General features: G+C 44.1%; 2 protein-coding genes and 1 pseudogene across 5 annotated transcripts; 2 read left to right on the top strand and 1 right to left on the bottom strand.

The window, feature by feature from the left end:
• Positions 1 to 8,797: 8,797 nt before the first annotated feature.
• Positions 8,798 to 91,524, top strand: APH1B (aph-1 homolog B, gamma-secretase subunit). 3 transcript variants are annotated; one of them, XM_047074999.1, is made up of 7 exons: positions 8,798 to 8,970; positions 10,369 to 10,539; positions 16,095 to 16,165; positions 17,543 to 17,665; positions 36,366 to 36,493; positions 46,464 to 46,658; positions 90,713 to 91,524. In XM_047074999.1, exons 1-6 carry the CDS (start codon positions 8,858 to 8,860, stop codon positions 46,629 to 46,631), a joined length of 774 nt encoding a protein of 257 aa, XP_046930955.1. In that variant the 5' UTR covers positions 8,798 to 8,857; the 3' UTR covers positions 46,632 to 46,658; positions 90,713 to 91,524. The 3 variants fall into 3 exon arrangements, with proteins under 3 accessions (XP_046930955.1, XP_046930956.1, XP_046930954.1); XM_047075000.1 differs by lacking the exon at positions 90,713 to 91,524 and adding an exon at positions 70,907 to 71,459; XM_047074998.1 differs by lacking the exon at positions 90,713 to 91,524 and having other exon boundaries at positions 46,464 to 50,023.
• Positions 33,284 to 35,444, top strand: LOC124508524 (keratin, type II cytoskeletal 8-like; annotated as a pseudogene).
• On the bottom strand, positions 66,700 to 118,163 carry CA12 (carbonic anhydrase 12). Of its 2 annotated transcripts, none has more exons than XM_047074996.1 (10): positions 118,043 to 118,163; positions 113,169 to 113,189; positions 86,318 to 86,497; positions 85,307 to 85,449; positions 82,653 to 82,748; positions 81,713 to 81,776; positions 81,372 to 81,529; positions 79,976 to 80,102; positions 70,116 to 70,203; positions 66,700 to 69,263 (listed from the first exon to the last, which is right to left on the bottom strand). In XM_047074996.1, exons 1-10 carry the CDS (start codon positions 118,122 to 118,124, stop codon positions 69,191 to 69,193), a joined length of 1,032 nt encoding a protein of 343 aa, XP_046930952.1. In that variant the 5' UTR covers positions 118,125 to 118,163; the 3' UTR covers positions 66,700 to 69,190. The 2 variants fall into 2 exon arrangements, with proteins under 2 accessions (XP_046930952.1, XP_046930953.1); XM_047074997.1 differs by having other exon boundaries at positions 66,700 to 69,260.
• Positions 118,164 to 120,507: the final 2,344 nt, after the last annotated feature.

Genomic DNA, 120,507 nt, shown 5'->3' with positions numbered 1-120,507 from the left:
AAAATGTGCTGTAACTAAGTTAGCATGTAAACCAGTTGATTGTAAGACGTTTCACTGGGAATTTATTTTCGCTATGTTTTACTTCATACAGATTATGAGAAAATAACCACCTGTGCGTCGGTTAGGAGGCGCCACAGGGTTTCTTACTATTTACGTGAGCATTTTGTGCAGTCTTTGTTATAAATGTTCCGAAGACTATACTCTTTACTCTGAAGGACTATTTTTTAATTATACCTCATTTAGCTAACTAGTATTCTAATACCTGGTAGAAAAACAGTGAGCCAGCCTTTAAGCATCCGGCACCATTTAGATTTTATGTTTTGTTTTGGACTAAAGACATCATTGGAAGAGGTAGGAGATAGTTTACTTTAGAATAGAACATACATGTCATATCCACTTAGTGCAAAAAAGGTATTCTCGCCCTGTCTACATTAAGAAATTTAGCTGTGCAATATAGATAAATGTTTGCAGAAATTTCTAAGTAAGAGATTATAACTCCATTTTACGGATTCTGAATGCTGAGAATCTGTATTAAGACTTATAAAGTTTTTCCTGTGAACAGTAAGTGATACATTTAAGGAGACTTTCTTTTCTAGTTCATGACTTAGATTTCTGTATAAATTTAGTACTTAATCTTTAAAGATGGACTTCTGAGCTTCAAATTTTAAAACAGCATTTCGTTACGTTGGTTTACTTAGCTCAGATTTTAAGCACTCATTTCTGCTGTCGGGTTTTTTAGAATTTTTCTTTTAACAGAAAGGACCATTCCTTTTCCTTCTTGTGATATCCAAAGAAAGGAGGAAAAAGGAATGTCTAAAAATGAAATTCCTTGTCCTAGAGGTACAGGATATGCTAATAAAAATTTAAATCCCAGCACAATTTTACAGGAGAATCAGTCTTTTTTTTTTTTTTTAGACTAATAATATTAATGGGAGTCATGGTCAATATGAAAAAATTCTAAATGACTGAAATTTACAGAAGTGAAAATTAGCAAACAGTTATTTTAGGGATATTTTCAAATTTTCCTTTGTTTTTTGCAATGCTTGTGCCATATGCAATTGCATTTCTTATTGCCAAGAACTAATAGAAACCTCTTGTTTCATTTTCTTACCTTTTTTAAAATGTGAATTTAATTATTATAATTCATTCCTATGGCCTTACAGATGGGTTTTCTTTTGTTTGTTTGCAGCTGACACTGTAGTTCCTTTAATGCAAAACGCCATAAACGATTTGACTAAAATCATTCCCCTAGTGGGAAATATCTAGTCTTTCCATAGAATTGTCCTACTGTGTATGTTTCGGCATTTTTTTTTTTTTTTTTTTTTTTTTGCTTCAACGGCTTATTGTGAAAAGCTCCTGCAGATAAAGTGAACCTGTCATGTGGTTAATCTTGTTTAAGCCAATTCATTAACTGTATACTGATAACTGATGCTGTGTTTTTTTTTTTAATGGACTTTATTCCAGGTGAACTTTTTTTTACAATAATGTTCGTCTAAAATAAAAACTACATAATGAAAACACCCCCGACTCTGAAATGGACTGCACTTTTAAAAAATGTTTCTTCAAATTTGCTAAGCGTGTGTGATTCAAACCGTGGTAAACTTAAGATATGTTAGCAAACATATCTGGCGTGAAGTTGTTTAAAACTTAGAAAAATGGCCACATCTGCTCGTACCTACATCAGCATACATTGAGGTTGTTCTATTCCAAAACTGTAGCCTTCCCTTCTTAGTCCTCACAAGTGTAGTTTCTGTTGTTTTGTTTTCCCTTCCAAATCCTATGGATTGAGGCCCTGGACCTATTGCTGTTCTACCACTATGCTTGTGCACATTCCTGGCCATAGCCTTTTGCATTCAGCCCCACCACCATTTTGAACGTTCACTGTTCTCGAGCTTCCTACTTCTCTCCCTTCACTCATAGTAGAGAGGTCTTTTACCTCCTGCCTCACAGAGAAAAGCATCGATCAAACACGAGGTTCTTAGCCACCTCTTCCTCCCCAACCGATAGCTTCCTATGGGCTGGCTGCCCATCGCCAACCCTCATCCTCACTCCTTCTTTTTGGAATAGAGGCATCTTTTCCATTCTGTGCACTTTGCACCACTGCCTCTTCTCTGAACTCTTCCTCCCCCCCCCACCCTTCAGAGAACTCGCAGCTCTTTCTCTTCTACCTTTACACCCTTCTCCTGTGTCACCCCTGTCCCTTCAGCATCTAAGCAGCCCTGATGTTTGATGTACCTGCAGCAGATCCCAGGGGAGATGTCTAGTAGGCAGATCAACTTGGAAGTTGATCCAGCCTTTGGCCTCGTCTCTGTCTCACCTATTGCCCTTTTTCCTCTTCTGTTGTAGCTAAGCTTCTTCAAAGAGTCGACTACAGTTACTGTCTTCAGTTTTTCAGTTTTCATTTATCCCTCAGCTCTCCTCCAGTTTGGCGTCCACCCCTGCCACTTCACTGACATTGTATTTACAGTTGCCTAGTTGCTAAAGTAGCTGACAATTTTCAGTCCTTATCTGGGTTAACCTCTTGGCAGCATTTGAGCGGTATATCTCTTCTTCCTAGAAGTGTTCTCGTGACGGCTTCTGTGACAGTGTTCTCCTGGTTTTCCACTTTTTCCAAAAATAATTTCATCCCTTTTCATGGCTTTCAAATGTTCATAACTTCTGTGGTCAGCTGAATAATGGCCCCCAAGGATGTTCATGTCCTAATCTCTGAAACCTGTGATTGTTACTCTATACAGGGAAAGGGACTTCGCAGATATGATCAAGTTAAGGATCTTGAAATGGGGGGTTGTCCTGGATTATCGGAGGGTGGGGAGCATGTAATCTCAAGAGTCTTTATGGGAGGGACACAGGAAGAGTTGGAATCAAATAGAAACTATGTGATGACAGAAACAGAGGGAGAAAAGGTGTGACCGTGAAGGGCTGTGAGCCAAGGAATGTAGGTAGCCTCTGGGGCCTGGAAAAGGTGAGGGAAGAGATTTTCTCCTAAAGTCTCCAAAAGGAACCAACCTGGCCCTAACAGGTTGGTAAGGTGTATTTCATAATTCTGCCCTCCAGAACTCTTAAGAGAATAGATTTGTGTTGCTTTAAAGCCACTAAATTGTGATTGTCACAGCAATGATAGGAAACTAATACAGCTTTCAAGTTTATATCTCTAGCCCCAACCTCTTTGCAGATGGGCAGACTTCCAAGTCGATCTGCCCACCGGACATCTCTCCTGGGATCTGCTACAGGTACCTCAAACATCAAATACAGTCTGAAACTCATACTCAGCTCTCCATCTTTCCTCCTCCCCAGCAGTTCCCACCAACAGCCCTTAAACCTAAGAGGAAAAAGCTCTTCTGTCTCCTTTTTTTCTTCCTTGTGATAGATAGCATCATCACCTACTTAGATCTGTACACAGTTCACTAGCCTCTAAGTCTTATTTATTTATTTATTTTAATTTAAACTAAGTAGGCTTCACGCCCAACGTGAAGCTTAAACTCACAACCCTGACATCAAGAGTTGTGCGCTCTGCTGACTGAGCCAGCCAGGTTCCCCTTTGGAGCATTCTTTTTTTTTTTAAAGATTTTATTTTTAAGTAATCTCTCTGCCCAACATGGGTCCCAAATTTATGACCCCGCGATCAAGAGTTGCATGCTCAGTAGCCTCCAAGTCTTATAGATCAAACACCTTAATCTCTTTCTAATCTGTCCACTTGTTCATTGTTTCTGCCTCTGTCTTTGTTCAGGCCTCGTCATCTTTCGCCTAGATGTCTGCAACCTCTCCTAACCAGTCGCCCAGTGTCGAATCTTATTTTCCTCCAAGCCGGTTTTCACAGTGCCAACAGGCTTTTAAAACTGTAATCTTCAGGGGTGCCTGGGTGGCTCAGTCAGTTAAGCCTTCGACTTTGGCTCAGGTCATGACCTCCCGGCTTGTGAGTTTGAGCCCCGCGTCGGGCTCTGTGCTGAGATCTCAGAGCCTGGAGCCTGCTTTGGATTCTGTGTCTCCCTCTCTCTACCCCTCCCCCACTCTCTCTTTCTCTCTCTCTCTCTCAAAAATAAGTAAGAATTAAAAAAAAAAAAAAAGTGGAATCTTCTATCACTGCCAAATTTAATCCTTCAGTGATACCTCATACCTTGGGGTATAAAAAGCTAAACTCTTTAGCCTGGCAAACAAAGCCATTTACCACGCCCACATCTTTCTCTCCAGCCTTGGATCTTGTCATACCCTAACTCATACCCGTTTTAAATGTCACCAGTAATACACCACGTTTTGTCATTTCTCTTCTTATGCTACTCCTCCTGCTGACTCCCTACCCCTTTTCTGGCTAACTCTTCCTTATCTTTCAAGACTTACTAAGGGTTTTTCTGGGAAGACTTCCTGCACAACCCATCCAGGTTAGGAGCCCCCTCCTCTGTAGGCCCAGAGTGTCACTGTATCGGATTCAAATTGTCTGCTTATTTCCTTCCCACTAGACTCTAAGCTCCCAGGAGCTTGAATCTACGGTATCCTGTAAGGAGCCTGGCACATAGTAGGTGTTTAATCAGCGTTGAAGGAATCAGTGAACTTCATCAAAATTAACATGTTGAAGAAAGCTAAGTAATTTAGGAGTTTTTTCCCCCATTTACTTCTTAGAGAAAAATTTAAAGTAAATTCATCAATGCCTCAGTAAGTATAGCAAGAAAAAGAGGAGCTTCATTATCTGGTTTTTATTCTAGCCCTTACCTTACATTATTTTAGTCTTTATTAAATACAGAAGAATTTCCTTTTAATAAAATAAATCACCCAGAATGCTACCTATGTATTGATAAATTGAGTAAACTTTTTCTCTCCTTTTCTTCATGTGTCCTACCTTCAAAATTTGGGTTTTCCAATATTGGTTCCGGGAATATGTAAGAATTCCCCCATAGCAAATAAAATTAATTTCTGTCCTTCAGAAATGCCCTGCTTTCTTTCACTTTGAGGCCTTTCCACTTGTCCATCCATTTCTCCCCTGCTTCTCATCTTTGCTAACTCCTAAGCAGAGACCTGAGTGAATGCATGTTCTCTTTAGCAAAACCTCACACATCTGGACTGGGTGCCCTTCCCTCTTCCTATACATTCTCACAGCACCCTATACCTGCCTATCCGGCTTCCCACTGGACTGTAATCTTCACGGAGACAGGAGCACATCTGGCTGCTGGTGGATTCCCTTTGCCCAGCATTGTGCCTGATAACTTCATCGCTATTCAGCATGCATTTTGAATGAATGAATAGATGGTTGAGTAACTCTGAATCTATCAGCACTACCAGAAACAAAGCTCAAGTGAGTTCATTAGTATCTTGTGAGTTACACGTAGGTATCTCAAAGCCTTATCTGATAAATTGCTAAAATGCGGTATTACTTTTGTACCCCCCCCCAACCTCCCTGCCCACACCCAGCTTCCCACATGCACCCAATTCTGAGGAATTCCCAGCAGTCTATATCCAGAGCCATACCATGTGCCAGCCTCTTTCTGCCAGTCACCTCTTAGGGATTTAACCATCATCACTTAGTACCTTATGTTTCCAAGTTTTCAGGGGACGTTAATAGTGCATAAAAGCTTGAGGAGTCAATAGCACTGCTACTTAGCCTCAAACTCCTCTCTTGTAAACAGAATTGTTGAAGTCAGTGTAAAAGTGTTCTTCAAATAACAATGCATTATATAAATGTAAGGTGCTATTATTCAGAGAAAACTTGAAATCAGTTTTTCCAGTAAATAACCGTGAATGCTGAAGATGACTATTTTCTTGGTGTTTTTTCCAATTTGGTCTAGTTGCTTTCTTTTCTCTTCCAAAAGACATCAGTTAAAGATGTCTTTACTGATGGGGGGGACAGACCCATTATATTTTACATTACCTTCCCATTGTTTTTAAGTGGATTTGAGGACTAAGATTGAACTGAAATATGGTCAAGACACTATGAATACAAATTGCCCCAATTTACAGTTCTGCCTGTTGAGTTGCCTACTACAAGATATTTGAGGCAGCTTTAACCAAGACACAAGATCTTAGTTACAATTGGGGTAATCAAATCATTAAAATAGGGATAAAAGAATACGTTGTTTTCTGAGGTCATGGCAGTAATTATAATGCTAAAAAAAACCAGAATAGTTGCTATAACCGACTATTAAATTTAGCTCGAAGCTTCCTGAGAGTGCAATGAAGCCTGAATATGATGAGTTAGCTCTCAAAGCTGAGCATGTGTATCTATCGGGAGAAACAAAACTTTTTTCTAGCCCTGAACTCAAGTAGTAAAGTAGGGATCTACTAAAGATATTGAACAATGATAAAGTTTTATAAAATATGCAGGAAAAATGTAGATGGCCATTTGTGGTATAAAAATCTTAATTTATGCTAAGGACATGAGTCCATTATGCTTCGTGAAGACATTTCTGCACGGAGCTGAAGTAATGCAATTGCATCTGGTAACTTTGATTCAGGATAGAACCAAAAGAATATGTAATGGTGAGTCACTCCATCATTTTGAACTGTGGTCTCAACCTGAGTTTCAGTAGGTACTATATAAGACATTTCAAAATGAAGTATATTGTGGAGTAAATGGAAAGTATATATGTCTGTTTTCAGTGAGCAAAGGTGACGTTTTATCATAATTAAATACTTGTAGGGATGCCCAGGTGTCTCAGTCTGTTAAGCTTTCGACTCTTGATTTCAGCTCAGGTCATGGTCTCACATTTTGTGATATCTAGCCCTGCATCAGACTTTGTACTGCATCAGACTTTGCATCAGTGTGGAGTCTGCTTAAGATTCTCTCTCTCTCTCTCTCTCTCTCTCCCTCTGCCCTTACCTCTCTCTTTCTCTGTCAAGATAAATAAAATAAACTTTAAAAAAAGGAAGTAAATACTTGTAGTTGTATTATTTGAAAGCCCATTTTCAGAGACGAGATGCAAAATATTTTCAGTCAGGTCCTGGCTACCAGTGTTTCTCTTTTCAGTGTTCATTTCCAAGAGCTTTATTCATGATATTAAAGAATGAGTAGGAATGGCTAACACTTATATACCACTTACTGTGCAGGCACAATCCTCAAAATAACACATAAGGTATTATTATCATTATTATTCCCTTTAAACATGGAGAAAAATCTTAGATGTGAAATCCAGGAACTTAACCTTCTGATTTTAATTCTTAAACCTCTCAGAAGTTGTTCCATTAATATAAAGTAGCAAATGTTTATAAGTTCCATCTTTTAAATTGTTTAGTTCACTTAACAGATATTTAGTCAGCACCTTCTAGGTGTGTGGAAACAGCAAAACAAAACAAAACAAAGCCCCTACCCCCTAAAAATTTCATTTTAATCGGGGACACAAACGAGTAAGTGAAAATAGAGCAGGGAGATTTTACTGTTCGTATAGAGTGGGGGGTAACCGGAGAATGTCTTCAAAAATATCTTTTCGAAGACCTGGGGGTGAGGGGACAACATAAATAGAAACAACCCTGAGGACAGCTTCGTCCACCACTATTTCGTATGTGTGAGTTATCACCTAGGTTACCGCTATTCCAGCTTGGGTTTTATATACGATGGAGCACGAAGTTCCCGCAACTGTGCAAATGGCAAAATGTGCTTTAAAAAGACACATTTAACTTTTATTTAAAGAGTTAAAATTGACAACTTTATTTAGAAATGAAATCCTGCTTCTGTCCGGCGCTATATTTCTTTAGGGGATCTGGAATCTTCCCCCGTTCAGGCTCCAAAGCGGGCTGAGGACCTCTCTTCCTAGCCGCCTCGCTGCCGGCACCGGCGGCCTGATCGAAGTGTAGGAGTGGTGATGGTGGTTTCGGGCGCTCGGGTCCCTAGGCTAATGTCGCCAGGTACCCAGGGAAGGGTACCTCGGAATCCGGTCGGCCCTAAACGCCCAATTCGGGGGGTGGGGCGGGAGCTTGGCGATGAGGCCCGGCCTCCGCCCCGCCTTCCAGCATCAGCGCTTCACCCCCTCCGCCCCGCCCCGCCCCAACATCCCTCCGTCCCGCTCCAACCTGCCACCAACCCGCCATGCTAAGACCCGTCCCGCCTGCCCCAGTTCCCTCCGCCGCACCCAAACACCCTCCGCCCCGCCCCCAGCCCCCCTGCACCGCCCTATCTCTCCGCCGCGCTCCGCCCCTCCCCCTTCTCCGTGTTCCGCCTCATCCCCCCTGCTGCGCCCCGCCCCCGCCCCGTCTCCAGCCCCCTCCGCCGAGCCCCGCCCCACCACCCCGCTTCCAGCCCCCTCCGCTGCGCCCCGCCCCCTTCCAGCCCCCCCCGCCACGCCCCGCCCCGCCTCCACTCCCCTCCGCCACGCCACGCCCCGCCTCCAGCCCCCTCCGTCGCGTCCCGCCCCTCCGCCCCGCCTCCAGGCCCCGCGGTCGCGCCCTGCTCCCGCCCCGCCTCCAGCCCCTCCGCCGCGCCCCGCCCCCGTCCCGCCTCCAGACCCCTCGGCTGCGCCCCGCCTCCAGCCCCCTCCGCCGCGCCCCGCCCCCGTCCCGCCTCGAGCCTCTCCGCCGCGTCCCGTCCCCTCCGCCCCGCCTCCAGCCCCCTCCGCCGCACCCCGCCTCGAGCCCCCGCGGTCGCGCCTTGCTCCCGCCCCGCCTCCAGCCCCCTCCGCCGCGCCCCGCCTCGAGCCCCTTCCATCGCGCCCCGCCCCCGTCCCGCCTCCAGCCCCCCTCCGCCGCGCCCCGCCCCTCCCCGCCTCCAGCCCCCTCCACCGCGTCCCGCCCCCGTCCCGCCTCCAGCCCCCTCGGCCGCGCCCCGCCTCCAGCCCCCGCCGTCGCTCCCTGCTCCCGCCCCCGCGCGGCGCTGAGCTCTGTCGGCGCCTGGAGTACTTCGAGTCCCCGCCAGGCCTCCGGGCCGGCTTCCGCGGTCGCCATGACGGCGGCCGTGTTCTTCGGCTGCGCCTTCATTGCCTTCGGGCCTGCGCTGGCCCTCTACATCTTCACCATCGCCACTGAGCCGTTGCGCGTCATCTTCCTCATCATCGGGTGAGGCGGTTGCGCCGGGAAACCCAGGCCCGGGGCTCCCCTCCCCCGCCGGAGATACCGGCGACCCCCGGCGTCCGCACCAAACGGCTCGATCTTGTTGGGCTTGGAGGGGAGAAAGGTTGGGAGGGTTGAGCCGGGACCCCGGTCCCCTAGTACTCCTCGTCCTCCGAGGGTCGGCGGGAAAAGAACAGGAGCCCCGGGACCCCACAGTGGGGGCTCTGGGGAAGGAGCTCACACTGGGTCTCAGAAAACCCTGATGCTTGGCTCCTGAGTTTTTGCCGAGGGTCCATGGGTGGGCTTTAGTGAGTCGTGAACCCATTAAAATTGCATGAAAAAATTGTGGGTAAGTTCACATATTCATCTTTTATATTTCTTGAGGGGGGGGTCTCTAGTTTCCCTCAGATTCTCACAGGCATCTGTAATCCCGAAGGGGTTAAGAGCACATTAGCACCTGGGGCTTAGGTGCTTTTAAAACATACGCATGCCTACCCCCTACCCCGGATCAGCCACTTCGGAATGTCTGGGGGGGGGGGGGAATTCGGGCTATGGATTTTCTTCCTTAATGCTCCCCAGAAGGACAGCCAAAGGCTGGAAACCTGTGAAAACACCGACGCACCTGTCAGTGCATCTCCTGGCAGGAGCTTGGTAAATACTGAACTCTGGTGGCGAAGGTGGTCATAATCCCGGTTCTCACCTGTCCTGCAGCCTTCCCGGGGCTCCCCACGTCCCCCTCCTCCCTTGAGTCTCACTTAGTACCAGGAGAAACAGCCTTGGTAGGCCAGTGATTCCCACCTTCTCTGAGCTGTTTCACCTCTCGCAGCTGTAGTGAAAGTGCTGCATCACAGGTGTCATTTTAAACACAATAGAGATTTGGGCAAAAGGTTTGTAAAGCTGGTTATAATCATTTAAAATCCACAGGTATGTTGCAAAAGCGGGACTGGAAAACTGATTTAGATTTGCAACCATCAGCGGTTTCCAACCTCTGAATTTTATACTAATCACTGTGTTAATAGAGATGTAGACATTTTTCTGGAAAAGGCTCATACTTACACATCAGTGGGCAAAGTCTTAATTAGGAAGAGTAGCAAATAACCAAGTTTCTAGCTAAACGGCCCTTGGCAGGTAGTCTGCAGATGTACTTAGAAATAGCAGAGTCACTGAAAAAAAAGACTGTTAGGAAAAATCTCACATTCCTCTTGGAGGGCATGTTCGTCTCCCTGGGGAAAACGAACCAGTGATGAAGAACAGTTGATCCAAGCATCACTTTATGAGGACCCCCCCCCCCCCCCGTTAAGGAGTCAGGAAATCTGTTCCTTTTCAAGTAGGGTTTTTTTTTTTTCACTTTTAAGTCTTTATTAATCCTGTTTACTTAACCTTTTTCCCCCCTCTAATTTTCAGAGCTTTTTTCTGGTTGGTATCTCTGCTGTTTTCGTCCCTTTTTTGGTTCATGGCAAGAACCATTACTGACAACAAAGATGGACCAATACAGAAATATCTGCTGATCTTGGGAGTGTTAGTCTCCGTCCTTGTCCAAGAAATGTTTCGATTTGCATATTATAAACTTTTGAAGTAAGTTAAATGTTTGCCTTACCTTTCTTTGCATTTATACTTGAATTATGATTTAGTAGTTTGAAAATGTTAATATAGTGTGGTGTTTGAGGGTCCGTGTCTTCCTAACAGAGTTGAAAGTCAAGGGATTGTACATTTTCAGCCTGAAAATGCTGAGTATTAACTGAGTATTTTAACTCTCTTCATTCATTCACTCATTCAAAAAATACTTCTTCAGAATTTACTTAGTGCCAGGCACTATCCTGTGCACTGGGAATGATACATCCTGATTAAAAGACAGTTTCTGTCTTCACAGAGGTTATTTTATAGTGGAAAGAGATGACAAATGAATGAACAGGAAGATACATTGTATGTTAGAAGATAATAAGTGTCTTAGAGAAAAATAAACCAGAGAAAGAGTTATTGAAACAACAAGAAAAAGTGTTCCATGTTAGAATTTCTGTGTGCTTCTTTTTGCTGCCACTTAAAATAAATAATTCTTGTGGAGATTATGCCTACCACTGTTTTAAATGCATTAGGGGAAAACTGGGGTTTATTTTGTGATATTTCATGGCATTTCATATCTATAATAGAAAAATAGATTTAAAAAGAAGCCATTGTCTTGAGTTTCATTTTTTGGTCATAGGTTGTCTGTAGGACCCATGAAGACCTCACATGAAACCACTGATTTGAAACACAGCTTGATCTTGGGACCATGTTTTCTTTCAGGCAGTCATGAGGTTGGCTTTGATTATGTAGTAAGAATTAATAAAGGGATGTGTGCTCTTTTTATTTCTGCAAATGAGAGGATTAAGGCATTCCACGAATTTCATAGATGAAATCAAGACAGAGCCTCAACAACATCTCTTGTAATAGGCTTCTGATAATTTGTTCTTGCCACTATGCCAGGCCTTCTCTATTTTTTTACTTGTTGCTTTTAATAACAGATATTGCAATTTAACACTGAAGCTGTTTTAATTACAAATAACAAACCCAGGAAGCTACTGCTTAAAAGCAAAAGTTTTATCTTAGAACAGGTTTAAAAATGATATTTCCCCTAGTTTCTGGAAATATTAAAGAGCAAAAACAAAATACCGACAATTACTTTTCAGTTTCCACAGGAGTACAGTACCCTTAACAGATGGACCATCTATTCACCTGTGGATGTTTCTGGTATGCAGCAGTTACTTTCATTCAAAAATTTAATTTTAACTTTAGAATATACTAAGGTAGACAAAGTCTCCCTCTTTCTGACCTCTGCCCCACATGGCCAAATGAAATCTTTGTTACATGGTTGTCATCTTGTCTCTTACAAGGCTACCCATACCTCATTTCTTCACCTGGCCCTCAGAAGACGTAGATATGGCTTCCAAACCTATTCCATCTCTGTTCTTTATGTCACTAGACACCCCCGTTTTTAGTGCCTGGAGTTTACCTGTGCTTAAGACAAGCACAGTACTCTGCTGTGGTCCAAGTGGTACCGAGCAGTGGCCCTTCCCACCCTTGACTGGGCACTGTCCTCTGAACAACTCAGCCTCAGATTGCACTGTTTTTTTCCTGTCAGCAACATCATTGGCTCATGTTAGTTTTATATTTTCCACGTGATGATCCTGATTTTGAAATAGGTTAATTTTGAACGATTTTACAGTGTAGGGATATGGGTTTAATAACCCCTTAGGGCTTTAGGTCTATAATCCAACTTGCCTGGAGTGGCTAAATCTGCCGTTCTTTACCACCTTCGTTCTTCATGGTGTCTACCTGGAATGCAACCTTTTATTTTGCACTGTCCTATGTTTCTAAAGGACCGCAGGCTGAACATTACCATTTTTAATAAGGGTAGTGAGGGAGTGGGGCCATATGTGGGAGGAATTACAGGTCAGTCTGATGGCTCTCAGGCCCGCAAGTTCAGTAAAGCCTCTTTGGCTTTCTGGGGAAACCATGTTTACTCCTCTGAAAGGGCCTTTGAAAATTAGCAACCAGGTAACACGGCAAACCTGTATTAATAGGTTCCTTTAAGGACACCTGAGTGGCTCAGTTGGTTGAATTAGGCTCAGGTCATGATCTCACGGTTCTTGGGTTCGAGTCCCGTGTTGGGCTCTATGCTGACAGCTCAGAGCCTGGGGCCTGCTTCAGATTCTCTGTCTCCTTCTCTCTTTGCCCCTCTCCCACTCACATTCTGTTTCTCAAAAATGAATAAACGTGTAAAAAATAATAGGTGGCTTTATTTGCCATTGCAAAATGCATCTTTGCTGAAACTTTGGATTAATGTACCATATCTTCCTAGCACATTTTAGACATATTGGCTGTCATGTAGTTATGTGTTAAAACAAGTTTGAGAATGATTATGATACTTTATTCATGACTAACATATAAATACATTTAAGTTGTTGTCTTATGCTATGCTGTATTTAAATATAGGAACTTTGGTTCAGTCGATATTTTAACTATCTTCACTGTTAAAGTGGGTTCTCAACTTTAAAGTACTGCCTTAATCACATATTTGCTGTCCAAATTTGGTGCCAAGATTAAAATGTGAACATTTTGCACTGTTTTTTTTTTTTTTACATATATGAAATTGAATCAAAATAATTATCATTTGTAATCTCATAGTTTTATTTCATGGGTCAGGCTTTAGGAAAAGTACTTCATCTTGAATAATGAATAATAACTTTCACCCTAGCAAAGAGTTGTACCCTGAGAAACTGGCATGTGGCCACAAGTGATAGCTCTTCCTATATTAATTTTTTAAAAAATCCAAATTATGGGCCTATACATTGCCTAAAATATATATTAAAAAAATGTTGGCTTGGGTTAACCTTTTGCAATTTAATCCAATTTTGTCTTACAATGCTGATACCATAAATATTTCCTAATTTTAGAAAATCTTCCATTTATAGAAAAGATAATCTTTACTATAGTTTCTTAAAAGGCATAATCTATTTTTAAAAATTTCTAAAATGGAATGTTTATAGGCATATTTTTTGATACTGTTTGTCTCTTACTACACATACACAAAAGAATACAAAGAAGACATGATTTATCAGTAGTTTTTCAAAGTTTGTATTTTAAAAATTGGACTTTTTCTTTTATGTTCTTGAAAATAGTAATAAATGCAAACAAAGAATTTTCCGCTTCAGTAAAACTGTCAAAAACGCTGTCCATCAGGAATATGGAAACTACTTTTTCATTTCCTAATGTTAGCACTGAGAACTGTTAATGCCATTGACCTTTCCTCTCACAAATTTGTAATGTGGAATGAGGAAGTTTATTAAACTTTTGAAATTATATATTTAATATATTTGTGGTAGCAGTACTTTGCTATACCAGATAGCAAAAATCTTTTATTCATTATTGAGCAATTTAAACAGATCCTCCAAAATTTAATGATTCTGTTGTATTCTTACGTCCATTTGTTGATAGAGATTATTACTATCATATATGTCTCTAAGCATTTTTTTCTAAGCTTTATTATTTTTTTAAGTTTATTTATTTATTTTGAGAGAGAGAAAGCATGAGTCAGGGAGGGACAGAAAGGGAGAGAGAGAGAATGAATGCCAGGCAGGCTCCATGCAATCAGCACAGAACCCAACTCAGGGCTCAAACCCATGAACTGTTGAGATCATGACCTGAGCTGAAGTCAGATGCTTAACCTACTGAGCCACCCAGGTGCCCCTTTTTCTAAGCTTTAATTAGCCTTTAATGACATTCTTGTGACAGGTTATTTTATTTTATTTAGAAAAAGTGAACATTTTAGTTGGTTACTGCTCCAGAGAAAGATGATGACAGGCACTTAATGTCAATGTTCTTGCTACCAAATAATGCTTCTAAATGGAGTACCCTCAAATCGCATATTGTTTGTCTTGAGTCTGGAAAAGCAAAAGGCCTTTTTCATTATGCTTATTGCTATTTTGGTTGAATTCTGCATTGCCTTAATTTCCTTTTTTTTTTAATTTTTTTTTTATGTTTATTTATATTAGAGAAACAGTGTGAGCAGGCAAGGGGCAGAGAGAGAGGGAGACACAGAATTGAAGCAGGCTCCAGGCTCTGAGCTGTCAGCAAAAGAGCCCAACACGGGGCTTGAACTCACAATCCGTGAGATCATGACCTGAGCTGAAGTCAGACGCTTAATCGACTGAGCCACCCAGGCGTCCCGCATTGCCTTAATTTAAAGAAATCCGTGATATTTATATTATATTTATGTAATGAATAGGCCAGCTGTACTGAATATGTGTACCTTGAAATTTAAATTAACACAATGCCCAGAATATAAGTATGTTTTGGTTAATTTAATTTTTCTATTTTTAGAGTTAACCCAACTCATTTTGTTTCCGCATTTGCTAAGAAATCAGTCTAAAACGTTCAGTTTCTTTATTGCTTTAACAAATATACTTTATAGTAAATATAATGTAGATATCCTTGGAGTCAGGATCATTGTTGCAGAGTTTCTAGCCAACAAATGTTAGTAATAGTGACAGTAGTGGAACAGACCAGCCAGCCACATCTTGCATTCCTACGTACATCTGCATGGGAGCAGGGACTCATGGTAAGTTTCTGAATTGTTCACAGATATGATCACTCTGAAGATCATTTCTTATTGAGCAGTATTTTAATGTTTCGTTTAGGTATTCATTTATCTCCTTTTCTGAGGGCAGCATTTTATTCTCCTCTGATTATTTCTTATCTGAAGCCTGATTGGGATATGAAACAAATATGTTCAATACTTTTATCATCCGAAGACCAGGTTAAGTACTCATATAAGAGTTCAGACCATGGGTATTCTAGGATTTAAGAATAAGAAACTAGAGCACCTTAGGGACCTAGATCCCTCACTGAGTGGCTCAGTGAGTGGAGTGTCTAACTTTGGCTCAAGGCATTATCCCACGGTTCATGAGTTCAAACCCCATGTAGGGCTTTGTGCTGACAGCTGGACCCTGCTTCAGATTATCTGTCTTCCTCTCTCTCTGCCCCTCCCCCACTCACACTGTCTCTCAAAAATAAGCATTAAAAAAAGGGGGTAAGGAGATAATAGCAATTACCAGTCACCGGCAAAGGTGGTTTCTTTGAGACACTGCTGAGTAAGTGAGACTTTGGAGGATGAGTATAATTTAGGTCCTATGAAGTGGAAGGTAGAAGGGAGGGTAGCAGCATAACTATAACCCAGGCAGGAGATAGTATAAAGTACCACTAAACTGGGATTGAAGATATAGTACTTTTGAAAGAGAAAACAATTCAGAGTGATAGATGCCATAGGATATTGAATTAAATATTTACTGAGCTCAGAAAGTAGAACCATACTTTTTTTCTTACTAAACCCAATCCTTGATGGCTTGTTTACTTACATTTTTCTTATTTTTTTCTCTTCTACATGAAAGTCAGATAAAAGGCAAAATATTGGTTGTAAATTTCGATTGATTTAAGTTAATTGAAAATTTTCTGGGTTTCGTTTAAATGGATTTTAGATTTAGAGTATAACCTGATTAGAAACCTCAATAAGCGTCTAGATTTTGAAATATCTTGTGTATTTTCCTGATATAGTATTTTCCTTTTAAAAAATTGTCTGTATGGTTTTATTTTAGAAAAGCCAATGAGGGTTTGAGGAGTATAAACCCAGATGAGACAGCACCCTCTATGCGATTGCTGGCCTATGGTAAGTTGGAACTGCATGTTGTCATTAAGAGAAAAAACCATACCTGGCATAAGAGCCATTTTTACTTTTATGTCTTTGTAGATTTTAAATAGTATTTTATTACTGCCTTGGCCTGTTGGTGTACATTGTGTCTTTTTCTAGCTTTTCAGGACCATTATGTAAAGAGAAATAATTACAGGTGATCTGTGTGTCCATTAAATATTAACTAGATTTGAAACTTGGGTTTCTAATATGTATACACTCTAACAGTTTTTAAGTGATGTTTCTCTTCTCTGGATGGTTACTGTGACTTTGGCTATAGTAGGAGGACTTTTCATATTAAATAATTAATACCCTTGTATAGTCTTCTTTCAGAATTATGTTTTAAAGACTGCATCTAGGTCCCTAAGTTGAATCACCTTTGTTTGACCCAGGAATTACTTTCTATAATCCAGTCATCCCTCAAGATCAGTTCCAGTTTTGAACCCTCAGACTTTTTTTTTTTTCATTTTATTTAGCTTTATTTAATTTTACCTTATTAATTTTTGGAGAGCTGACTGTATACATTATGACATAGGTGTGCAAAGATGAATACAGTTATAGACTTTAAGATGTGAAACATTGACCAAAACAAGAGAAGTATTAACTCCCTTACTCTATGCCTGGCAGACCAAATCTAGACACTGTTTCATTCCAGGCATCCCGTTTTAAAAATGATATTGATAAAGTAATGACAGCTCAATATTCTGACCTCTTAGTTTTTGACCTTTTCATCTTCAAAGACCTACCTCCACCTTTCCTTAGCCTCCCCCTCCCACGAATGGTAGGAGGCAGAGTTAGGAGGAATCTGTACATAGTTTATCCGTGTTGATTCCCTTGTCCTAAGCTCCCAGTTCCCAACCCTGGCTGCACATTAGTGTTACTGGGGAGGCATTAAAATATATTCATGTTTAAAACCCACTCTGGAATAATTAAACAGAATTGGGATGAGAAAAGGGAAGAGATCTGTTCAATTTTAAAAGTTGTACAGATATTTGTAATGTGTGGTCAAGGTTGAGAATTAGTTCTACAGACTGTTAACCTAAACCAAAGCCAGAACTTCACATAGTGTCTTTCTCTGTCTTGCCTATTGTTTCTGTGCCTTTCTAGATCTTTTTCTCTCCTTTTCATATCTCTGCTACATTCCACTGTTTATTTCCCTTCCTTTTACACCATTCTTGCTCTATTTATCATTTAGCCAAGCACTCATCTTTTCTGAGCCAGCTTTCTCCACAGCTTCTCCAATAGCATGTGTCCTTTTTCTCCTTTAAAAAATAATATTCTCTAATCCTTGGAAATTTGATTTGAAGAGAAATCATAACATAAAAAGGGTCTAACAGTGTGTTTCTTCCTCTTTAGTTTCTGGCTTGGGTTTTGGAATCATGAGTGGAGTATTTTCCTTTGTAAATACCCTTTCTGACTCCTTGGGACCAGGCACAGTGGGCATTCATGGAGACTCTCCTCAGTTCTTCCTAAATTCAGGTATGTGCCTACCAGTTGTGAATGTCAAGTCTTCTGGTCTAAATGATCATCCTTATTGAAGTTACCTGGCTTAGGAATTCAAGTGAATATAAATTTATGCGATACCTTTTAAAGGCAAAATACTGTTAGACATCAGAAGGAAAGGACCTAGGAGGGGCGCCTGGGTGGCTCAGTCAGTTAAGTGTCTGACTTTGGCTTAGATCATGATTTCACAGTTGGTGGATTCAAGCCCTGCGTCAGGCTCTGTGTTGATAGCACAGGAGCCTGGAGCCTGCTTCACATTCTGTGTCTCCCTCTCTCTTTGCCCCTCCTCCACTCACATGTGTGTGTGCTCTCTCTTTCTCTCAAAAATAAACAAACATTAAAAAAAAAGAAGTAAAGGACCTAGGAAAATAAAAATTTGGTTAGGGTATTTAGGATTTTAGGGTGGAATTTAGCATACATAAAATTTATTTTTATTTTTGTGTACTAATAATGTTGCTGTGTAGTTGATATATTGTAAGTGAATTTTTATAGGATATATGTTTTTTGATTTTTATTAGTTTGTATTTATTTTCAGTATAAGCACTAGTTTTTAATTAGTCATCCTGGCCCCTTTTTGGGATAGGCAGTATAACTGGATTTTGAAATTGAGAGGGGAAAATGGTTGTTTAATGTGATGTTTATGCGTCTACAATGTATATTTAAACATACCTGTATCATTTAGAGATTAACAACAAATCTTCCCTTTTCCTTAAGAACTAGAACACTAATAGGACCTTAGAATCCCTTGTTTTTCATTGTTTCTTCCCCACAGGTAACTATTGCCTTGACTTTGTGTTATTAATTCCCTAGGTTAACCAGGTTTGAAAGCTAGGGTTGTTTTTTTTTTTTTTTTTTTAACTTATATACGTATTTTGTTTTGAAGGTAAAACATGAAAGTTTTACCTTCATGTGTGTATCTGAAAAGAAATTAATCGTTTTCCTGCTTCTGAATATTTAAAAATAAATCATGTGACATTCTTTGAAAAAAGAAATTGAGAAGAAAAAATGATAGTAGAGAAGTTGACCTTTTTTTTTTATTGCTTTTCAAATTTTTTTTAAAATTTCAGTTAGTTAACATAAAGTGCAGTATTGGTTCCAAGTGCAGTATTGGTTCAGTGATTGACCACTTACATACAACACCCAGTGCTCATCACAACAAGTGCCCTCCTTAGTACCAGTCACCCATCTAGCTCATCCCTCACCCACCTCCATCCATCAACCCTCAATTTGGTCTCTATCATTAAGAGTCTCTTATGGTTTGTTCCCATCTCTCTTTTTTCTTTTCTTTTTCCCCCTTCCATTTGTTCATCTGTTTTTTTCTTAAATTCCACATATGAGCGAGCTAATTGTCCTTCTCTTTTTTCGCTAAGCATAATACATTCTAGCTCCATCCATATTGTTGCAAATGGCAAGATTTCATTCCTTCCGGTGGTTCAGTTATATTCCATTGTATATACATACCACATTTTCTTTATCCATTTATCAGCCGATGAACATTTGGCCTGTTTACACAGTTTGGCTGTTGTTGATAGCGCTGCTATGAGCATTGGGGTGCGTGTGTGCTTTTGAATCATAATTTTTTTTTTATGAAATTTATTGTTAGCTTGGTTTCCATACAACACCCGGTGCTCATCCCAAAAGGTGCCCTCCTCAATGCCCATCACCCACTTTCCCTTCCCTCCCACTCCCCATCAACGCTTAGTTTATTCTCAGTTTTTAAGAGTCTCTTATGGTTTGGCTCTCTCCCTCTCTAACTTTTTTTTTTCCTTCCCCTCCCCCATGGTCTTCTGTCAAGTTTCTCAGGATCCACATAAGAGTGAAAACATATGGTATCTGTCTTTCTCTGTGTGACTTATTTCACTTAGCATCACACTCTCCAGTTCCATCCATGTTGCTACAAAAGGCCGTATTTCATTCTTTCTCATTGCCAAGTAGTATTCCATTATGTATATAAACCACAATTTCTTTATCCATTCATCAGTTGATGGACATTTAGGCTCTTTCCATAATTTGGCTGTTGTTGAAAGTGCTGCTATAAACATTGGGGTACAAGTGCCCCTATGCATCAGCACTCCTGTATCCCTTGGGTAAATTCCTAGCAGTGCTATTGCTGGGTCATAAGGTAGATCTATTGCTAATTTTTTGAGGAACCTCCACACTTTTCCAGAGTGGCTGCAACAGTTTGCATTCCTACCAATGGTGCTGGAATGTTCGTTCCCCTTTCTCCACATCCTCGTCAATATCTGTTGTTTCTTGTATTGTTAATTTTAGCCATTCTCACGAGTGGGAGGTGGTATCATCATGGTTTTGATTTGTATTTCCCTGATGATGAGTAATGTTGAGCATCTTTTCATGTGTCTTTTAGCCATCTGGCTGCCTTCTTTGGAAAAATGTCTATTCATGTCTTCTGCCCATTTCTTAACTGGATTATTTGTTTTTTGAATATTGAGTTTGATAAGTTCTTTATAGATTTTGGATACTAACCCTTCATCAGATATGTCATTTGCAAATATCTATCCTTTCCTATTGCGTTGGTTGCCTTTTAGTTTTGATTGTTTCCTTGGCCGTGCAGAAGCTTTTTATCTTGATGAGGTCCCAATAGTTCATTTTTGCTTTTGTTTCCCTTGCCTCGGATGACATGTCTCATAAAAAGTGGGTCAGAGGGGTTGCTGCCTGTGTTCTCCTCTAGGGTTTTGATGGTTTCCTGTCTTACATGTAGGTCTTTTATCCATTTTGAATTTTTGTGTATGGTATAAGAAATTGGTCCAGTTTCATTCTTCATGTTGCTGTCTAGTTTTTGCAACATCATTTGTTGAAGAGACTGTCTTTTCTCCATTGGATATTATTTCCTGCTTTGTTGAAGATTAATTGCCCATATAGTTTTGGTCCATTTCTGGGTTTTCTATTCTGTTCCATTGATCTGTGTGTGTGTGTTTTTGTGCCAGTACCATGCTGTCTTGATGACTACAGCTTTGTAGCATAGCTTGAAGTCCAAAATCGTGATGCCTCCAGCTTTGCTTTTCTTTTTCAGGATTACTTTAGCTATTCAGGGTCTTTGTGGTTCCATACAAATTTTAGGATTGTTTGTTCTAGCTCTGTGAAAAATGCTTGTGGTATTTTGATAGGGATTGCATTTAATGTGTAGATTGCTTTGGGGTAGTATAGACATTTTAAAAATGTTTGTTCTTCCGATCCATAAGCATGGAATGTTTTTCCATTTCTTTGTATTCTCTTCAGTTTCTTTCATAAGTGTTCTATAGTTTACAGAGTACAGATCCTTTACCTCTTTGGTTAGTTTATTCTTAGTTTTCTTATGGTTTTTGGTGCAACTGCAAATGGGATTGTTTCTTTGATATCTTTTTCTGCTGCTTTATTGTTGGTGTATAGAAATGCAACAGATTTCTGTACGTGGATGTTATATCTGCAACTTTGCTGAATTCATTTATTAGTTGTAGCAGTTTTTTGGTAGGATCTTTCAGGATTTCTACAGAGTATGAAGTCATCTGCAAGTTTGGCTTCTTTCTTGCCAGTTTGGATGTCTTTCATTTCTTTTGGCTGAGGCTAAGACTTCCAATACTTTGTTAAATAGTGTTGGTGAAAGTGGACATCCCTGTCTTATTCATGACCATAGAGGAAAAACTCTCAGTTTTTCCCCGTTGAGGATATTAGCTGTGGGTTTTTTGTATATGACCTTATGATGTTGACATATGTTCTGTATATCCCTACCTTGTTGAGGGTTTTTATCAAGAATGGATGCTATATTTTGTCACATGCTTTTTCTGCATCTGTTGAGAAGATAGATCATATGGTTCTTATCCTTTTATTAATGTGATGTATCACATTGATTGGTTTGCAAATATTGAGCCACCCTTGCAGCCCAGGAATAAATCCCAGTTGATTGTGGTGAATAAATCTTTTAATGTACTACTCAGTTTGATTTCCTAGTATCTTGTTGAGATGAGTTGACCTTTTTATTCAAAGATACAGTATAAAAGGACCACCTCATTTCAAATTGCTTTTTCATCCACCAGGTAAAAATTGTCATGCTGCCATGATCATACATTTAGAGTTGATAATGTACATAATATAAAATTTATCTTAAATGTTCAAGAAGAATCTTTTAAAAATAGTTTTAAGAAAATTCCATTGTATTTTTTTCTCCACAAGTTATATCATTAAAATAAGTGTCCCCCATAAACACATTCTATTAATTAAAAATTATTTAACATCTTATGGGGTGCCTGGATGGCTCTGTTGGTTAAGTGTTGAATTCTTGGTTTCAGCTCAGGTCATGATCTCATGGTTCATGGAATGAGCCCCGTATTGGGCTTTGCATTGACAGCACAGAGCCTGTTTGGGATTCTCTCTCTCCTCTTTCTGCCCCTCCCCCCTCAAAATAAATAAACATTAAAAAAATATTTAACATCTTATACTAAAGGAATTTTTGTCCTTAAGGATCTTACCCTCTGGCAAGGAAAATGAGACTAAAAAAAAAAAAAAGAATAACTGCTTTAATATAATTTAAGGTAGCAGTAGAACCAGATATTGGAAGGTATGCCCAAATTTTAAAAACTGCCACAGGTATGGAGGTTCCTCAAAAAACTAAAAATAGAACTACCCTGCAATCCAGCAATCACACTACTAGGTATTTACCCAAAGGATATAAAAATATAGATTCAGTGTAGCACATGCACCCCAGTGTTATAGCAGCATTAACAACAGTAGCCAAACTATGGAGAGAGCCCACATTCCTTACACAGAGGAATATTACTCATCTATCAAAAAGAATGAAATCTTGCCATTTGCAGCAATGTGGGTGGAGCTAGAATGTATTGTGCTAAGCGAAGTAAGTTAGAGAAAGACAAATACCATATAATTCACTCATATGTGGAATTTAAGAAACGAAACAGATGAACATATGGGAAGGAGGAAAAGAGAGGAGAGAGGGAAACAAACCACAAGGGACTCTTAACAATAGAGAACAAACTGAGGGTTGCCTGAGGGAGGTGGGTGGGAGATGGGCCAGATGGGTGATGGGTACTAAGGAGGGCACTTGTGATGAGCACTGGGTGTTGTATGTAAGTGATGAATCTCTGAATTCTACTCCTGAAACTATGATTGCACTGTATGTTAACTGAAATTTAAATAAAAACAAGCTGCTGAGGTAATTTAGTCATCCTGACTATTTTAGTGATCCCCAAACCCAGTAGACTCTTGTTCTTCATTTTAGTCCAGGCCTTGGTATCTCCTGTCTAGATTACTACCATCAACTCCCAACTGCTTAGTCTTTCCTCAGCACACATTTCATATGAATCTGTCCTATATGCAGGCAGCCACCAAACTGATCTTCCTTATAAAAACATATATGACTTGCTAGGGTCTCTTCTTTCCAGGGATTAAGTCAGGGCCCATTACATCTGGCTACAAGTTCATGGGTTGGACTTATTTAGAGGCACCTCCAACAAATCTAATTTTCTTCATCGTAAGCATTCCATAATTACAGCATTTCTGGCAGTTTTTTAAAGGAATTATAATGAACATTAGGTTTTTAGAATAAATGTAATGTTAATAGCTAAAGTCTGTTAGAGTCTAGTATAAATGAACAAAACATAATCAGGAGGGAGTATTACTGCTACGCTTTTCTGTATTTTCTGAAATTGGCCTATTATACTGCTACCTAAGCAGTTTTCTTTTGGTTCACATAGCATTCTCCTAATGGAGTTTCTTTTTCTGCCAGCTTCTTTCGCTAGATGGTGCTAATTCCCTTTCATAAGACTAGCTGAAGATGATTCCTTTGGAAGAAAGTGAAAGAAAGATGTGCTAGCAGTTTGGGGATTGTATTTGCAATTTCTATAAATGCAAGAGAAAATGCAATATTCCAAAGAAAATAAAGTATTTTAATGTCTCTGGCTGTTAGGATGGCAGGTTGACCATGCTGTGAATATGACCTATAGAAATAAAGAACAGCTGTCATTTTATTATATGCAAGAGTTTCTTATTTGTTATAGCATCATTATTTGGAACATAAACTCTGAATTATGCATTGAAGACATTTTCATTGCATTTTTTTTTCAATATATGAAGTTTATTGTCAAATTGGTTTCCATACAACACCCAGTGCTCATCCCAAAAGGTGCCCTCCTCAATACCCATCACCCACCCTCCCCTCCCTCCCACCCCCCGTCAACCCTCAGTTTGTTCTCAGTTTTTAAGAGTCTCTTATGCTTTGGCTCTCTTCCAATCTAACCTCTTTTTTTTTTTTCTTCCCCTCCCCCATGGGTTTCTGTTAAGTTTCTCAGGATCCACATAAGAGTGAAACCATATGGTATCTGTCTTTCTCTGTATGGCTTATTTCACTTAGCATAATAACACTTTCCAGTTCCATCCACGTTGCTACAAGGGGCCATATTTCATTCTTTCTCATTGCCATGTAGTACTCCATTGTGTATATAAACCACAATTTTTTTTATCCATTCATCAGCTGATGGACATTTAGGCTCTTTCCATAATTTGGCTATTGTTGAGAGTGCTGCTATAAACATTGGGGTACAAGTGCCCCTGTGCATCAGTACTCCTGTATCCCTTGGGTAAATTCCTAGCAGTGCTATTGCTGGGTCATAGGGTAGGTCTATTTTTAATTTTCTGAGGAACCTACACACTGTTTTCCAGATAGACTCCACCAGAAGTCTGCTAGAACTGATACATGAATTTAGCAAAGTCGCAGGATACAAAGTCAATGTACAGAAATCAGTTGGATTCTTATACACTAATAATGAAGCAACAGAAAGACAAATAAAGAAACTGATCCCATTCACAATTGTGCCAAGAAGCATAAAATACCTAGGGATAATTCATTGCATTTTAAAATAATAACCTCAGATTTGCATATTTTTTGTGTTTGTTGTGTATGTTATTTATAATTGTTATCGTAACCACTTATTTAGGCATAAGCTCATTTTTTTAAAGTTTATTTATTTTTGAAAGAGAATGAGAACATGTGCGAGCGGGAGATGGGCAGAGACAGAGGGAGAGAGAGAATCCCCAACGGGCTCCGCGCTGAGCATGGAGCTCAGTCCCACGAACGTGAGATCATGACCTGAGCCAAAACCAAGAGTCAGTTTTTTAACTGACTGAGCCACGCAGGCACCCTGCCATGACCTCATTTTTAATTTGTTAGTTAAATCTGTAAGTTTATATGTTAGTTTAACATATGTCGTTACACATGCCTAAGTAGTAATCAGAATAGGGCCTGTGGGGTCACTATGTTAGTGTCAGAGATACACTGTATAATACCTGTCTGTACATAAATTTTTGTATTACAAGTAGGCATAGTTTATAAATGATATGTATTTCTAAGTTAATTAGTTTTATTTATAGTTGTGTAGCAGGTGAGCATTAAATTTTATTAGAGTCATTACCATCTTAGTAATGCTGTATAGAGGCAAAAATATGGAAATTGGAGTCCTAAGTTCAAGTCTTTTTCTGGCTCATTAATTTAGTATTTTGGGCAAGTCCATTTGATCATTTAATCACTCATTCCACACAGGAATATTAAGTATTTTTATCAAACAGAAGTTATACCAAGCTATGAAAATACAGCTTAATTGGTGTCTGTGCCTTCCACTCTTAGTGGGGGATGAAGACAAACAGCTGATTATAATAAAGTGTGATAAATGTTATGATGAGGAAGAGCCATGAGCACACAAAAGTCAAGCCCTGACCCATGCTCAGTTGACCTTGTGTTTGTCTTTTTAGTACTTTCTGCAGTTGTTATTAAGTGGTCAAGTGTGTAGTTATTTATGTCTTTCTCCCAGCTGGATGCAAAGCCTTTTAAGCGCAAGGACTATATCTGTTTTGTTCACACCAGCACCTTGTGGAGTCCTTTATTTCTCAAATATTGATGGAAAAAATGAAAGCTGGGCACAGCTTATGGAGAAAGTGCTATTTGAGTAGAAACTGAAAGATGAATAATAGCTAGGCAGGCAAAAGAAGGAGGTTGTCAGGGAAGAAGGTACCAGGTGGAGGGTTTTCCCTACTGTCCTGGAGGTAAGAAAGACATTGTTCATTGGGTAAAGGAAGTACTAGACTTCTGTCTAACCCTCAATTTCTTTATCTTTCTTTTTTTTTCTTTTATATTTGGCTTTTATTTATTTATTTTAAATATGAAATTTATTGTCTAATTGGTTTCCATACAACACCCAGTGCTCATCCCAACAGGTGCCCTCCTCAGTACCCATCACCACCCTTCCCCCCTCCCATCCCCCAAACAAAATTTCCTCATATTTCAAGAAGAACAAAAATGATGCCTAGCTCCGAGTTGTAATGAATTAAATGAAATTAATTTAGAGAGTAAATAATTGAATAAACTGTAAAATGGCATAAAGGTAGAAAAAGTCGTTCTTATCAGGGTAGAGAATTTGGTTCTTGAAATTAAAAAACAGGATTTGGAGGATAATTTCTCTAATTTATGTGGAATCTGGGTTTATTACTCTGAATTGTCTCTCCTGCTTTAGAAGAAAAATGTCTTTAACTGGTATTCAGTAAGAAGGGCAGCTAATATTTTATTCTTAAAACTTCCCCAAATCATTTCATTTATATTTTCTTGGCAGTGCTCCTATCTAGGTAAGGTCTTAAACTTTGTACCCACTCACTAGGAGAAATCAGCACAGGTCAGATCATCATGTTCAGTTCTGAGCATTGTGATTTAACAGGAATACTAAAGAACTAAAATTGGTACAGAAGAACATTGTGAGTATGGTGAAAGACCTAGAAGCTGTGTCCAATGGGGACTGATTGAAGGGAGAGGAACGTTGAGCCTGAAGGAAAATAAAAGTAAGAGGAACACAGGAGATTCGATATTTGTCCCAATTTGTCATTCCCGTTATAGAATTACGCATCCACATCCTTGCATGGCCTGTCATGGCCAGGATGTACTTCTCTGCGCTTGAGGTTACACACAGTAATGTGACTTGAGTTGGTTAATTTGTGGATGTAAGGTAAGTCAGAGGCCAAAAAAGCACTTTATGGTTGGGCCTGCCTCTTTGGACTCTGGTCATGTGCCATGAGAACGTGTCCCGCATAGACTTGCATGCAGCTGTAGCAGCCTGTAGCAGTGCTGCCCGGCTGAGCCCAACCTTAATCAGCCAGAGCATAGTCAGTGAGACCTTTAGACCAATGAACATGACTCTTATAACCCAGTGAGTTTCCTTTTTTTCCTATAATATTTTAAGTATAATCCTTATAATATGTCAGTTTGTTACATGTTTAGACTTTTATTATTTTTGTTAGTGTTTGTTTATTTTTGAGAGAGAGAGAGAGAGAGAGAGAGCATGAACAGGGGAGGAGCAGAGAGAGGTAGACACAAATCTGAAGCAGGCTCCAGGCTCCGAGCTGTCAGCACAGAGCCCGATGTGGGGCTCAAACTCATAAACTGTGAGATCATGACCTGAGCTGAAGTCGGACGCTTAACCAACTCAGCCACCCAGATGCCCCAGGTGTTTAGACTTTTAAATGAAAGCTCTTTGTAAGCAACATTATCTCAAATGACTGTCTTACCAATTACAAAGTGGTAGACTAATAGATTAACATCTATTAATGATACAGAGAAAGTTTTTAACAATGGAGATTAATCTGAAATTCCTACTCTTCTCTGAAAGTATTAGAATCTTAATTTCTTAGAATAAATCATCAGAGCTGACTGCCACTGCTTATGATGCAGTAATATGTCATCAGTGTTGTCATCACATATATTTTTTCGTTAGGTTTTCATTATATCAGTAGCATAATAGTCTTTCCTTCAAGCTGTCCATGTAAGAGAGAATGGGAAACTCTACTGTTGGAATGTCCTTGGCTTGTTAGAGACTAGCAGCTTGTGATACGTTATCATGGATGCAGAGCACCGACAACCGTCTTTAGGCAGTATGCAAACAGGGAGCTCAGGAGGCTGCTTCACAGTTTGGCTGAAAGAACGACACAGGCTGTGGCTCTAAGACTTGGTGGCTCTTTCAGATATGTTCCAGGCTACTTTCTGAGACACTGATGTCTTTTCTGTCACATGGCTGAGTGGCTGGCCCCTGCTGACCCCTATGCAGCTCAGGCAGTCTACTGGCTTCTGCTGCTCATTTTTCTTCAGGCCATGTTTCTTCTTCTTTGCGTGTGAATAAGTCCTTATTTTCTTCATCCACTACTGCCTTTAATTTTTGGTGTTTTTGTGTTTAGTTTCTTTTTCTTCCTAGAGAAATTCCCAGAGAATTTTTTCATAGCAATGATGAGCAGGATATTACTCTGCAGATGACTTGCGCTGGATAAAAGTAACATTTTTGGAATATCATCTGACATAGTATCTTTTTTTCCTTCAGTCCCATAGGAACATATATTTTTTCCACTACCTCACTATTTACAAGTTTGAAAGGGGGAGAAAAAAACCCACCCTGTTTCCAGCTTTATTGACCAGTCTGGCCTTTCTCAGTCACCTCAGCGTGATCCTGTGAGCTCCGTTGCCGTGTTGGGAGCATGTTCTGGGAGTCCTGGCATTTGCTGATCTGTTCTGTGCCTACTTCTTGTCACCCAGGATGCTCTTCACTGCTGGGATCATTGGTGCCAGTTTGCTCCCCTGCCTCTCCATGGTTCTTGTAAAGAGAACTAGAATGTTCACATCAGGGCTGCTGCATTGCATCATTTCTGGGGAAATCATTCATATTGTAATATGTTTCACTGGTGTACTCTGAGGTTTTCCTCAGTACTCTGAGTGCTATTACTGGAGCAAGTCTTAGCCAAATTTCCTGGAACCAGACTTTTTGTATTTTATGCATAAATGTTTAGAAATCTTTGTGGTTCTTTTTTAAGGAATTAATCAACCTTGAGGTTTATTTTAAGGGATACATCTATTTGATTTTATCAGCTTTTTCATTATTCGCAGTTCTTCACCAAAGAAGATATATTTTATTTCATCAAAATATCAAAAAATATTTTGATATACAAAGATTTTGATTTACAAAGGTTTACTCAAATATTAACTTTGAATATTTACTTGAATATTTTTTTCAATTTTTTAATATTTTCTATTTTTGAATGAGAGAGAGTGAGCGAGTGTGAGTGGGCAGGTACAGAGAGGGAGAGGGAGACACAGAATCTGAAACAGGCTCCAGGCTCTGAGCTGTCAGCACAGACCCTGATACGGGGCTTGAACTCAGAAATGGCGAGATCATGACCTGAACCGAAGTCAGATGCTTAGACTGAGCCACCCAGGTGCCCCTTTACTTGAATATATCAATCTTGAGATTGAATTCCCAGTTTCAGATGTTGATTTTCCATCTTTAGGGGATTTTTTTCTTCTTACATTGAATGGAACAATGATTTGAAAATCTGACTTCTCATCAGTAATTCTGGAGGACAGAAAACAGTGCAACAACATCTTTAAAGTGATGTTCTTAAGAAGTCTTCCTCATTTCAATTGATGCCCTTCCATCCTTCCTCTTGCTCAGGCAAAAACCTTGGCACAATTCCTTTCTTGGCACAATTTTTCCTTTTTTCTTATAACTCACATCCAGTCCAGCTATACATCTTACCTCCAACTTTCATTTAAATCTCCATCCAAGTTCTTTTGGCCAACTCACATCTTATCTCCAACTTTCATTTAAATATCCAACCAAGTTCTTTTGTGCTTAGTTTTGCTTTATATATAGCATTAGGAACGAATGGTTTGAGAGCTGGTTTGGAGCAAACACTTAAAGGTAAATTTTGGGATGCCTAAGTGGCTCAGTCAGTTAAGCGTCTGACTCTTGATTTAGGCTCAGGTCATGATCTCATGGTTTGTGAGCTCAAACCCTATGTTGGGCTCTGCGCTGACAGTGTGGAGCCTGCTTGGGATTCTGTCTCATTCTCTGCCCTTTCCCTGCTTGCTCACTCTCTGTCTGTCTCAAAATAAATAAATAAATAAATAAACAAACAATTAAAAAAAAAAAGGTAAATCTGATGATGCTGAAACTATTCCAGGCCAGAGACAAACATGGAAAGGCCCTAGTTAATGTCGTAAAGCCAACACAGCATTAATACAAAGCAGTAGAATCCAGAGAACCCACACTCCCGGCCCACTGCCAGAGGATAGGTTTCCCATTAGGGAGTTGTACCGTAGGTTCCCATGAACACTGCCTTAGGCCACTCATGCTCCCAGTGGCAGCTGTAGCCAATAACTTTTGGCATAGTTATCCAGCATTTTTGTGACAATAGCTGAGTAATAGAGTTTCAGTTTTTTTTAAGTGTGCTACATATGGGAAATAAAAGAGTTGACTCATTTTTCTTCAAAAAGCCTTCCTAGGATCAACAAGCAGCATTTGGAGCAGAGTTTCTCAATGGCACTATTGACATTTGGGCTCAAATTATTCTTCGTTAGCGGGAGATGGAGGGCTGTCTTGTGTATTGTAGGGTGTTCAACAGCATCCCTGGCCTCTGTCTACTAAATGCCAAAAGTACCCCATCCTCAGTTGTGGCACCCAAAAATGTCTACGGATATTGACAAATGCTCTCTGGGGGCAAAACTGCCTCACTTGTGAATCACTGAGTTAGAAGGCAGATTTGGGTTCAGTTGGAGAAGAAACTTTCCCACCGTGACTGCTTTAATGAAGTAAGCTTCTAGACTGGATTTGAAGTGGACCCTGTGGGATTTACTTTTTCATTGCACAGAGATTAGTTCATAAAACGTCTAAGAAGTTTCCCAATGCTGACTCCCCACTCTGATGAACTAATCTGGAGAGGATTTCATCATTTTTTAACATTTGTTAGGGAGACTTTAAACAAAATCATATCTTTGACAGTCTGTTCAGTTCATGAGAATATTTCAGAAGCATTTTCGTAAATATGAAATGATAAATGCTGTTTAAACACCAGTAGTTAATTCAGATTGCTTTCAGGACATCTCTTTATGATCTGTTTGGTATTAAGGGATAGTACTACCCCTTTCTTATTGCTATGTAATATAAGATAGTTTTCAATATGCCTTTTTTAAATCTTGGAGAATGTTATTTGATCAGCAATGTATATATTTCTATATTATAATAATTAGGTCACAGGAATGTCATGTTTTTTAAAGCTAAATTTTAAGTTAAATCACTCTTTCAGGAAAAGCATTTTCAATAATATTTAGTTCTGTGGCTTGACTTCTACTTTGGCTAGGTCAATGGAGATCGCTCAAGAATCCAGAGAGTTTCTGTAACCAAGAGGGATGGAGAACAGTCCCTCACTTCACAGAACCTTGACACGCCAGACTCTTTTCTTACTCGGAGAAGGAAGCCAGAAGCTCATTAGTAACTACATTCTGTCTCTAGGCAGTTGAGGCTAACCCTTGGCTTTGCTAAGTCCTCCTCTGCATGTTGCTGCCACCACCCAGCAGCAGCCTTTGGCTCTCTCTGGCATAGTTGGAGATACTCTGAAGTTGTCGAGGGAAGCCAGATGATAGCAGTGTCTGTGCTGGTAGGATCTAGTATTAGAATCAGTTGCTATTTTAAGCTGCTATCTTTGCAGGGACAGAAAAGTAGATACCAGGAATAAGGGAGAGAGGGACAAGCATGAAAATGAGGATATTTGTGAATCTATGTGCTGAAACATTTAGAGTATATTCAGGAAGAACAAAAGAGCCAAATAGTAAATGTGGCCTCTTAAAGATAACACTGAAACGTTTTGCTTAAAAATGGGTTAGATTAAAACATTCTTTACCAAGGGAATTTGACTTAAAAGATATTTGGAAGAGGAAGTCCATTATCAAACTAGCAGCTACAGTTTCACAAACAGATGTACAAAATTTGTTAGAATGTTAATCAGGTTTCTGATTAATGTTCCAAAACACTAGAAATTATAGAACTTCCTTTTATCAGTCTGTATTATAAAGAAGTTGTGAAATTTATATGATTAAGTTAGAGAAGTTTTTTTTCTATTTTTAAGAATATTAGAACAAAGGACACTTAGGGTTAGATTCACTGAAGGAATTGTTGAATTTTATAGTTAGGAACATGAAATGAGCAAGTTTTACTAATAAAAAGATAATATCCTAGAATAGCAAATCCTCTAGTTGGAATTCTGTTTACTAGAGACAAGTATCAACATAGTATGTATGTACCTCTAGCTACATGTACATGGCACGATACTCAGGTCTCCATTTCTCTTGGACCGCTAACCAGTTGCAGAGGGAATAAACAATGAATCGCAGTATTCTAAAGAGCACATTGTAATAGGAAAGGCTTGTGATGACATGGAAGCCAGCCAGAAATGAATGCCAGCCGAGTAAATAAGCAGTCAGGTAAGAATATGCAGTGTTTTCACAAATGTCCGAGAGGTCCCCTTTGGATACTGTTAATAAAACAGGAAACTGAAAGGATGAGGCAGAGTCCCATGGGATTGTGTTTTGTGCACCTTGATAGCCCCAGTGCCTGGAACAGTGCCTGCCCATAATGGACATTGAATAAGTATGGGGAGGAAGAAGACAAATGTAAAAGTAATATCAGGTCAGAGGAAGAAATAAATGTCCAAGAGTGAAGAAGAGTGCATTTTAAAACATAGCCCAGTACCTAGGAAACTTGGATAAATGTGGTAACCGCTTGCTGCTTTGCCTCGCTTTCTTTCCCACATGACAGTACAACTCATTAAAGGCTCTGCCCTACTCATCTTTGAACCTGGAGACGATAGCAGATCGTAGTATCATTTATTGAAAAGCTGTGGTTTATATTAAAGCACTGTTCTTCCCTGGAACAGCCCTATGAGGTATTATTGGCCGCATTTCTGAAATAAAGGAAACAGAAGGGGAGGGAGGTTAAATAATCTGGCCAAAGCCATATTGTGGAGCTCGCATTCCATCTCAGGATTGTGTGACTCCTGAGCTCCTATACAGAATCTTTAGGCCAGACTATCCAGGTGCTCAGTAAATGTGTGCTCAGTGTTTTTTAAAAATGAAGATTAGGTGTCCTAAAGAATTCACCAAGGAGATGGCATCAAGCTAGATGTTAAGTAAAAGTAAGATTTGGATGTGGTGAAATGTTGCCATCATCCCAAAGGTACATATTTTAAAACTCCTCCTCTACTTTAAAGTATTTGTCATCATTTCACTAAATGATGTCATTATATATAAAAACTTGCCTTCTAGGGGAGCCTAGATGGCTCACTTGGTTAAGCTCCCGACTTAGGCTCAGGTTGTGATCTCACAGCTTGTGGGTTCAATCCCTGCGTCAGGCTCTATGCAGACAGCTCAGAGCCTGGAGCCTCCTTTGGATCTCTCACTCTCTCTCTGCCCCTCCCCTGCTCACGCTCTGTCTCTCTCCCTCTCTGTAAAGTAAACAAACATTAAAAAAAAATTAAAACTTGCCTTCTTCTAATCACAACAATTATATCCTTTTAATGTATAACAGTTTTGTCCTTTTCATATAGTTTTTGGATGTTTTTAACTTTGTATAAATAGTGGTTGGTGTCCCACAATATACTTTTGTCCCCACTAGCATTATATTATTGAGATCATTTATATTATAGAGCATATAGTATTCCATTGTGTGAATACACCACAGTTTATCCATTCTGATAATGATGGAAATTTTTTGTTAATATAAACAATGATAGTATAAATATTCTTGTATATGTCACTTGGTGCACATATATTAGAGTTTTCCAGGGTAGTGGTTCTCACATTTGAGCATACATCAGAACCACCTGAAGGGCTGTTTAAACACAGGTTGCAAGGCTCTTTGATTCAGGAAGTCTGGGGTAAGTCCCAAGAATGTGCATTTCTAACACCGTCTCAGATACTAATGATCTATTGATCCAAGAACTAACTGCTTCAGAGTATATATCTAACTGTGGAGTTGTTGGAGTGAAATAGAGTACATACTTTCAATTTTACTAGGTAATGCTAGATTGTTTTCCTATCAGCAATGTGAAAGCGAATTGTCAGACTTGAATTTTTGCCAGACTGGTGGGTGTTAATGGTATCTTATTATGTGGCTGAAAGGGGAAATCGATATGCTTTTTTTTCTTCATATTAAAACTTTCAGAATAGACCCTAGAAGCAGCTTCTTGGCTCCTTCTCGAACCTCAGGCAGGTTCAGCCTACTTGTCTCCACTCCAACTTCCACACTGGCCTCCACCATGTCTATCAGGGTGACCCAGAAGTCCTACAAGGTGTCCTCCTCTGGCCCCCGGGCTTTCAGCAGCCTCTCCTTCACTCACGCGCCTGGCTCCCGCATCAGCTCTGCCCTGTCCTGGGTGGAAAGTGGCAGCAGCTTCCAGCATGGCCTGGGCAGCAGCATGAGTGTAGTTGGGGGCTACGGCAGGCCCGGGAGTATGGGGGGCATCACGGCTGTCTCAGTGAACCAGAGCCTGCTGAGCCCTCTTAAGCTGGAGGTGGACCCCAACATCCAGGCCATGCGCAGCCAGGGGAAGGAGATCAAGACCCTCAACAACAGGTTTGCCTCCTTCATTGACACGGTGTGGCATCTGGAGCAGCAGAACAAAATTCTGGAGACCAAGTGGAACCTCTTGCGGGAGCAGAAAACCTCTCGCAGCAACATGGACAACACGTTCGAGAGTTACATCGACAACCTTCGGCGGCAGCTGGAAACCCTAGGCCAGGAGAAGCTGAAGCTGGAGGTGGAGCTTGGCAACATGCCGGGCCTGGTGGAGGACTTCAATAAATACGAGGAGATCAAAGAACGTGCAGACATGGAGAATGAATCTGTCCTCATCAAGAAGGATGTGGACGAAGCTTACATGAACTAGGTGGAGCTGGAGTCCCGCTTGGAAGGGCTGACTGATGAGATCAACTTCTTAAGGCAGCTGTATGAAGAGGAGATCCCTGAGCTGCTGCCCAGATCTCTGACACGACTGTGGTGCTGTCCATGGGCAGCAGCCACTCCCTGGATCTGGGTGGCATCATTGCCAAGGTCAAGGCCCAGTATGAGGAGATCGCCAACAGCAGCCAGGCTGAGGCTGAGACCATGTACCAGATCAAGTACGAGCAGCTGCGGACATTGGCCGGGAAGCATGGGGATGACCTCCATCGCACAAAGACGGAGATTTCCAAGATGAACCAGAACACTAACTGACGCCAGGCTGAGATTGAGGGCCTGAAAAACCACAGGGCTTCCCTGGAGGCCACCATAGCTGATACCAAGCAGCGTGGGGAGCTGGCCGTGAAGGACGCCAATGCTAAAGTGGCCGAGCTGGAGGCCGCTCTGCAGTGAGCCAAGCAGGACATGGCCCGGTAGCTGCAGGAGTACCAGGAGCTCATGAACATCAAGCTGGCCCTGGACATCAAGATCACCACCTACTGCAAGCTGCTGGAGGGCGAGGAAAGCAGGCTGGAGTCTGGGATGCAGAACATGAGCATCCACACTAAGACCTCCACCGGCTACTTGGGTGGGCTGGTCTCAGCCTACAGGGGCCACATGAGCCCTGGCGTCAGCTATGCCTTCCAGTCCGGCTTCAGCTCTGGCCAGAGCTCTGCTTCCTCTGGCCATGTCAGCTCCTCCAAGGCTGTGGTGGTGAAGAAGATCGAGACCCGTGATGGGAAGCTGGTGTCCTGGTCGTCTGACGTCCTGTCCAAGCGAACAACCACTGTGGTCCCTCCCAGCCTCCCCACTCCCGTGGCTGCCGTAGAGCCTGTGGGGGAAGGAGCCGTGCAGGGGAGCGTCGGGAATGAGAGGCCCACCTAAGCCTCACCTCAGTCCTTGGCCTACCCTTAGAGGGAGTCCACCACCCTGGGTACCCCCCGCTTGCCCATGTCCCCAGCTAAAAGCCAATTCAAGAGTTTTTTCCCAAATAAAGCCTCAGATGGCTCTGCCAATCCCCCCCTTCCCCCCAAAAAAACCTTTCAGAATATGCGGAATTGGTTCATTTTAAATAATATTTTCAGGGCACAGGAAACACACTCTTTTCCACAGAAAAATCTGGGTGTGCTGATCAAATTCAGTTTTTGTTGCCTAAGAAGAATCTTAGATAATTGTTGTAATTTTTAATTTTTTTATTCTTCCATTGGCCTTTTTAAAAAGGAAAGAACACAGGAGAAATTCCACTTTAGTGAGACTTGTGTAAACTGAATGTACTCCGTTCAGTTGAGGATGGTGCAAAAGGCTAATTTGGAAAGAGTTGATTAGATACCACACTAGTTTTATTGCGTTCCTCAGAGATAGTCCTTGAAAGCCAGGTCCAAGCTGACTTTAGGTTTAACAGGTTTAACAGGTTCACATTCTGCATGAGAAGCTAATGCAGACCTGGCGCCTCCTTCAGGCTTTCCAGGGGCGCCTGGGTGGCTCAGTCGGTTGAGCATCCAACTTCGGCTGAGGTCGTGATCTTGGGGTTCGTGAGCTCGAGCCCTGCATTGAGCTCTTTGTTGACACCTCAGAGCCTGGAGCCTGCTTCGGAACCTGTGACTCCCTCTCTCTCTGCCCCTCACGCTGTCTCTCTCTCTCTCTCTCTCTCTCTCTCTCTGTGTCTCAAAAAATAAACATTAAAAAAAAAAAGTGTTGCTTTCCAGTTTACTATTTGAGCAAATGTGTGTCAAAGTCCTGCTTCTGGCAGGTGGTAGTTAAACTCTCAAGGTGGTGTACCGCACCCCAAGAGCCTGTTGTATCATGACCAAGTGTGACTGGGCTTTGGCATCCGTGTCTGTATGACTGGATACTAATTGATAACTGTCTTTCAGCTTTCATGACGCTGGTTATCATATTGCTGCACGTGTTCTGGGGCATCATATTTTTTGATGGCTGTGAGAAGAAAAAGTGGTCTGCCCTTCTTGTAGTTCTTCTGACCCATCTGCTGGTGTCAGCCCTGGTGAGTATTGATTGTCACCATGCTCACAGTATTTTTTGGATCATAAGTCCACATATGGTAGATTCCACTCTCAGTGAAATACATGCTCATGGGAAGACGAAGCTCTTTAATGAGTGAATGGTAGATAGATAGATAAATCATCTATTCCTACAGAAAAAAGCCACTATTAATTTGTTGGTTGATTTCATTAAAGATTTTATTTTATGTATGTTTCTTTTATGAGTATAGTCAAGCCTGAAATAGTCTTGCATTAGGCTTACATTATGTAACACATCTTAAATAAGTACCATGTTATTAGAAATCCTTTTCATATATACATTTTAATAGCCTTATATCATTACATAGAATTATATTATAGTTTGCTTAACTGATTAATCACATCTATTTCAAAATTTTGTTTCTTACAATGCTGTCTTGAACATCTTTGTACATGAAATTTTTTCAATATGATGTTTAGGTTTCATAGAATGAAAATATGAAATTAAATGGTACAAATATTTTTAAAGCCCTTGATATAAATTGGTAAAGTCCTCTCCACAAGGATTGTACCATTTCTACTCACTCTGATAAATAACAAGGGTGCCCATTTTATTCCTTCCTCACTGAAATTATAATTATTATGCCAGTTTTCTAAATAACTAAAATTTAAAAAGAAAGCTTGACTAGCTATATTTCTTAAGAATATTTAATGGTTTGGGTTTGACTTTCATGGTAATTTGCCATGTATTTACATCAGAATTATCCCCACCACTGCCTTGTCCAGACCCTTATCATTTCTCATCTCTTAGTATTAGAGGGGTTCTTTCTGATGGTGTCCTACCTCATGTTTCTCTCTTCTCCATCCACTTAGAATTTATATCAAGTTTTCTCATACTGGGCTCCTTGACCTCTGATGCATCTAAAATGAAGTCTTGCAGGGGTGCCTGGCTGGCTTAGTTGCTAAAGCACGTGACTCTTGATCTCTGGGTCGTGAGTTCAGGCCACCAGTTATAGGCATAGAGATTACTTAAAAGATAGATAGATAAAAATGCAGTCTTATTGCTTCCCCTTCCTAAAACCTTTCAGCGGTGCAGGATACTAAAGTTAGTGTGATGGCAACTATGTGAAGCCAAATCTTCATGGAAAAAAAAGACTGGAAAGAGCATTAAAATACTAATAGTATTTATCTCTGAGTGGATTCTTTTCTCCTTTATAGTTTTTGGCATGTTCCAAATTTTCTGCAATGTACGCTTCTGTAATCAGAAAAGAAAATTAAATGAAAAAACAAATGTCCTTTTCATGGATCCATTTGGCTAATTCATTCATTCGACAAATATTTACTGAGTACCTTCTATGTTCCAGGCACTGTTTTAGGTAAACAAAACAGTTTAGTAAACAAAACAAAGATCCCTGCTTTTACAGTTTAGAGGTGAGAGAAAGGCAGCAAGCAGCAGGCATAATAAATAAGAAATTTTATCGTGATAGGTGCTATGGAAATAGAGCAGAGTTAAAAGGAATCCAGAGTGTGGGGAGGCAGAGGATGTCCAATTTTTTAATTAGGTGGTCAGAGTAGGCTTCGTTGTGAAGGTGACCTTTGAGCAAAGAAGTGAAGTAGATTGGTCATGCGGCTCTCTGGGGAAGAGCATCCTGGACTGCACAGCCAGTAGCAAAGTCTAAGATCAAAGAAATTGCTTGGCGTATTTTTGGAAGTGAGGGTGGCCAGAACAGAGTGAGCTAGGGTAAAGGTAATAGATATTGTTACGGAGTTGAAGGTGGGGAGGGAAGTAGAGGTTAGAACTGAGAACCACATCTAGATAATGCAAGATGTTGACATTTACTGTCAGTGAAATGGGAGTCGTTGCAGGGTGTTAGGGACATGGTCTGACTCACATTTTTAAAAGATCACTTGGCCATGTTAGGAGTGAACTGTAGCAGGGAAAGATTATAGTCATCAGGAGAAGGATGGTGATAACTTGGGTGAAAAAGCAGTGGATATAATGAGAAATGATCAGATTGAGGATATATTTTTGAAAGTAGAGCCAGCAGTATTTCCTTACAGATTGGGTAAGGCATAGAGTGAAAGAAGAGGAGCCAAGGATGTCTCCAAGGTTTGGGCCTGGACAATTAGAAGGATGGAGTTACCATCAGCTGGGATGGGGGAGCTTGTGAGGGTGGATCAAGGAGTTCGTCTGCACACATTATAAACGTAGTAGAGGTGCCTGTTGGACATCCTAGTGAAAATATCCATTAGGCAGTTGGATGAGAAAGTACGGAGTTGGGGAGAGAAATCCAGGCCAGAAATCCAAAGACTGAGCTCTGGGACGCTGCCACATTGAGACTGGGGAAAGAGAAGGTGCCAGCAAAAGAGACTGAGAAAGAGCCACTAGTGAGGTTGGAAGAAAACCAGGAACCAGATGTCCTGGAAGCCAGCTGTGTTAAGGAGAGAATGATCAGCTGTAGTAGATGCCTGTGGAATAAAACCCAGACTTCTTTGTTTGACATAAGCCTCTTATCAGCCTTACTGGTACAGAACTTAACCTCCTGCTGCTCCCCACAGTTCACATCATATGCTCCATCTAAATTAATCCATTGTGGCTTCCCAGTACGTGTGCCTTGTCCATGCTGTTTTATCTGCAGTGACGCGTCTCCCCCTAACCTAAGTCAGTTTGGAAAAGTACTCGTTCCATGTGAAGCCTCCCTGGAAAAGGTGCATATTCCAGACTGAGCACGATCACCGGCCCTTATTCATAGCTGTGTTATAACACTTATCCACAGATAACACTTTTATTTAATATAGTTATTTATTCATTTATTATTATTTTTTAAAATTTACATCCAAGTTAGCATATAGTGCAATAATGATTTCAGGAGTAGAATCCAGTGATACATACAACACCCAGTGGTCATCCCAGCAAGTGTCCTCCTTGATACCCCTTGCCCATGTAGCCCATCCCCCCATCCCAAACCCCTCCAGCAATCCTCAGTTCTCTGTATTTAAGAGTCTGCAGCTACTTTCGAGGGAGTGCTTTTCCTGTACTCTCACGATGTGCTGCACGCTTCTCCCCTTTCTCTGTCCTCTCTCTGCAAAAACAGCTCCCTACCCTCCACAGCTTCTCTCTCTCTCCCCCACTTCACCTCTCCGCACCATGTACCTGCCAAGTTCTGTGGTTCAAGTTATGCAGATTGTTGTGTTAATCCTCAGATCAATTTCCTAGATGTGCAAAATAATGTGGTGCTGATCTAGCTGCATTTCAGGGATGAGAGAATCTGAGAACTTGAGTGCTGTGCTGCTCTCCCATCTTGGCCTCACCATCTTATTTAATATTGTTTTTGTATATCTCTCTCCAACTAGAGTTTGATCATCAGGGATGATCTTATCTTGTCAATCTTTGTATCCTCAATCCTATAAATGTTGTAGAATATTGAATAATTGATATTCTCTTTAATGATTAAAGAGAACCCAGGAAAACAAACTAAAATAAAAAAGAATTCGGGAAATTTGGAAGATTATCTACCAAAATTTTAATAGTAGTTATCTCTGAATAGCAGAGGGGGGAGGGGAACAGGGTAGTGCTTGGTGGCTCAGTCGGTTAAACATCTGACTCTTGATACCCGCTCAGGTCTTGATCTCCTGGTTGTGAGTTTAAGCCCTTGTGGGGCTCCATGCTAGACATGAAGCCTACTTAAGAAAAACAACACACACACAGAAACATATACAGATCAAAAGTGTACATCTTGTAACCTATGTAACTCGAACCTACATGAAAACTAAAACATCAGATCCCATGAGCCTCTTACCACGGTCCTGACTTCTAACACCATGGCTTGCCTTGCCTTTTGGTAGTTTATGTAAACAGAACTATATGGTATTTACTCTTGTGTCTGACTTCTTTCGCTTAACATTATCTTTGTGAGATTCATCTATATATATTGCTCATTTATTGCACTCTAGTATTCTACTTTGTGACTGTACTATGATTTATCCATTCTACTGCAGAAATGGTATCTCTAGTTTTTGACTTTTGTGACTAATTATAATGCTTTGAGCATTCTAGAATATATCTCTTTTGAATATATGTGTACATTTCTTTTGGATGTATGCCTAGGAGCGGAATTGCTGATCATGGGGCGTGCATATGTCAGCTGTTCATACCACTCAGCTTTTCAGAGTCGTTGTATTGACTTACATTCCCATTAATTTGTGAGTGGCAGTTCCTCCACCTCCTCACCAATGGTTGGTATGGCACTGTCTTGTTACTGATCCCCCTGGGTATGTGGTGGTATCACATTATGGTCTTAATTAGCATTTCACTAATGATTAATGAGATTAAGCAGATCTTCATATATTTATTGGCCATTTGGATCATTCTTTTTTTTTTTTTGAGTTGTAAGAGTTGTTTTTTTTTAAATTTTTTATATGAAATTTATTCTCAAATTGGTTTCCATACAATACCCAGTGCTCATCCCAACAGGTGCCCTCCTTAATGCCCATCACTCACTTTCCTCTCCCCTCCCACCCCCATCAACCTTCAGTTTATTCTCAGTATTTAAGAGTGTCTTATGGTTTGCCTCCTTCTCTCTCTGTAACTTTTTTACCCTCCCTTCTCCTCCTCCCTGGTCTTCTGTTGAGTTTCTCAGGATCCAGATATGAGTGAAAACATATGGTATCTGTCTTTCTCTGCCTGACTTACTTCACTTAGCATAATGCTCTCCAGTTCCATCCATGTTGCTACAAATGGCCAGATTTCAGTCATTCTCATTGCCAAGTAGTGTTCCATTATATATATAAACCACATCTTCTTTTTTTTTTTAATTTTTTTTTTAACGTTTATTTGTTTTTTTGAGACAGAGAGAGACAGAGCATGAACGGGGGAGGGTCAGAGAGAGAGGGAGAGACAGAATCTGAAACGGGCTCCAGGCTCTGAGCTGTCAGCACAGAGCCCGACGTGGGGCTCGAACTCACGGACCGCGAGATCATGACCTGAGCCGAAGTCGGTTGCTCAACCGACTGAGCCACCCAGGTGGCCCAAAACCACATCTTCTTTATCCATTCATCAGTTGATGGACATTTAGGCTCTTTCCATAATTTGGCTTTTGTTGAAAGTGCTGCTATAAACATTGGGGTATAAGTGCCCTTATGCGTCAGCACTCCTGTATCCCTTGGGTAAATTCCTAGCAGTGCTATTGCTGCGTCATAGGGTAGATCTATTTTTAATTTTTTGAGGAACCTCCACACTGTTTTCCAGAGAAGCTGTACCAGTTTGCATTCTCACCAACATTGCAAGAGGGTTCCTGTTTCTCAACATCCTCGCCAGCATCTATAGTCCCCTGATTTGTTCATTTTAGCCACTCTGACTGGCATGAAGTGGTATCTCAGTGTGGTTTTGATTTGTATTTCCCTAATGAGGAGTGACGTTGAGCATCTCTTCATGTGCCTCTTGGCCATCTGGATGTCTTCTTTAGAGAAGTGTCTATTCATGTCTTCTGCCCATTTCTTCCCTGGATTATTTGTTTTTGGGGTGTGGAGTTTGGTGAGCTCTTTATAGTTTTTCGATACTAGCCCTTTGTCTGATATGTCATTTGCAAATATCTTTTCCCATTCCATTGGTTGCCTTTTAGTTTTATTGATTGTTTCCTTTTCAGTGCAGAGCTTTTTATCTTGATGAGGTCCCAATTCATTTTTTGCTTTTAATTCCCTTGCCTTTGGAGATGTGTCAAGTAAGCAATTGCTGCAGCTGAGGTCAGAGAGGTTTTTTCCTGCTTTCTCCTCTAGGGTTTTGATGGCTTACTGTCTCACATTCAGGTCCTTCATCTATTTTGAGTTTATTTTTGTGAATGGTGTAAGTTAGTGGTCTAGTTTCATTCTTCTGCATGTTGTGTCCAGTTCTCCCAGCACCATTTGTTAAAGAGAGTGTCTTTTTTCCATCGGATAATTCTGTTTTTTTGAGAGCAAGAAAAAGAACAGGCATACACATGTGAGTGGAGGAGGGGGTGAGAGAGAGAGAGAGAGAGAGAGAGAAAGAGCATGTGAGCAAGGGAGGGGCAGAGAGAGAGAGAGGGAGATAGAAAATCCCAAGCAGGCTCCATGCTGTCAGCGCAGAGCCCAACTCAGGGCTCGATCCCACAAATTGTGAGATTATGACCTGAGCTGAAATCAAGTCAGACGCTCAACTGACTGAGTCACCCAGGCGCCCCTGGATAATTCTTTTGTGAAGTGCCTATTCAAATCTTTTGCCTATAAATCATTTTGATTTTTAGGAGTTCTCTTTATGTTCTCTGACAAAACGTCTTTGTCAGATATACATATTGTAAATAACTTCTCCTGTACTATGGTTTATCTTTATCTCCTCATACTGTTGTCTTTTTTTATAGCAAAGTTCCTCATTCTAATGTAGTTTAATCAGTTTTTCTTTATGGTTTGCAGTTTTTGTGTTCTGTTCAATAAATACTAACCTATCTGAATTTCAAGTTTTAAAATTTGTTTGTTTTACTCATTTGTGTATTCTAATTTTTTGCAACAATCACAGCTGCTTTTTTAATTGTTTAAAAGAGAAAAAAATTTAAAGAAGCTAAAGAGAAATACAAAAGAGCTTAGCACCCTGTAAAATAAATTAAAATTCAGTGGATTTGAGGTAAAGAATTATTCTGAAGAATCCAGAAAATGCTCAATGCCTGTCATACCCACCAATGCCTCTTGAGAAAAGCACTTTTTCTGCATAAGTAGCTACCTGCAAAATCAGCCCATTTTCCTGGCCAGAGCTGATAGGTGGGGTCACGTACAGGTATGGTGAGGGTAAGGACAGTGAGGAGCCGTGGAGGCACTTCCCCTGAAGCCCCTTATTGGCAAAGGTGTATGGTGGCAAGTTGACGCAATCAGATTCTCTCCTTTGGTACGTGTAAGTGCTGGCTTACGTGGGAACCCATCTCCTTATCTTACCCTGGCCCAGTAAAGGAAGTATCCCTCTTTCTGTCAAAGGCCAGTCCCTCTTCCTGGCCACCAGATCCAGTTCTCGTTTAAGGACTCACTCCTCTGATTGTGCCCTTTATCCCATACCACCAGCTTTTCCCTCTTTTCATCAACATACAGACATATCTTTTTGCTTTTTTTTTTTTTTTTTTTTTTTAGAGAGCATAAGCAGGGGAGTGAGGTGGGGGGGTGGAGAGAGAGAGAGAGACAATATCTTGGTAGGCTCCATGCTTAGCTCAGAGCCCAGTGCAGGGTTCCATCCCATAACTCTGGAATCATGACCTGACCCGAAATCAAAAGTCGGACACTCAACCACTTGAGCTACCCAAATGCCCCCATATAGTCATATCTTTAAAAAAAAAAAAAAAACTCTCCTCTTGCCTTTCCCCCTCCTAGCCTTCACTCCTTTTTTTTCTCTTCCACATCACAGCCAAATTTCTCAGAGTTATGTCCACTAATTTTGTCTCCACTTCTTCACCTCTCCTGCTTCTAATCCAGTCTGGCTTCTGCTCAACCACCTTCTTTGTTGTTGTTGTTCTTAAATTTTTTTTTAACATTTATTTACTTTTGAGAGAGAGAGAGTGAGCACAAGTAGGGGAGGGGCAGAGAGAGGGAGACAGAGGATCTGAAGCAGGCTCTGTGCTGTGAGCACAGAGAACGATGCTGGGCTGGAACTCATCCAGCATCCCAGCTGGAGCCACCCAGGTGCTCCTCAGCCACTCTTCCAAGATTGCACTTGTCAAGGTCAAAACAGACTTTCGTTTCTCCAAATCTGATGGACATTGGTGTTTTGGTTTTTTGTTTTGTTTTGTTTTGTTTTGTTTTGTTTTTTTTCATTTCAGCAGCCTTTAAAATAGTTCACCCCCTGTGAAACATTTTCCTCTTTTGACTGCTATATCACACTGTCCTGATTTTTCTTTTACCTCACTGTTTGCTCTTCTCAGACCCCTTTGCTGACTCTCTCAGTACGAGTCAAGCTAACAGATTGGGGTACCTGGGTGGCTCAGTCGGTTGAATGTCCGACTTTGGCTCAGGTCATGATCCCGTGCTTCATGGGTTCAAGCCCCGTGTCGGGCTCTGTGCTGATGGCTCAGAGCCTGGAGCCTGCTTCAGATTCTGTCTCCCTCTTTGTCTGCTCCTCTCCTGCTTGCACTCTGTCTCTCTGTCTCCCAAAAATAACATTAAAAAAAATGTAAACAAAAAAAAAAAGTCAAGCTAATAGAAAGGTGTTGACACTTTTAATTTGCTCCTATAATACTAAGCAGCACAAACAATCTATAAATGTTCTCAGGGCTTATTCTTCTCCTTTCCCTTCTTTCTACAGTAGCTCCCTGGGTAGAGACATGGCTTTAAATACCATCTATGGGGGTGCCTGGATGGCTCAGTCAGTTGAGTATCTGACTCTTGATTTCAGCTCAGGTTATGATCCCAGGGTCATGGAATTGAGCCCCATATTGGGCGCTGCACTGGGTATGGGTCCTGCTTAAGATTCTCTCTCTCTCTCTCTCTCTCTCTCTCTCTCTCTCACTCACACACACACACACATTCTCTCTCTGTCTCTTTTTTAGAGAGAACTCTAAAAAATAATAATAAAATAAAAATAAGTTAAAATTTTTAAAATTTTTAAATTTTATGCTTATGGACTGTGCTTTTGTATTCCTCTTTCTAGCCTAGGCCTCTCCTCTGAGCCCCATGCTCATATACCTAATGTTTACCTGACATTCCGTCCTTTGAAATCTCACAGGCATTTCACTCTTAGCGTGTCCTTATTGGACTTGATTCTTACCCATCATTTTGAGCCTGGTCTTCCTCAAGTCTTTGTCATCTCCTTAAATAGCACCATCATTTACCAAGAGCCAGAAACCTGGAAGTCATTTTGGCCTCCCCCTTTCCCTCACATTGCATCCATCAGCAAGTCCTGTCAGTTCGTACTGCCCACTCTCTCCAGCTCTACTGCCACCACCCTGATTTCATCAACCAGTGCAGAATCTTCCCAATGAGTCTCCCTGCTTTCACAATTGCCTCCTTTAATCCATTCTCTGCAGTTTTAAACATCTAAGCCAAGTCGTTCAGCCCCTCCATGTAAGCCTGTTCTGTGACCCTCTTTTGCACTGAGGATAAAATTTACACTCCTTACCCATATGCTACATAGCTGGTCCCTGCCTTCCTCTCTGATGCCTCATCTCTTGTGCTGCCTCTCCATCCCTACACATCAGTCATAGCCCTCTCTCAGGTTCTCAGCTGCCCCAAACTCTTTGCTTTACTGTCATTCCCTCCCTCAGTCTACATGAGGCTGGCTCTCTCCTCCCAACTATGTGTCTCACTTTACGTGCCACTTACTCAGGACCTCCCCTGAGCAACCTCAATAGACCACCTTATTCTTACTTATCCTGGCACCATCACAATTAGAATTATTCTGTCTAGCATTCATCACAATGTGTAATTATTTAATTCATTTATTTGTTCTTTCATTACTTGTCTCTCTTCCTAGCATATAAGCTCCAGTAGGTAGATACTTTGGTCTTCACTGTTGTGTGAGTACCTCTTGGCTTTTCATCATTGTTTTTTAAATAAACTTTTGGAAGTCTCAGCAATTATGCAGCTGAAAAAGAAATGCTGTGCCCTCTTGTTCCCTTAAATACTAAAGGTTCATACTAAAGTAACTTGGACGTGTCCTACTTTCTTGCAAATATTAAGAGCCAGCTAACACAGAAATTATTATAAACTGGGCCCAGGTTATATAACATGTATCTTCTCTTGGGTATTCCATTAGATGCTGACTTCTAATTACCCTCTAGGTTTGGCATTAAATATTGCAAAGCACACACCTATGGGTTAGCGTCTGTTGACTAGGTTAGTTCTGTTTGTCTTTGTGGAACTCCGCAATACATGACATATATCATATGTCTGTTGAAACACACCCCAGCTGTTCAAAGTATCCTAGATTTTCCTTTATCTTTGGTTACTCTACATGTTTAATAAGCTTGCTGTTATTACCCAAACTGCTTTATTTTCCTTTTGCAGACCTTCATAAGTCCTCATTATGGAATAAATCTGGTGTCAACATATATAATTGTGGTACTCATGGGCATTTGGGCATTCTTTGTTGCTGGCGGCAGCTGCCGAAGCCTGAAACTGTGCCTACTCTGCCAAGACAAGGACTTCCTCCTTTTCAATCAGCGTTCCAGATAACCTCTGACAACCAGCACCTACCAAACAGTAAGCTGCATCTTTAGAGGAAGCACAACTGTGCCTTTTTCTAAAAATTCCTTTTCCTGGTGGGATTTAGAAAAAACAAAACCCTCTAGATAAATAAAATATGACTTCATGCAACATCTCTGGAAGGATACAGCAGTGGATGTACACATCCTGGCTATACATTAGAATCGAATCCCTTGGGGAAGCGTAAAGAATATTGACATCTGGGCTTCACCCTCCACATATAATTGGTCCGGGCATTTGGTCATTTTTAAAAGCTTTTCCCAGATGACTCTGATGTGCAGCCAGGTTGATAATCATCAGTGTCCACATAGGAACTTTCTGAGAACACCATAAATGAATAAAAGTCCGATGTTTAGCCGTCTCTCAACTCAGCTTGTGCTGAGCAGGTAAATCTCTGACTGTCAGATCCTGCTTAGCCTTTGTCTTTTTAAGTTATGAAGTCACAAAACGCTAAAGGGCTCTCACCCCTGTGAACTTTTCATGTTCTTTATTATACCCTAAATTTATGAGAACATGGTAGGTTGTGCTTCTAAATGCAATAGTAAATTGCACTGACTTACTATGATAATTTAGCCAAAGTAAGCTAGTGATTAACAAGCTGCATTTTTTCCTGTAGTTTTACATTCTGGATTCTGCTTTTTGAGGCATTACTTTGTTCGTGAGCGTAGATTCAGTTTCTTTACCTAAAAATCAATTATTTTCTGATTTCTGGGAAGGTATTATAAACCAAGAATTTTTGTGCAACTTCCGTAAATCTTTCCTGGGTTTAAGGCTTTTCGTGAGCTGTGCCCCGAGGCAGTGTTTACCAGCTGAGTGCTAGCAACCAGCTGAGCTAGTTGGGGTGAAGTCCATTGTTCTATCTCTGAGCAGTTCTGCAGGTTGCTGAGTGATGTACCCTGGGACACGCTTCACTAGAGCTGGTGAAAGTTCAAAAGCATGAGGAAAACAAGCCAGTAGAATGATGTTGACACTTTAAATTTGCTCCTGTGATACTAACCAGTACTTCCTCCTCCTCACCAAGTGATGTAGTGCAGAATTAGAAATATGTCTTAAACTGCCAAATCGATGCTTTTACAGAATCCGTATAATCTTTAGAGCTAGCAAATGTCTCTGGGTTTTAGTAGCAGATACAACACTCCCTTTATAGGAATACCCAAGGTGTTCAGCTTCTGAGCAGCCCTTTTGATTTCCTTTATAGAGAGGAAATGCCAGTGAATTGTGCCTTTACTAACTAGAAATTGCTCCCAGCTAATGGCTTTTAGAGAGTGGATGGTGTGAAATGAAAATTCCCTACACATTAAAGTGATAAGCTCAATGGATCCCATATGTGCAGTAGAACACCCAAAAGAAATGGGAGCAGCAGTGAGAGAGAGCTCACCAGTGCCATGACAGATGGAAGAATTGAACGGTACTCTGATGGGAAAGAATAATGAACATGTCTAAAGTGGAAATGTGGCCAGTGTTTTGGGCTAGCCACACATCATTCCAGGGGCCAGACCTTTCACATGAACTAGATCTTTATCGGTGAAATCTCCCCCCATGTTTAAATTATGAGAATTTCTCAATCTAGGGATTCAAGAGAAATAGGATTTCTAGCAAGGCTGTAAACAGTCCCATAGCAATTACAGTTATTACCCTAAAGTTCACTTCACAACACTAATACCGACACTTCCCCTGGAGTTTGCAGTTTTCCCCCTTTATACAAAGTTTTCCTTAGATGAAAAGAGCCACAGGAAGAGTCAAAGGCATAGAGACTGAGCAGTGAAATTTACTGTGCAGAGTTATGGCAAACAGGATACCCACTGAACTGCCCTTTATTCCTATAGGAATGTGGTGTTGTTTGATGAACAGAATAAGAAAAATACATAGTTGGTTATTAGTATTGACTTACACATCTCTTAAATGGATAGTCTGATAAAATATTTGATCTGTAAAGTATTGAAAAATCCGAGAATATTAGTCGTACACCTTCCTGCCCTCTGAGGATATCCTCTGTGCTTTAATAGTTTAATATTAAGTAAAGAAGCTGGGATATGGTACAATCTTATTTATAAAAATTTCTCAGGCCAGAGGAAAATTTTCTTTGATGCTAAGACTTGTCTGAGGAAATTATTTTTGACTCCCTATGAATAAAGGAACTTTGTAATCCTGATTTCTCTTAAAATGTGAGCATTGCCATAGTCAGCTTAGGCACTGTTGTCATAAATAGCCCTGATTTGCCTGATGCCAAGGACACCCAGAAGGAGAGGAGAGGATAGTATTCCTCTGTTGCTGTGTATATATCGAGGTGCCTTTTTTTTTTTTTTTAACATTTGTTATCTATGGTGAGCCTTCTGAGCCCTGATAGTATTTGTAGAGGAGGTGGTATTGATATTTTGTTGATATTGATGTTTTCCTCTGCACAAAGCTTTCTCAGTTTGGAAGGAAATGTGGGTTATAGAGTTAAAGTTGACCTTGGAATATGAATATTGTTGCAGTGCTTGAATATTTTGCCATGTGATTAATAGAGATTGGTTTTGTTGCTCTCTAATAAATTTGTATTTATTTTGTATTCATTTAAGTCAGTAGTTGTAACTGCAGAAGGTTTGTTACCTCAATCCTGGCCCACCTGGCTGGTCATATAGTAAGTAGCAGTTTCTTTTAGAGCATCTAATGAAAACATGGCTGAAAGGAAGAAATGATGATAATGGCAGATTGTCTAGAAAATGGTTTTTGTTCTCAATGTTAACTTTTTATTTTAAATCACACTTCGGTGTTTGCTGAGAGTGGTAGATTCACATCAAAAATATTAGGTGTTCTTATCCATAGAGTTGGTGCAGTATAAGCAATTGTTGACAGAAGCTTCCTCTTACCTGCTACTCCTCCCACTTCCCAGTCACCTCATACTAGCGCCAAGACAGGGATTAGCTGTCATTATGGGCCTGAGGGCTCCAGGGAGGCCAGGGTGGCGGCCTGTCTTGGGCAGCGGCAGCCTGATCCCCAGGAAGAGCTCCTTGAAGGTGCTAGCTTTCGTTAGCTAACTGTTTCTTAGGCCCTGCTATTCCTAACTCTGGGTGGACCAAGTAGGTATCACAACAAACCAATTTTAAAGTGCTTTGCTTAGAACATTTTGTTTATGATTGCAGTGTTTACAGTTCTCATTTAATACAAGGCTTTACTTCTATTAAATTCTAGTGTTTAGAGAGGTGGGGTACTGTATGTATCATTTTATGTAAGTATGCAATATGTATCATTTTATATAAGTTACGCCGTTATGTCATGTATCCTTGTAATGTCAGGCCTTGCGTTCAGTACACAATGCAGTAGACTCTGCAGACCTGTATTTTTCAGTGAACAATAAAAATATTGTTTGGCACTATTCATTTCCCATGTTTCCTCTTTTTGGAGTAGTGTATCCTTCAGTATGTGTTGTTACAGTTTTTGTCTCTTATAAAACTTGGCTGTATATTCTGTTGTTTATGACTGGTCAGCTCTGAGACTTTTTAAAGAGAAATCTTTGTTACCTTAAAATTCCTAAGGCCTATTTCATTTCTGTGTGTTCAGAAACAGTTTGGTGCAGAGAAGTTCTTTGAGGTGTTCTAAACCAAGTGGAAGATTATTCTTGAAGATCCTAGAATCACCTTGAAAAATCTCCTCTAAGTAATTTTTTTAAAAAAGTTTATTTTGAGAGAGAGAGAGAGGGAGGGAGAGCATGAGCAGGGGAGGGACAGAGAGAGAAGGAGAGAGAGAGAATCCCAAGTAGGCTCTGCACTGTCAGTGTGGAACCCGATGTGGGGCTTGAACTCACCAAACTGTGAGATCATGACCTGAGCCTAAGTTGGACACTCACCGACTAAGCCACCCAGGCATCCATCTTTCTAAGTAATTGTAAAACAATGAATTTATAAAACAGCATGTAATAGTGGCTAAAGATGGGAATTGGTTGACAAAGAGAGTATAGTTTACTTTCTACCCAGTGACCCTGAGCAGCCTATAGAGTCCTTATGTTTTTTTCTCTCCTTGATGTGGAGGCAGGGCAGCTGAGGGGTTGAGCTTGGCTTTCACCATCAGACAGGCTGTGAAGAGAATTGTTATGGCCTGAAACGCAAACCATGTGATACCTGTTCACTCTGGTTTGAAATGAGGCTGCTCAGGTTTATGTTGACTGTGTTATTCTGTGAAATAACCTCAGAGACCAAGAGCCTTTTGGTTGTAACTTGTAAGCCAGTGGAAGAGATGTACATTCTGTAGGTAACAGCCCAGATTTGTGTACAATTTTTTGGCCCCTTCCCACTGAAACTGTGGCTCTAATTTAATTGTTTGATATTTAGTTGGAACAAGGATTTCTCTGTGACCAGCCTCAACACATGAGAAACCTCCAATGGAAAGAAGTACATATTTTATCTTCATCTCATTGAAAATGTTGAATAGAAGGAGCTACTTAACTGGCTTTTGGATTTAGTCTTAGTAAAAGAATTGGGGACTTGACACATTCTAAGGCAACTGTAATTATGAGCCCTGAGCAGGTCCTGGCTTTTAAGACTCAATAATACAAGGTACATGTTGCATGAGTGTGGATCACTATAAACCTTTCTTCGATTTTGTAGTAAACCATTCTTTTTTCAGTGCTTGAGCAAAATCAGAGATGGAGTTTGTAGTGTTTAATCAGGGCCTAGCATGCACAGAACACTGTATTAGATACTTTAAAAAGATGGAAAAGAACAAGATGGTGGAGATCTTTGTTCTCTGGGAACATATAATCTCACCGCACAGATTAAAACACATAAATATTACTTTAAGGCAACTAAAAATGTACTACCAATTATGAAATAATACAGAATAGCTTGAGTGCATGATACTTGCAATTTTAGTGGTAGATGAAAGGCACCTGGGTAATGGATGTAGATCCAGAGGAGAAGGTGTGACTGAGGACTGAACCCTGGGAAACTCCCAGCTGAGAGGTTGGAAAGGGGAAGTGGAATTGTGCCCTGAAGGAGGGAGGAAAACCGGGAGGTGGCCTGAGAGGGGAAAGTATGTCACATACTGTTGGATAATGAGTAAGATGAGAAGTGAGAATTGATCATTGCATATGAAGAGATGGAATTTCATTGTATGGATGAACACCTAAATGGAGTGGGTTATAAATATTGGGGGATAAGGACGTAGACACAGCATATTGGGTACAGACAACCATTATAATTGTAGTACGGGAATGGGATGATAGCCTGAGGAGTATGAGGGGGCAACAGAGGGTGTCTTTCTTCCCCCCCAACCCCCATAATTTATCATTATAACAACATGTTTGTATGAAGATGGGAATTATTTAGTGGAAAGGGAAAATTGATTGATGCAGGAGATGGGGAGGATAGTTGCCAAAGCAAAGTACCTGAGGGAAGAGTAGAGTGAAATTTTTAGTATTAAATGCTTATATTGGGTAAGTCAGAATGCTTAAAATAGATGACTTCAAGCTTTTTCTTAAGAAACTAGAAAAAGAGCAAACTGAAGTTTATAAAATAAGCAGAAGAAAGGAAATAATGAAAAGAATAGCAAAAATCACATAGAAAGCAGAAAAACAATGGAGAATTTTTTTTAAATTTTTTTTAACGTTTATTTATTTTTGAGACAGCAAGAGACAAAGCATGAACGGGGGAGGGTCAGGGAGAGGGAGACACAGAATCCGAAACAGGCTCCAGGCTCTGAGCTGTCAGCACAGAGCCCGACGTGGGGCTCGAACTCACGGACCGTGAGATCATGACCTGAGCCGAAGTCGGCCGCTTAACCGACTGAGCCACCCAGGTGCCCCTGGAGAATTTCAATAAAACAAAAATCTAGCTCTTTGAGAAAATCACTACAATTGATAAAGCCCTGGCCAGATTGGTAAGGGAAAAAAAGAGGGTACAAATTATGACTATCACTACAGATCCTACGTTTATTAAATAAAAATAGAATATTATAAACAACTTAATGCCAATAAATTAAAAACTTAGATGAAATGGACAAATAGCTTTAACAACTCACCCAAGAAGAAATTGAAAATCTGAATAACTCTTCAGACTATGATAATTATTTATTAAACCTGCACACCATATATTGAGTAACAGGAACTGAAATAGGCTTTTAGTGTAAATTTTAATCTGAGCAGAAGTTGGATTGTATTAAATGTTTGTTGCAGCTCTAAGTACCAGAGGCTTCAGATTCCTCTAGTGTCCTGTTTTGGTCTCCCCTCTTGACTTTGGGCTTCTCTATATGCTCCTTGTCAAAGAAAGTCTAAGTCTTACAGCTCTTTCAGCTATAATCCACTGTTATTATGTTGGAAACCTATTGGTGTGACAGTAAAAGACTTAAGAGAAAGAAGGTGTCCTATAATCTTAAGATTAAATTTCAATTTTGTAGTGGGCCTGCATCCTTAAACTAAGCGTCTCTTAACTTTTTACCCCCCAGGGTAAGACAGGAAAGCCAAAGAGGGCTAGAGTGGGAGGAATGCCTTCCCTCCAGGTAGGATAAGGCTCTTATAAGGTCTTTTTCTGTGGAGAGTAAGTCTTTGTTATGGATAACACTGGGGATAATTTACAATATTTGATCTTATCCTTTCCCTGCCTGAGCCATAGGGGATGGTCCATGAGATTGTGGTCATGTTCCTAGAGGTAAAACCTAGAAAAATGTGAGCCTCTTAAGACTGTGTGCTAGTCTTAGGGATTTCTCACTGTTAGGCTACTACACACTCAGACTGCAGCAGTTTGTTAAAATTAGCCTGTAAGTGTCCCTATCTATTTATGACTCTGGTGGCTTCTGCCCTAGGTAAGCAAATCTCAGTTGTGACTCTGCAGATTCCCCTGTCTTTCAAGATTTCAGGGTGGCGGTGTGTCCTGAGACTCAGTTCTCTAAGAAGTGCAAAGCATTATTGATTGTTAATTGGTTTAGTGTTTTCTTGTTGTAAGGATGGGAGCGACAGCTTCCAAACTTTTTGCTTATTGGAGCTAACCAGAATTCCCCTGTCTCTATTAAAGAAATTGAATTTGTAGTTTTCATGAGGGCAATTCCTAGAAGGCTTCATTGGAGAATTCTACCACACAGAAAGAAAAAAGGAGAAGGAAACAATACTGATTCTACACAAACTGTTCTACAAAATAGAAGAGATGGCACACTGTCCAGTTCATTCTATGAGCATTACCAATGATAACAAGACCAGACAAAGATATTATAAAGGAAAACAAAAATAAAAGCTACAGATCAGTATCTAACATGTATAAACATGTAAAAATCTTCAACAGTCTTTTGGCAAATTGAATCCAGTAATATATAAAAGATAAAATGCATGTGACCAAATGGAGTTTATTCTAATAATAAAAAATTAGTTTAACTTATAAATACCATTCAGTTCACCATGTTAACAGACTAAAACAAACAAACATGATCATATCAACAGATCCAAAAAAGCTTTTGACAAAATCTAAATTCCATTTTTTTAAATTAAACAACTCTCGGGGCGCCTGGGTGGCGCAGTCGGTTAAGCGTCCGACTTCAGCCAGGTCACGATCTCACGATCTCGAGGTCCGTGAGTTCGAGCCCCGCGTCAGGCTCTGGGCTGATGGCTCAGAGCCTGGAGCCTGTTTCCGATTCTGTGTCTCTCTCTCTCTCTGCCCCTCCCCCGTTCATGCTCTGTCTCTCTCTGTCCCAAAAATAAATAAACGTTGAAAAAAAAATTTTTTTTTAAATAAAAAATAAATTAAACAACTCTCAGCAAACTAGGAATAGAAAGGGATTTCTCTGACCTGAAAAGAAGACATCTATGTAAAACCTGTATCTAAGGCCATGCCTAATGATAAAGTACTGAATGCTGTCTCCACTAAGATTGAAAACAAGGCAAGAATGTCCACATTCACCACTTTGATTCAACATTGTACTGGAGGTACAAAAAGACAAAAGGAAATAAGTCATCGATCAAACAGGAAGAAATGAAATTTTCTTTTTTCAGATAATATGAATTATTAGTGTAGAAAGTCCTAAGGAAGCTACAGAAAGGTGATTACAACTAATTAGTGAACTTAGTAGGGTCATAGGATATAAGACCAACATAGAAAAATCAATCATGTTTCTCTATACAAGCAGCAAACAATTGGAAATTGAAATTGGTTGGCTCTCTGGAACTAGTTTGCTTCTCAAACTAGTGAAGGGCCATTTTAAAAAAACCTTCTAATTCATTGCAGATCAATACTTTTGTAAAATACAACAAAAATGAATTATTATAAAAATGTAATAAAACACTCAAATTACAAACCCAAAATTGTTGTTAGAGTCAACAGATATAAAATTACATTCAGTAAATAAACCAAAGCAAACATAGAGGAAAAAAAGAAGTACAAAAATGTATACGTTTTATTGACCATGTGCTTATAGGCAGTTAATATGGAACCAATATTATACTCAAAACTTTCTGTTCTATAATAACTGAACAAAATGTCATAATGAAAAGGATATTCTCCATGTTGAATGCCTATTTAACACACCATGAAGCTTTTTTAAGTGATAAATAATCTTGTATCCTGTTTCTTAATTTACCTAGTCTATTCAAAGAATAAAGCATATTTATAGTATTTCTGTGTTTATCATACTAGTTACCAAAATATACCATAAATCTACAGTAATGGATATGGATAGAAGATTCAGGAGCAGGCCAATGTGTATATGAAAATCTAGTATATAATAAAATCAGCATTTTAAATTAACAGGGGAAGAATCAGCTATTCAATAATTGGGCTATTTGATAATTTGATTATATTCGGGGGAAAAATGTACAGCCAGGTCTTTCACTTTTACTGTAAAACAAAATGTAAACATTAAAAATTCAAATGCAAGAAGTAAAACTAGAAAAGAACTAGAAAAAAATTAGACTACAGTTGATCCTTGAAAAATGTGGGGGGGTAGTGGTGTTGACTCCCCCGCCCCCTGCATGCAGTTGAAAAATCTGTGCATGACTTTTGACTCCCTAAAAACTCAACTACCACTAGCCTTACTGTTGACTGGAAGCCTTACTGATGACATAAATAGCCAATTATCACATTGTATGTGTTATATGTATTACATACTGTTTTCTTAAAGTAAGCTACAGAAAAGAAAATGTTATTCAAAAATTATAAGAGAATGGGAATGCAAGCTGGTGCAGCCACTCTGGAAAACTGTATGGAGGTTCCTCAAAAAACTAAAAACAGAACTACCCTACAACCCAGCAATTGCACTACTAGGCATTTGTCCACGGGATACAGGTGTGCTGTTTTGAAGGGACACATGCACCCCCATGTTTATAGCAATACTGTAGACAATAGCCAAAGTATGGAAAGAGCCCAAATGTCCATCGATGGATGAATGGATAAAGAAGATGTGGTGTATATATATATATATATATATATATATATATATACACAATGGAGGATTACTCAACAATCAAAACGAATGAAATCTTGCCATTTGCAACTGCATGGATGGAACTGGAGGGTATTAGGCTAAGTGAAATTAGAGAAAGGCAAAAATCATATGCCTTCACTCATATGAGGACTTTAAGAGACAAAATAGATGAACATAAGGAAAGGGAAACAAAAATAATATAAAAACAGGGAGGGGGACAAAACAGAAGAGACTCATAAATATGGAGAACAAACTGAGGGTTACTGGAGGGGTGGTGGGAGGGAGGATGGGCTAAATGGGTAAGGGGAATTAAGGAATCTATTTCTGAAATCATTGTTGCACTATATGCTAGCTAATTTGGATGTAAATTTTAAAAAATAAAAAAATAAAATTGAAAAAAATTATAAGAGAAAATACATTTATAGTATTGTACCGTATTAACATTGTAAGTTTACATCATCTGTTTACAAGATGAATTGTCAGTACCTACATCAATATTGCCTTAAATGATAAAAAACACTGTAAATGTTATATGTATCACTAACACTAGACATCAAAAATGAAAAGATAATGTGAAAAAGAAACTCATATTTATTTACAGGTATAAGAACTCATGCATTGAGAAGCAGCAATATGATTGCTTTATGGTAACCATATTTTTATGTAATCAATAAGATTGCTTCATGGTAGCCTAGCCTACGCTCTGATGAATTAATTGTTATAAGATTATTATGGCTTACAGTATTACAGTCATTCATAATACAGTATTGGAAATATTGTTGCTAAAAAAAAAAACGCTTGTGATGATAGGCTGATATGCAGTTTCTCTAATTATAAGAAGCATACTGTAATTCCTGAAAGCAAAATTATAAAACAGAAAACTAACACATTATTAACTTTATGTTAAATATCACTCACCTTATGCCTATGTGAGGATAGGCTCTCCACTCCCATACAGGTTTCACATGCAGTGTTCTACATGATGAACGCTTAGGCAATGATGGTAATGGTGACACAAAATGTCTCACGCAATTGTTGTACAGTTGTTAGATTTTCATATGAAGACACTCACATATATACATAACACATAAATTTGTTGGCTGTACAGCATGATTGATTATTAAATGGAAGTGAATCACCATAAAGGTCTTCATCCTCGTCATCTTCACATTGAGTAGGCTGAGGAGGTGGAGAAAGGAAGGATCGGCCTTGCTATCTCAGGGCTGGCAGAGGTGGAAGAGGTCAAAGGGGAGGCAGGAGAGGCAGGCACACTCAGTGTAACTTTATGGAAATACATCGCAATTTCTGACTTTTTGTATTTTCATTTCTCTAAAAATGTTTCTATCCAGTATCAATTGTTTTTCCACCGTTTGTTTTAGTTTCAGTGCCTGTATCGTAGAAGGGTCCATGTTGTAGAAGTCACAAGCCGTCTTGAATAATCAGAACCCTTCTGCCAGATTGTCTAACATCCACTTGTTTTCTGGCTTCTGTGACTCCTTCTTTGTCTCCTTCCTCATCATCTGGCACTAGTTCCAAAGCGTTCATTTCCATCAAGTTGTCTTCTGTTCATTTTTCTGGTGTGGTGTCTATTAGCTCTTGAATTTCTCTAAGATCCTTGAAACTCTCACCCTCCACCTTTTTTTGCCATATATAATCTCTAGGACTGGCCCTGTTGTAAATCCTTTGAAGTCATGTTTAACATCTGAGCACAGCTTTCTCCAGCAGGAATTTATTGTTCCTGGCTTGATGCTTTCATGGCTTTTTCTATAACAATGATTGAATCTTCGATGATGTGATCCTGCCAGACTTTCATAATGTTTTCCCTTTCAGGGTTCTTTTCCACAGTGTTGACAATCCTTTCCATAGAGTATTATGTATAATGAACCCTAAAGGTCTTAATGACCCCCTGATCTAGAGACTGAATTAGAGATAATTATGTTTGTGGGTAAGTAAACCACTTTGATGCCTTCTGTGTTGAGCTCATGGAGTTCTGGTGAGTAGGGACATTGTCCAGTATCATAAGAACTTTAAAAGGCAGTCACTTACTAGAGATCCTGTCTGGCTCAGTAGGAACAGCATGCAGTTCTTGATCTTGGGGTGGTGAGTTCAAGCCCCACATTGGGTGCAGAGATTACAAAAAAAAATAAACAATAAAAAAAAAAAGCCTGGCTGTCACTTACTGGCAAGGTACTCCCTAACTTCAGGAACATTGATGGAACCAATCCAGAAAAAGAGTTCTGTTGTCCTCTTGTCGTATAACCAAAAGATTGACACCTGGTCTTTTTTTCCCTTCAAGGCTCTGAGCTGAGTAGCATTACAGATAAGGACAACCCTGACTGCATCTGCACAGAACAGTAGAGGTAGCCTATTCCTTCCTGCCTTAAATCCTGTTGCTTAATTCTTTATTAAGAAATGCCCTTTGTGGCTTTTTCTTCCCCCCTAGAATAGAGCACTTTTGTCTGTATTAAAAACCTGTTCAGGCAGATAATTCTTTTTTTCAACAGTGATTTTCTTAACGGTGACTAGGAGCTCATCTGTTGCCTCTTGGTTGGCAGAAGCTGTTTCTCTTGTTATCTTGACACTTTTTAAGCCAAACCTCTTTCTAAAAGTATCAAACCACTCTGCTGGCATTAAATTTTCCAGCTTTCGATCCTTCACCTTCCTTTTGCTCTGAGTTGTCACATAATCACTTTTCTTTTTCTCAAATCATGATTAGAGTATATAGGAATGCCTTTCTTATAGCAAGCCTGCACTCACATTAAGGGTGCATTTTCAGTACAAGATAAAGGTGTTTTGCAAAAAAGTGCAAGATTTTTTGCACCTGCTGGCATAGCTGCAATGACAGCTTTGTGAATTTTGGTTTTGTTGTTGTTTCCCACAATGGTCCTTACACTGGATTAATTTGCCTTGAAAAAGCAGGCAACCGCAGCTGCAGACCTCAAAGTATGGTGCAATTCCACTTTTTCTTGTAACGTCATGACTTCTTTTTCTTGGCAATGTTTCCAGCATTACTTAGTGGTACTTCAGAAGGGTCCTGTAGTGGTATTCAAGGTTTATAGTATTGCACTAAACATAGTGAAAACTATGTGAGACCTGAGAGAGATCACTTTTTACTGTGATACGCAAAAATACTGGAGAGGTAAATTGGTCATGCAGAGACAATTAGCGTCACACAGCGTTTTAAGCAGATGCTTGCAATGCTTGAGTCCACCTCAATAGCAACAGGAGGTGGCTGTGAACTATTACAGTAGTACGTTATGTATTGCAGTTAATTTTATGCAGTTAAGATTTAATGCTGCATTTTTGTGTGTTTACATTTCTCCTGACTAATGGCGCCATGTAGGTAAACTTTAACTTTTTATGATAGATTTGTGTATTTTTCATGGAAATAAATGATAAAGTAGACCATTATCTACATCTTTTGTATGCATGACATACCTAACATTTTCTTAATTTTTTTTATATTTCTAGGCTATGCAGTTGTCTAAGTTTTTTTAAATTGTTGCAAGTCTCCAAAATTTTTTCAATAAATTTATGGAAAAAAATCTGCCTGTAAGTGGACCAGCACAGTTCAAACTTGTGCTGTTCACGGGTTAACTGTGGTTTCATAATCTTAAGGTAGATAGAGTATTTCTCAGCACATTACTATAAATCACAAAGGGGGAAAATGGATGGATTTAACTGCATAAAATTTAAACAGCAAAAGATACCCTAAAGAAGAAGACTGGGAGAAATATCTTTGGCATATATTACAAAGAATTGCCACCTATAATATATAAGAAGCTTCTATAAATAAAAAGATGACTGATTTAGTGAAGTGATCAAAGGAGGTCAACAGATAATTCACAGTATGTGAATGTAATAGCCAACAAACATAAGATAAAATGCTAAACTATTAATAATAAAAAAAATAACAATTTTTAGATTTATCAGATTGTCAAAGGTGAAAAAGATTGATAATATCAAGGGTGGTTGAACATATGGTGGAAACAGCATGTTGTGAGAGAGCAAATTAGTACAACCTTTTGGGTGGTAATTTAGCAAAATTTATTGTATCTATAAAATGTTGAGATATGCATATTTTGAGCCAGCAGTTCCTTTTCTGGGAATTTATCCTATTAAAATATATCCAAGTGCAAAAGAATCTTGCATTAGTACTGGAAAGTAAGGAATTTGCAATGTCTGTCAGTACAGCTTTGCCTCAAGGAGCAGAATACTTTATAGCCATTAAAAAGAATGAGGATGTTCTTTGTTTTATTAGGAAACAAAAGCAAGGTATAGACCATTCTTCCATTCAGCACATATTTCTTAGGCTAGGCATTGTGCTAGATACTGAGAATACAAGAGTGAAAGTAGACAGGTATGATCCTAGCCCTTGTAAAGTATGCAATATGTATCCTATTAGTCCATTTTATTAAAAATTTAAAATAAATATTAAAATATGCACACACTTACATAAAAGCCAGAAAGATAAAACTAAATTACTAGCAATTTTTATTTTAGGAGTTAGGATTATGGGGGACTTTTGGTTTTATACATATATTATTTGTATTTTTTAATTAGCATATATTGTTTGTGTAATCAGACAAAATGATAAGCCCTTTCATGATTTTTGTTGTCCTTATTAGAAAGTGGGTATCATTCGAGGCCTTTCACAATCTGATCCCAACCACTTGTTCCCTATCTTTGTTTCTCAGATGTTCTCAAACACATCCCTGAGAGCTCTTATTATCCACTGTGGACTTTCACACCTCCACCTTTTTGCTTTTGTTTTCAGTTTCAACCAGGAAGCATCCTATTCCTCCTTCAAGGTCCTGCTCAAATTTTACCCTTTGTGAAGTCCTTCCTGGTTAGACTCAAAACAAATGGCTTTCTCCACTGTTATCCTTCAGCATGTATTTTCTTAAATCAAGGAATAATTTACATATGATAAAATGCACAGATTTAGAGTATACAATTGGATGAGTTTTGACAAACGGATACACCTATTTGGTAAACACCGCATCTATCAAGATATGGAACATTGCCTTTCCCCAGGTGGTTTCCTCATGCTCCTTTCTAGTCTATTCACCCCACCTTCCACAGAGGTAATTGCCAGTTACAACTTCTATTGCCATAGATTAGTTTCACTTGTTTTGAACTTCATATAAATGGAATAACACTAAATGTACTCTTTTGTGTCTGACTTCTTTCATCCAACATAATTTTCTGAAACTGATCCATGTTTTTGTGTATATCAGTAATTTACAACTTTTTGCTAAATACCATTCCATCTTTTGGATATACAGTTTGTTTATCCATTCTTCTGTTGATAGGTACATAGTATTCTTTTCATATTACTCTTCTATATATTATGTTTAGTGTTTTCTGCTTGCTTCCCCAAAAGAGACTGTGATACCAATTGTCACCGAATATAGGAACTCTATCTAAATCATGTTTGAATCTCCATCACTTAATCTATGCTTAGCAGACAGTAGTTATTCATTAAGTTTTTGCTTTTGAATAAGGAGGTGTGAGAAAGGAAGGCAGTTGGAAATTACTTTGAATGATAGAGGAGAGATCAAGGAAAATGCTGTTCTGACAAAATGTGTGAGGTTTTCCACACCAAGCAATTCTCCAGTTCTCAGTGGACACTGTGTAGATGTTCTATAATTTAACTCATTTCTAACTAACTCCCCAGACCCACAGGTTAAAGAAAGGCTCAATCCCACAAGACTGCCCCCACTTCAAACACCAGTTTGTCTGACACCAGTTTGTCCCAGATTGTCACTTGTACTTCTGACCAGGTATAAGTTGTAAGTTCCCATGGCTCCCTTCTCAGGTCTGATAATTTGCTGGAACAGCTCACAAAACTCAGGGAAACATTTACTTATATTGACTGCCTTATTATAAAGGATATTACAAAGAATACAGATGAACAGCCAGATAGAGAGGTACATAGGTCAAGGTATGGGGAAGGGGCACAGAGCTTCCGTGTCCTCACTGGGTGTACCACCTTCCCAGCACCTCCAGGTATTGGAAGCTCTCTGCACCCCATGGTTTAGAGTTTCTGTGGAGGTCCCATTATATAGGTATGATGGATTAAGTCATTGGCTATTGGTGATTGAACTCAATTCCCAGTACTCCCCTGGAGGTCAGAGGATAGGGCTGAAAGTTCCAACCTTCTAATCACATGGCTGGTTCCTCCGGCAACCAGCGTCCCATCCTCCAAGCATCACCTCTTTAGCATAAATTTAGGTATGGCTTAAAGGAACTTATTATGAATAACATTTGGGATCTCTGTACCAGGAACTGGGAACAAAGACCAAACACATATTTATTATTATATTACAGTATCACAGGAGATTAATCCAGATTTCACCCAGTGGCTAAGAGAAGGTGATAAGCTCCAAAGCATGCTTGTCCAACTCCATGAAAGATTGTACGTTATTTAGGAAAACTTTTTTTTTAATTTTTTAAAATGTTCATTTTTGAGAGAGTGACAGAGCGTAAGCAGGGGAGGGCAGAGAAAGAGAGGGAGACAGAGAAGCCAAAGCAGGCTCAAGGCTCTGCACTGTCAGCACAGAGCCGGACACGGGGCTCAAAACCACGAACCATGAGATCACGACCTGAGCCAAAGTTGGACACTTAACCGACTCAGCCACCCAGGCGTCCCAGGAAAACTTTGCAAATGGTTATGTGTTGGGTGGCTGGGAAGGAAGGAAACTAAGGTGCATGAGATCTCTTGTTGGATGTCTAGGTATCTTGGGAAACTAGTTTCAGCAGACGAATGAACTGGTTATATTACCTGACTCACCAGGAGAGTCTTTGCTTCTTGTAGAGAAGGTAGTAGACCCTGTCATCACTGACAACAAAGTTCCTATAGAGGTCTGCATCTGTCCTTGAACCTGTAGCCCTGTGTTTGTTGTCTTCATTGCAGGTAATTAAAAGTTAATATTTGATACTAGTGAACTCAAGCAGAAACAATGACTTTGACTTCCAGTATCAAGAGGTCATAGCTGGTCATGTGAATAGAGAGCACACTTCTTCCTGGGCTCCCACCCATAGGGTGGGTCCCAGGGAAGGTGCCAGTCCTGGGCAGGCTTCTTCTAGATGGACCAGGAGGATAAGCTCTCAATGGAAACTCCAGGACAGGGCAGGGTGTCATTTGGCTGTGTGTGGGCGCATATTTAAAGTGTAAAATTTGACCAGTCTTGACCTATGCGGAGAAACTATCACCGCAAACAGGATAATGAACATATCCATCACCTCACCAGTTTCTGGTACCCCTTTGTAATCCCTTCATCCCCCACCTTCCACCCCCACCTCATCCCTAGGTGACAACTGATCTGCTATCACTATAGTTTATTTTGCACTTTTTAGAATTTTATACAAATGGAATTAAAGTGTGTGTGTGTGTGTGTGTGTGTGTGTGTGTGTGTGTGTGTATTTATTCCTTCTCTCCAGTTCAGCCGTCAGATAAAGTTCAATGAATGCATCCTTGGGACACATTTGGTTTGCAGAAGTAAGAGGTGAGGGTTACATCCCAGGAGCTGTGCTGACTCCTTTTTCGACTTGCAGTTGGCAACCTTTGGACCGACTTTTCCTGAACAGAGGCCAGGCGTTAATATGACCAAGCAGAGTGGAGGCAGGAGGTGGTTGTTGACTTTCCAGAAATTGTTGGCACAAATGCCTTTATTGCCTTTAGCCTTTGGGGCTTTATGAGGTTGTGGCATGATTGAGATAAGCATAGTACGTTATAAGAAGGTGTTTTCATGTCACTGGAGCTGCGAAGGGCAGACCGTACTGTCACTGCAGATCCTAGAGCCGCAGGAGCTGTGTCAACTTAGCCCAGAGCAAGAGCCCTGGTTTGGTTTCCTACTTACAAGGGCAGTGTTTCCTCTTTCCCTCGGTTGTGAGATAATGGAGTGAAGGTAGGTTCAGTCTAGGATATACAGGTGGGAGACTTACTGAAGCCTCCCTGGTTGACCTGCAGTCATAACAATATGCTGACCTGGTTGCAATAATTTGTTTATGGTGAATAATTCTATTACAAGGCACTGTGGCCCTTATCCCTACCCATTCAATATAAAACGAAAAGGCACAGGTAGAGCATGGGGCCCCTCCTCTCCAGCACTGTCTGGGCCTTATGCCTTCTCTCCCGCCCTCTCGTAGTGGAGTCTGAGCCAGATGACCATAGAGGATCATGCACTCCTGCCAGGCTGTGTACAATGTGGACATAGATGGCAATGCCAGAATGTGTGGTGGGCACCTCTGCTTCCCAGCAGGCCTCTCCAGAGGTCTCCTTTCCTCTTGTCTCAAGACTTCTCCCCACACCTGAATGGAAGGCAACTTACAGCCCCTTCCAATATGAGGGGCCAGGCCCAGCTGACAGTTCAAGGAACTCTGGTTTCAGGCATTTGCTGTCTTCAGGCTGGCCAGGACTGGAAGAGTGGAGACAAAGCAGCAATGTTGGGACTCTGAGATCAGGAAGAGGATGTTGTCGGGGGGGGGGGGGGGGGTGGGAAGAGGGGAGTTAGCACCTGGCACTTGGCCAGGGAAGTGCAGCAAGGTCCCCTAACAGGTTAACCAGGCATCCTTGTGCCTTTAGCTCAAACTCCTGCAAAGTCACCAGAATGCCCTAGATCGAGTTGCTACTGAGCACCTGGACCCTAGGGCCTGGCCAGGGGACATTGCCAGGGTGAGGAGGGCTGGGAGCCCCCATGGAGCTACAAGAAGAGGTGTGAGGGAAAGGAGATCTATGCCTAAGGTCTGCTGCTTTGGTCACCTTGTCCTGATTTTCTGTCTGCCCTCTTTTCTTCTGTCGTCCATATCCACCCACCTGGATTCCCCCATTTTCTATCTCTCATCCCCCATCCCTTGCCCCTCAAAACTTTGTTCTTAGGTTGATTTTGCATGAAAGTTCTCTAGGTCTAACTCTCACAAAGGGTATGTCCCAGGAGGTGAGCGGTCCATATCTGCACAGTGGTTGTACTGGCCTCTGGCCATATGTGGCTACTGAGCACTTAGGATGTGTCTAATGAAACTGAGAAAAAACTTGATGTATTTTCCTTTTTTTTTTTTTTAATGTGTATTTTTGAGAGAGAGAAAGAAAGAGAACAAGTGGAGGAGGGAGAGAGGGGAACAGAGGATCTGAAGCTGGCTCTGTGCTGACAGCAGAGAGCCTGATACAGGACTTGAACTCTCAAACCATGAGATGACCTTAGCCAAAGACACTTAACCAGCTGAGCCACCGAGGTGCCCCTGATTTATTTTACTTTAATCACTTTAAATTTAAAAGTTGATAATTGATTCAGTTATTTGGAAAACTTTTAAGTGTGTTTGGAGCAACTCCTGGCATGTGAATCTGCTTTTTCAACTGTAATTTTGTCAAATCTAAATACAGATCAAATATTTTCAATGAAAGTTCAGCATCTGAATCAAGATGTGGTGTAAATGTAAAAATACACTCTAGGTTTCAAAGACTTACTACAGGAAAAAAGAATGAAAATAACCTCATATCAAAATATTGATTACAAAGTGTAGTGTTTTGGACCCACTTTTTTCCTTTTGGGAGGTGTGGCTACTGTGAATGTTCATGTGTCTTACATTATGTTGTCTTGTATTCTGTTGGGCTTTGTGCTCCAGAATGTCCATATAGCTGGATTTACAAGAGGAGGTAATGGCCAACCTGAAGAAGGACTTGAGTGTCACCTGGCATCCCATGGCTCTTGCCACCTCACATCCCTGATCATCACCCCTGATGAATCTTGAGTTCAGGGAATGGAGAGAGAGGCTATGGAGAGACAAGGGAGATGATTTCTGTTGCTCGCCCCAGCCTCCCCTCCCGTCGCCCCAGCCCCAATGGGAATGAGAGTCACAGGCACTCTGTGTATGCCTCGCTTCACCTGTCCTCACCCCAGAAGGATGCTAAAGGGGGCAAACTGAAGAATCCCTGTGTTCTGACCAAGAGGCCATCAGAACCTGGAGGGGTTTATAGTGTTTCTATTCTAAAGCTGGGTCCACTGTTTTATCACCTACTGGAGCAAAATTACCCTTGGACAGTTCATCTATTTCCATCCTTGGACAACTAAAGTGAAGACTGGAAGCTTTTCTAAATAACTCAAACAATTTTGTAACCAGTACAAGACTGCCTCTTTTAGCAAACCAGAATATGAAATCTGGAATTAGATAAAAATTATATGGAAGGCGATAGCATGTTTTGAAAAAAAAATCCAAAATAGGTAGCAGGCAAGCTAAAGCGGCTACCAACCTACTAAGTGCAGTAGCTACTAAGACCCATTCTCTATATTCATGTCACTTTGGTTAGGAGAGCCTCCCTCTTTCCATCCATCTGTTCAAATGTGACGTATTATTTAAGGCACAGCTCAGATACCCGCTTCTCTCTGAGCGTTTCCCTGATTATTCTAAACTTCCCAGCTGTACTCCCTAAGCAGCTGTGTGATCCTAGGACTTTACTGCACATACCATAGGCCTCCTTCCTCAGTAAAATGATTAAATGCATCGGTGTATTTTCCTTTGGAGCCGGGTTCTAAGACCTGGATGCAGGTGACATCATTATCATCAGTTATGTGTCACCATAGACCAGGAACTACAAAGTGCTTTGCCAACAGTAATGCTTAGCCTCACCTCCAAAAAATCAGCCTGATGTGAAAAACATTTTATTTATAATTTCTCATATTTATAGTTTAGGTCTTCATTACAATCATTCTTACAATAAATACAGAAGTGCTAAACGTCATCATCACAGTGGCCCATGATCCATCCATGGCACAGGAATGGAGGGGTGCTGCAGACCCCACTGCTCACCGGCGGTGCTCAGGAGGACTTCCGAGAGTTTAGCAAAGGGGAGAAGAATCTAAGGTCTGAACTTGAAATAGGATTAATAGTCAATGCAGCAAAATTCTAGAATGTCTATTAAGGAAACAAGTATAAGTTACTGTTTTTACCAGATGGCACTAAAGAAACAGAATACAGAAACTCAGGTTATCCGTTGGTGAAGCAAAGAAGCCAGGGCCTTCCGTGTGTCCCTTTCCAGTCTGTGCCTGGTTTTTGTGATCCCTGCCTGCTGTGCACCCAGCACAGCACCGGGGCCCTCCACCAGGTGCATGGGAGACAGAGGAGCGTCACACACCACAGTCTGGGTTCCTGTAGTGGCCACTGGTGTCAGTGGAAGGAGGGAGAATCTGAAGAAAGGCTTCCCAATTCCAAAGCTGCTGGGTCCTCAGAGGTCCCATAATGATTCACATGGAAGTTGACAGTGTTGATTCTTGGAGCCTTCTGCCTGCCTCCCTAGCGTTGCTTTATCTCAGCCACAGGGCAGGAAAAATGCCAGTTTTCATGGCTCAGTAGATCTCCCTTTCGTTGAGCAGCTGTCATGCCGGGTATGATCTCTTTGTTCTCTTACAAAATTTGTTCATAAAAGGTATAGAGAGACATTCCCATGGCTCTGGAGTGGTTTATGTTGGTTTCTGATAGACAACTTTGGGCCAAGGCCAAGAAAGCATCCCCTAAGTCACATTGCTCTGTCATGAGGGCTGTCCCTACTGTCATTTGATCAGCATCAGGCATGCTAATGGCAAGGTTGGGATGCTGCCCCAGGCTCCAAAGCTGTCAGAGTTCTCATCCACACACATCTGAGTGTCCATTAGGTCTTTCATAACTTTGTTTAGCAAACTAGCTACAAAGCCACGGGGCTTGCCATCGCTACAAAAAGTCATGACAGTAGAAAAGGGAAAAGACTTCTCAGAGTCAGAGAGAGGAGTAGAAGGAAAAAGATGTTATAAAGAAATCTGTGCTTTGATAGGACATTCCATGCTGTCAAAATGAGACCAGGAATCAGAAAGCTGTCTGTGAACTGCAAGGTGCTGGCCATGAGAGGCTGGTGCTGGAAGCTCCTTCTCAGTCATGGAACTAACTCATCTCCATGGGGCTCTTACATCTAGGAAAGAGTTAAGTCTTCTCAGAAACTGCGACTTGAGTGGAAGACCATGAAGAATCTTTGTAATATTCCATTATTATTGGTCCCTAAATACCGTGGTGCCCCCACCCTGCACAGATAACTTCCCGCTTTCATAGCTCGAAAACAGATTTTAACCAAGCCCCCCCCCCAGATTTTAACTCAATATCCCCCAAGTCAGAGAAGTAAGAAGTCCCCATTCCATCCAGCTAGGCACTGGAGATACCACAGAAGTGGCAGAAATGAAATTTGGGCAAACGAGATGAAGCTCTTCAATCGTTTTGCATCTGCCTGTTTCCTGTAGAGTCAAAAGCAGTTTGGGTCATCTCAGAACTCATGTCTAGGAGAGAGAAAGCAACAACACATTTTCAAGGAATAGCCTAATCATGTATAAAGTGTGTGGAGTACAAAGCATAACTGCCCCACTGACAGGAGTCTGGGCTTGACCTTAATATTCTGTCCTTCTCACACTTACGGCTTGACAGACAACTTCTGACTCCAAAGTGAGGTTCCTCCAGACCTTAGGTGTCTTCTCATTCTCTCCCTCTCAGGTCCTTTCACTACATTTGAACCAAAGTACAGGACTTTGGAAATGCCTCTACTGTGTTTCAAAGAATCTCTCTTGTTTTCTTTTGTCTCTGATACCTTGACCCTTCCTGAATCATTCTTCCTTCCAATTGTAAGGTCAGACCAAAGCTTTTGTCATAGCAGGAGGAAATCAGAGGAGAACAACAACCCCTTCCCTGAGGAAAGAAACTGAGTCTCAAAAGCAAATCCTAAGCAGAGAGTGCACATCCAGGTCTGAAAGCTTCAACAAGAAGCAGGATTTCCAGGATCCTTGAAATCACACTCAGGTGAATCCCTGGGTCAGAATGTTTTACAGTCACAAACAGCCCCCAGTGAGTGACCTGGCTTGTGCCCCCAGAATCCAGACAACTTAATGGTCCACACAGCTGAAGCAGCTCAGAGTTTCTGCCTCCTTGGTGAGTTATTCCCATCCATGCATCGCATTGGCCGGTGGCCGTGGCATCAGGATGGCAGGGCACCCACCGAGAAGCGCCCCCATGGGTCTGGAGTGTTTGTGGGTTGAGCATCAGAGAACCTCAGGTATTTCAAGTGTCTAGGGAGCCACATTGTGTAGTGTCCAAACCAGAGTCCTTCCTTGGACGTGCCTGGGAGTTCTGGGGCCTCAGGCATGAGCTTCGGTCTCCTTCTTGATGGCCGGTTTGTAAATGACTCCTTTGTTGTCACCTTTTTTGCTACTGGAACAGGAAGAACACACATTTAGTCTCAGTTAAAGAGAAGAGACAGGCAGAGAGTAGCCTGACTCAGCTATGAAATAAGATGAATTTTAGGGGTCAGATTCCTTTCTTAGGGACCTTTCCCCAGTTCTGTCACTCTTGGGAGGAATGCCCCCAAATAAAGCAGCAACCAAAAAGGAACCTCATCTGAAGAGCTTGTTTAAACGTAGACTTTTTTGGAGCCCAACCATCAGAGACTGATTCAGTCTGGAGTGGGGCCCAGGAATCTGCAACTGTTCTCTTTTAACAGCTGACAATACTAGACCTGCATTTTGAAGAAGGTCTCATGACTACCCTGACTTCAAACCTTTGATTGTGTGTAACAAAGCTCCTGGAAACTTTTGTTACAAATGCCAGAAGAAATAGATTTTATAAAAACCAAACATGACAATAAAAACATGAGCAAAGGGCATTAATAGCTAATGTGAGTGATGAATCAGGTTTTCCTTCTTTTTTCTTTTGGGGTTCAGAGAAGAAAAATCAGATTTAGAACGGAGACAGTCTTGCAGCTTGTATTTAGCCAAATGGGGCCTCCCGCGCCCCAGTCGAGAGACTTGTCTCTTGTCTGAGGTGTTAGCTGGTGCAGCAAGGCTGGCAGACACACCTCCAGCTCTGAGCATAAGGATCCTTAAATGACCAGCATCTCCTGCAGAGGATGCGAGGGGCAATTGTGTTCTGGAAACAGCACCCGTAGGATAAGTGTTGGTACAGGTGACAGGGGCCCTTCGTTCTGCAGGCTGCCTTTCCAGACAGATCAATCCTCATGGACAAATAAGCTACCCACTCTCATTTAGAACCAAAACCAGCTCCTACCTCTTCTTTCTTCTGAAAAGCCAAATGGACACTGCCAGGACAACGCAGATGCCAAGAACGCCAGCCAGGGCCACTGAAAGGATGATGCCTGGTGAAGAGGCAATGAACACAAATTACCTTCCTCCCTTCCCCTGCATCTCGTCCCATGGCACATGGATGTGAAGTCATGTGACAGCTGTATAATCTGCCACAGAAAGGTGTCATTTCCCTATTTCTGTTCTCAGGTTCTGGTCTTTGGCTCAGCAGAACTGGCTGGAGTACTTGGGGGGGGGGGGCATTTGCAAACTGTAGTGACTCTTCAAGGGTTCTCAAACTTATACCAGGATCATCTGAAGAGCTTGTTTAAATGTAGACTTTTTTTGAGCCCAGCCATCAGAGACTGATTCAGTCTGGAGTGGGGCCCAGGAATCTGCATTTTTACCAAACAGCTCTAGCTGATGCTGATGTAAATGGTTCATGAACCATACTTTGAGAAACCCTGAGCTACAGAATAAGAGCATACTCTGTCTTTGTTTGCTGGATTTAAGGCCCATTGGGATGCCTCTATTGGCTTTTCCCCCAAGCTCCATTGCACAGTCCTAAGCAGTCCAAGACAACCAGGGGTCCATTGCCAAGATCACTTAGCCAGTCACCCAACCTCCACACTGGGCTCGGGCATGTTTTTTTTCAGACAATGGCTTCCCACCATGGCCAGCAGGTCTTGGATAGCTCGTTGAATGTACACATGCTATAGAGTGATTAGGTCTTTCATTAGGGAAGCATTTGATTGGTGGTTCATCTTTGAATCACAGAGTGACCTGAAGGTAAGACCCACAGCAAGGAGAGGACTGGGAGCCAGAGGAACAGCACAGAGAAGCAGGGAGATTGGGCTGGAAGTATCACAGGCCCAGATCACACCAAGAATCACAGAGATCACCCAGCTGCAGCATGCAAGGCCGGCAGGCCACATACCCAGACTCAGTCCTGTGGAGGTAAGGTCTTGCACTTCAAAGGGGAGAGGAAAAGGTTGAAAATTAACCAAGTCAAACCATGGTGGATTTGACCAGTGTGCTGAACATTTGGTTGGAAGTACAGGGCTTATACAGACTTTCTGAGAGTATTCATTCTTGACTCAGGTGCCTGATGGTATAGAGGGAATTGCCCACCTTGGGAGTTCACACTGTGATCCTCCTTTCCAATTTTTGTCACAGCAGTCTTTTTGCTAGGGCAAGACTTCAGTTTTTAGTACAACATGGCTAGAGTGGAACATAAGGAAGGGTAAGTAAGGATCAGAGTCTCCTTGGGCAGGCTATTATCTGCTGCTTGGATACCTATCCCTCTTCATCTGTAAGGAATCTTCCAGGTTCTGGCTGTCTGGGGCTGGCAGGGCTTAGCTGGAGCCTGTGGCTAGACTTCTGCTCCATCCCTGTCTAGTCCTGTTATCATGATTTGGTTTTGTTTTTGCTTTGGCCCCACTGGGCAAACTGGAGATACCCCTCCCTGATACTAGCCTCCCTTCTCTGATGTGGAACGAGAAGATTATGGCTTCTCTTGGTGGGTTCCTTTGGGGGTAAGTTAGGAGTCTTCAATGGGGCTGAAATAGTGCCCAGCTATCTAAAATAAAATCCCATAGTCAGCCTCCTAGGGACCTCCCTGGGGGAGGGTAATGGGTGAGCCCATCTTTTTGAGTAAGACAGTGGTGCCCAGTCATGAAGCTCCCCTGGGTAACTCCAGCATGCTCCTTCCAGGTTCTTAGAACTACTCCCCATTCTCCCAATCAGGTCCTGCATCTAAAGAAAGTCTCTGTTACGCATACCCTCTTGTCTGGTGGTTTTCTGACCTTAGCAGAAACTTCTAGCATATGTGTGTATGTGTCGTGTGGGTGCTTGTTCCAGTTCACATTGGAAGCCAGAGTTGTGCTCGGAGTTGTGGCCACCCAGCGTGACACTCAGGAGAGCCTGTGCCCACAGAGCCCACTCTGAGACTCAGACCTTGGGAGAGCCCTGGCCAGTTGTGAGATGTCAGCAGAGGGCCAGGGACTCAAGACTTGGGGGCACTTGACACCCTCGGGAACCAGACCTGAGACTGCAGGATGAGGGTTTTTTTGTTCACTCCCTTCTCCTGTTATGTGGTCAGAGTCTGGTTGATTCCCCCGGAGCCATCAGCCCTGTGTCTTTTCCCGGCTGTCCTCTTCCACAGTCTCACACTGACCCTGCAGCCTCCCTCATCCAAGGCTGCCCCCTAGGAGTCTCTGGTCTGGCCTCCCCAGGTGGCCCGAGGCTGTTGTCAGAATAAGCAGAGCCGGTATGGAGAGGAGCTATCCACAAAGTACAGGGTGGCCTGTTCTCTTGGCTCTTGCTAGCCATCAGCAGCCCATGGCCTCCCAAGTGGCAGAGAGAGTGTGGCTCCGATGGCCTGATTCCCTGCTCCAAGTTTCTTCTTGTAACCTGAATACAAGGACCAGTCTGTGGCTTAGGGAGACACTCAGGATATGAGTCTCCCCTGAGGAGAGTGTCCAGATGTCTGTGGTACCAAACTAGTTCTCGCCACATAAGACCATCACTAGTAAGCCTAACCACTGGCTAAGCCGCCCCAACTGAACAGTTTCTGAAGTCGTTGCTTTCACAGTCACCTCAAACATCCTTGAGAAACACACAGGGCCCCGGACAGCTGAGCAGCCCCACTCCAGACTGTAGGGGGCACCCCCAGGGAGCTTGGGGAGCAGAGCCAAGTCTACAGAAGCAAGGCCCCCAGAGATGGGACTTTTCTCAAGAGTCCATGGCCCAAGTTGATGTCTTATCTGGAAGGAAATCTGGCTGCCCTTGGCTGTATTAGGCCCTGTAAACAACAGCCTAATTTAATCCAGGGCTCTAACCAGGGTTCCTTGCTCCTGGATGACCACTTGTGAGGGCCTAAATTGCCTTTCTGTGGAAATAATGAAATGAGCAAGCAGCCACAAAGGCAAAGTAAGCCCCGGAGACTGGGACAGATGCTTTTCAGCCAAGACTTTGATGCAGCAAAGACAAAGCGGCTTGACTGAGCAAGTGAAAAGTGTAAGCCACTATGGAAGAGGAATGGTAGTGAGGGTGTCACCTCCCAAGAATTCCACCCCCAGGGGAGCCCAGGGCAGGAAGATGTTGTTGGGATGCTACCCCCTGCCAGTTGAGACAGCACCAACCATCCAGGAAGTGGGACTTCTCTGCAGAGCCAGATGAAGTCCACAGGGCTTGGGGCCCCCTGGAAGCAGCTGCTAAAGCATCTGCTAATTAACAGGAGAGGGGAAAGTCAGAGAGACTTTGGGGGCATAGGGAAAATTCTTGGGGCAACTGAAGTAGAGCCCAGAGAGAAAAGCCAAAGCCTGCATCAAGCAGAGCCTGTGCGATGGTGTAGAGAATAGGGAACACAGTTGATGATGGGAGGGACACAGCCAGAGAAATTCATCTGCAGATTAAACAAAGAAATGGATTGGTTTCTATATGGCGACTAACACAGGCAGTTCCCACTGAAGAACAGTGAGACAGGAGAAACAGAGACAGGCTGCTTGACGGAGATGGCCCACAAGAGCTACTGCACGAGAACACGACGAAGGGGCTTCCGAGCTGGTTGGTTAAGAGGGTGCATGCCATACAGATGTGAGAGCTATCTGCTATCTAGAAAGTGCTCTGGTACGGATCAGGGTGAGCAAAGATAGGGCAGTATGACACAGAGAATGAAATCACACAGATACAGAAGAATTCAGTTGTCACATGCCTCCCCCAGGAGGGTACAGATCCCGGAGAAGGCAGACAAGCTGATTGCCACAGGGGCACTGCTACCTGTTGTTGCTGGCTCAGGAGCTGGATCTTCCACTGGTATCTCGCTGGACCGAGGGATGCTGGTTAACTGCTTTTGAGGTCTTCTGAAGCCTCAAGTGCAGACACAGAAAAGCCCAGCAGAAGGAACAAGCCCCTCGTTCACACAGCTTGCCGTTCCTGGAACAACTCTAACATTTTCGAGATCTATTTGCAATTCTGTTTATTCAAACAGAATTTTAAATAAAGAGGAATACAATCCTGATTGTTATTCCTTTCAAAATGTTATTTTAGGGGCGCCTGGGTGGCTCAATCGGTTGAGCATGCAACTCTTGATTTCGGCTCAGGTCATGATCTCACGGTTTGTGGGATCGAGCCCTGTGTCAGGCTCTGTGCTGACAGCATGGAGCCTGCTTGGGATTCTCTCTCCCCCACTCTCACTGCCTCTCCCTCGGTCATGCTTGTTCTCTCTCTCAAAATAAATAAACATTAAAAAAATATTAAAGTATGGACTATTTTGGTAAGTGACATTTTACATAGTTACATACACGTGTATACATATGTATATGCCTCTTTAGCAGTCTCCAGTCTTATAAAAGAGACAAGAAGAGCTTTGGCTTAGCAGGGATTTGATAGTTTAAATACATAAAATCCAGTTTGAGATGATAAAAGCTCTTATTATTATGCTTAATACAAGTCATAGAGTGAAGTAACTGAAATGCTAGTCCTCTCTTTGGATGATGCTTTGGTAAGAAAAGCAAGGAAGATGCCCTCAGTGACTACAGAACATAACTATCTTTGGAGAACATATATAACTGGAGGACTTTTTTATTGACACTATGGAACCCCAAAAAGAAATAATTTCTACAGATCTGCCAAAAGGATGCCACCACATTACATCAGGGTGCTGGTTTTCTACAACCATGATAGGGACTGAGGGCTTTGCCCTCCAGATGGCAGGATTGTAGGCCCAGGACAGAAAGCCACATATTGCTCTGAGGGGCCTGAATCCCGGGGCACTAGGCGTGGGTTACAATCCCAGCACTGGGGGTTTAGTGCACTCAGCTCCCTTCAGTGGCCAGGCACAGGCTGTCTGTGCTGAAGGAATGGTAGGTGGTGGCATGGGGGCCTCTTACTCCTTTCAGGCCAGAGCAACAGAAAAAGCCTGACAGCATCCCTAGGCGACTCTCTCCTAAGACTTTGAAACTTGCCGGCTAAGTTCTGATCTTTAAGGCTTCTTAAACCAATGGATTGATTTGAATGCCTGTTGGCAACCTGAAACAAAGCAAAAGAAGACTTGAAACTAAAAGGTGACCGCTGGCCAGGCTTATGTTCAAATCATTCTGCAGAGAAGAGCCTGGGGAGGGGAGTGGAAGGGAGCTGGCTTGGTTATATCCTCTCAAACTTGTAATGAGCACCAGGCACGATGCCTGCCACAAAAGTGAGTCCCTGTCCTTAGGGTCTTGGAGTGTGTGGATAATCTAGACATTGTTTTTCTTTTTCTGTACAGCAGTAAATCATTATCCTGCGCTATGCTAAGAACCATAACAGAGATGAACGGGTTGTTCCAGCCGCATTGAAAGAGACTGTAAGTCACCTTCAGGGGAACAGGGAAGATTTCTGGCATGACATTAGAGTGGGGTCGTGAAAGAATTTTCCAGGTGGAAAGCTGAGGGGCATCACCAGCAAAGGGAGTCGTGTGCAAAAGTAAATCATATGCACATGTAAAAGCCGTGCCTTGCTAAGGGAGGCCCTGCAGGGCGTGGACGGGTGCCAGGGGGAGAAATGCCAGAAAGATAACTGGGGCCACCTCACCGTGGGTGGGTCCAGCTTTCTGACTTTCCACCTGGTCTGCCCTGTGCCAGAGGCTTGTTTTTAAGGAGCAAGAGAACATCCACAGTGAGGTTTTTTTCTCCATAATGCTCGGCTTGGGGTATGCTGAGGAAAGATGTGGTGTGTTGAATTGCACTAGATGAAGGGGCTAGGGACTTCCTAGCACATTTGACAATTACTCCTGACTGTTCAGCCCCCTGGATCCAGGGGAATTGGAAGGTGGGAACCCCTCTGTCTTTCATTTGGATGTCTCAGTAGACTTGATGATACTTTCCATCTAATAGTTTTTATTTAAAAATAGGAACTTTTAGAAACAAGAGGTCAATAACCACAAAGTATACAGTCTAGTCTCAAAAAGTAGATAATTAGCCATCTTAGCTTTGTAAGAGTTTTTCCTCTTTTTAAAGGTTTTATAAAACTCCCCAGGTCTCTAAGGGTCAAGCGGATTCTAATCGTGCGACTCCACAGATTTAGCACGGGTCAAAGCCCTGCCCCACTACTGTCCAGCGCTCTTGTCTAAGAGTGCCTCAGCTGGCTCTGGGCTCTGCAGTGGGGAACATGCAGTTGCTCAGCGAAAGCCCACTAACGCGTGATTATAGAAACTCTTTGGCTTCCCCTTGTCCCTCGAGTGTCCCTGGCTCTGGTATATTAAAAATAGGACTAGATAACATTAGCATTTAGGTTCGATAGGCTCTTGCTTTATTACCCACCACCGTCAGGACCCAGTGTTGCTATCTTTAGCTTGGAAGAGGTCAACATGAAGGAACTAAGAATCAGGCTCCTGGGCTGTAAATCTGCCCATGCCATCTTTCTCCTTCACAGAGGGCATCTGACTCCTGTGAGATCTGGTCTGGTCACAGGATGTCTCCCCCCTCTCTGGGGTCCCACCTTGAGGGCAATGACTCTTGTCTCCCCTCTTCAGCTCAAGTCCTCCATTTGTACCCCTTGGAAGAGATACTTTCACAAGAGCTTAAAAAAAAAGTGCCTGACATGACTTTCACCTCTCCATAAAGAGTGGTCATTTTAACTAACTGGAGCCCTGATAAAGGGGTTTGTATGCTTCTCTTAAGGGTGGATAGTTCTCGCCTGTCCACTTCTCTTGGCCTTGGACATAGCCAATTATACAAAAAGCAAGTATATTCAAATTCTAAAGGAAGGTAAGGAACAGGGTTTCTCTTGAGTTTGGTTGTTCTACCTTAGTAACCCAACAACCTTTCGGTTTCAAGGGTAGCCATCACCAATTTGAAAATATCATCCTGTAATTTTGCCCCTCATGCCCTGGAGACATTTGGCAATGTCTGGAGACATTTTTGGCATTCAAAAGTGGGGGGATGCTATAGGCATCTAGTGGGGAGAGGGCAATGCAATGCGCAGGACAGCCGCCCAGTGAGAATTATCCAGACCAAAATGTCAATAGCACCAAGGTGAAGAAACCCTGCCCTAGGGCTAAATCGTAGACTACCCCTTAAGGACAGATTACTACCTCTTAAGGACAGAAATTAAGTTCTTTATTCCTTTTCTAAGCACAGTTGAGGAAGCATGGTAAAGTTAAATGATTTAGTCCCAGTTGTTCCAATTTGGCTAAACCTCAGAGCCTACTCTCAAAGTCCTTGCACTTTCTCTCCTAGAGGATTTCCTTAACATCACTTTTCTCCTGGCTCAATGTTCCAACTCCATAGTTCCTGTTAACTTCCAGAGAAAGCTCTGAATAAATCAGGCCCTAATTACAAGTTTGCCTTAATGGAAGTTTACAGATAATTCGGCATAATTGCTAAAGGTTCACACTGACACACGCTCACTCCATAAACCTGAAATGGCATGTTATGGTCTGAGGCCCCTCCAAGTTGGTGTGAGAGCCCTTCATAAATGCAGGTGCCCCCGGGGGGTGAGGTTTGGGGCTTCTCTCCTTTGTGGCCGCCCTCCCCATTGTTCCTTGGGAAACAGCCCCAGTAGCTGCCTGTGTCTTCGAGAAGTGGGAGGGGACAATTCTAGCCAAGTTTCTATAATCAGCCTCCAAATGAACAGGTTTGCCTTGGACTGCCAGGGTTTCTCACTCCAAGGGGAGAGCTGGGCACAGCCTGGGCTCTTGGAAGCAACAGTTCTGGGTGAGCCGTGCAGGAAGGGCAGTGGCAAAGATGCATTTGGGCTTTGATCTTGATGCCCTGAGCTTGGAGTTGGTCTCCAGGCTTCTGCTAAGAGGCCCCTCAAGCTCCCCAGCCAGACTGGGAGAGTCTACTGAAGCGCTCTGCTACAAGCCTGACTGCACTGCCCACTCTGTGAGGGCCAACTTAGACCTGAGCTGGTCTAAGAAGATGGCTAATTATTCCCAGTGCCATAGTCCATTGTTACAAGTGGAGGTTACTTTGGGATGTCAGACTCAAGTTCCTGTGTGGTTTCTTCTGATCCTTTGTAACTGCCCTCAAACACTGTCCCTGCAACGTAAAGTCAGGATGGGCAGTTGTTAGTATCCACTTCGAATCCTATAGCATGTTAGCGTTGAAAGGACATTAGCTCACCTTGTCCAACCTATCATTTTATGGCTAAGGAAACCAAGGCCAAAGAAGGGACATGATTTGCTTACATCATACAGCAGGGAGGAAACAAATTGAGGCCTTGAACCTAGGTCTTCTGACTGCAGGGGGAGTCTTTATGACCGTATCGCCTGTGACTTATATAGACCAATCCAGAGAAGAGATCTGATTATTATCTTGAATCACAAATAAGATCTACCTTGTCTATGTGGGCCAAGTCCCTTATCTCCAGGTAGTTTTTTTGTTTTGTATTTTATTGAAGAGTTGAAGTATTTTCCATTTACCCTTGACTACTACTCCATTTAGAGGAATGGGAAAAGAGAAATTTATATCCAAACTAGATCACAAAGGGATGATCTGTAAATTTGAGGCGTTTTCCTAGAAAAGAAGTTGACAGTCATCATCATATATGTTCTCTGTGTTTAAGAAGGGCTATTGTTCACAGATGACGTTTTCAGACCAGGAAATTGAGAAAAAGAGAGAAACTACCTTAACCAGTGGTATGTGGCAAGGAGAGCACAAAAGATAAATTCTTGGGCAGGTCTGATTAAGTGATTGACAGGACATAATTCTGATCATATATATGGGTCAGTGCAAAAGGGCATGTTTCTAAAGCTTTCTGGCAAGGGCCCTGAAATACTATCTTCCTATGTTTAAGCTTAGTCAGTGGTAGTTATAATCTCACACAATAACAAAGGAACAAGAAGGTGAGACAAGGAGAACTGATTCTCGGACAAGTGGGTTAATGGGGTCATCTTTAGATATGAACACCTGGCCCAGTTCCATCACAAGTGACATAAGGAGAAAAAGTGGAACTTGCACAGACCTACCTGTTTCTGACCATGAGATTCCCGTGTTGGGAGTGGCCCAAGAGTCTACGGTGAGAAAGTGAACTTGGAGGTTTGAAGAAGGGTGTGGACCCCTAGGGTGCTCTCTTACCTGTTTCCCTGAACCCCCAGCTTCCAACAGTATTGACGGGTATTGAACAAGTAAAGATGTTAAATGTCCTTCTGAGTAGTTATGGTTACAGATTTAAGAGGAAGAACGGAGCTTTCATAGCATTAGGAATAAACCAAACTATTCAGCTTCGTTCAGTATAGCTCCTGTGTGTGTGTGCTTAGGCAAGCTTAAGGAGATGAGACAAAAAGGCAGTGAATGCAGACGCTTTCTTGCCTGATGGGTCCTGCTACATCAGACCATGAGCTACTTATGCCCACAAATGTGGATTATGCCCACTCTCTGAAAGCTTAACGAAGGAGCATCCCTGGACGTTGGTGATGCTGATGGTGCTATGAATCACCTGGTGAGGCTGAAGATGGGCCTTGATGCCAAGAAAGCCTACGGCAAGAAGTTAGGAGTTTGTCTCGTGAAAACAGTCCTACCATGTGTCTTAGGAGACGTAGTTCTCTGACAGAGAGGACCCCAGAACATCCTCTCTTCCCCATCTGTGAGAGACTCCCAGACTTAATGGGGGCTCCGGTCCAGGCACCAAGAAGCCCTGGCTGGTGCTTCCCTGCAAAGGCTCAGGGAAGTCAAGAGCAGTGGAGGGAGACCTCAGTAAACCCACACACAATAGCTTCTTGCATACTTGGTTCCCTTGGCAGCCAGAGTGCTCTGAACCCACCCCCTAAGGGTATCAGTGACAAAGCCCGAGGGTAGGGCACCCGACTGCAGATAAAATGGGTGTCCTGGCACCATACGCCCCCCACACACCGCGTCTTCTCACCTTGTCGGAAAGAGATATACACCAGCCTCTCGTCAAAGTTCTGGACCCGCCGGAAATTGTTGACCATCTCTCTGGGGGATGGGTCATCCACATGTGTGCAGTACAGAGCAGTCTCCAAAGCTAGCAGCTGCAAGGCAAGGCAGGAACACACCCCATGGGCAAAGTGATGCTCCCTTGCCTGACCTCAGTGGGGAGGAGAACTCTGGGGCTTGGCAGGAGGCACGTCAGAAAGCAGTGGGAAAGCCAGAGAACTGTTTCCCCTCCCTCAAAGGCGTCTGGTTGCCTGGACACCGAGTCAGCTGGTCTGTCACCACCTCCCAAGGCTTGGGGGGAGGTTACAGCTCTTAGCTGCTGGCTGGTGGAGGGGCTCCTCAGCCTCTCACAGGCCTGATTTGCAACCCGACTCTAAATCAGAGGGGCCTGGGGCTTATTCTGGTGGTCCCGTCACAAGGAACAAAAAGAGGGAGGCAAGAGTTTCACAGTTCCTCTGACCACTGGTTCCATGGAATTTTCGTACACCCACATAGATTATATAATCTGTTTCCAAGGCAGCTTCTAGGTTACTGCTTCCCTGAACATTTCATCTCTTGATTCATCACATCTCTATTCCTGTCCGCCCACCTGCTGCCATTTATCTACATTACTCAGATCAGTAGCTCATAGTAAAAGGAACGACCAACAGTGAGGGCCTTACTGGTCAGGAAGAGGGGTTGGGGGTGGGACGGGCCATGAGCCAGTGTGCAGCACTGCCCCTGGCCCTGTCTCCTGGACAGTCAGTTTTCTTCTTGATGAATTTCAACTGTGGAGTAGGGGATGGGCAGCGACCAGCAACCCCAATCTGACTTTGGGGCTTTGTCTCCAACCAGCAGGCGATCCCACAAGCTCCCTCAACTGTCTATCCCTCACTTTCATCATCTGTAAGATGAGAAGGTTGGAGATGATTGCTGAGGCTTCTGTCCCCCAGTTTTGCACTAGACTTTGAGCTTCTTGAGAACAGAGACCATTGCCTACTCACTGCCGCCGTCCCAGCGCTCTGGTTGGTTAAACCATCGAAACTGGGTCTGTCTTTATTCTGCCCTGTAAAGGAACCGTGCTCGCTCCACCATGGAGGCAGACACTATGCAGCCACTGAGGGCTATATTAGGAAATGCAGCCTAACGACTTGCTTGTAAGGAATTGTGGAGATGGGTTCATTTTTCAAGCTTGACTTGATAACTCTGTTTTTGAAGCTTGGCCTGTAATTTTTGCAGTGTGTCCAGGAACCCGCACTATTTGGAGAGGTTTTACACAGCTGTCAGTGAAACTCTAAGTGAGGAAATCAAGTTGTTATGATATTGGGTGATGGTAGAGACAGAGGTGCCACATGGCCTCTGACTCAGAAGAGCACGACAGTTACCTGCTCCTGGGAAATTTGCACAGGGTTCCGGAAAACCGTCCAGAGCACTGTGGGGTGGCAAGGAGGTGTGGTCAGGGAGCCTTTGTAGCGGTAGTATTCGTCAGGCCTCTCAGGAAGCAGCTCTTCAATGCTAAAACCCGGAATGAGCACTTCTTGGCCTGGAGAGACATATTGGGGAGATGGTGTCCGCCTTTCTCCCCATGGCAGAGGTGCTGCTGGGCGTGCGACTGAGCCTAGAAATGTGAACAGCACCTGCCCCCTGCATTCATTTTTCTTCAGGTCACATGGGGGTGACTGTATTCTCCTCTCTAGGGGTAGATAAGCATTCAAGAACCCCTTACCTTTGTATTTGACATCTTGAAGGTGCCTGAAGATCTTGTCATAAGATGGATTGAAGGAACCCATCTGCAACATAGATGGGGCAGGTTGAACTAGGACAGAATTATATAGGCTGAGCCTGGTGTAACAGTTGCTAATGGAAGGACTCGACTAGGGGTATATAGTCACCACCGCCAAGGTCCTCCCTGAAGGATTCACTTTACTAGGACAATTATGAAGGATCGCTAGCCTGTTACAGAGTGAGGGTGATGGTCCTGTCCTCTTGTATCTCAGGATGTGAGGCACTGAGCCCTCAGGGCACTGGGGCTTGAGCGTCACGAGGCAAAGAATATAGCCTGTGCTCCTGGCGATCAGGCTTTGAGTCTGAAAGCCACAACTAGCATGTTTTCTAACCAGAACTCAAGGGAGATGTAGTACGTACAAGCCAAGTCAGGCAAGTAAGCATGTCGAAAAACGAGGTACTTGTCTTATTAGGGAAATACATGCAAGCGAATCAGGAAACATTCCCATTTGGGGGATTAAGGAAAGAGCTCACTCCAGGGTCAATAGAAAGACTGCAACTTGGATGTTAGGAGTTGTGTAAGGGATTTGACACCTGATGAGGCAGCGCTGAATGATCCCCACCCCCCAACCCCATACACACAGGGCCTGCCTCGCTGGACAATTCCAAGCTTTATACAATAGGGCTAGCAACTAGGGCTCATTTTCTCCAGTCTTCCAAAGGACATGCCCATTTCTGCTGCCCAGCTACACAAAGTGCTGCCTCCTGGCCAAAAGACAAGGTCCCCTATGGGGGCATACCTCTGGCTCTAGAGGCAAGACACAGCCAAAATGAGAGTGAGCCACACACATCCAACGGACAGGCAATTCAGGGACCAAATGCTGAGTGTGATACCATCCTGGCTTCAAATTTCATGTAAAACCCCTTTCAACATCTCTTACCTCTATGAGAACAGCTAGGACTGCGAGGCCTTCTGACTTGTTACTGGCGGTGCTGGCGTTGGCATACAGGTCCGAGTTATAATGGACAATATGCAGCTGCAGTGGAAGGAAAGCTGCTCACCACGGGTGGGCGACTCATGGGAACCTTTTGCTTTTGCAGGGGGAGGACACATATTTATCCCTCCGGTGGAAAAAGAAATCACAGCCCGGCTTTTATACGGGTTTAATCAGCCATATTTCAAGAGGCCAAAAAAACAAGGACGTTACTCTCTGAATGTAGATTCTTAGCATTCACAAAAAAATTCTAAGCTCATTTTTTCAAAGCAGGAATTACTTGTGATTATTTTTTTTTAAATTTTTTTTCAATGTTTATTTATTTTTGGGACAGAGAGAGACAGAGCATGAACGGGGGAGGGGCAGAGAGAGAGGGAGACACAGAATCGGAAACAGGCTCCAGGCTCTGAGCCATCAGCCCAGAGCCCGACGCGGGGCTCGAACTCACGGACCGCGAGATCGTGACCTGGTTGAAGTCGGACGCTTAACCGACTGCGCCACCCAGGCGCCCCTACTTGTGATTATTAAAGTGAGGGAAAGAGAACATTCTGAGAAATCTTGGGTTTCAAAAGTCTAGGTAACTGGGACACCCAGGTGGCTCAGTCAGTTAAGCGTTCGACTTGATTTTGGCTAAGGTCTCATGGTTGTGAGATTGAGCCTCGAGTCCAGCTCTGTACTGAGCGAGGAGCCTGCTTGAGATTCTTTCTCCCTCTCCCTCTGCGCTCTCCCCCACAACATTGCATGCACACATGCTCTTTCTCTCTCTCTCTCAAAAAAAATAAATGTCTAGGTAAGCATTAAGGTATTGTTATGATAAATTCTGACAATAGGTTGGACCTAGTTTTTAATCCAAAATGTGGTGTCTGTCATTTGTCCTCCAAAAAACTATATTAGTAGATACATCTATATATGTGACATGCATTTTTGTTGAGTCTTTGCCTCTTGAGACTGTGACACGCTGAGATTTTTTCTTTGTTCATCTCTTTCTCCGTCTTACATGGTCATAAATGGAATTCAAGCAGATTTTACTGAATACGGCTTAATGTTCCCCACCTTTCAAGTGGCCCTTTCTAATTTTCACAAGTGACATGACATCATTTCTTTTTTTAAGTAGTCCTCGCTATGAAGGATGTAGCCTGCCGCCTTGCCCCCCACCACGTTAGCTTGGCACAGCCTTGAGAAATGGGGGATTCTGTATGGCTGACACCCTGCAGGTCCCAGATCCGTATTTCTTTTTACAGCTGCCCTTTGAGCTTGCGGTCTGCTTCAGCACTTTTCTTACTGTGTTCAGATTAAACGGAGAGGAACAGAATTCCCTGCTGAAGAGATGAAGAGACTCTTCTCTATAGGACCCAATCCAGAAGAACTGTGCACTTTCAAGGACCCTCCACAGGGAATCTGCCACTTTCGGGTCACCTTGAAGTATTTTCTCTATTAGAGACATTTATGGCCCATCTTCACCAGGCCCTTGGTGATGATGTGGCTTCATAGCAGAAAATATAATAATGAGAAATCCATTTAAATGCCCACACTCTCCCAGCCTACACCCTAACTCCTTCTTTATTCCCCGTGTGTAGGTAGAAGCCTCCACATTGCAATTAGCCTGAAAGAAATTGCAGGCCTGGGGTTTCAGAGATGGGCCTGGTTTGAAATGCGTGCCCCTCCAAGAGTGCCGTCCTTTTGGGCCAGAAATATAGGCCCTCCACACGTGTAACTCTACCTCTAATTAGCCTGAGACATTAAGCAGTTCAGCAGGTAAGAACAGAGGAGAGGGGTCATGTCATTATTTACCTTGGGCTCCACTGGCTGATCAGTAGCGTTTATCTCCTTGTATTTATTGCCCTGTAAACAGTCAGAGCCACACCCCCAAGTTCTGTCCTCTGGGAGCTCTTAAGTGGAGCATCTCAAGCACCCCCACCGTACCCCCTGCACACCTATAGTGCAGGAACAATGCTCCACTCCTTCCGTTTCCTCTGGGCATTTTGGGGTAGTGCCTCAGAACGACACAACACAATGTTGTGCCGACATCCCAGACTATCCTCTTTGACTCTCTCATTGCCGTGATGTCCCGTGAATTATAATGCCAGTCTTCCCTTGGCTTGTGGCCCTGGGCCCCAAGGTTCCAAGCACAAGCCATGCCCAGGAAAAGGAAAGCTGGAGTGGGAAAGGCCTGTGCAAACAGCACGGCTTGTGAAGAAAGATGGAGAAGTTGGGGGAAGCAATTAGCCCAGTAGGATTCAGCAGCGAGATACGATACGTCCGCGAGGCAAGCCGGTGGGATCCCGATCTGTGCAGGCAGAAGAGCGATGCCGACAAAAGGGGCATGTGTGCCCCACTGTGCCACCCCGGGAGCATTGCCTTCTGAGCGGTGCCACTCAGTAAAGACAGAGACAAACTCCGTACGTTCAGGAGGAAGGGGACCAGGACACCGCGGAAGAACCGCAGGGGTATGGGAGTGGCTCTGCCTTCCCTGAGTGGGTGTGTGGAGCCCGAAGGCAGCCCTTGCTTGCGCTCTGATCTTCGCTGCACACCAGCCAGGTGGAAGGGTGCCAGACCACCCACCGCCAGGCAGCCTCTGCCGGCCTGCCCGCTCCACTCACCTCAGCAGCAAAGTGCTTCCCACCGACAGTGTGCTCGGAGCCGTGAGGGTCATTCTGGTTCCCCCAGTGCAGGTGCAGCTGGGCGGCACTGTAGCGGGACCGGAGGCCCTGGATGTGCATGTCCGAGGGCAGGTTCAGCCTCACTGTGGGGAGTGGAGCCTTCAGAGCCCTGGCCAGCTGAGCACTGCCTGAGAGCAGTTAGCGATGCGACACCGGCCCGGGGCCCAGACAGGAGGCAGGTGGATGCAGTGAGTGGAGACACAGCCTGGGGCTCAGAAACCTGGGCTCTTCTCCTGAAAATGTCCCCATTTCCCTAAAGCAATTCTAGTCGCACCAGCCCCTTCTAAGCTCCCCTGGGAAAAGGATGGCAAGAGCACTAATACTAGATGGGTGGGTGTGTTTTTACATATCCACGTATTAAACACCCAGCTATCAAGATAGAACCTTTAATGAAGTATCTTCCAAGCCGTAGAATAATATAATAGCAACAATAATAATTGCTATTTATGAAGCATCTTCTGTATTCCAGATCCCCAACATACATAATCTCTAGTCTTTCCGCAGTACCCATCAATATGCCCATTTTCCACATGAAAGCTCAAGGAGGTTAATATTCTTACCCAGAGTCTCATGACTCATAAGTAGTCAAGCCAGGATTCAAATCCAGGTTTGTCTGACTCCAAAGCCTGGGCGACCCCACAGTGAGTTGCATGGCTCCTGGAGTGTTTGCGCCAGGGAGCCCAAGGGCTCAAGCCTGTCCCCCGCCTCCCCCCCCCCCCGCCCCTTCCCAAGAAATGTGCTTCTTATGTGAGGCGCTGCCCTGGAAGAACTGCCGCCAGCATCCCCCCCAGTGAGTGGTCCAGGCATCTCTCATCCCTCCCCCCTCCCACCGCCCCTTCTCCTGGGGGCTGTACTTCAGTGCACCCCCCTCCCTGCCAGGCACAAGAGAGCGGGCCAAGGAGCTGAGGGGAGCTCAGACATCCCCTTGCAGTCCTCAGAGGTCTCTCTCACCTGAATGGCCATCGTTGGTCAGGAGAAACTGCTCGTTGGCAGAAACATTGTAGCCTTGGAACCCAAGGGGCACAAGGCTGGCGTCGTACTGGAGGATGTCACTGTGCAGGTCTATTGGGGACTGCAGCACGCCCCCACATGATGGGTACTTCTTGGACCAGCTCTTCTCCCCATCTGGACCTGAAAGGGGAGATTCAGGCCCTAAAGTGAGTCCATTTCCCACAAAACTGTTTTCCTCACTTTCTAATTCTGTGTCCAATACAATCACTCCTTTTCTCCTCTTAATCCCCAGAGGTATATTCTTCGAGGCCCAGAAACCTCAGCCTCCTGCCATTTGTCCTTGAAGGGAGATGGGGATAGAAGGACTAGAGCAGCCCCATGCCCCGGAATAGGGCCCACCAAGCTCCGTTTTCATTGCTCATATTTTGGCACAGTACACATCCTTTCCATGTGAGGACCTGTTGGTATTCAGCAATTTCGCCTCTGTTTATGGAGCACCTATTACGAGCAGGAATTACTCAGGGTCTTGGGGCCACCAGGTTGAACACAACCATAGGGCCCCTGCTTGCCCAAGCTTGCATCCTCTGGGATGCTCCAGGCTGGAGAAAGTGGTGTCTTACTGACCACAGCTCCAGGGAAGTCTTCAGGGCTCGTGGATTTATAGATATGATCTTCCTGATGGGAAACCTTTGAGGACATTGACTCTTGATAGCCACATCCAGAGCAAGTGTAAAACCCCATCTGATAGGGATGCTTGAAAAATTCCAAGTAATTAGGGGATCACAGAGCTAAGTGCACAGTGTACCCTGAGAGAGTGTGACAACACTACAAACTAATGACAAACGATCAGTGAGGAGGAAGAGACTTAAAAATAAATCCTCCAGGGCTCAGGCTTCTTGCTAACTACCAGGTGATTGTCCTTCCTCTGGAAATGGAAATAAACAATCCAATCCCATGTTCAGATAAACTTTCTTACTCCCACAGGGAAAAATCTTTAAAGAATGTAAAGCTGTGTTTAAAAGATTATCTCCCGTGGTAATTAAATGGATTTTCAGGCTGAGGTTTCTCCAGAAAAGCGAATAATTGGCATGTCATGGCTCGTTAGGGCAAAACCATTGTGCCCTGTGGGCTCTGTCTGAGTTGGGGACCACGCTTTGCCATCTGGGGTCCATTCATCAGTATTTTGGCACCAGGAATGATGTTAAGTGGAGCAGAGGGGAACGGAACTCCGCTTCCAGGAAGCCTTCCATAGACAGCGGCACCGTTTCCCAAGAGTGTACGTGTGTATTCTGGTTCCCTACCCCTTGTTCTCTAACTAGGGGACTTCATCTGAGAGTAACGAGAGTCTAAAGAAAAACTTGGGTGCCCGTGTTCATTTAAAATGCTATGAGGAATTGATCCGAGGTCTGGACACGCAGTGGAACCCTGCTAATTTTTCCGACTGTCAACCTTTGGATATACCTTTTGGGAAATGTTAGGGCTTGAAGGGATTTCACCATCTCCTGTCCAACCTTCCAACAGACAGCAGTTTCCTCACTTGCACAAGCCAGTCAGAGTCTTCACTGAGATAGATTTTAATTTCCCAGACCTCAGAGCCCTGGACTCAGAAGCAACTCACACCAAGATGGCAGAGGGAGAGGGAGGCCGGAGGACACCAAAGCTGTCACTCCATGGGGCAAACCGGAGTAAAAGTAAGACCGTTGCTCAGCTGAGGGCAAATCCAAATTCCTTAGGGACAGTCGGAAGCATAGATGAAGCAATCATGGGGACCCTTCGAAACCCTCGGGTCAGGAAGAGGTACAGCTACCGGGTGGCAAGCCTTCTGGAGTGAGGCCGCCAGCCTTTTCTCTGATCACGACATCGTCTGGACCCACAGCCCGCGTGGCAGAAGCTGCCAGCCAGGCACGAATGGAAAAACTCAGTGAGTAAAGAGGCGTAGCGATGAGACGATTTCTCCTTGCCCACATGACTAAAGGGAACTGGGTCAGAAGGACTTTCTCTTCCCAGAGCAGAGGTTCCAAAAGGTGTCAGGAAGAGAGCCTTCTAGTGATAACTAAACCAAGAGCTCCTGGGGGACAGGGACATCTCTTGTTCGTCTCTGTGAAGTCATGCTGTGATTAGGGTCCCATGCATAACAGGCATTTAGTAAACAGCTTCCCAAAGAATAAACGACCCCAAAGAACAGAGAGCTTGGGAAAAGGTTGTCAGGAGGAACTTTTCCTTTCCATTGCACCCTAAATACTCTTTGTTGGAAGTCACACTGAATTAGGTATTTGGGGGCAGAAAGACTAGGGATATAAAAGGCAACAGAGTCTGTGTTGGCAAAACCTCCCGAGGAAAGAAAAGCAACTGCACAGGACCAGAAGAGTCCAGAAAACAAGATTTCAGCGCCAGCTGTCCCAGCACCTCAGTGAGTGACCTTGAGCAAGTCACATGCGCTGCCTGAGTCTCCTTTACCCTCATACAAATGAGAGGATTGAACGCTGCGTTCCGAAAGTTCCATTCTGGCTCCCAGCTCCGAGACTGATTGAGATCACCTAGGACTAAGCACCTCCACCCTCGGTGTCAGGCAGGTTTGAACGGGTTGGAGACGGTTGCTCATGCCAAGGCAGCTCCTGGGCATGTGACAAGGTGCCCAGTGGGGAGCGGCGGTGAGGCTGAGCGCAGGGCGCTGCTGCTCCGAGGTCTGGCTGGAAAGCCATCTGCATCAGGAACTTGCCACAGGTGTTGGCTGCCGTCCACAGGGGGCCTCGTCTTTGAGCCTCACTCACAGGCGCTTTTAGGGACAACAGGGTCTAGTAGAAAAGGCTACTCCTCCTGCCTTGTTATTATTTTTAGTAGTTGTGGTTGTTATATCTCGAAACTCTATAGGATCCGAAAGGCAAGAATTGCCCCATTTTACAGATGAAGAATTGACATTGAATGATTTGCCCTAAGTTAGACTTGGGCTCAGGTAACAGAGTTACCTTGCCTGGGTGCCAGGACCTCCATGCCCTTCTGTTTTAGCATGTACCCAGGAGATTTGGTGCATGCCTGTTTCCCCCCTCTCCTGTGCTCGCCATGCAGGTAAGCATCATGTCATGTTCACCTGGCACGGAGCAGGCCCTTACTTGTTTACTGAGCTGGATTCTGATGCTAATTTTGTGCTTGTTCCTCTCCAGGGAAGCATGCACCTATGAATGCCCCTGGCTTCCCTTTTACCCCGTATAATTTTTTTTTTTTTCCCATTAAAAAGAAAAGAAGAAACTTCTGTCCTTTGCTCAGGTTCAAAATTTACCCTCCTAGCTTCCTCGTTTACCTGCCTGAGGGTTCGTTCTGTTTGGGGGCCACTCACTGAGAACAAAATCTGGTTGCTGCCCTGGAGCCTGGGAGATGGTCTGCCAAGTATGGGGCTTCACCACAGTTCATAGGACCCTCCACCAGCACGTGGCAGCCAGTGTTCCCTTCTTGCCCATCTGGGGACACTGTCCGAGCGGCCTCCCATCGTTGTGGCTTGTGAGTGAGACAGGTGTGAGGTGCTGTGTGGGTGGACACCGGGGCAGCCGGTATCAGGGCTGGGGGTGTTGTCAGTAGACCTCTCTCTGCCCCCCACCCCTCGCCTCCACCTGGGCAGTTTGTGACTTGTTGCAGAGGCAATGCTGGCTTTTTACAGGCAGCTCCAGCCCGGGCTGTGGTTTTTCAACTTGGCCACGATTTTCACACTCATGCCAAGTGCTCTGGTGCCAGAAAACCGCCCTTGGGATGGACTCTTCCAAAAGAAGCATTTATTTCCAGCTATCAGAAAAATGCCACTTTTCTCATCTGAGTTTTGACTTTGCCTTTTCAGTTAGTTGGATTCCTCGCATGATCCTGATAAAGGAGATCGTGTGTATCTCCCAGTTTGTTTTTCCAAATAAAGTCCCGGCATTATTTCTTTTCCAGCCCATGTTTTTCTGCTTTAGGCAAAACAGAAGTGGACCTCATTTTTGTTTTGAAATGTGACAAGAGATTAACATAGCACAGCTCAGAATGCCTCTCGTGATCTCTGAGTAGGAATTATGAAGCCCGGGGTCCAAGATTTGATGCCCAAGGACCAGAATTTTTTTCCATGGAGAATTTCAAATACATACAACGGGGGAGAGGGGACCACAGTGAAACTCCGTGTCCCCCAGCTTTGACAACTAACAATTTGCAGAAACAAATCGCACCCACTCCCCCCATCCCTGGATAATTTTGAAACAAATCCAAATGTATTTTTTTCTGCACATATTTCAGTATGTGTCTCTAAAACACAAGGACTCAAAACCACAAGACCGTTACCACACTTCCAGAGTGAACGACTCCTTAATGTTATCAAATCTAGTCAGAACTCAGTTTTCCAGTTATCTCCTAACTGTTGAATGGTTTATTTGTAAGCTTCGGGGTTGAAGTACGGTCCACAAACTGCAGTTAATCAACCTGTGATGGCCTGGATCTCAATTCGATGGTGTGATGCCTCATCAGAGAACAACTGGCCCCACTCTTCCAAGGCTCCAGATCTCAGAGCCAAGCTGGCTGTGTCCATCCTGTGCCCTCACTTGGTCATGGAATCAGACAGAAACTGTTACCACCACCGTCTCCACCACCCTGGGGTAAGCCCTCATCATGTCCACCGTCAAGGCTTCCTGCAGAGTTCCGTGCCTCGGCCTCTCCTGTTAGCTGCCAGGCTCCTTTCTCTCGTAACCGAGTTTAACCAGACTAACCAGACGTTGCCCTGCCTCTGTGGCGCCGCCCCTCCACCCCACCCCCCTTCTCCAGAGCATGCCCACTCCACCCGACAGATCAGAGCAGAGCCATAGCCATCTTTCAAGGCCTGTCGAGGCCTTCGGTGGCCCTCATACTCTCCCCTGCCAGCCCCTATGGTCAGGCCGGCTTCCCCATCCTCAGAACAAGCTATGAACTAACTCAACCTTCCCATATGTTCTTATGCTAAAAAATGTGCTTAAAATGCCACCTTCTTTCCTCTTTGCCTTTCTGAATCTTGTTCACTCTTCCAAGTCTAGCTCAAGTCCTGCCAAAACTACTCCAGGGCTTTCTCCCTGCCCCGGGACTCCTTGGCCAGCCTGCTGGGGGTTCACACAGTAGTACAGTGATATGAATACTCACTAAAGTCTCATGTGTGACTGCTGTCTCCAGACTAGCACATGAACCTGCTCCAGACTAAAACTCTGTCTACAAATTTCACAGTCCTTTTGTTTTTTTTTTTTTTTTTTAATTTTTTTTCAACGTTTATTTTATTTTTGGGACAGAGAGAGACAGAGCATGAACGGGGGAGGGGCAGAGAGAGAGGGAGACACAGAATCGGAAACAGGCTCCAGGCTCTGAGCCATCAGCCCAGAGCCTGACGCGGGGCTCGAACTCACGGACCGCGAGATCGTGACCTGGCTGAAGTCGGACGCTTAACCGACTGCGCCACCCAGGCGCCCCTAGTCCTTTTGAAGACTAGAGCTTTTTGTCACATCCCTCCCCCATGTCTGATATAGCAACACTTACTAAACACTTAATAAATTGATTTGGGGGATTTCTTAAGCTCATTTCAGAAATCTAGCCATAAAGAGTTGAGAGAAGACTGTGTGTGTGTGTGTGTGTGTGTGTGTGTGTGTGTGTGTACATGGGCATGTGCACATGGTTATAGGAAGATGAGGATAACAAGAAGGGTTTTGTTCTTAATAGACAGACTTAAGCATACTTCCATACAGGATGGAAAGGGGAGTAGAGAAGGAGAGTTGGATCCAGGAGAAAGAGGAACCTATGGATGGAATGTGGCTCTGAGAAGACAGCGGGTTGGGGAGGGTCCAGCCAGCAGAGCACAAATTGACTCCAGGCTGAAGGAGGCACTCAGTAAGTATTCAGCAGATGAATCAGAGCAGGACACTGAAGGCTGCCTGGAAGTGAAACCCATAGACTGAAAACCTAGGCAGAAATCCAGGAGCTCAGCGGGCCCGCAATGCTGATCAGAGGGGATTGGCTGTGGGAAGACAAACTTTCTCCACATTCTGCAGTATATGCAAGCAAAGTGCGCCAGTGAGCCTAAACAAGTCAGTGTGATTTTTTTTAATGAACTTATATTTTGATATTTTCTTAATACATCTTGTGTCTTGTTTTAAAACTTAATTACAGAGAACTTCAAAGCAGGTGCAAAGGTACCATATAATGTACCCATCTGTCAATCCATGATTAGTTTAGTTTTTGTCTGTCCCCCCACCACTGGATTACTTTGAAGAAAATGTGTGGATGCTTATCTAAAGATAAGGAGTCTTGGGGCGCCTGGATGGCTTGGTCGGTTAAGCGTCCGACTTCGGCTCAGGTCATGATCTCACGGTCCATGAGTTCGAGCCCCGCGTCGGGCTCTGTGCTGACCGCTTAGAGCCTGGAGCCTGTTTCAGATTCTGTGTCTCCCTCTCTCTCTGCCCCTCCCCTGTTCATGCTCTGTCTCTCTCTGTCTCAAAAATAAATAAATGCTAAAAAAAAAAAATTAAAGATAAGGAATCTTAAAAAATAACCACAATATTGTTTTCACATCCAAAAACTGTTGGCAATAATGCCTTAATGTCATCAGATATCCAGAGACTGTTCTGGTTTCCGCAATTGTCACATAAGTTCATTGAACAGTTTGTTTGAGTCAGGGTCCAGGTAAGGTTCATGGATTATGACTGGTTAATATGGCTCTAGGTTTCTCTTTAATGGCTTTAGGTCTCTCTTTCCTGCCCCCCCTTCATCTCTCCCCAATATGGGTACATATATGAGGCATGTCTTTGCCTCAAGCAAATAATAATTTATGCAAGTAAATGGAGGATAATTTTATTATTTTATAACCTGTTTGCAGACGTGGTATGGGGTAAGTAAAAACTTTATGGGTTGAGTAATTTCTTATATTTTTATGCCTGGTACATATACTGTAATAATAAAAGCACGGAGAGCGCCTTCGAAGATGAGAACTATGTAGTTACTGCTACAATCGGATTCCGGTTTCTCACCGATTATTCTCTCTCCCTGACTGTACATCCTATGTGCTCAATAATAATAAAAATTTTAATAAAAACATTGTCTGTAACTTGCACTGTATCCGATGAGTCTGGACAAAAAACAAAATGCATTCATTGTCATCCTATTTTGAGGTTTGTCTTTGAGCCTCCCTTAAGTCGGTCCCTCAGATCCACCTGCTGCCCCTGACATTTCTTCATGGTCATCCTCTCTGAGGTAGACTCATCTCCGTGTCTCTGTGAACCCTTGTGCAGGCAGCTGCCTGGGAAGCCAGTCCTGTGCCACAGGCTCCAGGGCGTGTCTCTTCAGCGTGGCCGCCGAAACACAAAGATCAAAACTTGTGCCAACAGATAAAACCATCGTGGGAAGGTTTACAAGGTCTACATATTATGGATGTTGACATGCCTTTTTTTCAACCAATAGTCAAAGTTTCAGTGCAATAAAAGCTTTCGGTCAGTCCCCCAAAGGATCTGACTATATAATGAAAATGGACCTAGTCCTGGCATGTATATACTTAAGTGATCACAGATTGTGTATCAAGTTTGAATACATTTAATGAGATTGATCATGTTTGCAATTAAAAATGGGTATTCAAATGTTGAATAGAGGAGGGAATTGCTACTCTCCTTGGAATGCTACTTAATTTTGAAGTTCATTCATTCATTTCTCCAACAAATGTGCCTACTATGTGCCCGACACTGTATTGGGTACTGAAGATGCAATGGAGAACAAAACAGATGTGGTCTCTGTCCTCATGGGCATCCATTCCAGAGGAAGAGTCTGATAATAAAGTGCAAATAGGCAAACCAATACATAAATATAATAATTACAGTCTGCAGTCAGTGCTATGAAGGAAATCAGCAAGGACTAGGATGGAGAAAATGGAGGGATCACTGTGGACCAGGTGCTACAGGAAGGCTTCTCAGAAGAGGTGCCATTAAAATTGAGACGTAAAGGATGGATCTGAGCCAACCATGAGCAAAAACAGAGGAATGGCATTCCAGAGAGAGGGCACCACAAGCTCAGAGGACTTGCTGCAGCAGAGAGCCTATGTATTTTGTATGCATGTGACGTATCAACTCAGAACCTAGGATACATCTGGCTTCCCCATGCCCAAGATGGGCATCGCCCTACGACAACACTGCGAATCTTTCGGCACCTGCTCACGTACACTCCTCTGTTAGAAAGGTCCCCCTTTCAAGGAGCTGGTACCCACCTTTCCCTGAGGGCCATCAGTCATGGTCCTGTGGCTAGAGCCATACGGAACATGGCTAGGCCATAGGACCCCATTCAGAGGAGAAGGCAGCCTTTGGGGCCCCCTCTAAATCCATCTTGAAACCACACATCCTGAAGATGTCATTAGGACATGGGAGCCACGTTTTAAAACTATTTAATATATATTCTTTATAGGTCCTGCAGTTTACTTCCAAAGTTGATTAAAAGATATACAGCTTCTCATAGAAGTCCAGTGGGCTCAGCCTATGGGGAGTAGGGAGTTCCCACAGAGTCCGCCCTAGCTGGGTTCTGGCCCCCTTGCAGAAGGCCCTGTTCTGCCGATTCTGCCTGTTTTCCTGCCAGTCAAGTGGAGAGGCATGGCCACAATAACCAAGATCCTGCCCGGAAGGACAGGAGGCTAGCAGGGCTGTGGGTTAATGATTGGTGGATGAGGTCTTATGATTTTATTATAAACAAGTGGAGGCCAAGGAATCAAACTGGCATTTTCCTTTGTTAACGTTACAAATGAGTCAGAGACAGGGCAGTGAGCAAGGGCTGGAGAGTCAGGGTTACTTATTATTTATACAGCTTAAAGCTGGATTGCTGAAGGAGGCCCATTCTTCTTCCTTGGATTTTATGTTATGGGTTAATTAAAAGGGAAAAGTTTATTTTTTAAATTTATTTATTTTTGAGGGAGACAGACAGAATGAGAGGGGGGAAGGCAGAGAGAGAGGGGGACGGAGGACCTGACAATGTAGGCCTTGAACTCACAAACCTTGAGATCATGACCTGAGCTGAAGTCAGATGCCTAACCTACTGAGCCACCCAGGCGCCCTGAAAAGGGAAAAGTTTTCTAAAGATGCTTTAATCTGTACTTTATCTCAAACTTTCCTCTTTGTTATTTCCATTAGTATTTGGGCCAGCTTGAGAGGGAGAGCTGATGCTGGCGTCAGCTGGGCCAGTTTGAGAGGATCAAGCCTTGCTTGGTGTCATTTCTGGCTTAGCTGTGGCAGTAGGGGGAGAAGAGGTGAGCTGTAAGACTGACCGCCAACTCAACTCTCTGCTAGCCTTCAGAAGCCCCTCCCCTCTGCTTGCCATATCTAGAGGTACCCCCACAGTAGCACTGGGGTTGTGAGGGGGGGGTGGAGGTACGAGGGTAGATATCTCTCCCTGCCTCTCTCTCCCCCTAACACAGGAGAGTGTTTCCCCCTCCTCTGTGCTCCTGTAGAGCCCTTGGCATTTCTCTTTCCTAGTAACACATACACTTTTCAAAATAGTATTTTCTATCTTTCCATCCCAGTAGACCAGTGGTTCAGTCTAGTCTCAGAACAGCTGTTGTCAAGCTTGAGTGACCACCAGAATTCCCTGGAGGGCTTTTTAAAACACAGATTGCTGAGCCCCACCTGCAGAGTTTCTGATTCAGCTACCAGGTGATGCTGATGCTGCTTGTCTGGGGACCACACTTTGAGAACCACTGTCTACAGCACTGTTTCTTAACCCTGGATTTACACTGGCATCTCTGAGAGCTTCTAAGTGTGCCCCTGGCCCCAGCCCCTGACATCTGGTTTAATTGGTCTTGGGTGGGATCCAGACACAGGAAGCCTTAAAAAGCTTCCCAGGTGATTCTAATGTGCAGCCAAATTTGAGAAGAGCTGATGAAAAGCCCTTCCCAGATCAAAGGCCTTGAAGTTGGAGCCCCGGCTTTTACTCCCCATCGTCAGGGTAAGATTGCTTTTTTTTTTTAAAAAAAATTAATTAATGTTTCATTGTGGTAAAATATATATAACATAAGTTTGCCATTAGTGACACTTTGTATATTCACAGTGTGGTGCAACATCATCACTCTTTAGCTCCAGAACATTTTCGTCACCCCAAAAGGGAACCCCATTCTCATTCCCCATTTCCCATCCCCACCCCCAACCCCTGGTAACCACTTATCTACTTTCTGTCTCAATGGATTTGCCTATTCCATGTTTCATCTAAGCGGATCGTACAACATGTGGCTTTTCTGTCTGGCATCTTTCACATCGTAGAGTGTTTTCATGGTGCATCCATATTGTAGCATATATCCGTACTTCCTTTTTATAGCTGAATTCTATCGCTTTGTATGGATATACCTTCATTTATTCATCCGTATTGTTGCTTTTTATTGTAGTTTAAATATCTGACTCTGGTTAAATTGCTATTCTGTTGTGTAATAAAGCATCAGTGCCTCTCCTGTGAGGGTTTTAGGAGAAGTGTGACTAGAGTCAGCAGAAAAGGAAGATGGAGAAAATGTAGGCTGCTTTCCCGGGAACAAGAGTCTAGGGGTCAACGAGGCTCTTACTTGAATGAAAAGGGGAACCTTCCATCATCATGCTAACAAAGGCATGTTCCATACAAGGTGGTGTAGCCGTGTGCCCTCCCACAAGAAGGAAGTTGGTGGGAGGGCAAATTAAGTGGGCAGAGGCTGCCTTTGTGACAGGCTCTTTGGCGAAGAGAGATGTGAAAATGTCTCAGGTGCTCTGAATCATTGGTACAGCCGTCTCCTCTAGCTGACAAGAAGCTGCTCGTCTCCAACGCCACCCCCACCCCTTTGTTAAAAGGGTGAACCTGGGGGTGACAAACCGTGACTGCATTCAGGGTTAGACAGTAGGTGAGGGACAAAAGTGGATATCTAAGTTGAATGTGGCCTTGGCAAAATACTTAGTTGTGGACCTTGGATGTCTGTTTACTAGAACGAGTACTTCCCCTTTCGCTTTTACTGTGATATCTTTCCTCCACTTCTCAGCCAAGCATCTCACAAGAGTTGTCTAAGCTGCTGGCTTCTTCGTCTTCACTTCCCATTCAGACTCCCTGCCCTGCGACTCTGACTTCTGGGTCCATGTGCCACTGAATTCAAATAGACTCTTCAGCCCTCGTTTTTCTTGCAGCCCTTGATCCCAATGCCCCCACCCCCGTTTCTGAAACCTCTCCTCTTCCACTATCTGTAACTCACTGCCCCCTTAATGACAGCTGTCTTATGGTTTTGTTCTTGGCTCTTTCTTTACTTTCACACACGCCTCCGGAGTGAGGCCATCCCCTCCCACGGTTTCAACACCACCTCTGCCCTACGCAGTTTCCTCCTGAGCTCCAGACCAGCTGCCTACTGGATGCCCCCATTCGATGTCTATGGCTCCCTGAAACCAGACATGGCTGGAGAGGAAGGCAGAGAGACAAACCATCAAAAAAGAATAACCAAACTTGCCATATTTTCCTCTCTGACCCTCCTCCTTCCAAAACCTCCCTTACTTCCTTCAAGGTTCTCTGTCTCAGCTGATGGTACCACCCACCACACCAAAGCCTGGAATCCCAGTCTACCTCTTCCTGTCCTCTCCTTTGGCCCCATAGCTAGGCACAGAGACATAATGATTTTATTTTCAGGTATCTTTTTTAAAGACTTTTTTATTTTGAAAAATCTTAAATGTATGGAAAATTGAAGGTACCACAATGAATTCCCATGTACTCTTCACCTAGAGTCACTAGTTGTTAACATTTTGCCACACCTGCTTTATTACTCGCTCTCTATATACATATATATGCACATTATTATTGTTATTACAGTTCCTCCTCAACCTGTGACAGGATTATGTCCCAATAAACCCATTGTAAGTTGAAAATATCATGTAATTTGAAAATGCACCTAACCTCTCGAACATCTTAGCTCAGCCTCGCCTCCCTTAAACATGCTTAAATTAGCCTACAAATGGGCAAAAGCATCTAACACAAAGCCTAGTTTATGAGAGAGTGTTGACTATCTCATGTAATTTGTAGAGTGCTGGGCTGAAAGTGAAAGTCAGAGTGCTTGTCTGGATACAGGATGGTTGTAAGTCCCTCAGGTGTGTACCCTCATGGTGGTGTGACTGCCTGGGAGCTGCAGCCGCCCTACCTGGTGTCACCGAACGGAATCACACCAGGTATCCCTAGCCAAGGAAGAGATCCAAATGCACAATCCCAAGTATGGTTTCTACTGAATGCGTATCACTTTCACACCATCCTAAAGTGGAAAAATTGTAAGTTGAACCATCACCAGTCGGGGCTATCTTTTGAGAGAAAGGTTTAGACCTCATGCCTTCCTGTACTTAAATACTTACATGTCTGTCTCCTGAGAACAAGGACATTGTCCAACATAATCACAATGTAATGATCCCAGTCACGAAATTTAACAATTAGTACAGTTACCTAATATACAATCAACATTCAAATTTTTTGTACCCAGTCTCAAAGGATCTTCCCATAGACTGCCTATGGTAACATTAAAATGGAAAGCTACAGGCATTATCTTAACCATGTGATCAAAATTATCACCAGTCGAGAGCCTCCTGACGAAATACATAGATATTCAAGGACACATTATTTCTACGGTATTCATGCCAAAATGAACAACCTAATCTCATGAGAAACCCTCAGACAAACTCAAATTGAGAGACCTTCTAGGAGATATCCAGTCTATATGCTTCAGAAATGTCAGAGCATGAAAGGTCTAAAGAGGCATGCAATGAGTTACCTGGATTGACTCCTGTATCGGTAAAAGTGCTATCAAGGACCACATTAAGTTTCTTTTAAACTTGGCCTTCATGTGTTCCCACTGGCACAGCCTTTGTTCAGACCCACAGCTCCATATCTGGCCGCCTCACTGGCCTTGTCTCTCCAGGCTTACCCCACAGCCCTTGCCTCTCCACACTAATTCACACCACTTCTGAACATTACTTTGCTGAAAATTCTACAGTGGCTCCTCAAGCCTTTGGGATTAATCCCAAGGCCTTTACTGCAGCCCTCAAGACCTTTGTGATCCCCCCTTCTCCAGCCTTTGCTTTCCCCACTGCCACCTGTCAAAAATCTGAGGTCAGTGGAGGGGGGACCTAAAATTTCAACCAGACTAACAAGTTAGGCTACCACAGTTTCATGGGAAAGACACGAGACTCCTGAGTCAGAGACAAAAGACCGTTTAATACTCACAGCAGTAGAAGAGTGACATTTGTGTCTGTTTCCCAAGCCCCAATTCCACAGGGTACTACAACGAGGGCCAGGTGACATCTGCACATGCCAACTGCTCCGCATCATGGCCAAGCAACTCCAAGTTGGGAAAACCTGCTCAACTTTACCCCCAAGGGAGATACTGTCTTTATCTTACTGGATAGCAAACAAACCTGCTCTCTGCCCTGGAGGGAGACACTGTCTGTGTCTTCTAAAACTATTTGCTACATACACATCCTTGAAATGATTGTCCGGAACAAAAGCCATCAGTGCCTCTGCCCACAGATTTGCTGAAACACAAGAGACCTAGGGAGAACAAGCTCCCAACACCACTCCTCAAACGCTAGGCTGCTGCCACCCTGATTCTCTAACCACGCCACACACTCTTACCTGCTTTTTGGACCTCTCTTGCCTTCAATGGAAAACCATCCTCATCCCTAAAACACACACCACCCATGCACATAAACATTCACATGCTCTTCTTGCTGTGCTCCTTTGTCTTTCAAGAAACAGCTCCTCAGGCAGGCCTGACAGTCACTCTGCCTCCAAATTGAGGCTTGTTGTCATCCCTCCGTGTCCACAGCTCCAGCACACATTGTCATAGCACTTAATTTGCTCCACTCTAATTGCCTGTTTACATGTCTGCCGGTCCCTTGGCTGTCAACCCATTGAAGGCAAGGGCTGTATCATGCTTGTCTCTAATCCCAGGACCAGCCCAAAAAGGAATCATTAAGGACTGCTGGCAAGAATAAGTGACTCCAGGGGCGCCTGGGTGGCGCAGTCGGTTGGGCGTCCGACTTCAGCCAGGTCACGATCTCGCGGTCCGTGAGTTCGAGCCCCGCGTCGGGCTCTGGGCTGATGGCACAGAGCCTGGAGCCTGTTTCCGATTCTGTGTCTCCCTCTCTCTCTGCCCCTCCCCCGTTCATGCTCTGTCTCTCTCTGTCCCAAAAGTAAATAGACGTTGAAAAAAAAATTTAAAAAAAAAAAAAAAAAAAAAAAAAGAATAAGTGACTCTGTGAATGAACTGTTATTTTATAGCAGCCAGCAGTTTCTTCCTGTCACTTGAGGTAGAGTGACATCTTGACTCTACCTCAAGAGTCAGATGTACAAACCCTTGAAGCTGGAAGATTGGCATGGGACAAGGGGTGGGGCAGGTGTGGGGTTCATAAGCACCTTCCACATTCTGGGGGAGGAGCCAGAAATTTGTCCACGGGGAGGCCGTCCCCGTGTTGTAGGATGGAGCACTTGGATAAGTCTTCTTAGCTATACACACCTGAGGCCTGGAACTACCCAATGTTGCTATGAAAACGTAACCCTGCTGTAGCCATCCAAATGCTCGTGTTTCAGGCTGAGATGCTAAGCGTTCTGTTTAGTGACCCAATGATACAAACTGGGTGCATCTTTAACAGGTCTGTGTCCTTGCAAAAAACACTGTTTTTCTAAATATGAATTTAGGTGTCCTGAACAGGAACATTGTTGTCCCACTTGTGATGTTATTTCCAAAGTTTAAGTCATTGTGGTCAAGAGGAGTGATATTACCCCTCAGGGGACATTGGCAATGACTAGAGACATTTTTGGAATCCCAACTGGCAGGTGCTACTGACATCTAATGGGTAGAGGCCAGGGATGCTGCTAAATATCCTACAATGCACAGGACAGCCCCGCACGGCAAAGAATTATCCTGCCCAGAATGTCAGCAGTGCAGAGGCTGAGAAGCCCCGGGCTAGTCTATTGTGACTTCCTCTTCTGGGCGGTATGGAAGAAGGACCAGGTCATACAGCGCGGAGGAGGTTTTTCTTGAAGGAATTGAGTGCTCTCACTGTGAATCATCCTGGGGCCACAAAGAGGAATAGAGACCTGGTGTCAGGGAAGAGGGAACACAGTCAGGAGGACTCCAGGCCAGGAGAGCAAGGCCGGTGCCTACCTGGTGGTAGGGGACCCATGGCAAAGGGATGATTGTTGCCCTCAGGGAGATCTGTAGACTGTAATTGCCTGTGTCATCCCAGGGCCTGAACCAATTTTTTTTTTTTTGCTAAATTCCAAGGCCTAATGAATTGTTTTTTAGTGTTAGTGTTTTTTGTTTTTTTTTTTTTTTTAATTTTTTTTTTTTTCAACGTTTATTTATTTTTGGGACAGAGAGAGACAGAGCATGAACGGGGGAGGGGCAGAGAGAGAGGGAGACACAGAATCGGAAACAGGCTCCAGGCTCTGAGCCATCAGCCCAGAGCCCGACGCGGGGCTCGAACTCACGGACCGGGAGATCGTGACCTGGCTGAAGTCGGACGCCTAACCGACTGCGCCACCCAGGCGCCCCAAGTGTTTTTTGTTTTTGTTTTTGTTTTTTTATACTACTATATAATGAGCGCTTACTATGTACCAGGTATCACTCTGTATCTGAGGTTGGCCAATATTTTCTGCAAAAGACCAGAGAGTAAAATATCTTAGGATTTGCAGGGTGTACTGTTTCTGTCACAACTACCTGGCCCTTTTGCTCTAGTGCAAAAGCAGTCCTAGCAACTGCGTCAGTGGATGCATGGAGCCGCACGCCAAGAAAGCTTCGGCTACAAAAACAGGTGGTAGGCTGCCTTTGGCCCACGGGGCATAGTTTGCCAATCCCCATTCTGTATGCGTAACATCTGTTAATTTATCTGCGTACGAGCCCTATGACATAGTTACTATACTCTCATTTAATAGAGGAGGTGACTGGTGCACAGAAGTTTGAATAATATGCCCAAAGTCATACTGCCATTGAGTAGCAAGGCTGGGCTCTGACCTTGGCAGTTCATACTGGCCACCATGGCAGCTCCCAGCGCGCTTTATAGGGTACAGAGCCCGGGCATCGGCATTGGTTCCAGGGTGGTTAAGAGGTGACCAGCAGGTAGGCCCTGGGTAACCACCCAGAGCTATAGAGGAGGAGCAGCCATGGAGGCATTTGTGACCTTGTAAACATTCCCCAGGGAGTCTGGGAATCATGAAAAGAAGGGATCTGGTAAAAGACAAACTTTCTGCAGTTACCCTGGGAAGCTGAACTAAAGTGAAGGGTGACTGGCCTCGAAACACCGGCCTGATGTTAGCTCAATCCTTCACTTACCAGCTTTCACAATGAGGAAGTTCTTTCTGATAGCTAACCTACAGCATTCTTGCTGTTATTTAAAGCTACTCCCTCAGTTTTCCTGTCTAGTGAGAAAAGCTGCTTTTTCATGGGTCTCTCCCACCTGAAGACCTCATCCCGGCTACTTCTTACTATCCCCTTTCCGGAGAGGCATGAGGTGCAGCAGGAGGGCTTTGGAGCCCTCAGGCTGAGCTGCCAAGCACAGCTCTGCCACTTACAAGCTGTGTGACCTTGGGCACATGTCATCGATGCCCTGAGTTTCACTCAGAAAATGGAAGTGACAGCACCTCCTCCCATCCCTGTCATGAGGAATAAATGTGGTAGCGTAAGTAAGATCAGTGCCTAGATGTGACAGACTCCCAAGACAGGCTGGGCCCTGGGCCATTCTGAGCTAAATTGTCTCAATCCTTTCTCTTGCGGGCCATTTGCCAACCTTTTCGAGCAGGGTCTCCCTTTCGCCTCGCTGGAAAATAAATCCAGGGTTCCCCGTGTGTCTCCGTTTACTTCTAATGAGATATGCGTGGTGATGCGGCATTTCGTTTCAGACTGGCTTTTACCTCTGAAATCCTATCATCCCAGATCAAGTGTCACCTTCTCCCTGGTGACTTCCCCAACTCCCAAAGCCAAAAATAAGCAGAGAAATAAACCATTCTTTCTTCCTTCACTCAACCAATGTTTCCCAAGCATCTTGCCTGGGCTGGGGTTGGTGCATCTGTCCAGGCAGCCCCTATGGGGAGGGTGTCTCTCCCCACAGGCTGTGCAGTTATGTGCTCCTTCTGGGTGACCCTCCTTGAGGCTGGAAATGGCTCCTTGCTCAGCCCCGTACCCTGCAGAGGCCCTAGAACACTGCCCTGCTTGCAGTAGGCTTATGCTTAAAAAAAAAACCAAAAAACAAAAAACTTCTCCAGTGATAATCTTCACGTTAATCTTCACTGGAAAACAAGCGCTTGGCTATTATTACCAACCCAAGAGGCACCTGTGCTTCGGGGGACAGTTATGTGAAAGGAGAACACTAAGTTCCTGCAGTTCTCCATTTCTCTCCAGGGTGTAGTAAGTTTTCGGACCAGGCAGCTTTGCATACTCAGTGTTACTTGCACACCTTCCATACTCAGGGTTGGGACACTCCCTCCTTCATCCTTGCTGACGGACACATTGAAGCATCGCACCCAAAGGTTTATCAAGAGCCGGGGAGGTTCTTAGGTGACTGCCAGAAGGAGGCACAGAGGAGTCACTTGTAAGATTGCACCTGAGGGTCCCTCCAAGCTGAGTGTGTAAACAGACCATGCCTCAGAAACCAGCCTAGAGGCTACGCCAGCTCACAGGCTAGGGGATGGAATTGTGAGCGTGTGTGAGTACAGAAGCATCTCAGAAAGCAGATACTCACATGAATATGGATGTGGGCGTGCATGTGTATATGTGCATGTGGGTGCATAGGCACGCCCTCCTTCCTGAGGAACCAGGACAGAGCACAATGGTCAGGCATTCCTCTTCAGTCTTGCCGGCTGCCTCTAGCCCTGCAGTGTGCCGTGCTCGCACGACACTTGCTCACCAGATGCTCCTTCTGCCCCTGCCACCCAGCCCACTCACTTGATCTGCTTTTCTGACCTGCTTCCTCACCTCAATTCGTCCTCTGCTCCCTACTCTTCCTTCCAACGCTGATCCTTCTGATTCCAATGACCACATTCCTTTAGCGGCCCTTCCTCTTCCTAAGAATCTGAGAAGGGTATTGATTCAGGAATGCCCCCAGAGGAACCCCGACAACAGTAACAGCCGTGTGTTGCCAACGGTAACGATGGCGGGGGGGTGGGGGGAATCTATTGATTTTTTTCCTACCAACCACACTGGTCCTTGATCTACATTTCCCATGAGTGTGGCACATGGAACCTTATCAGATATTTATCTATGTCAAGACATATTGTGTTTTCTTTAACCACTAAGCCTTTTATCCTGACGAGGGGAAGAAAAGCACGTTAATTTGGCATAATTTGTTCCTGGCAAATCTACATTATTTACTTTAAAAAAAAAATCACTGCCTTTCCTCAAGGGCTTTTACACAATGTCATGATGTGCAGTGTAGGGCATGCAATACCTGGTATAAAATAAACATCCGCAAAATGACCGGGAAAGTGCATGCAATGGGAACCGGGAGACACAAGTTCTGGTCCTGGCTCGGTGCCTCCTGCTCTGTTTGGGCCACTGTGGAACGGTGAGTTTCCCCTGCCTCATTTGTAAGTGGGGGGTGGGGTTTGGCTACATCAGTGTCCCATACACACACACACACACACACACACACACACACACACACCCCAGGGTCCCACGTAGGCAATATGGCAGTCTGCATGCCAATTTGAACAGAGACAGGCACTCATCCACAATCAGACTTCACCGTGTCTACATTTCTGTTAGGTGTCTACATTTCCAGCTGATTTATACCAACAGGTCATTACCCCTATTCCCCCTCCCTTGGTTCAGACCCCTAAGCCCCTCTCCCACATCCCTCTGGCCTCCCTTTCTCCAGTGTTCACACTCCATTCACTCTCTATCCTGCAGTTGAGATGATCCTTCTAAACTGCTCATCTGATCACCTCAGGTTTGTACTTGGAATGCTCCAGCAGTCCCTGCTGCCTCCAGAATGAGGTCCTAACTCTTCAGCTGGCTCACACTCGTCACACTCTGGCCCTGGCCTGCCTCCCCAGCCCCAGCCCCCCTCATCAAGGTTCTTGGGTGGTCCCCAGAACATACCAGCCTAGGTGGTCATTGCATAGTTTGTCCCTTGGCCCCCAGTGCCCTTTCATGCCCTGCCCTTTGCCTGGCTTGCTCTTATCTGTCCTCCAGATCTCAGATATCACCTCCTCTAGGAAAGCTTTCTCTAGTCCTTTCCCCCAAACCCTAGGTGAGGTCTCTTCCATGCTTCATTTCTCTGTATTGTAAGACCCTGTCTAATTCACTGTCTCCTCCCAGATTCATAGTTCCACAGTGGTAGAGACCATGCCTTACTCGTCATTCTTTAGCATCTAGTCCAATACTCGGCACTTAGTATTCACTCAGTATTTGTGGAGTGAATGTGAACCAATTATCTTGGGCTAACTGAAAACTCTGATTGGTTTTTATGTGCATCTTTGATTAATAACAAAGGAGAAAGATTATTTCATTAATGTATTAATTTGTTAAAACAAATCTTTTAAGCAGTGGTGCCCATGGAGGGGGCAGAATAAAAAAGAGTGGTAGAAATCTAGAGTATCTCTACTATAAGGTCCCTTCTAGCTAAAAATTCCAGAAAGCTATTTGTTGTAACCTTTTGGCTCAGGACCAGGAAAAATATCTAGAAACCAGAAGGGTGATATAAGGAAGAATCTTTAGATTTGCAGGTCATAGAAGAATAGACAGTTACTCAAGTCAGAGCCACCAATTTGCCTCTGGGCTTCCTGGTGGCCAAAGCCAAAAGGGAAACAGTCATTTGCATGACTGCCTCAGACTTGCTACAAAATGTCTTTGGGGGGGGGGGGGGGGAAAGTTTTTGTTCAACAACCTTCAGAGTCACCTTTTCTCACTTCTCCACTCCTCATCCACCTCCCAGAAGGTGGAACACCCAGGAACGGCCGCTGCTACGACAGCACTAGGCACCATTTGCCAATGTCCTTGTTCCCTGCTTTAAGTAAATCTCACTTTGAACATAAGGAGCCTTTCCAGAGTGATCAGCCCCTGGAAGGTGGGGGCTGCCTGAACCTTGCCCTGACTGTGCTGGTGTCTGGACGGGTCTCATCCAGTTCATCCAGGAGTCACCCAACTGATCTAGTCACCAGTTAATGATTGCAAAACCATTTAAAAAGTTAAGATGATTTAAACAAACCATTCCGAATTACACCAGTTCTGAGTCAGCCTTTATAGGCAGAAGGAGGTGCAGCTGGCGTTTCTTCCTTCCTGGTTGGCATAAAATCGAGTGCTTGTGAGGAAATCGGGGAGCTTGCTTCTTAAAGAAACACTTTTGTAAAAAAAAAAAAAAAAAAACTCCTAAATTACTTTGTTTATGAGTACGTGTAATATTATCAAACAGAAAGCATACATGAACCGAAAATTGGAAAACGTTATAGTTTAAAATCAAATATGATGACCCATCATTCCCGTATGCTGTGTTGGGCAGTGTGCGTGCCAGCCATTATTTTTACACTTTTTTGCCCCCACTGTTTTTACTGTTGAGTTATCAAAAGTAGTCATTTCAGCTCCTTTCCTCGTGTTCTTAGCATGTAACAGGCTGCTTCTCAGTGAGTGTTTGTGGAACAACTACCATATTTCATTGCTTCCAGACACCATTGATGGTATGTCCCTATTTCAGAGATGCTAAAATGTGCATCTGAGAGTCAAGCCATTATGGTCTTTGTCCAAGGCAGGCACTTGGCCACATGGGGTGGCCCCTGGAAGTCTGGCTGTCCTTCTGGGCTTCTGTACCCCTCACCCCTGTGGGTGCCGCTGCATAGGACGGTAACAGAGCAGGAAGGAAGGCCCTCCCGCCCAGGGGATTGCAGAAACGGTCTCGGATCCATTCTCTTCTCGGATCCATTCTCTTCCTCCCGGAAAACCAGACTTTCCAGTCCCTGCCTAGAGCCTCCTTCACACACCTGCTTTGAATTCAGCCTTGTTTTGCTTTAAATCTTCCTTTGAGCCAGTTTACCCCAGAGGCTCCTCTCCGTTCAGTGCTGAGGCTGGGCTGCCAAGGGCTTTCACCAGCTCTGGGGGGCCCTGTTCTGCGCTCACCAGGATGCCTGGGGCACAGGGCAGGAGGCGCAAGTCTGAGCACCGCAGGAGGCCTGATGGGGCCCCTGAGGAGACCTGCTCCTAGCTCCAGTCGGTCAGCCAGCTCTCACCCTGCAGTCCCAAAGCTTGACTCTGCCTCAGGTGGGTGAGGGTTTCTGCCTGGGGCTGGGCTTACTTAGCTCCAATCCTCACAGCCCAGCCTCAGGTTTCTGCCCAGGTTCAGACCTCCACCCTGGCATCCTAAATCGAGGATCAGCCTTGGCGCTTCCCAGGGGCTGGGTCGGGAGGCCAAGGAAGCTGCAGTGACTTCCCCTGTCTGGCTGAGGTGGCTATGGCTGTGGAGCCAGGTATCTGGTCCCTAGAGGCCAGAAAAGCACCGGGGAGATGACGTCTGACTTCTCCCTGGCCTAATGGACAGAGCTAGAAGGAACATTCTGGCCTGTGAGGAGCTTGTGTTTTTCGCCCGGTCCCTTTCTTTCTCACAAAGGAAATGTCCATTTGCTCAGAATACAAAAGGAGTACCTCCTTGCTATTAAAAGCTCAGGCAATTCAGAAAAGCACGGAAGAAGCAACCCCCTCCCAACCCAGCTCACGTCTGTTTGGTGCGATAGGGTTTACAAGGCATTTTCCCACATATTAGCCAATGTAATTCCACTCTGTGGGGTGGAGGGAAAGAAAATGGTGATTAGCTGTATTAGGGGCTCACTATGTGCCAGGCTCCACTAGGCTCTTTCCACACGTGATCTTACTCAGTCCTCCATGAAGCAGACCCGTGCTTCTCAGACACCAGTGGGCCTCAGGATCCTCGGGTGGGCTTCCCCAAATAGATGGCTGGGCCCAGCCCCAGTTTTTTAATTTGTAGGCAGATCTGGGACGGGCCTGAGGTTTTGCGTTTCTAACAAAATCAAACACGGTACTTTTGTTACTGCCACAGAACCGGAGCTGAAGAGGTTGCGGTTTCCTCCCAGCCTCCTTCATGTGTTCCTCTTCTAGTTCTTTCTTAGTGTTTGGGAAGGGCATCGCGAGTCCCAGGTGACGCTGATGCTACTGATCTGAGAATCACGGAGTAGACGCTATTACTCCCATTCGGTAGTTGAAAAAAACTGAAGTTCAGAGAGGTTAAGTTCCTTCCCTAAGGCCATTCAGCCAGAAAGCGGCCCAGCAGATATTCACGGAGGTCTGCCTGGGTCTGGGTTCCATACACTTTCCACTTCTTCCTCCTGGTTTTCTGCCTCCCCCACTCCCGAGCCACTACACCTGCCTTTAGGAACTAATCCTGGCTTCCCTATGGTACTACCCAGCTGGTAAGGCCAGCCATGAACACTAAAATGCAGGCATTTTGGTAGCTACAGGCCAGGATCCCCCCGAACACACAAACCTCAATTCCACAGCTCAGAAGAGATGAGAAATAAGTATGTGTAGGCAGACCATACCACATCCTAACAGACCCTGGATGTCACAACCTCAGTTCGAAGTAACTGGAACAACAGCACAGATTTCATAAATGATAGTGGGTTGGATTGCTAGCCTCAAGGGAAATCCCTAAGGCATAGGGCTGGGGATTCAGTTCCGTGGTATGAGAAACATGTTCCAGCCTTTTCCTGCTGTCTCTCCTCACAGTGCTCTGTGCCTCTTGGCATTCACCCTCAGGACAGCAACTGGAATCGGGGGCGGGGCAGGGGGGGGGAAGTCACTGGGGTGTTTGGAGTTGGTTGGGCTCTTATCTTTGGTAAAGATAAGAGCTATTTTTTTTTTTTTTTTTAGTTTATTCATTTATTTTGAGAGAGAGGGAGACAGAAAGAGCAGAGGAGGGGCAGGGAGAAAGGGAGAGGGAGAGAATCCCAAGCAGGCTCCAAGCTCAGCACAGAGCCCAACATGGGGCTTGAACTCATGACCACGAGCTCATGACCTGAGCCAAAACCAAGAGTCGGACGCTTAACCAACGGAGCCACCCAGGAGTCCTAAGACAAGATCTGTTCTTAACTAATTGCACGTGCTTCCTACCTGTGTTTTAAGTTCTCCCTTTATCTCTTAGTCTGCTTCCCATACTACATTTGAGAGTGAGGTCACAAGTTGCCTTTATCTGTACTAAAGAATAGAAAGTGAAGAGTTTTTCCCCCAACCTCCCCCTTGTTTCGTATCTAGCCTGTAGAGTTTGGGAAGGCCTTGGGAAGGATGTCATGTGTCAGGGAAAGCTTGTTTGTGGCAATTTAGTGTTCCAGAAGATTTGGGACAGAAGGTGGGTGGAGCCCAGAGTCGGGAAAACCAGAGAGGTTTGCCCCGTGAAGGATCCCTGCCTGATTCCCAAGGAAAATCCTTTAAGACAGGGTATCTATTGTCTGGGACCAAGGGGAGCAGCATGAGGAATGCAGTGACAGGGCCTGGATCACACGGAGTCCTGCCGGAGTCCAGGGCCTTCCGGCCACATGGCAGAGATGCTGGGCAGGAGGGCCTGTGAGGGGCTGCAGCCCACTGCCCGGTGCCCCCAGGCCACGCCACCGTCGTTCCAGTGTTCCCTGCACCAGGATGGTGGGGCTGACCCGGCGGATGTCCTGCAGGGCCCCGACTCCAGGAGAGTGGGACGCCCGCCCCATGTTCCCCATCCATCCCATCTCCTTTGAAGGCTTATCTTTTATCTCCCAAATCTCTAGCAGATGATGGTATCTGTTTCTGAGCTAGCTCACATCTAAGGAGCACCGTAGCAATGACTGCTATGCTCAGGGATGGGGCACGGCACCCGTTCTCTGCTCATCTGACGTGTCCTTAGGTCATTAGTTCCAACACACTCATCCTTTTTGGCTGCTCTGTCGTTTTGAACACACTAAGGGGTCTGGGGAGCGTTTTTGTGGGGGGAGAAGTAAAAAAAACTTCCAGGGTAAGGACGACTCTCCCAGCCAGCTGGAATTGGTTGACTCTTTTATTGAATATAACACACGTACAGAACAGTGCATGGAACATCCGTGAACAGCTTGATGAATTCTCCCCCTTCTGAGCACAGCACCCACACCAAGGAACTAACCGTGACCAGCACCCTCCTGGTGCCTCCTTCCAGTCACCTCCACCCCATGAGAGCCCCGGCTACCCTGACCTCCGTCAGCAGACAGTGACTTGAGCGGGCTGGCGTTTATCTCCCGCTCACAGGACAACCTGACTGGAAGTGCCCTCCAGTCCAGAGTCGGCGGAGCTTCCCGGGCTCAGCAGGATTGATCTGGGACTGACGAGCGGTGGGGAGGAAAACACCCCTCCCCGGCAGCTCCAAACCCCGCTGACGCACCCAGCTGCTGCCCCAGCCACCCCAGAGGGGTGCACAGGACCGGGGGTGGGGGGGGGCCATCTTGCCTATCAGAGGGTTCTCCTGTCTCCAGGCGGGCCGTCTGGGAGCTCAGCCTGGTGACTTTGTGGAGGGGGAGGGGGGAAGAGCTCTCTTTCCATGTGCTTCTAGAAGTCCTACCCTGTGTTCCAGGCCTTGGGAGGTCCCTGGTTCAGGATGACTCACCCGCATTTACGTGCAGAGTAGCTGAGGTCTGCAGCCTGGGAAAACTAGCACGTGGCATTTGGTTGGACTTGCCTCATTCAGGGCAGCCCTCACTGTTTGGAAACCATTTCCCCCGAGCACCTATGCCAGGCCCTCTGTTTCGCCAGGTGACGCTGAGCACAGGTGCCCGCTGCCAGCCTGGACCTGTCCCTAGCCATCCTTCATTCGTCCTCCTTCACTGGCCCCCACTGAGGGCTGACTCCGCATCACGTGTCCTCATGTCACTAACAGGAAGCCAGATCTGTCTTTGTGCTCCCCCCACGAATGTCACGCACCATTAGACTCTGCCCTCTGCTTCCTCAGCAGGGGGCTGCTACAGAGGTGCCGGCCAGAGCCCGTGGTCAGGAAGAAACGCTTCTGCACCGCTCCTGACGCCCCACCCCCCACACTGACCCTCCCGAGGAGCCCTGGGGCCCAGACTCTGTGGGTTCTTCCTTTGTCACGTCCCTTGCCCTGCCCTTTCCTTGCCTCTTCAGCCCCTACCACCACATTACTCTCCCTAAAACACAGATTACTCCCGGCCCTGCCCCTCCATCTATGGAAAAAGTGGGAAAGCTTCGCCCTGCCCCTGCCTGTCTCCCCTGTTCAATCCAACCTATCTTTCCAAACTTAGAGTTAATCACTCCCCTATAACTCTTTTTTTTTTAATTTTGTTTATTTTGAGAGAGAGAGAGAGAGAGAGTGTGTGTGTGTGTGTGTGTGTGTTCAAGGGGTAGAGAGACAGAGGGAGACAGAGAGAATCCCAAGCAGGCTCCTTACTGTCAGTGCAGAGCCCAGGGTGGGTGGGGCCTGGATCCCCTGAACCATGAGCTCATGACCTGAGCCGAAATTGAGTCAGATGCTTAACCAACTGAGCCACAGATGCCCCAACTCTTTCTGTACTTGTTGCCCCTCAAATACCACCTTATTTCTTGCCTCCACTCATGTGATGCTATCATCATCTTGGCCAACACCACTTCTCTGAATCCACCACCACACTGAATCCTCTCCATCCTCCACGGCCCAGGTGAAAGCCTTTCTCCTCCAGGAAGCCTTCCTTGACCATCCAGCCCTAACCCTCTCTATCCTCCTCTGAACCATCAGAGCACTGAGCCATTTATTACCTGTCAATTATCTATTTAGCTTTGAACTGTGAGCTTAAAGTATTCCCAGGTACAGACCACAGCCCACCCTTCTGATCACCCCGCACTCCGCAGTGTGCCTTGCACACAGCAAATACACAAGGGATGTTAGTAATGATGGAGCCATGCAGTGCTAGGACCAAGGGGACCTTGACCTGTAGGATCATTGGTTAATTAGCTCAGTGACTTTGCTATGCCTCCTGGGTTAACAAACATCCAGAGGCTAGCTTTTGCAAATCTAAGGCAGACCTTTTTTGGATTCTGCTTACGCTGTCGAGATCAACTCCTCTGCCTGTCACCACTCCTCCTGTGCCAGTGAGGCAGTCCCAGCCTCCTCACTATACCAGTCCATCTTGCCCATTGCTTGTGACCGTCCCTAACAAGACATTCTTAACATTCCTGTGCTTGTCAGTGGACCTGCTACTTGGCCTCCATTCCCACCCCAGCTGACGACCAAATTTCCAGTTCATTGCGACACAGCAGCTGGGCTGATTTCAGGCTGCTAACCCTGCAGGCCCGCCAGAAGTGGCTAATGTCATTCTTGAGCCAATCCCACAGAAACCCCATTGCTTACTCGATGTCCCTCTCTCTCCTCATGCACGAGGCAGGCAGCCCTCTTTCACGAAGGACTGTCACTACCCCTGAACTATGCTTGTTTACAAACATGGCAACAAGAAGTTAATCCTAGGCACACTGACAGCTTAACTCCTGGGGCCTGAGCCAAACTTCCAGAAAGGAGCCCTTTGTTCTTTGTTTTTTGGAGAGTAAATGTCCTCCAGAGGAGAAGGTCTCTCTCCTAGCCAAGGCCCTTGCAGTCTGGAGGTAACCCGGGCACATTCACCTGGGAGGTTTGGTAGAAATCCTTGAAGGAAGCTGGAAACCTTAACGCTGGGATTCACAGTTTACGTGCACAGAGCAGGCTCCTCGGCTTGGAGAAAGTGCTGCGTGGAACCTGGGTGGAACCGTCCTTTACAGAAGCCTGGGTACCCCCTTTTAATGATAGCAGAGTTGCTCTTCTCAACCCCCACCGTCACCTCCACAGATCGTGGAGTTTCTGGCTTTCTCATTAAATACAGCCATCTCCTCAAAAATAAAAAAGTATGCAAGATCTCTACTTACCAAAATAGCTCCACTTGGATCCTGCAAAGAACAAAACAAGGCAAAGTAAGTGCAACTGAACTTGAGCAAGCTAGAGAAAACTACAGATTTTATTTTGAAATGGGTGCGGTCACAAAGGAGGTGGACACCCAGGCGTAAAACGTCATTGGAGTCGGTGTCAGAACAACCGGTTCCCAGACTCACCGTGCTCCAGAGGGAGGCACAAGGCCATGGGTTCGGGCTGGGGCTCAAGGATCAGGGAGGGGGCTTCTTGATTAGAAGCCTCCCAGATCTTAAGCCAAATTTTATTTTTCTGAATACATAATAAAATTCACAAGGCTCAAAACCCAAAAGCTCCCGAAAGGTACCAGTGAAAGCTCCTCCTCCCACCCGCTCTCCCTGCTTCCATTAGAGACAGCCAGTTTTATAGTTGATGAGAACATTTTCACGGTCTGACTACGCACACACATGTAATCACGTTCTTTCTCCCCCTTTGCACACAAACGTCCGCATACTGGAAACGGGGGTCTGCATCTTGCTCCTTCCCACTGAACAGCATACCCTGGAGAGCAGTTCACCTCCGTGCATAAAGAGGAGAAAAGTCATCTCAAAAGGCATGTTCTTCGTGGAGGAAGCTGCCACCCTCACCTGCGTTAGAAGGCCAGGGGCGGTAAGAACGTGGAGAAGTTCTGCCGGGAATATAATGGAAGCCGCCTACCCCCTCCCGCTCCACGCCCTTCACAGGTAGAAGTCCTCTGTTCCCACGTCAAAACACAGTTTGGGAAAAGAGGCTGCTGGGCGGCACTTTTGGTACCCCCCCTGACACCTCCCTCGTCACCTCCAGAAGGACACAGAGACCCTGAATCGAGACTCAGGGTGTCTCAGGGGACACCGCCAAGGAGAGGGACTCTCTAAATCCTAAGTGCCTCTCCTGGCTTCTCTGGAGGCCTCCATCATTCTGGGCCCACGGGGTACAGTCGGAAGAAGCTCTCACGTCTCCTTTCTCTCCTGGGAATTGATTTGCAGTGAAGCTTTAACTGACCAGCAATCTGTTCACGTAGCACAACTGGGCATTTTCTACTCAAGCCAATGGTGATTTTGAAAAGCTAAAAGAGCTTTTTTAAAAAGGGAGGGTGCACTTGGGTGGCGCATTTGGTTAAGTGCCCGAGTCTTGAGCTTGGCTCAGGGCATGACTTCACAGTTTGTGAGTTCGAGTCCCGCATCAGGCTCTCTGCTGTCGGCACGGAGCCTGCTTTGGATGCTTTGTCTCCCCCTCTCTCTGTCCCTCTCTTGCTCATTCTCTCCCTTCCCCCCCCTCTCAAAATAAATAAACTTAAAAAAAAACTTTGGAAATCGTTGAGTCTCCTTCTCAATCTGTAGTGTGGGAAAGAAGGGGGTGTTCAGATCTCTTAGAATATCTGATGAGTACCTAAGGACCTCTTCCCCATAAAAATGCCTGTAGGCTTGGACACACAAGATTTCACATACAGTTAATTTCCAGAGGTCCACAGACCCTCTAAAACCTGCTCTGGACCCCATAGGAGTTAACAGTCCCAAAATTAACCTTCCCTGAATTAGCAGTTAGATGAAGATATTCAGAACCATGGGGAAACCGAACTTGTACACTACCCCCAAGTGTACCACTGGACCTTTTACTGAAACAACACTGCAAAGGAACAAAGGAGGCATTGCCGTGGAACCAAGCTACCGAAGACCTCAACCCTCTTTGCTGAACATTTTCCTTCAGCAGTTTTGCCTGAGGGGTTCATTATTAAAATGCAATCATGGATTTCAGAGACAGAAGAAATCAGACTGCCACTTAGGCTGGGCAGCACACTTGGAAGCTCAGGATCTAGAAGCTCACAAGTCATCGGGGAGTTTATCCTCGCCACTAACCCGGAGAGACGGGCCACTGCGGTGAGCCTGGAGACCACCAGAAACACAGCTGCTGCCCGTGAGCAGTCCTGCCTTGTCCAGAAGTTGAATTGCACCTGCCCCAAATCAAATCATAGCCTCAGTCTTCCGCGCCTTCCGCTCTCCTCCCCAAAGCTGGCCACGCTGGGGTTTTCCCTACTGTTGTAGCTTTTCTTCTGATGAGGCATCTGTGTGATACTTTGGAAAGCTCAGGGACCAGTGGTATAGAGTGGACATCTGGGACCGTAAAGCCTCGCAGGACCAAGGACTCGGTCTTTAAAAAGCAGCGGCATCCAGAGTGTGTGTGTGTGTGTGTGTATGTTTGCTTTATCTGCAAGTAGCACCTCCTGGTTCCTCGCCTCTAGCTTTAGAGGCAGGAGTCTTTTTTTTTTTTTTTAATGTTTATTTTTTTTGAGAGAGAGAGACAGAGTACTAGCTGGGGGTGGGGGGAGGGGGTGGGGGTGCGGAGAGAGAGGAAGATACAGAATCCGAAGCAGGCTCCAGGCTCCGAGCTGTCAGCACAGAGCCTGACTCGGGGCTCAAACTCACGAACCACGAGATTATGACCTGAGTTGAAGTTGGACGCTTAACCAACTTAGCCACCGAGGTACCCCTAGAGGCAGGAGTCTTAACAGACTCACCTGACCATACACAGGAGGCAGGCCAGGCCAAGGCTCCTTCAGCCACATTTCAGAGGCTTCCTGAGGGAGCAGGCTCTTCCAGAGGGAAAATTTTCCCCTTCCTGGAAAGGTGATCTTTTCTGTTAGATGTTGGAGGCTCAGCTCAGTGCCTGTTAGAACCTGCAGGCCTACTCTGTACTGGGCAGGGAGAATGCCCTGAGGGCTCACTGAGGAAGTAGTATGGATAAGGATCCAGGCCAAGGGTTCAGGGCCGGCCTGCTCCCTGTCCTGGGTGTTAGAACCTTCTCTGAGTAACTGTTGTCGGGAGGCCAGAGACTGTCTAGCTCTCCATACCAGGTTCAGACAGAGCAGGCTCTGCAGAATTCATTGAAATGTTCCCCCACAGCAACTAAAAATTCCAAGGTTTTCTCCAGAAGACACTTGACTTCACTTTATTACATTCCCTCCTTCCCGACTCAAGTCATTTTTTTCAGACATTCACCAGTGCCAAATGCTGGAAGTTTAAGTGCTCCAGGGGGAGGGCAGACCACACTCCGACCTCTTTACCTAGCTTCACCCCCCTCCATTCCCAACCTTGGGTTAATACTGACACTCTACATCTCAGTGACGTTTGCTTTGACCTTGTCCCCCAAGGCAGTTAAACAGCCAAGAAACCTGCATGAGGAATAGCAGAATAAAACCCGTGTTCTTCAACTCTGGGGGGTAGGCAGGCTGGCTACTCAGTGTGGGGTGAAAGTGAATTTTTTTACTGCAAGCTTCCCCCGCCCCAACTTGGAGAATGGGGAGGGAAGCAAGGCAAAGGAGGAGGGAAAGGAAAGGAAGAGGGAGGGCACGGAGAAGAGGGGAAGAAGAGGAGGGGAGGGCAGGGAGACAGGGGAAGAGACAGCAGGGAGGAGGAGCTGCCCCAGAGTGAGGGGAGTAACAGGCTTTCTGGAAGGCGAGCCAATAAATGACTGTTTCTCTCCCGTCTTGAACAGCTTGGAACTACAAGGGAGATTTCTAGCAAAACTTCAGGTCTTGGTGCAGCTTTCTTGAGAGGGGAATACATGTCAAAGTCTGCAACTGTAAAAATTAATTTCCACTTTTAAATAACCCCTTTCTCCCACCCACCTTCTATTTCTCCTGGGCCAGATAGGGGAAATAATATCAAGCCTATCTTGCCAGCCAGCGGATTTGAGTTGAATTAAGAGTAATGCCAAAGCTGCAACAGGTCAGCTCCCTAGACCTTCCTCCTGCCCTGCCCCACGGGTACAGTGACCTCCAGGAGAGGAGGAGGGTTGGAGCTTGCACACTGCAGAGGAGGTCCAATGTCCCACGACCACTGCTTAGTAGGGGGGGATCCATTTCCAGCCATCATAGTCACTTTCAGGCCTCCTACAAATGTTTCACCCTAATCTCGGTCCAGGAACCAGGCACTTACAGATGCCCCTACAACTTGGGACAGACTCTGTCAAGGGCAGGAGCCACCATCGGTTAGCCACCCAGAAGTTTCCACAAATGTCACCATCTACCCTCAAGAAAAGTGCTCACCCGGCAACTGGAGAGGCAGGGGACAGGTTGGAGTCCTGCTGTTTGTTCCTAAGGATGAACTAACCTTGACCTTGGCTGCTCACCCAAACTCACTGCCTTGACCTGAGCCTGCAGTTCAGGTCCTCCCCGTCTCCTATCATCCCATTGGGCACCCTCAGCCTCCAGCCCTTCGGGGTTAAGGGCCCTAATTACACTCAGAAATGAGGTGTATATGCTCTCCTGAGCGCACACACACTTCCGTTCAGGATAGTGGAGCCCTTCTGGAGAAAAACAGTGATTAAGGATGGGAGGCATCATCCCTTAGACTTGGAGGTAAAACGTCATGGTAGAGAGTCTCTCCTCCAAAGAAAAGCATCCTCCACTGTGGAAGGTTCTGCAACTGGGGCGCGGCAAACCCCTCCTGGTAACCACGCAGCCCAGAAGGCCACACTCACTTCTCTGCCATCTACACGTGGACCGAGGCACAGTACCTTAAATCCCGGTTCCCTTTCTCCTCCCTTCAGCAAGTTCCCAAGCCGCCCCTGCCGAGCTGGCGGGAGCTCAAAGAACACACAAAACATCTTTCAATCCGAAGACGACGTGCTTCCCTCAACCGCAACAGGTCGTGCCTCCCAGAAGAAAACGAATTTCCCAAAACGCATTCTCTAGATTGTCTAAAAAACACGCGTTTGAAAGTATGCATGACCTTCCCGGCTCCCCGGAATGATTTTACTTTAGCATGAGAGAGAGAGAGAGAGCCCCGCAGGAAACCCTCCGTCCAGGTGTAGCTGAGCTCCTGGACCGGGAGGAAAGAAGAGGCAGGCACTTTACCGTGGAGCGGGGCCGGGCCGGCTGGCTGTTCGTTTAAGCACAGGAGCAGGAGGACGGCGGCGGCGTGCAGGCTGCGGGGCATCGCTGGCTGTCGGGGCGTGGCGGGGGCGCAGCCTGGGCTCCCGCTCCGTCCCCTCCCGGGCTCTCCGCGCTGGAGACCGCGTGCGCGAAGCCCCGCCGCCTTGCGAGCACGTCTGCTCTTCGGGCTCCGGGCTCCCCGCGGGCTGCTTTTAAGGAGCGACTCAGCCCCAAACACATGATGTCATCGTGCAGGGGTGGGGGGTGGGGGGGAGAACGCCCTGCCTACGGGAGGTCTGGTGCCCGGGGCTGCGAGGTGAGTTGTAGCCTGACTCGAGCCGCGCTCCGCGGGGCAGCGCTGACCCGGGAATCCAGGGCTCGTTGGGAGCAGCGGGCAGGTGTGGGTCGAGAGCCGCCTGCCTCGGCCCCGCCAGGACGGGTGCGGCTGGGGACTGGCTCCACTGGTCACCGCCTTGATCTGTGGCTGCCCTTAAGTGAGAAGCGCCCTGAGTATAATGCCATACGGACAAGTGCCTCCTTCGGGACGCCCAGTTGCGTGCCTGCCTGGACCGGGCACACATCAGAGACTGGAAAGGACAGCAAAGGGGCTGCACTCCAATTCAGAATTTCCGCAGGTTGTGCAGTGCAGCCTTGCTTTTGAATTTGCACACAAAGAAATTAATTAATTAAGAATAGGTAAATAGGGGAGGCAGTGAACAGCTTTAGGAAGCAATTAGACTTTCCCTAGTAACATGTTAAGTAGACAAGGCTCATATTCGTTGGTAGTACCAATCCGTTCTCTACGAAGCTGGGGGGCGGGGTGTCCCTTCTGTGGGGTAGAAAAAGACTTCGATTATTTATTGAGTACCTTCTATGTGTCAGGCACTGTACTAGGCATTTTGCATCATGCATCAGTGTCTGAGTTCTGCTTCCAATGCATATTATCATCACCTGTTGCTCATTTCTGCCCATTTTTCTCACATATCTGTATTCTTTTCTTTTCTTTCTTTTTTTTTTGAGAGAGAGAGAGAGAGAGAGAGAGAGAAAGCTCAAGCAGGAGAGGGGCAGAGAGGGAGAGAGAGAGAAGCTTCAGCAGGCTTCATGCCCAGCGCTAGCTGGACATGGGGCTCAGTCTCATGACTGGAGATCATGACCTGAACTGAAATCAAGAGTCCCGTGCTTCACTGACTGAGCCACGCAGGCACCCCTGTATTCTTTTAAGTATGTGTATACATACATCTAGTCACATACACGTGGTTCTGATTCCCCTTTGTATTTAGTCCATGTTCATTTGTTAAGTCAAAAGTCTTACTAACCTGCTGCCTTGGTACATCTTCCTTCTGCTGTTACTGCCACTTGCCGTTCCCACATCCTTGTCGTTTGTTCTTTTGGCTTCCCCGGGCTATCTCCATGTCTGCACTGCTCCCCGTGCTGGGCTCAATTTCCTTCCTGCTCTGCGACCTTGCCTGTTCTCTTGGCTCCAGCTGCCTATAGACGCTGTATAGACCACATGGTCTGCTGAAGGGCACCCACCGGCCCTGGTACACGACCCCCGCTTTTGTGACTTGGCCCATCCTGCCCTCTTCTCTTGGCCACAGCAGCCTGACCAGCCTCCCATCTCTCCGGTCTGTGCTGACTCTCAAGCCTATGTGGACTCTCAGGCTGGCCTCAGTGACCAGTGAAACCACTTGTCCATGCAGGTTTTGGAGGGAAAGAGCAGCTTCTGTGCTGACAGTCACCAGCAAGCACATGCCACCCACATTAGAAGGGGTGCTACTGTTCTGTCCCCAGCAGCTCAGCTACTGTTTGCATTAATCAAGAGCCCTGAAGTCTTCTTAAGGAAGTAGCTACAAAGACAATCTTGTTACTGGCACTTCCAGACCACAGCAGGCTTAAGGATGACCTTTTCTGCCTCCAAATCTTGATAAAGAGCCTTGACTAAGCTCCAGAGCAGTGAGTGAACAGTTCACTTACAGTTCTTAAGACATTCCTGCCTCCGATTTGTCATCAAGGGCTTTAGAAGATTAAATGTACTTGAAGGACACAAGAGATAGGGAAGAGCTGTTGCAGGTTCAGAGATGCACACACTGAACCTGTGCAGATGAAATAATTCACCCCACGTCTCACAACGACTTAAAGGTACCCTGGGCCATGCACACACATTTCGTTACTCTCAGTTCAGGTGTTTTCCCATTATGTCTGGCTAAACATTAAGTTCAATTTCTCCTTGAACATGCATCTCTAAGTCTTCTCCAAGGATCCTCTGAGATCGAGGTGGACGGGTTTAGAAAAGAGGGGGGATTTAATAGAAGAGTAAGGCAAGATTGTGAAGTGGGTTTGGTGGAGAGAAAGGAGAGGGCTGGGATGTTCACTGCATGTCTAGAACAGAGATGTGGTTAATTAGTAAAGAATGGATAGCAATCCAAAGAGAATTGAGAATATCAACT

The sequence above is a fragment of the Lynx rufus genome, unplaced genomic scaffold (assembly GCF_022079265.1).
Source record: "Lynx rufus isolate CCGP_SWC_20201006 ecotype Redwood Valley unplaced genomic scaffold, mLynRuf1.p SCAF_13, whole genome shotgun sequence".
Taxonomy (NCBI): domain Eukaryota; kingdom Metazoa; phylum Chordata; class Mammalia; order Carnivora; family Felidae; genus Lynx; species Lynx rufus.
The sequence above is the reverse complement of the archived record's forward strand: the minus strand, read 5'-3'. Positions and strand labels throughout refer to the sequence as shown.

Coding starts and splice junctions, on each gene's coding strand:
- CA12 (XM_047074996.1), bottom strand. CDS start 118,124: ATGCCCCGCAGCCTGCACGCCGCCGCCGTCCTCCTGCTCCTGTGCTTA. Junction 113,190..118,042: donor CGGCCCGGCCCCGCTCCACG/GTAAAGTGCCTG, acceptor TGTTCTTTGCAG/GATCCAAGTGGAGCTATTTT. Junction 69,264..70,115: donor CTTTTCAGAAGAAAGAAGAG/GTAGGAGCTGGT, acceptor TTCCTGTTCCAG/TAGCAAAAAAGGTGACAACA.
- APH1B (XM_047074999.1), top strand. CDS start 8,858: ATGACGGCGGCCGTGTTCTTCGGCTGCGCCTTCATTGCCTTCGGGCCT. Junction 17,666..36,365: donor TCAGTTCTTCCTAAATTCAG/GTATGTGCCTAC, acceptor ACTGTCTTTCAG/CTTTCATGACGCTGGTTATC. Junction 36,494..46,463: donor ATCTGCTGGTGTCAGCCCTG/GTGAGTATTGAT, acceptor TTCCTTTTGCAG/ACCTTCATAAGTCCTCATTA.